Source organism: Gossypium hirsutum, chromosome A06 (genome assembly GCF_007990345.1).
Source record: "Gossypium hirsutum isolate 1008001.06 chromosome A06, Gossypium_hirsutum_v2.1, whole genome shotgun sequence".
NCBI classification, from domain to species: domain Eukaryota; kingdom Viridiplantae; phylum Streptophyta; class Magnoliopsida; order Malvales; family Malvaceae; genus Gossypium; species Gossypium hirsutum.
The window spans coordinates 6,500,199-6,644,377 of record NC_053429.1 but is presented as its reverse complement, the minus strand read 5'-3'; the positions used below and the strand labels follow the sequence as shown (position 1 = coordinate 6,644,377).

The 144,179-nt window shown below is 32.6% G+C and overlaps 11 protein-coding genes and 3 long non-coding RNA genes across 31 annotated transcripts; 6 read left to right on the top strand and 8 right to left on the bottom strand.

The window, feature by feature from the left end:
* Window positions 1-22,909: 22,909 nt before the first annotated feature.
* Window positions 22,910-24,232, bottom strand: LOC121230369 (uncharacterized). Its single transcript, XR_005928325.1, has 2 exons — window positions 23,909-24,232; window positions 22,910-23,800 (listed from the first exon to the last, which is right to left on the bottom strand). It is a non-coding gene; the product is annotated as an uncharacterized lncRNA (long non-coding RNA).
* A 4,483-nt stretch (window positions 24,233-28,715) lies between these two features.
* LOC107962484 (uncharacterized) lies at window positions 28,716-33,476 on the top strand. Its single transcript, XM_016898891.2, has 5 exons — window positions 28,716-29,854; window positions 30,073-30,818; window positions 30,896-30,985; window positions 31,790-32,548; window positions 32,901-33,476. Exons 1-5 carry the CDS (start codon window positions 29,746-29,748, stop codon window positions 33,027-33,029), a joined length of 1,833 nt encoding a protein of 610 aa, XP_016754380.1. The 5' UTR covers window positions 28,716-29,745; the 3' UTR covers window positions 33,030-33,476.
* Window positions 33,477-42,831: 9,355 nt separating this feature from the next.
* LOC107963232 (probable glucan endo-1,3-beta-glucosidase BG1) lies at window positions 42,832-43,569 on the bottom strand. Its single transcript, XM_016899797.1, has 2 exons — window positions 43,515-43,569; window positions 42,832-43,205 (listed from the first exon to the last, which is right to left on the bottom strand). Exons 1-2 carry the CDS (start codon window positions 43,567-43,569, stop codon window positions 42,832-42,834), a joined length of 429 nt encoding a protein of 142 aa, XP_016755286.1.
* Window positions 43,570-45,212: 1,643 nt separating this feature from the next.
* Window positions 45,213-47,785, bottom strand: LOC107962482 (transmembrane protein 50 homolog). 2 transcript variants are annotated; one of them, XM_016898889.2, is made up of 4 exons: window positions 47,465-47,785; window positions 47,299-47,386; window positions 45,694-45,846; window positions 45,213-45,471 (listed from the first exon to the last, which is right to left on the bottom strand). In XM_016898889.2, the coding sequence occupies exons 1-4, from the start codon at window positions 47,595-47,597 to the stop codon at window positions 45,438-45,440; spliced, it is 408 nt and encodes a 135-aa protein (XP_016754378.2). In that variant the 5' UTR covers window positions 47,598-47,785; the 3' UTR covers window positions 45,213-45,437. The 2 variants fall into 2 exon arrangements, with proteins under 2 accessions (XP_016754378.2, XP_016754379.2); XM_016898890.2 differs by having other exon boundaries at window positions 47,299-47,368; window positions 47,465-47,723.
* A 534-nt stretch (window positions 47,786-48,319) lies between these two features.
* LOC121230368 (uncharacterized) lies at window positions 48,320-51,268 on the top strand. Of its 13 annotated transcripts, none has more exons than XR_005928324.1 (5): window positions 48,324-48,797; window positions 49,450-49,712; window positions 50,258-50,370; window positions 50,611-50,650; window positions 50,785-51,268. XR_005928324.1 is itself a non-coding variant. In XM_041114990.1 (4 exons), exons 2-4 carry the CDS (start codon window positions 50,297-50,299, stop codon window positions 51,078-51,080), a joined length of 429 nt encoding a protein of 142 aa, XP_040970924.1. In that variant the 5' UTR covers window positions 48,320-48,797; window positions 49,450-50,296; the 3' UTR covers window positions 51,081-51,268. The 13 variants fall into 13 exon arrangements, 1 of the variants encoding a protein (XP_040970924.1); XR_005928323.1 differs by having other exon boundaries at window positions 50,782-51,268; XR_005928319.1 differs by having other exon boundaries at window positions 50,732-51,268.
* A 4,780-nt stretch (window positions 51,269-56,048) lies between these two features.
* Window positions 56,049-68,230, top strand: LOC107962480 (uncharacterized). Of its 3 annotated transcripts, none has more exons than XM_016898888.2 (19): window positions 56,049-57,694; window positions 60,205-60,290; window positions 60,414-60,803; window positions 60,899-60,982; window positions 61,109-61,492; window positions 62,774-62,834; window positions 64,148-64,277; window positions 64,422-64,555; window positions 64,651-64,893; window positions 64,997-65,241; window positions 65,327-65,545; window positions 65,636-65,857; window positions 65,945-65,998; window positions 66,086-66,151; window positions 66,277-66,417; window positions 66,499-66,552; window positions 66,652-66,711; window positions 66,826-67,221; window positions 67,342-68,230. In XM_016898888.2, exons 1-19 carry the CDS (start codon window positions 56,437-56,439, stop codon window positions 67,507-67,509), a joined length of 4,395 nt encoding a protein of 1,464 aa, XP_016754377.1. In that variant the 5' UTR covers window positions 56,049-56,436; the 3' UTR covers window positions 67,510-68,230. The 3 variants fall into 3 exon arrangements, with proteins under 3 accessions (XP_016754377.1, XP_040970923.1, XP_016754376.1); XM_041114989.1 differs by having other exon boundaries at window positions 56,055-57,694; window positions 60,393-60,803; window positions 60,899-60,943; XM_016898887.2 differs by having other exon boundaries at window positions 56,055-57,694; window positions 60,393-60,803.
* Window positions 68,231-70,579: 2,349 nt separating this feature from the next.
* LOC107962479 (putative MYST-like histone acetyltransferase 1) lies at window positions 70,580-75,440 on the top strand. Its single transcript, XM_016898886.2, has 9 exons — window positions 70,580-70,937; window positions 71,112-71,200; window positions 71,301-71,363; window positions 71,487-71,696; window positions 72,198-72,266; window positions 73,041-73,202; window positions 73,552-73,645; window positions 74,095-74,237; window positions 74,932-75,440. The coding sequence occupies exons 1-9, from the start codon at window positions 70,640-70,642 to the stop codon at window positions 75,133-75,135; spliced, it is 1,332 nt and encodes a 443-aa protein (XP_016754375.1). The 5' UTR covers window positions 70,580-70,639; the 3' UTR covers window positions 75,136-75,440.
* A 2,242-nt stretch (window positions 75,441-77,682) lies between these two features.
* Window positions 77,683-78,291, bottom strand: LOC107962478 (uncharacterized). The gene has a single exon (XM_016898885.2). It carries the CDS (start codon window positions 78,289-78,291, stop codon window positions 77,683-77,685), a length of 609 nt encoding a protein of 202 aa, XP_016754374.1.
* Window positions 78,292-86,683: 8,392 nt separating this feature from the next.
* LOC107962476 (vacuolar protein sorting-associated protein 9A) lies at window positions 86,684-91,196 on the bottom strand. The gene is made up of 5 exons (XM_016898884.2): window positions 90,871-91,196; window positions 90,418-90,565; window positions 90,136-90,306; window positions 88,098-88,277; window positions 86,684-87,998 (listed from the first exon to the last, which is right to left on the bottom strand). The coding sequence occupies exons 1-5, from the start codon at window positions 90,960-90,962 to the stop codon at window positions 87,189-87,191; spliced, it is 1,401 nt and encodes a 466-aa protein (XP_016754373.1). The 5' UTR covers window positions 90,963-91,196; the 3' UTR covers window positions 86,684-87,188.
* Window positions 91,197-92,604: 1,408 nt separating this feature from the next.
* On the bottom strand, window positions 92,605-96,398 carry LOC107963231 (beta-1,3-galactosyltransferase 7). Of its 2 annotated transcripts, none has more exons than XM_041114987.1 (11): window positions 96,086-96,398; window positions 95,790-95,886; window positions 95,626-95,684; window positions 95,307-95,518; window positions 95,156-95,219; window positions 94,547-94,619; window positions 94,338-94,458; window positions 94,137-94,224; window positions 93,899-94,024; window positions 93,422-93,531; window positions 92,605-93,242 (listed from the first exon to the last, which is right to left on the bottom strand). In XM_041114987.1, exons 1-11 carry the CDS (start codon window positions 96,178-96,180, stop codon window positions 93,094-93,096), a joined length of 1,194 nt encoding a protein of 397 aa, XP_040970921.1. In that variant the 5' UTR covers window positions 96,181-96,398; the 3' UTR covers window positions 92,605-93,093. The 2 variants fall into 2 exon arrangements, with proteins under 2 accessions (XP_040970921.1, XP_040970920.1); XM_041114986.1 differs by having other exon boundaries at window positions 95,307-95,527; window positions 96,086-96,359.
* Window positions 96,399-105,877: 9,479 nt separating this feature from the next.
* LOC121230367 (probable eukaryotic translation initiation factor 5-1) lies at window positions 105,878-109,141 on the top strand. The gene is made up of 2 exons (XM_041114985.1): window positions 105,878-106,187; window positions 107,244-109,141. The coding sequence occupies exon 2, from the start codon at window positions 107,562-107,564 to the stop codon at window positions 108,897-108,899; it is 1,338 nt and encodes a 445-aa protein (XP_040970919.1). The 5' UTR covers window positions 105,878-106,187; window positions 107,244-107,561; the 3' UTR covers window positions 108,900-109,141.
* A 637-nt stretch (window positions 109,142-109,778) lies between these two features.
* On the bottom strand, window positions 109,779-110,708 carry LOC121230366 (uncharacterized). Its single transcript, XR_005928312.1, has 2 exons — window positions 110,284-110,708; window positions 109,779-110,035 (listed from the first exon to the last, which is right to left on the bottom strand). It is a non-coding gene; the product is annotated as an uncharacterized lncRNA (long non-coding RNA).
* Window positions 110,709-122,939: 12,231 nt separating this feature from the next.
* Window positions 122,940-123,948, bottom strand: LOC107963520 (uncharacterized). The gene is made up of 2 exons (XR_001701958.2): window positions 123,524-123,948; window positions 122,940-123,270 (listed from the first exon to the last, which is right to left on the bottom strand). It is a non-coding gene; the product is annotated as an uncharacterized lncRNA (long non-coding RNA).
* A 4,936-nt stretch (window positions 123,949-128,884) lies between these two features.
* On the top strand, window positions 128,885-132,611 carry LOC107962460 (auxin response factor 17). Of its 2 annotated transcripts, none has more exons than XM_016898868.2 (3): window positions 128,885-130,020; window positions 130,899-131,644; window positions 132,315-132,611. In XM_016898868.2, the coding sequence occupies exons 1-2, from the start codon at window positions 129,007-129,009 to the stop codon at window positions 131,613-131,615; spliced, it is 1,731 nt and encodes a 576-aa protein (XP_016754357.1). In that variant the 5' UTR covers window positions 128,885-129,006; the 3' UTR covers window positions 131,616-131,644; window positions 132,315-132,611. The 2 variants fall into 2 exon arrangements, with proteins under 2 accessions (XP_016754357.1, XP_016754355.1); XM_016898866.2 differs by having other exon boundaries at window positions 130,899-131,656.
* Window positions 132,612-144,179: the final 11,568 nt, after the last annotated feature.

Below are 144,179 nucleotides of genomic sequence, written 5' to 3'. Positions count from 1 at the left end.
ACATTTTTATTCTTAGGCTAGATAATAAAAAGACAGTCATTACCAGTACTTTTAGTTCCTTTGGGTTCGATAATCTGGTATTGCTAAAACTATACCACTATTTGATAGGTACACTTGCCTACATCGCGATAATAGTTAGTTCAAGAACGAGTAATTATAAATATTTAAAGCCTATCACGAAATCACGCGATCAATCTTTGTATCACTCCTATGCATCATAAAGTGTTTCTAAATCCATCTGCACAAAAGAAGAGATATCATTCCTTAATTTAGCTATTTTAGTCGGCGAGAAATATTTAAGTAAAAATTTTTCAGTCATTTGTTCCCAATTAGTGATTGACCCCCGTGGTAACGAGTTCAACCACTGTTTAGCTTTATTCTTTAATAAAAAGGAAAATAACCGAAGGCGAATGGCATCATCAGAAATGAGTATTTGGGTCTTCATTCTACAAACCATCAAACTGAACAAACTGTTGAATTATTTGTATAGTGTTAGGTTTCAGTTCAAAATTATTTGTAGCAATTGTAGGTCTAACAATACTCGATTCAGCCCCCGTTAAATTATGCTTAGGATAGCCGTACATAGTAAGAGGAGTAGGATTCTGATTCACTGGATTTGCGGCAACCACAGGAGGCAGCGAATAATTTTGATTTTTAGCCATCTCATCGGTATTAGTGGTGTCGTCCTCATGCTCTTCCTCTATATACCGTAAACTTTGCCTTATTTCTCTACGATTTCTACGAGCTGTGCTTTCAATTTCGCTGTCAAAAAGTAGAGGTCCTAATGGGTTTCTTCTAGTCATAAACTATAAAAACCTGCTAGTAGTAAATAAAAGAGAAGTTAGTAATTAAAATAAAAACAAAATTAAATTGCAATAAAAATAAAAATGGCTAAAGTAATAAAAATTAAGTGTTACTAATATCTTAGTCCCCGACAACAACGCCAAAAACTTGATGGTCGCTAAACTAACAAAAAATTCGACTAAGGCAAGTGCACCAATCGAACAGTAGTATAGTTAAGGTGAGACCGGAATGGTCGCTAAACTAACTAAAAATTCGACTAAGGCAAGCGCACCTATCGAACAGTAGTATAGTTAAGGTGAGACCGAAAATATCGTATCCACAAGGACTAAAAGTACTAGTAATTACTATCTTTTTTATTATCTAGCCTAAGAATTTAAGGGATGCTTTTAAACTAAGATAAACTATCTAATTAACTAAGAACACGACAAAGATTAAAGTTGGAAAATACTTTTGGAAAACCGATGAAGAAGACAATACCTAAGGAAGAATTCATCTAGACTTCACTTATTACTTTTGAATTAGACGATTTATTCACTTGACTTAATCCGTAGAAATCCCTGATTTATGTTAATATCTCTCTCGAGACTAGAAACATCTAACTCTAGGTTGATTAATTGAAATCTATTTCTAATTAAAACCCCGATTATCGTATTAATTCAATCTATAGATTCCCTTATTAGATTTGACTCTAATCCGGCAGATTTATGTCGTCCTATGTCTAGGATTGCATGTAACTTGCTTAATTATGGAAGATATACTCTTAAACAGGGACTTTTGCTCTACTGGATAAACACATCAGACTTGAATTAATATCCTGAAATACTAAAAGATGGATTAAAACTCATAACTAAGAATAAGAAAAGTACTTATCATATAATTGAAATAATAATAAGATCTAGTTTAGGCTTCATATCTTCTAGGTATTTAAGGAGTTTAGTTTAAAATGATAGGGGAAAACATCTCAAAATTGGGAAAACAACAAAACATAAAGAAACCCAAAGAACTTCTAAGGAATTGAATAGAGATCTTCAGTCTTGAAGTAGATCCTGCTTCCGAGCTGATTTCGATAGCTGTTTTCAAGTATTTTCTGCTTCCTCCTCTGCGTCCCCCCTTTGATCCTCTTCTAGGGTGTTTATATAGACTTTGGAATGTTTTAAAACCCTAAAAATTAGCCTTTTCCAAGTAGAATTAGACTTTGGCTCGACAGGGACACGGTCATGTGCCACGTCCGTGTGAAGGTGCTCAAGCCGTGTGTAATTCTGAGTTGGTTTTTAGTCGACACGGTAATTACACACGATCGTGTGGCCTACCCGTGTGTCACACACGGGCGTGTGGATTACCCGTGTGGAACTACCTAGGCAGTGTGAAACACTAAATTAGGCCCATTTTGTCCCTTTTTGGCCCGTTTCTTGCTTTTTTTGCTATCCTAAGCTCTCCTGAGTATAAAACATGAAATTAAAGTATTAGTAGCATCAAATTCATTAAATCTTATGATAAACCTTCTAAAAATATGCCAAGGATGGGGTAAAAATATGTATATATTATAGTTTATCAATGGTATTAGAGCAAGTCGCTTGACATACAAAAATGGTGTTCTTAGTGTCTATTATTGCTTTAAATAGAAGGTTTGCAATCACCATTCCCCCAATGTTAGATGGTTCCAATTACACTTACTGGAAGGCTAAGATGAAGGTGTTAATCAAGTTTTCAAATGAAGAAAGCTTGGCATGTTATTCTTATTGGTTGTGAGCCCTTTGAAACTAAAACATCTGAGGTGTAAACACCTAATTCATAATTGAATTGGACCACAAAGGAGGAGAAGCTAACATATGCTAATTCAAAGGCACTGAATGCAGTCTTCTGTGGGGTGGATTACTAGGAATTCAAAAGAATATCCAAGTACACAACTGTTAAAGAGGCTTGGGATTTTCTCAAGTTTGCCTATAAAAGAACATATATTATAAATCAATATAAGATGCATATGCTAACACTTAGTTTGAGACTCTTAAGATGCAGGAGAATGAAACCATAAAGGAGTTCTATGCAAAGCTATGTGATTTGTCCAATTAGCTTTTGCCCTTAGAAATAAGTACTTCAATTCCAAACTTGTGAGGAAGGTTCTCATTTTTTTCCTAAGAGATTTGCCTTCAAAGTCACTTCCATTTAAGAGGTGAAAGACATACACAATATAAGAATCAATGAGCTAATTGGGCCACTATAGACATTTGAGATCCCAATTACAGTTAAGGGCACCACTACTATCGAAGAATTACTAGAGCAAATGAATTTACTTAGAATTTTAATAAAACTTTCAAGAAGCTATCAAGGAAGAATAAAAAGTTTGATGCAACCAAAAAATTTCTAAGAACAAAGGAAAATGAATTGTAATTAGTGAAGAATCCAATAAGGAGAAAAGGAAATGTATCCAATACAATGAATGTCATAGATTTGGTCATATGGGGTTGCATATGCTAATACCCTAAAGGAAAAAAAATCCCTGTGTGTAACCTAGAGTGATAAGGATTTTTCAAGAAACTTCGATTTAAATAAGGAGCACGTGAGCAATTATATGGCGTTTACTATTAGAGTTAATTCTCCTAAGGCTACTGAATTTGACACTGATAGTGATTTAGATGGTGAATCAAATGTTAGTTCCTGCAAACCTACAAAATAATGTTGGAAAAATGAGAAATGTTAAGCTTGTTGATGAGAAAGCTTATTTGAAAGGAGGAAAACCAAAATTTGATCAAGCAGATGAAGATAAAAGATTTTGTTCTAGATGATAGAACTGCTCGACTGGAGGCAACATAAAAGGATTTTGTAGCTACTTAGTCTATGCTGGAAAAACATTAATGCAAGTAGTGAGAAACTTGATGAAATACTTATTGTATGAAGAATAAGTCTAGGAGATGGTGGGCTTAGGTACATTGCGAAAAAGTAAATGTTGTTTTATAAACTTCTATTATTTTTTTCAAAGGCACTAATAATACTAATCATGGTGAATGTTTTAAGAAGCCAATATTGATTCATACTAACAAGAAAGTGAGCCAACATCACAAGATTGTATGCCACTACTGTGGAGTGCCTGGACACATTAGACTAAGATGCTTTAAGATGTCAAGAGATATGAGGCTGAAGCAGGTAAATAAATTTTTAGATTTAGCTGCTCGTACCTGGCTTGTAAATAGAAGCAAAATTTTGTATGGAGAAGGAAGGTCAAAGATGCTTGTTGTTTGCTTATTAATTCTTGACCTTTACCAAAGTGGCACTATGCTTGTCGACATACTTTAACTCTTACAAGCTCAACGTCATTGATGTTCTCTACAAAAAAAGCTCCCACAGTTATGCACCAAATTGGTTGGTTTCAGGACACTAGCTTCAACAAATACTACCCATGTTTTTGTTTGAGCTTGTTGATTTTTAATTTGTCACTAGTTAGAAGTGGACGCTCTTGGGATGCCATGATACTGTTCACTGGGGTAAAAGAATGACAATCCACTCTCATTAAACCAAATCATGTATTGTGGATCCATATGAAAACAATAGTCTTGGATAGTGTAATAATTCGATTTCTAGTGGTGTCGAGAATTGCAATTTCGGAACCTTGTTTTTATAAATCGAGTTCACACATATTAAATAAAGATATGTATGAATTTATTATATAGATGAATTGAAATTTCAATAAGCAATTTAGCCAAAATTATAGTTAATTAACCCCCGATGACTAAATTATAAAAGTCTAATCGCTATAGATTTTTAATTAATAAATGACTTGGGGACTTAAAATGCAAATATCTAAAGGGCCAAAATGGTTAATAAACCATTTTTAATAATGTGCTAGTGGACGGAAATGTGTGTGTTAACTAATTTAAGAAAATAAAGATTTATTAGTAAAAAACATGATTAATTAAGTAAACTAAGCTTAATTATTCATTAATTCATGTATAAAAGCTAAAGTTAGTGGATGTTGTTATATTCTTCATTCATTTTCTTTCCATTTTCATCCCAAAGAAGGAGAAAACATAAAAAAACAATTTGTTTACCTTACAACCATAAATTAGTAAAAAAATTTAAGTCCTTTTGTTGTAATTTTTGTAGATTTGAGGTCATAGGAGCTTGATTTAGCTAGCCAATGTACCTATTTATAAAATTTTTAAAGTTTTAAAAAGTTTCTATTGTTGATTTCTTAAAGAACTAGGTGTGAAATTGTAACACCCCTAACCCGTAACCGACATCGGATTAGGGTTACGAGGCATTACCAGATAGACAGAACATTTCAAACCAATTCAGAATCGCAGATATCATATATCATTATTACAGAAACATTCATCACCAACTCATTCATTAATGTGGTCTACGAGACCTAAAAAATATATTAAAGGAAAGGTCGAAACTAAACCGAACCTAATCAAAATTTTCAGAACTTAACCAAATCTTCCAAAACAGTTTAAGTCGCACGCCCGTGTGACTAGGCCGTGTGGCACACACTGGCATTAGACACGCCCATATGAACCAGCCGTGCCAAAAAGAGGTCTTATACTGACTTTTTCACATGGCCAACAGACACGGCTGTGTGTCATGGCTGTGTGGTACTTAGCTAGATACTGACTTAAGCCCACAGCCATATGACACGCCCGTGTGCTATAGCCGCGTGGATCTTAAGAGGTTACTGATTTTCTTACACGGCCACAAGGCACGCCCGTGTTCCCTGATCGTGTGGCACAATGAAGGCTTGGTTTAAGCCAACTTGCCACCCCTATATGGGTCTTTCCTACTAGCAAGGTTAAAAAACATTCATACAACAAATTTCAACCAATTTCATGCTCAAAACATGCTTTATACAACTAAATCATCATCATTCAACAACCCATTCAAAATCATACCAAAACTTATACCATTTGCTAGCCAACTCTAATGGCATAACATATATTTACAAATCAAAACTTAATACATAGACCTTCTAGCTTATACATGCCATACTTTAAAATATTTACACTTTCAAAAGTACCAAAATGAGATTGATAGTGTGGTGACGATCCTCGACTATCCCCGAGCCTTCAGTAGTTACGATAACTGTAAAACAAACAGTAAACACACAGAGTAAGCTACAAAGAGCATAGTAAGCCAAATAAAATTCATCTAACTACTAAAGCATAAAAGTACAATTCAACAGTAAAGATTCATAGCCATTTCATCGAATAATTCATAAGCTTAACCATGCTCCTTTGTTACACATATATCATGCTTCATTTCCAAATTCCATACATATTTCACAGAGACAGAGTCTTTCATATTCAAAAATTTAGTACGATACAAACGTACCTGCATAGGTTATACATTTATATACTCAATCTCAGATTTCGTACGCTATTATCAGACGGGTCAGAAACGATATAGATGCTCATAAACAAGTACAATGCCGACGTCCCGGACGTGGTCTTACATGTAATTCAATATCGATGCCTCTGTCCCAGACAGGGTCTTACACAAAATCAGATATGATACCGATGTCCCAGACATGGTCTTATACGTAAATCTCAATCGAGGCTTGTGTCCCAAACACGGTCTTACACGATGTCTCAGACAGATGTCAACTTTTCTTTGAAACATATAGAGCTTTTTAGATACTAACATATTATCATACTTTACTCCAAATATATTCATCCGGCACTCAAAGCCATCCAATACAAATTACAGTTTATATGTGCAGAATTTATTTCAATTAACACGTAATTGTAATTTGACTTACCTCGGATGGATTTCGGATAAAACGAGTCAACTATTCAACTATTTTGGACTTCCCCCGATCTAAGTCCGATTTACTTTGTTCTTGATCTATTCAATACAAGTTCAACCATTCAATCATTCATTTCATTCAATTTAATCCATATACACATATTTAGGGCACTTTCATTTTAACCCTTACATTTTCACACTTTGACAATTTAGTCCATTTTTCACAAAATCACAAATATGCAAAATTCACCAAGACTATAGCTTGGCCGAATATACATGGCTTCCATACAAGCCAAAATAACACATTTAATTCACAATTTAGTCCCTCAAAATTCATTTTCACAATTTAGCCCAAATAGCTTTATTTCATCAAAATTTCAAGAACAAAACATGATAAATCATCTACCAAGCCTTCATAATTCATCCAAAAACATCACAAAAGTCATGATATCAACAATGGAATTTCATGAAATCTTTAACAGAAATAGAAATTCAGACATGGGCTTTGAAGAACACGAAGCAACGATCACAGAAACGTAAAAATTATCAAAAATCAAACAAAATAGACTAACCTATTCACTCATGCAATGTCCGAATACCTTGAAGCTTCAATAGCTTCCTTTTTCTTCTAATTTTCGGCAAAGATGAAGCATAATAGTTTTATTTTATGTTTTGGTTTTTATTATAATTACATTAAAAAACTCTTTACCTAATCACCCTTTAAAAATAATCATATTTACCATTATACAAAACCAAATATTCCACTATCATATAATTGGATTTATTTCATCATAAGGACCTCTCCTTTACTGAGCTAAATTAAATAGGCACTTTTAACAAACAGCAGAAAAATTTTATATTTTACGCGATTAGGTTCTTTTTGTAAAATCGAGCACAGAAATAGACAAATTAAATCACATAAATTTCGCAGATGTAAATTCACATATCACATACACAGAAAATAATATTAAAATATTTTTTAAACTCGGATTTGTGGTCCCAAAACCACTATTCCGACTAAGGTCAAAACCGGACTGTTACAATTCTCTCCATTAGGGATTTTCGTCCCCGAAAATCTTACCGTTAAACAGATTCGGATATTGTTGTCTCATTGAATCTTCAGGCTCTCACGTGGCCTCTTTAACATCGTGTCAATGCCACATCACTTTAACTAACAGAATTTTCTTGTTTCGCAATTCTTTAATCTCGCAAGCTAAAATACGGATCGACTTTTCTTCGTAAGTCATATCAAATTGAATCTCAATTTCAGAAGGGGATATCACATGGGACGGATCAGATCTGTACTGTCGAAGCATCGATACGTGAAACACATTATGAATCTTTTCTAACCCAGATGGTAGCCTCAATCTATAAGCAACTGGTCCAACTCGCTCGATGATTTCATACGGTCCAATGAACCTCGGACTCAACTTGCCCTTTTTGCCAAATCGGAACAGTTTCTTCTACGGAGATACTTTCAGAAACACTTTATCACCGACGTTAAATTCGATATCTTTTCATTTCAAATCTACATATGATTTCTGACGATCAGAGGCAGCTTTCAGACTATCTCGGATTACTTTCACTTTCTGTTATGTTTCCTTTATCAAATCAATACCGTAAATTTTATTCTCACTGAGCTCAGACCAATATAACAGAGTTCTACACTTTCTACCGTATAAGGCTTCGTACGGTGCCATTTTAATGCTCAATTGAAAACTGTTATTATAAGAGAATTCAATTAAAGGTAATTATTGTTCGCACGTACCTTCAAGCTCAAGAATACAGCATCTCAACATATCCTCGAGTATCTGAATAGTCCGTTCAGATTGACCATCTGTTTGTGGATGAAAAGCGGTGCTAAAATGTAATTTAGTACCCAGAGCATCTTGCAATTTCTTCCAGAATCGCGATGTGTATCTTGGGTCTCTATCTGACACAATCGACAATGGTACACTATGCAATTTCACAATATCATAAATATAAAGCTCAGCTAACTTATCAAGTGAGAAATTAGATCGTACTGGAATAAAACGGGCTGACTTCGTCAATCTGTCAACTACAACCCAAATCGAATCTTCCTTTCTCGGAGACAGGGGCAAACCTGAAACAAAATCCATAGTCACTCGATCCCATTTCCATTCCGGAATCATAGTTAGTTGTAATAACCCAGATGGCACTTGGCGTTCAGCTTTAACTTGCTGATAGATTGACCATTTAGAAATAAAATCAGAGATATCTCTTTTCATTTCGGACCACCAATATTGCTTCTTCAGATCATTATACATTTTCGTACTTCCCGGATGTACAGAAAATCTAGTACTGTGAGCTTCACTCAAAATCAATTATATCAACTCTGGATTTCTCAGAACACAAAGTCTATTTCTGAATCTCAGATAGTCATCATCATCTATTTGGAATTCAGAATCAGAATCAGAATTACATTGAGTTCGTTTAACTATAATTTCATTATCCCTCTTCTGAGCCTCACAGATCTATTGTAAGAACAAAAGCCTCGCTTTTAATTCAGCTAAAACTGAACCATCATCCGACAGAACTAAATGAGCATTCATCGCACTCAAAGCAAATAAAAATTTTCGACTCAAAGCATCAGCAACAACATTTGCTTTTCTCGGATGATAATCAATTACAAGATTGAAATCTTTTAACAGTTCTAACCAACTTATCTGTCGCAGATTCAAATCTTTTTACGTCATTAAGTACTTCAGACTTTTACGATTAGGAAACATGTGACATTTCTCACCAAAAAGATAGTGACGCTAGATCTTCAAAGTAAACACAATTGCGGCTAACTCGAGGTAGTGGGTCAGATAATTCTTTTCATGCGGCTTCAGTTGTCTCGAGGCATATGCTATAACTTTTCCTTTTTGCCTTAAAACACAATCGAGTTCGTTCAACAAAGTATCACTATAAACAACAAATTCTTTACCTGATTCAGGTTGCAAAAGTACGGGAGCTTCAGTTAACAGAGTTTTTAACCGATCAAAACTTTTCTGACACTTTTCAGACCATTCAAATTTTACATCCTTTTGAAGTAACTTGGTCAACGGAGTTACTATCACAAAGAAATCTTTTACAAATCGTCTGTAGTAACCAGCAAGTCCCAAAAAACTGCAGACTTCAGATACATTCCTCGGAGATTTCCAATCCATAATAGCTGAAATCTTACTCGGATCAACTCGGATACCGGAAGCTAATATAATATGGCCCAGAAAGCCAACTTCTCGCAACCAAAATTCATATTTATTGAATTTCGCATACAACTGTTTATCTCACAGAGTTTGTAGCACTATTCTCAAATGCTTGGCATGTTCAGATTCATCACGTGAATAAATCAATATGTCATCAATGAATACTACAACAAATTGATTTAAATACGATCTGAATATTCTATTCATCAAATCCATAAAGATAGTAGGTGCATTCGTCAATCCAAAAGGCATAACTAAAAATTCATAATGCCCGTACCTCGTTCTAAAAGCAGTTTTCAGAATGTCAGAATCCTTTACTCGCAACTGGTAGCAACCTGATCTTAGATCTATCTTAGAAAACACAGTAGCACCTTTCAATTGATCGAATAAGTCATCAATTCGAGGCAGAGGATATTTGTTCTTTATAGTCACTTTGTTAAGCTGTCGGTAATAAATACACATTCTCATTGTGCCATCTTTCTTTTTCACAAACTGAACAGGAGCACCCCATGGTGAAAAACTCGGTCTAGCAAACCTTCGATCGGTCAATTCTTGTAATTGAGATTTTAATTCCTTTAACTCGGTCGGAGCTATTCTATGCGGAGCTATCGATATCGGAGTAGTATCAGGTACTAATTCAATGCCAAAATCAACTTCTCGAATCGAAGGCAAACCTGGTAGTTCTTCAGGAAACACATCAGAGAATTCATAGACAACAGGTACTGATTCAACTTTCTTATCATTCACTTTTGAATCTAACACATAAGCTAAGTAGGCTTCACAGCCTTTCTTCACATATTTCTGTGCTTTCATTACAGATATCACAGCTGATAGTCCATTAAGATCACTAGACTCAATTCGAATTATCTCATCATTCTTACACCTTAGATCAATGACTTTTCGTTTTCAATTCACAATAGCATCTTGCAAAGTTAACCAGTCCATTCCCAGAATTATATCAAATTCATCAAAAGGCAAAAGCATTAGATCAACAGGAAAATAGATATCTCGAATCAATAACGGGCCATTCTTGCAGACTTTATCAACCAAAACACTTTTGCCTAAGGGGTTCGATACTCTAATTACGAATTCAGTAGACTCTACAGGAAAAGTCTTACTAAAATTCATACATATATAAGAATGCATTGATCTAGGATCTATCAATGCAATCACAGAAGTATCATAGAGAGTAAAAGTACCAGTAATCATGTCTGGAGACGAGGCCTCCTCACGAGCTAGCATAGCATAGGCTCTAGCAGGTGCTCTGGCCTCAGATCTAACAATAGTATCTCTAGTAGATCTTTGATCACTATTTGTATTTCTTGCATTTCTGAAAGGTCTACCTCTAGCTGAGGTGTTGCTCGGTCTCAGATTCTGTACATTCTCTTACTCAGCAGGTTCAGAACAATCTTTTACAAAATGGTCCAGAGATCCACATCAGAAACAGGCTCGGTCATTCAATCTACAATTTCCCGGATGTCTTTTATCACAGTGTTTACATTCAGGTCTCTCAGATCGGACATTCCCGACACTTGCAACAGAAGTAGTAGGGACTCTGAAGTTCGAATGCGATCTAGCTCGATCTCGATTCGAATGTCCCGCTTTAGCATTTGGACAGCTTTAAACATCTCAAAATTTCTTTGACACAGATTGAAATGGTCTACTCGAAGATCTCTTTCTAGCATCTCTAGCTTTAAAATCAACTTTTCTTTTCTCTTTACTTAATTCTTCAGCATTACAAGCTCGCTCAACGAGCACTACCATTTTTTTAATCTCCAAAATCCCAACTAACAGACGGATATCTTCGTTTACTCCATCTTTAAACCTTTTGCACATTATTGCTTCATTCGATACACATTCACGAGCATACTGACTCAATTTCACAAATTCACGTTCGTATTCAGTAGCAAACATACGGCCCTGTTTAAGCTCGAGGAACTCCTTACGTTTCTGATCAATGAATCTCTGACTAATGTATTTCTTCCAGAATTCAAATTGAAAGAAATCCCACGTAACTCGTTCACTCGGAACCACAGATATTAAAGTTTTCTACCAATGATACGTCGTATCTTTCAGAAGTGAAACGGCACATTTAACACATTCCTTAGGACTCAGATACATTTCTTCAAACACTCTTATTGTATTTTCCAACCAGAATTCGGCTCTTTTAGCATTATCATTCGTTGTAGCTCGAAACTCTTCAACCCCATACTTTCTAATCTTATTAACCGGTGGTCTACTTATCTGTACCAGATTCACTAGTGGCATATCAGAAGTTTGAGGAGAATTACCCGGGGGTGGAGGTTGTTGTACAATCAGATTGGTTCTAATGTATTGGGTGAACCATTCATTCATCATCTGATAGAAGACTTGCTTAGCCTCACCATCACAGCTACTCGTAGCCGGTCTAGAATCAGCTTGCACCGTCCCTTGCACGGGAGCAGACACATTACTTTCTACATCGTCAGCTACAACTTTATCGGGATCTATTTGCTATATAAAAGCACATTTCAATGTCAGGAGTCACCACACTATCACAGATTCAGATATATGGCATATATAGTTAGACTCGCATACGCTATGGTAGTTCTAGAACCGACTAAACCATAGCTCTGATACCAAAAAAATGTAACACCCCTAACCCATAATCGACATCGAATTAGGGTTACGAGGCATTACCAGACAGATAGAACATTTCAAACCAATTCAGAATCACATATATCATATATTAAAGGAAAGGTCGGAACTAAACCGAACCTATTCAGAATTTTTAGAACTTAACCAAATCTACCAAAACTGTTAAAGTCACACGCCCGTATGACTAGGCCGTGTGGCACACACGGGCATTAGACACGCCCATGTGAACCAGCCGTGCCAAAAAGAGGTTCTATATTGACTTTTTCACACGGCCAACAGACACGGCCAAGGCCATATGACATGCCCGTGTGCTATAGCCGTGTGGATATTAAGAGGTTACTAATTTTCTTACACGGCCATAAGGCACGTCCGTGTTCCCTGACCGTGTGGCACAATGCAAGCTTGGTTTAAGCCAACTTGCCACCCCTATACGGGTCTTTCTTACTAGCAAGGTTAAACAACATTCATACAACAAATTTTAACCAATTCCATGCTCAAAACATGCTTCATATAACTAAATCATCATCATTCAACAACCCATTCAAAATCATACTAAAACTTATACCATATGCTAGCCAACTCTCATGGCATAACATATATTTACAAATCAAAACTTAATATATAGACCTTCTAGCTTATACATGCCATACTTTAAAATATTTACACTTTCAAAAGTACCAAAATGAGATCGATAGTATGGTGACGATCCTCGACTATCCCCGAGCCTTCAGTAGCTACGATAACTATAAAACAGACAGTAAACACACAGAGTAAGCTACAAAGAACTTAGTAAGCCAAAAAAAATTGGTCTAACTACTAAAGCATAAAAGTACAATTCAACAGTAAAGATTCATAGCCATTTCATCGAATAATTCATAAGCTTAACCATGCTCCTTTGTTACATATATATCATGCTTCATTTCCAAATTCCATACATATTTCACAGAGACAGAGTCTTTCATATTCAAAAATTTAGTACGATACAAACGTACCTGCATAGGTTATACATTTCATATACTCAATCTCAGATTTTGTATGCTATTATCAGACGGGTCAGAAACGATATAGATGCTCATAAACAAGTACAATGCCGACGTCCCAGAAGTGGTCTTACATGTAATCCAATATCGATGCCTCTGTCACAGACAAGGTCTTACACGAAATCAGATACGATGCCGATGTCCCAGACATAGTCTTATACGTAAATCTCAATCGAGGCCTGTGCCCCAGACACGGTCTTACATGATGTCTCAGACAGATGTCAACTTTTCTTTAAAACATACAGAGCTTTTCAGATACTAACATATTATCATACTTTACCCCAAATATATTCATCCAACACTCAAAGCCATCCAATCCAAATTACAGTTTATATGTGCAGAATTTATTTCAATTAACACATAATTGTAATTTGACTTACCTCGGACGGATTTCGGATAAAACGAGTCGACTATTCAACTATTTTAGACTTCCCCCGATCTAAGTCCAATTTTCTTTGTTCTTGATCTATTCAATACAAGTTCCACCATTCAATCATTCATTTCATTCAATTTAATCCATATACACATATTTAGGGCACTTTACATTTTATCCCTTACATTTTCACACTTTGACAATTTAGTCCATTTTTCACAAAATCACAAATATGCAAAATTCACCAAGACTATAGCTTGGCCGAATATACATGGCTTCCATACAAGCCCAAATAACACATTTAATTCACAATTTAGTCCCTCAAAACTCAGTTTCACAATTTAGCCCAAATAGCTCTATTTTATCAAAATTTCAAGAACAAAACATGATAAATCATCTACCAAGCCTTCATAATTCATCCAAAAACATCACAAAATTCATGATATCAACAATGGAATTTCATGCAATCTTTAACAGAAACAGAAATTCAGATATGGGCTTTGAAGAACACGAAGCAACGATCACAGAAACGTAAAAATTATCAAAAATCGAACAAAATAGAATAACCTATTCACTCATGCAATGTCTGAATACCTTGAAGCTTCAATGGCTTCCTTTTTCTTCTAATTTGCAGCAAAGATGAAGCATAATGGTTTTATTTTATGCTTTGGTTTTATTATAATAGACATTAACAAACCATTTACAGAACCACCCTTTAAAAATAATCATATTTACTATTATACCAAACTAAATATTCTACTATCATATAATTGGATTTATTTCATCATAAGGACCTCTCCTTTAATGAGCTAAATCAAATAGGCACTTTTAACAAACAGCAGATAACTTTTACATTTTACGCGATTAGGTCCTTTTTGTAAAATCGAGCACAGAAACAAACAAATTAAATCACAAAAATTTCGTAAATGTAAATTCACATATCACAGATACAGAAAATAATATTGAAATATTTTTTGAACTCAGATTTGTGGTCTCGAAACCACTATTTCGACTAAGGTCAAAACTGGACTATTACAAAAATTGATAGAAATTAAGTTGTATTTAAGAAAATGACTAAATTGTAAAGCTTAATTATTGATTTCGTACATTAGGGACCAAATTGAATAAAATGAAAAATTTTCATGAAATTTGCTAAGAATAGAAAGTAGGAGGCCCCTGTGAGTATATGTGAAACTGAATTTCAATATGAAGCTCTAAATTTCAATGTTAAATCGAAATCGAGTAATTAACCGAATTAACTAATACAAATTATATGTAGTTTTAATTCGGTTAATTCGATAAAATGAACATTATCAATTTTTTTACTTGTTTTAACCAAAAAATAAAAACATATAAATTTTGTTAACCGACCGAATTTGTAATGGCCTAAATTCAAAGTTATTGGAACAGTGGTTTCGTAACCACACATCCGATTTAAAGAGAAATTTATTTTAATATTTTTGCATGAAAATTGATATGATAGGAAAATCGTATGAAAATATTGATAGAAAAATTTTACCGATTTAGTGGTTAGTTAGAAAAAGAAATTATTGAAGAAATTGGGTAAAAACAAGGTATCGGGACCTCTATCTCGTAAAATTGAATCAAAAATAATTTTATAAATATTTATGAAATGTTATAATGTGGTATTAAAATTTCGTTAAGAAATTTTAATGTTTGGGTAGTCAATTAAATGAAAAGGACTAAATTATAATAGGTGTAAAAGTTGCTAGAATGATTAAATAGCTTAAGAGTCTAATGAGAAAGGATTTAAAAGGAAATTAGACCCAAAATTTATTATCGCTGGACGGCAAGGGCATGAAATCAGCAAGAAAATTGATAAATTAAGGGAAAATTTGGAATATTGCAAAATTAACTAAATAAAGCTAGGACTAAATAGGAAATATCTAGATTTCTCTTCATTTCTCTTCAATTCCAGCAGCTAAAAATGCCATAGGAGGGTTTTCTAAGCTGGTATTCCATAATTTTTGCACCAAGTGAGTTAATTCTTGTCTTTATCTTGTAATTTTTGTGTTTCTAAGACTTTTACAACTAGGTCCTACTATTAAATTCATTAGTTTTTGATTTCATGGATGAAATTGAAAGTCACCATGGTTGAGTGCTGTAAGTTTATGATGAAATAGAATGAAATTAAATCTTTAATTGTTTATGAGATGATTTTATTAGGTAATTTCAATAGAAATTGATTTTTAGAACCTAATTATGAAAATGCTTGGAATTAAAGTCTATTGCTGAAATTCTGATTCCTAAAGGTTGTAAACTAGTTTAAGGTGATATAATAAAATGTTAATTGAGAAAAATCAGCTCAATTGAGAGGCTAATTGAGTAGAGACGAAATTATCATTTATTAAAAGCTTAAGGGAAAAATGGTAATAAACAGCTTGCACAAAAACAGTTTGGACAACAGCAGTAGACTAACTTTGAAAAATCACCATAAATTGTAGAAATCGAATTAGAAGATGAACAAAATATGGAATTAAATATTATTGAGTCTAGTTTCTAATAAAAGAAATAATGTAAGCAATGGATTTGTAAATTTTGAGATATAATGAATTTTGTGAGACAAGGTCAGAATGAATTCGGGTTCCCCTGTTCTGACTTTGAAAAAATCATAAAAAAATTGAAGAAAAATAATTAGGGGCTTAAATTTATATGTATAGAATCCTGAATGAGTCTATTTTTAAGAGAAACAAAAAAGAACATCATTTGAATCCTGTATGAAGAGATAATTAACTTTTAGTGAAGAAGGGTCAGAACTGTCAGACAACAGAACAGGGGTGACTTTAAAGAATAAACTGTACTTATTGGCTAAACCAAAAATTCTAAAAATTTTATGGTAAGAAGATATATGAGTTAGTTTCAGGGAAAATTAACTGATCTTAATTTGGAGTTCCATAGCTCGACTTATAAATAATTTAGTGACTATGACTCAAATAGACAGCTTTGAATAAACTATAAATAATAATAGTTGAATTATAGAGAATGTTGCATATGAACATGAAATGTATTAAATTGATAATTAAATTTATTTATTTAGCTCCAGAAGATTCAAATACGAAGCTAGATCGAGGAAAGGAAAAAGTTCGGGATTAGTAGATTTTTTTTGTTTACAAACAAGTATCAAGGTAAGTTCGTGTAACTTGAATTATATTATTAAATGCTTGAGATTGTATGTTATTGATGTGAATATGATTTGAATGTTCATTGTATGAAAATTAATGAAACATTGATATATTTGATAAAATGGGAAGAAATCCCGGTTGAATGAAAGGAAAATTCGATGGATCTTTGAAAAGGAATTGACGGTAAAAAGGATCTAGCCCGGACGGGTGATCCTATCTCGATATAGCCCTCCCGAAGAATGTGTAAAATGGATTTATCCCTGACGGGTAATCCGAATTATGGTCTGAATTTAGCCTGGACTGGTAATTCAGATCCAAGCTCATTAGAGTAATTGTCGTTGCAGGGGATTTAGCCTGGACTGGTAATCTCGCTGCAAGGTTGAGGCTCGCGGGAGTGTGCTCTCTGAAATGGAAATGTGCGCACATGAATATGAATTGACGGACCCAGAATTGTACACTAAAAGTGTACCTCTGAAAATCCATCGAAATTCCGATAAATTTAACGGGATAAATATGGAAAAATAACAAGGAAATGGAAATCATGGTATTGATGAACACATCAATCATGGTATATATTATTGGTACATGGAAATTATTATACTAACTTGAATGTTGAGTTTGTGCATGTTAGGGTAATAATGCATTGAATGGATATAGGAATGTTTATTGTATTGTATTGTATTGAAAATATTAGGTAAGTATAATTCTTGTTACATGAGCTTATTAAGCATGAAGTGCTTACCCCGTTTCCTTTTTCCCTGTTTTGTAGTGTTAAGAGCTCGGAGGTCGGATTTGGTCGGAGACACATCACACTATCAAGCTCAGGATTTCGGTATATAAAGAAAATTTATTTTGGAAATCAATGGCATGTATAAGCTAATAAAGTAAATGTTAACGTGAAATGAATATAAAGTTAGCCATTAGTATGGTTAATAAACCTGGTTTTGGGTATGTGATGACGTTATCTTATAAATATGCATGAATTTATCTTGAAAATATGTTGAATTGGTTTGGTTGAAGTGGATTGGTCTCGATTTAATATTGCAGGGAAGGTTAGATATCTATAAAGGGACTATATTGAATATAAAAAAAATCGTAAACTCCGGTAATACCTCGTACCCTATTCCGGTAATGAATACGGGTAAGGGGTATTACAGAATTAACTAAAATATTTTGGTTCGGTTATTTTTTTGAAAATTTTTTTATTCTGTTAACGATTAAATGATTAAAAAGTTTGGTTTATTCGGTTAATACTAGTTCAATTCGGTTAACCGTTTGAACACTCTTAGCACTAGGTGCTAAATTCGTGTATTGGTTGAGATTCGCATATTTTTTTGAGTCCGAGTCATGTTAATAACGGATATAATTTGTGAATTGGCTGAATGATATTTTAAAATGATTAAATATTATGAAGTTTCACTACATGTACTTATATACTATATATGATTATCTATAGTATGTAATAGACCATGCAAACTGGTTAAACAAGCCTAAAGTTCGATTTGGAAAGTTAGCGAATGAGTTGATTCGATTTGGTAAAGAAATATGGTATGATCAAATGTTGAAAATTGAATACTTGTGTGAATTACATTGGCAATGTAATATTAGTATAAAATGCTCATATAGTTGACTAATTCAACTAATGTATAGGTGATTCATTTAAAGCATTGGTATAAATGTGGCATTAGCATATATAAATGTGTTGGATGAAATTGACACTATGATTTAATTATCAAAAGACATTAAACACTTTCATGTTTTTCTTTTGGCACGTTTCTCTCTGTCTGCCTTTTAGCACGAATTTTTTCTTTTGCCTTCTTTTTTGTCTTTCTGTGATTTTGATTTGTTCTTTATTTTATACTCTATTTTGACTTTTTTCTTCCATTAGTTGTTAGGTTCGATTTGAAGTTTATCATGGAGGAGGAGTTAGCCAACTTGAATTTGTTGGATGAAGAGGAGGAGGCGTTCCAAGAAGAAATAGTGGTGGTGGATCAGAACTATCAGTTTTGTTTGGTGGGGCACTGTCTAACAGATAGTGTTGTTTATTTTCCTTCTTTACGTAATACTATGGCGGATCTTTGGCATCCAATTGGAGGGATTTGCATCACAGATTTAGGAGACAAACGATATCTGTTCCAATTTTTTAATGATGTTGATGTCAAAGGGTAGTTGCTGGTACGCCATGGTTTTTCAATAATCATTTGCTTATCCTGCAAATAGTTCAAAATGGTGAAAATCCACCAACTGTGGCGTTAATTTTTACTAATTTTTGGGTTCAAGTTCATGAATTGCCTTTAGGTCTGATGACTGAAACTATGGCCAAACAGTTTGGGGATTTTTTGGGAACATCCCTTGATTATGATATGTCAGGTCCAGCTTTGGGGATTCAAAAGCATATGCGTATTCGTGTTCGTTTGGATGTAACCGCACCAATGAAACGTAAGAAAAAGATTCAGACTGGGAAAATTATGACTGTTTATGCTCGTTTTAAATATGAAAAGTTAAGTCTGTTTTGTTTCATCTGTGGAAAATTAGGGCATGGTGAGAGTTACTGTCCCTTTCATCTTTAAATTGAACCATCAAAAATTATTTTTGGCTGGGATTTGTCACTGTGTGGGTGCTGAGACGTCGGAATACAGTGGTGAGCAGGTGGTTGCGAGAAGTTGATGAGTCACAGTGTCGTGATGATAACATGGAAACTGTCCGTCAAGACAGTAATTTTAATAATGCGAAGGATTATGGGCGGAATTTAGGGAGAGATTTTAGGAATCAAGTATCAAATCCCAATTTAATTCATTTGGGATCAAATCAACAGTATTCCATTAATGGGCAGAGTACTTGGTATAATTGGGGCAAGAATGATTCAAATATTGCTGAGTTGGTCAATGGGCCTATGGACATGGGCTTGGTGGAGGAAAATGACCCAATAACTACGTTGGAAGGAAAAAAACGGTAGAGAACTGTGGAATGTGGTAATGATGTAGGAGGTCCTTTTGAATTAACAGCTAGCTCTGGTGAGCAAAGCAGCCGAGCACTATGAAAATTTTAAGTTGGAACGTTCGTGGCTTGGGGAGGCCACGAACTATTAAAAGGCTCAAGAACAAGTTGAGAGTCGTTAATCCCCGAATTTTGTTTCTTATGGAAATAAAATTAAGTGCAAAAAAAAATAGAGATAGTAAGGTTGAAGTGTGGTTTTGAGAATGGAATTAAGATCGGGGTAATAGGAACAAAAGAAGGGTTATCTTTGGGGTGGAAAGGTAATTCGTTAGTGCGGCTTAAGAGCTTCTCCTCTTTTCATATTGATGTCGAGGTCAATGATAATGAATGTGGTGAAGTTTGGCAGATGAGGGGTTTCTATGGGAATCCGGACAGTAGGAGTAGAAATGCATATTGGAATTTACTTCGACAACTAAGTCACGATTGTAATGTCCCTTGGGTTGTACTGGATGATTTTAACAAAATCACAAATTCTTTTGAAAAAAAAGGTGGTCGACTTAGATTAGTGCGTCAAATGAATGACTTCCGAATGACGTTAGAGAATTGCAGCCTTAACGATTTGCGTTTTATTGGACAGTGGTTTACATGGGAAAGAGGAACGGTTTTTGCTACAAATATAAGGGAGTGACTGGATCGTGGAGTAGCGATGCTGAATTGGGTAAATCTATTTCCAAGCTAGCAGTTAGAGCATTTATGTCATTTTCTTTCTGATCATTGTCCCATTCTTTTGGACACTTTGCGGATGAGATGGAATAATCATGGTAACCCTGATAAACCATTTTGTTTTGAGGCCAAGTGGTGTTTGAAAAGTTTAGTCGAGGAGGCGATTAGAAGATGGTGGGCTGAATTTTCAGAAAACGTGTAGTGGAAACTTGAATTTTTGGGTCATCAGTTGCAGCAATGGAGCAGATCCAAAACTAGAGAGGGTAAGGAGGCTCGCATGGCTTTAGAAGAACGATTTAATTGCGTCTATAGTCAAGAACCTTCTGATGAGATATTGGCTAAAATCACGGATGTCCAATTAGATCTTAATTTGGAAGCTGATAAGGAAGAACCTTTTTGGGAGTAATGTGCTCGTGTTAACTGGCTGAAGAATGGAGATCGGAACACCAAAGTAGCTGTTCAACGTTAGTTTCGTGGCCGCATCTTTGAGTTAGAAGATGAGAATGGTAAAAGTTTTTCTTCGACTGAGGAGTTGTTAAGGCTTGCGTCGAATTATTTTATTCATCTTTTTTCGGATTTTGATATGGGTTCAGACGAGCATGTATTTAGTTTAGTGGAAAAAAGAGTTACTAATAGTATGAACGAGGCCTTGCTAACGCAATTCACTAAGGAGGATATTGTCAATGCTGTCAAGTCAATGGCGCCTTTGAAAGCCCCTGGAGTAGACAGTTTTCCTGCAATATTTTTCCAAAGGTATTGGCATATTATTGAGGCAGATATGTCTCTTTATTGTCTATCTATTCTGAACGGTGAAACTGAGATAGGAGAAATTAATAAAACACACATTGTTTTGATCCCAAAGGTTGAAAAACCTAAAAATCTATCACAGTTCAGACCCATAAGCTTGTGTAATATTGTTTACAAAATTATCGCGAAGGTCTTGGTGATTCGTATGAGTGCAATTTTGGGGAACTGTATTAATGAAGCTCAATGAGCTTTTATCCCTGGAAGGCTTATTTCGGATAATGTGCTTATAGCTTATGAGGTTCTTCATTCTTTTAAAATAAAGAAAAGGGGCAAGAAAGGGAATTTTGCGCTTAAACTCGATATGAATAAAGCGTATGATCATGTTGAATGGGATTTTTTGGCGGGGATGATAAAGCAGCTGGGTTTTCATGCTGATTGGATTGTACTCATTATGAGATGTGTTTGTTCTGTCTCTTACTTTGTGAGCCTTAATATTGCTTGTGGTGAATGGTTTTCTCCTTCAAGAGGTTTACGACAGGGAGATCCTCTGAGCCCTTATCTTTTCCTGATTTGTGCTAAGGGTTTTTCTACTCTTATTAAGAAAGCTGAGCAAAAAGGTTTGATGAAAGGTGCTCCAATTGGTAGGGAAAGGTTCCCAATTAATCACCTATTTTTTGCTAACGATTGCATTCTTTATGGAGATGCTACGAGTGAAAGGTCTAGAACGGTTCGTGATGTTATTCAAGAATATAAATTGGTTTCAGGGCAGGGGGTAAATTTTGAAAAGTCTCTTATTTATTTTGGGGCTAACATGGATTCTAGCGTCAAAGAGGACATAACCAATTTGTTAGGAGTTCGGGTGGCTTCTAATCTTGAAAAATACTTAGGTTTAAAAAAACATGGGCTTTTGTTACCTTTTTTGAACGGTTTCGAAAGCGAGTTAAAGCATGGAGTTTGCGCTATTTGTCAATGGCAGGAAATGAGGTTTTCGTTAAGTCAGTTTTACAGGCTATACCGCTCTATGTTATGTAATGTTTTCTTTTGTCGAAGTCTTTATATTGAAAGCTTGAAGGCATAATGAACAAATTCTGGTGGACTAGTAACAAATCTGCGAAGGGCCATGCATTGGAGCAGATGGGAACAGTTGTGTAAACTGAAATGTGCTGGTGGAATGGGTTTTAAATATTTATATTTGTTTAATAAGGCTTTAATTGCAAAGCAGGTTTGGCATATTTTATCCCAGCCTAATTGTTTTTTAGTTAGAGTTTTAAAAGCTCGTTATTATCCTTTCACAGATATACTATCAGCAAAAGTGAGATCTTACCCCTCGTTTACCTGGAGAAGTATTTGCAGCGCTCGGGAGTTGATTGCGAATGGGATTTTATGGCGTGTTGGTAATGGTGCTCGCATCAACATTTGGGATGATCCTTAGTTGCCTAGGAGAGGAAACGATAGAGTTTCAGTTCAAAAAATTGTGCCTAATTGGACTTTTATGAATCAATTGATTGAACATGGGACTAGTACTTGGAACAAGAAGCTGATTCATACTATAGTTGATGATGCTACAGCAGCGCGTATTTTTTCTATTCCTCTTGCTGGAAGTAACTCAAAGGACTTGTTGTTTGGAAATTTGAAGGCTCAGAGGAATATACAGTAAAAAGTGGGTATCAAGTTTTAGCTACTGAGCACCTACAGCATACTACTTACACCTCGACTAATGTTAATGAGTACAATGAATTTTACAAGTCTTTGTAGGCCTTGATCATCCCAGAAAAAATTAAAATACACATTTGGAGGTTGTTTAACAATTTTTTGCCTCATTTTTGCAATCTGGCGCAAAGAACTCTGAGTGTTGACATCATCTGCCCGCTGTGTAAGGCTGCTCTGGAAGACTCTGATCACCTAATGCGGTCTTGTGGTATTCTACAGTGTGTATGGGCATATTTAGAAATCACGATTCCATCGTTTGGAGATTTGATGTGTTGCAAGGAACATTTTGTTAAAACTTTTTCTGCAGCAGAAGAACAGCAAAAACATTTCATTGTGCTTTCCATATGAAGTCTATGGTATCGAAGAAATAAACTGACACATGAAGGGGTAAAGCTCTCTCTTCAAGAAGTGTTGGGGTTTATTAAAGGGTATAAACAAGAGCTTAGAGTTACTCAAGAGTATCATAGTCTATCTTCTAGATTTATGACAAGAGAAATTTGGAGGCCCCCAGGTATTGAAGTTATTAGGATAAACTTTGATACGGCTTTTCAAGGTTCAGTTAGACTCGCTATAACAGCAACTCTAGCCAGAGATTCAACAAGAGAAATTATAGGGGCGAAAACTTATCTTTTTGCTAATGTTGTTGATACATTTGTGGCTGAAGCGAGGGCATGCGAAAGGGCGTTAATTTTTGCGGGTTCGATGAGCTTCCAGCGACTGATTGTGAAGGGTGATTCCCTGACGGTTATCAAAAGTATCAAGAAAAAGGAGAAGGATAAATAGATTATTAGGTTAATTATACACCACATCAGTATTCTGGAAACTCAGTTTGATAAAGTTACATACCGTTTTGTGCCACGTATGGCTAATGAAGTGGCTCACATGTTGGCACTGGAAAGTCGGAGAAGTCAGAGTTTTGGTGTCTGGATTGATGGCGTGCCCGATGCTACAAAGGCGAGGGCGATGAAGGAAAGTTTGGAATGGAACTAGAGTTACAACAGTTCCCCTTGATGCACTTTGAATAATGGAGAATGTTCGTTGAATCTCCAGGTCAGATTCGAAGCTTTTGTTCTTCTTCTTTACTAGTTTTTCTTAGAGGTTGAAGAAGATGGTTGGCTGATATTTGGTAGAATGCTTCTAATTGTTTGGCTTTGGGCATTTTTTTTTTCATTTTTGGGTTTGAATGTCCCTAGGTGCTTTTATTACTTGTTGTTTTGCCAGCTGTTTTATTTTCTTTGTTGTTTTGTCGTTTCATGTTGTTGTTCATTTATTTGGTTTTTGTTTGTATTGTCTTTTCGTGATACTGTTTTCCTGAGTTTAAATATCAGTCAAATTCACTAAAAAAATGTGTTTGATGAAATTTAATACATGATGTATTTGTACGAGTTTAAATTAGAACATATAAATTGTATGCATTTTATTATAATCTAAGTTATATTGTTTTGAATCATGAAAATACCATTAAGCTTTATCGCTCATCGTACGGTTTGTTTTTCGTACCTAGGCTTAGGTGCATCTCAAAGCCCCGAGCAATGAATCCAGCATCCATCCTAAAATCATCGATTCATCAATGTTTTTAAAGTCTCTTTTTGGTTCGTTATACGATATGTACCTAGGTGGAGTGAGTTTTGGTATAAAATGTGATATTGTGAATATTAGATGTTTAAATGGTAACTTGAAATGATCAAATAGGTTGAATCCTTGTATTAAGAATTGGCACATAATGAAATTGCATCAAATGTAACCATTTTGGTAATCTAAGCATATGAATGAATCGGTGAATGTGGTAAAGGCTAAAAATGGTCATAAGTGTGAGATTTTGACATGTATCTTTGAATTCTAAATGCATGAATGGTAATATATGTTAGAAATGAGGTAATGTGAATGGTACAATTGAGTTGAACTCGTATGTATACCATATGGAATTTGTTTTAGGTAAAATTTGTTGGTGTCAAAATGATACCACTTAGAACCAGTAAGTCATGTTGCGAAGTCGAACGGTGGTCGTCGCAACGAGACCAAGTTGCTTTGCCACAACGTGACATCGTGTATTACTCGTTGTGACGAGGCCTACTCAGTATGTTGTGTCATGATGAGGAACCCTCTGACATTGTGATGTCAACCCGATGTCTTGGAATCTTTACAATTTGGTCCTAATTGATCTCAGGTTAGCTTTAGAGCTTTCATAAGCTCATATAAGACCCAAAAATGGCTAAATATCGTATTTTATTATTGTATTTGTTGAAATTAATCGTTTAATAAAATAATTGAACATATTTTTATCATAGCTTCTCTAGTAACGAATGTGATACCTCGTAACTCAGATCCAATGATCAAGTCGGGTAATAGGGTGTTACAGACAAGTTGTCAAGTGATAACAAAGTTGTGACTTATTTTCCACTCATGGATCCAATCTTGATGAACATTTGCTCAATTTGTATCCGGTTGACCCCTCTTATCAGCACCTTGAACAATGCTCAAGTCCTTTCGCTACTTTAGAATTGGTTACCACATGCTAAATTGGAATGCCACTTGATCATTGCGTTGCCATTTGGCGATGTTAAAGTAGATAACGACCATGTATACCTTAACTAAAGTATGGGCTTCCTTCAAAATTTCCCTCAGTAGCATGATTTGAACATTTTTCGTTGAATACGGTGTCCATTGAAACTACATTCAAAATTCCAAGTTAACATTAAAGTAAATGATAATTAGGTATCAAAACTATAAACCTTTTAAATAAATAACTAAGCTATTAAGCTATATTTTTTAATATTAATCAAGATATGTGTTAGGTCCTAATAATACGTAGAGTGATCCAAGTCCACCCAAAATCTACAATAATTTTTTAAATGTATCATAAAAATTATATAAGAATAAATCTTGAAAATTGTGCACATACCATATAAGCTAGTATTTTACCTATTTGCACATATGAAAGAGAACGGATGGGAGGGACTAACGCTATAAAGGACATCTGCATCCACACCTATATTTGAAAGAGGGTACAACAACCATTCAATTGCTTTGTAATCTGATTAGTCAAATTATTCAGAGCACAAGCGAAGTCCTCTAGCAATGGAAGATACATCAATTGGCAACGACCACCCGACTTATCTGTCATCAATAGTCTGCTAATGATACATAGAATGTACCTTTAACATACTGATTAAACTTCTCATTGCTCACAATGTTTGCCAGTCTATTCTCAACCAATGCATGCAACTATGTAAACCTCGTTCAACTGCCCTTAATAAGTCTGTCTTCGTCCAAATATGAAGAGATCTTGGCGGAATTGCCACATATGAAATTGAGCACAATTTTGCAAAGAAAAACCCACTTGCCTTTCGAGAAGAGATGGGACACACACTCAATATTATTTGATTGAATAGTTGACCTAGCTCATTATTTGAAAAAAGCTTCCATTTTTTTATTTTTTCACAAAAAAAAACATGAGATAACAAATCCAAATTGATAAACTATTCATACCAAATGGGTTATACCCATTGATAAGTTGTGAAGAGCTTAACCATAGATAACCTCTTAACCATCCCATCAAATAAGTGAAAGATTCATTAAACTATGAGACGCTACCTTGTCATAATGTGGCGTGTTTCCAATGCCAATAAAAGGTAACCCATCCAATAGTATTTAACATGCATAAAAAAAAACTGCCAAATAAAATGTATCTTTTAGCTTGATTTTAAACCCTAACTTACCTTCTATAGACAAACCTTGTGAAGGAACCCTTGGGTTTTCGAGGCATTGGAAAAATCAAATGTGCAATGATTCGATAGATAAGATTTTTCCTTTCTTGAAACAATAAAACAAAATAGGTTTCTTTCTCTTTGACAATTTTTGTTAAAAATATTCATTTATTATTCAATTAAATGGTTGCTATATGATATGAGACCAAAAAAAGAAATAAAAAGATAATTTTTGTATATCAATAGATGAAAGAAGGGTGTGAAAAACAATAATATCAATAAATTTCAAAAACCAAAAAAATGAAATATTACATTAGCTCAGAAATCATAACACAGATTAAATCTTTTTATATCTATAAAAGAAAGAATATTTTTTTCTTTATTGTTTCTTTTTCACTTCTATTCTACCTTCAAATCTAATAAAACTATGAATGAGGGCTTAAACTAAAAAATAATAAAGGATTAGTTCATTCTTGATGGTTATTACTTTAACCTCTTCATTTTCAACTCCAAATCAAACTTGTTCATCTTGATGACAATTGACCCTTCAATTGGAAAGCCCATAATTAGGGAAACATGTTCCACTGTTACCGTCGCTTCGCCGCATGGGAAGTGAAAAATCAGTGTCTCTAGTCATTACCTCTCTACTTAGGTCGTGATCAATGGCATTCGCAATGGAATCGGATGTATTGTAATGACCTTTAAAAACTTCGCTATTAATAAACGATCCCTAAGTCAAGAGTTTTGTTTGTTCGGAATTAGATACCCTAAGTTAATTTGAAAGCGAAGGTTCCTTTCTTCAACCTACAATGTAGACAAACATATCTATTACTAACACTTGATATTCCACAAATGAATGCCCTAAAAGTAAATAATATACACACACTTAAAATTAAAAAAAAAACTAAAGTACTAATGTATATAAAAAAAGTACCATAATGACGACTACTCGTGCTATGTGATTTTCTTCCTTTAACAAAGACATAATTTTGTTTAAAATATTGATTTCAAGGTAAAAATCTAGAGGTTTGTTGACTAAGAAGTCGACAATGATCGGATTCAGATTCAGATTCAGGTTCAAAGTGAATGACTACTTGTAGGCATGATAAATTTTAAATCCTCAATGATTGAAGTTGACTTATATTTATAATAGAATTACACTCTGACACCTACAATTGTTGAGTTTACCACATAAATAATTGCGATTGTTTCTCTGTAAACTGTGCAATTAATTTCATAAGATCTTAACACCAACCATCATCAAGTTTACTTTTACATTTATCATGAATAAGGTTTAAGGTTTAATGCATGATAAAATAAAATAACAAACTCAACTCATTTGATGCAACGGATTAGTAATTATTACATAAGTATAATGAATCTTCCGATTTTACTTATGTCGGAAGATTGGTGACATAAAATCAAAATTGAACTCGACACAATTGATGTTGAGATAACTTTATAAAAATATAAAAGAGAAATAACTTTTCCCTACCCATTTCAATATATAATTTATAAAACTATTATAATTTAGTAAAAAGGAACTATTTATCAAATAATTATCTTAATTATAAATTAATTTATTTATCAAAGTTTTAATATAAGTCATGTTATTATTTTTAAATGAAAGAACCCAATGCATCAAATATTTTAAATGCATGGGCTGTTTAATTTAAATAATAATAGTTAATTTATGATTAATGAAAGGATTTAAGTTAAAGATAGAGATAGAGTTGGAGATAATAGCAGTAGTCTTATAGAAGAAAAGAGCCATCTAAGCATTACCTAGAAAGAAAAAAAGCAAGAGAACAAAAATGTATAAATAAATTGTTTTATGATATTAAATAAATTATTATTTAATTATAAAAACAGAGTATTGGTTTATTTAAAACACCAAAAATAAAATTAAAAAAATATATATTTTGTTTAATTTGTTACAAAGGGCTGTTCTTTCATTCTGCAGTATATCAACAGAAAAGAGAATTCAAAAGCTTTCTCTCTTCTCTCTATCTCCAAACAAAACTTAAAAACAAAACCCTAAAAATTTGACATTTTATTAAATTTTGCCTTTTACCAATCTTTTTTTCTTCCTCTCTTTGGTCTCTCGCTTTTGCTTTCGTCGTGGGTTTTCTTCTTCTTTTTCGTCCCTTCTTTCACTGAACTTTTTCTCTCGTTTTCTATCTTGTGTTTTTTTTGTCGTAATTATTCCCCTTTTTTTCCCGGAAAAAAAGAAACGCATTGTTTGGATTGGGAGACGGTTATTTTGATAAAACGGTTACGTTTTCAGGCGGTAGCTTGGAATCGTAGCGGCGGTTAGGTTTAGTACTCTTCCTTTTTTTTTTCTTTTTTCTTTCATCTGCCCTCTTCTCATTTGTTAGAATTTTCCCCCAATTTTTCTCGTTGCCCCTTTGGGTTCAATTCCTTGCAGTTGGGAAGTTATAATCAAAATTCAATCTAGGGTTTTTAATTTTATCCCCAATTTATTGGTTTTTAGTATTATTTTCCCAAATTTAACTGGTTTGTGCGCTTTAACTGTTATTTTGGAAAGTTGTTTTTCCTTCGTTTTTGCCCAAGCTGTTAATTTTAAAAAGGAACTGGAATTTTTCTGTTATTTTATTGGGAAATACGAGGGTCGTTTCAGATTGAAAAATCAGTAATCTGCAAATCTATCATCCAATAGAAGATGGAAGGGTAGGGAGAGAGTGTTAATTATAAGGCCTCCTTATTGCCATTGCCATTGTTTTAAAATTTTGTTTCATTTGATCAAACAATTCCTTCTTTACCATTTGGTGAATGACCTGTTAAATTTAGAAACCCTGATTTTTCTGGGTTTAATTGACCAGGGATAGGGTTAAGAGTTAAGAGTTTTGTGTGTAAAGAAAATCAATTTGGTGGGTTAGGGTTTGAAGAACGTTGAAGAAGTGGGTTCTTTTTTTATTTCATTTTGTTTTCTGATGGTCATATTCACTATCCCTTATGGAAAGAAGTGAGCCAGCATTAGTTCCAGAATGGTTGAGAAGTAATGGCACTGTTACTGGTGGTGGCAATTCGGCCCACAACTTTGCTTCCTCTTCTTCTCACTCAGGTACCTTTTCACCATCTTTTAAATGCTTATTGCATTTCTCATTTTATTTATACTTAATTACAGTGTTACTGCTGATTTGTATATTGTTACAGATAGGTTCTGTATGCCTACTTTTTATGCCCATTTTGTTTCTCATTGAATCATACTATTTTCTTATAGTTGTTATTGTAGGAATGTTCATGAATATATAATAACCGTACACTTAATTGTTATATTAGATTCTTCTCTGGTGCATCATGGGAGACATAGAAACTCGAGGAATATAAGTGATTTTGATTCCCATCGACCAACATTTTTGGATCGGACATTTTCATTGAATTCACGGAGGAGTTCTAGTAATGGTTCTGCAAAGCATGCTTACAGTAGCTTTAGTAGGAGTCACCGTGATAGGGATCGTGAAAGGGATAAAGCAAGGTCAAACTTTGGGGACCATAGGGATCGAGCTTCTTCTGATGCTTTAGAAAGTATCTTAAGTGGTAGGGGTGAGATAGATACATTGCATCGTTCTCATTCTATGTTCTCTAGGAAACCAGGTGAGTCTTTGCCTCGAAGGATTCGTGTGGATGTGAGAGACAGTATTAACAGTAATCACAACAATGGCAATGGTCTGGTATCTGGAGTTACCCTTGGGAGTAGCATCCACAAGGCTGTGTTTGAGAAAGATTTTCCCTCACTTGGAACTGAAGATAGGCAGGTGGTGCCCGAGATAACTAGGGTGTTGTCCCCTGGTTTGAGCTCAGCTTCTCAAAATTTGCCTGTGAGTAGTTCAGCACTTATCAGTGGAGAAGGGTGGACCTCAGCTTTGGCAGAAGCTCCCAGCACGGTTGGAAGTAGTAACACAGGTTCCTTGGCTGCCCCCCTAACTGTTTCCCCCTCAAGTTCTGGGACTTCAACGGGCACATCTGGCCTTAATATGGCTGAAGCACTAGTGCTAGCTCCTTCACGATCCCAAGCTGCTCCTCAGGTAACTGGTTCAGTCACTAAGTTCTTAATATATTACTTATGTGATCTAATTACAAGTTTTTTTTTAATTTCATACAGTTATCTGTCAAGACTCAAAGACGTGAGGAACTGGCTATTAAGCAATCAAAGCAGCTAATACCAGTGACACCTTCTATGCCTAAGTGCTCAGTAAGCCTCCCGCTCTTCTGTTCTTTTAGTTGTTGTGCTCCTTCCTCCCTAGCCTTTTTTATATGTTTCAACTTCTTTTATGAAGAGTACTATTCAGACGTTTTTCTTGTTTTATCTGATACAAAAAGTTGGTTGATTTAGTTCCATTGTGCTTGAATTTCTTAAAGCTACAGTTGGTGATAATCTTCTTCGGCATTTATGATTATGTATAATCTTGAAGGTCACAATGTATTGCTGATATATGATGTTGCCTTAAGTTGCTAATTTTAATTTAGTTTAGATATGAATTACATTAGTTGTGTCTTTATAGCATGCTAAGACCGTTTGATCATCTTCCGCAATCATAATTGAGAGAAAAGAATGATATTTGGAAAGAAATTCATTAGGTCTCAAGCATTTTATTTTTCAGTATCATCAAATACATAGAGTCAACTGATGAACTAGAAAACTTTCAAGGAGTTTACTAACTATTTTTTTGACAGAAGAAATTAAAAAGGCTCATGGTTATTTCTTCTTTCTCTTTCCACCCTGCATTTCTTTATTGGGTTTTAAGTTCCTGAGGACTTCTCTTTATCATGCGACTTTCCTCATGTATAGTTCTGATCAAATTATAATTAATCTTGCACATTTTTATGAGATTTACAAATGCCAAGATAAACTGGAGTTAGCTAGTTTGCTATCTGCTCATGAAATGTTTTGGAAGTTGCTCTATTTGCTTATTACCTGTCTACTGCGTGGATAAATAACCATTTATTAAGTACTTAGAAAGTTCCTTTCTCGTAATAAGTCAACTTTTTGTTCCAGGTTCTCAATTCAGTGGATAAATCAAAAGGCAAACCTGCTGCCAGAATAAGTGAGATAAATACAGCTGTCAAGAGTGTGCAGCAGCAACCTTCTTTGATTCATCACAGTAATCAATCTCCTCATAGTGGACATGTCAAGCCTGATGTGCTGAAGACATCCGGGAAGCTTTTGGTTCTCAAACCAGGATGGGAGAATGGCGTTTCATCCCCTACTCAAAAAGATGGTGCTAGTCCAACAGCAAGTGCTAACAGCAGAGTTGCAATTAGTCAACATGCTGGTGGTCCCGCAAGAAATTCGAACAACCCAAAGCTTTCTTCTGTGGAACGTAAGGTTGCTGCCTTGAATCCAGTAGCTGGGTTCACTGTGGAAAAGAAACCTTCTTTGGCCCAAACCCAGAGCCGAAATGACTTTTTCAATCTACTGAAGAAGAAGACCTCGACAAAAACTTCTGCAGACCACTCAGGTTCACTCCCTCATATTTCATCTGCCACCACAGAGAAATCTGAAGTTACGAAGGAAGTAGTCACTGGCTCATCAGCTGTTCATGCTAATGAGAATGGTATTGCTGCTACTAGCAATGGTGACACCTGTCAGGAGGCTAAAAAATTTGCTAATGATGGTGAAAAGAATATGAGCTCCATTGATATGGTTCATCCAGATGAGGAAGAGGCAGCATTTCTTCGTTCTCTTGGCTGGGAAGAAAACTCTGGTGATGATGAAGGCCTTACAGAAGAGGAGATCAATGCTTTTTACCAGGAGGTAGGCTACATTTCTCTTTTTCTCATTTTCTGTGTAGTTTCCCTTTACTAATGTAACAGATTTATTTCGTAAGTTTCCACTTCTCATTGATGTTATTCTATGGCTTAATTTCTAGTATTAGTGTTTATAATGAACTGTTGGATGCTAAACATGATAAAAAAATGTGTTCTTGATAGCCATTGGACAAGTATAGAGGTTTGGTGTTCTTGTGCTTTTTCCTTAGTTATTCAGTATCTCTTTCTCATTGTCTAGAAGCAGAACATTTAATTTACAAAATGATGTGAATAAGAATTCTTATGAGAATTTTTTGCATATGATTTTACTTATTCTGTGTATTCATTTGGCATTGCAGTACATGAAACTGAGGCCAACTCTGAAACTGTGCCGTGGCATGCAGCCAAAGCTGGCTCAATCTTTTGCAACTAATTCGGATGGAGCTTCTTCTGAAGTGAGCTCCTCTGACTCCGAATTGGAAGCTTGACTTCCTCTGTCCCTACATAGTAAATCCAAAGAAGTTCCCTTTTTTTCTTTTTTAATTTTTTTATGGCAGATGATTAGGCTTTTTATTGGGCTCCTGTTTGAAAGAAAGCTGATGAGTTGGGGGGTGGGTTTTGGTTTGATGGCTTCCAGATAATGCAATAATTAAGTCCTCCTACCCGTCTATAACTGAGAATTCTATAGGTTTGGAAGGATTGATGGGGGGACTATTTTGATTGCGGTTGAAAGATGCTAGAAATTTGCATCTTTAGGAGATTTTTCTTTCTTTCTTTCTTTTTTCCTTTTACAAGAAATAGCTTATTGGTGTTTTTGGTCAATTTTACCGAAAGGAAGGAAATCAAAAGTTCCATTTTTTTTTAATTTTCACTTTATATGTTTTTGTAGTACATTTTTTAGCCTAGCAATAATACTTGTCCATATTAGCATGAAATTTGTCTCACTTTTCCATTTCGCTTTCAACTCTATACTTGTCTGCCTCATTTTCTTTTCATCACTTTGGACCATTCTTATGTAGAATATCTTATGGGTCTGTTAGATTAGAGGAAGATTATTATCTCAGATTTTAAAAGAAAAGAAAAAACAATCCAGTTAGATTAGAGCAAGAAATAATCGCAGCCTTTAAAAGGAAAAAAAAAAAAAAAGGGAAACCGGGATTTTCCGATTGTAGCTCTTCTTTCTCTGTAGAAAACTTTTTAACATTAATTTTATTATAGGATGTTGTCATATCTGTTTTTTTTATTATATAATATTTAGAATTATTTATAGTTTCTTTTTAACTTTTAAATAGAAGGAAAATATATTTCAATGTATTTAAATTTATTCATTCTGCATTGACAATAATATTGTATCAATCGAGCTGAGATTTAATAGACATCTATCGCAAGATTTTCTTCTTGATATTTTTAAAGGTTAAACTATAATCATTTAGATGGTTTGTTGCGTTTATTTTTTTTTATTTTTTTTTCAATTTTCAACTACCATTTCTTTTTTCAAATTTCTTCAATTCAGAATGCATGAGTCACATTGGAGTCCAACTCAAGTGTAGTAATGTCTTTGGATTCTTCGATCATTGTCACCTTGACAACGAACCATTTTAGCAACGACCATAGAACCTTCCACACAAATATTACCTCGGAGAACTGTTCACTAAGACAAAGGGTCTCATTTGAGATATCACAGATACAAGCATAGATTTCAGAAATTGTTTCTTCCTCGTTCATCTTCAAATTCTCAAACTTGGTGGTCAGAATCTGTAATTTTGACATCCTTATGGCAATATTTCCCTCATGTTGATTCTAAAGAATTGTTCCATATCGACACCCTTGGAAATAACATTTAACGCCTTAGAATTTCCAAATGTCACTCTCCTTTCTTCAATACTATATTGTGTCTTTCCTTTTGGTTGTATAGTTCTATCAGTGCTAGTGACAGTTGGTTGAGTCCAATCTTTTTTAACGGCCTCCCAAGCAATAGCATCAACTGACATGATAAATGTTTTCATACGGACTTTCCAGTAGGCATAACTTGATGAACCTACCAAAAGCAGAGCACGCGACATCGAACTTCCTTCTTTCATTGGTTCCAAATCTGTATATATTTCACCAAATCATCTTCAAACACCTTATGAAACCAAGCTCTAAAACCAAATGAAAAAGAATGAGTAAACAAGAATGGAATAGTCAACCATTTTAAAAGAAGTTAAAAATGTAGAATAGAACAAGAATGATGAACTCAAAGAAAACAGCGGCACTAGGGAGAAAGAAATGTTAACAACTAAATCTTGTTAATGCATTTCAAAGACAACAGTCCTACATCTGCAAAACCTTACTTAGAGTGTAATATTATTTGATAAATCCAATCAACTGACCCTACTGGGTAAAGCCCAAAAAACTCCTTAACAAACAGGATTTACGCAGCCCCAATAGAGTGTCGGATTACAAACGCAACACAAGTATAACTCAACATAATAGATCTAAAGAAAAGCTAGAAATAAATAAACAAATGCTTCTCACAGAATGATCCAATCTTCTAGCATACAAGTCGCCCTTCACCAATGTACTTCACCAACTATAAATAAGAGTAATCAGCAAGGAATAATATCTTGATAAGCCCTTTGAAACAGTCAATAAGTCTTCTGAAGCAATCCTCCAAATCAACTAATAATCAATGGGGGTTGAGCAACAATCCATATCCAATTATACTAGCTCATGGTCAACGATCATCCATTCGATCAATAAGATAGAAAAAAAAAACAAAGCGTCGCATATCCAAATAACCGACTGATGCCGCTCGTGATCACGTTTTGTAAAAGATGCTGAAACAACTGTTTGACTGGAGCAAGACCTTAACCAATAACCCATTCAAACAGCTCATAGAACAGAGGCAGGTAATAGCAAGTTCCAAAGTTCGTTCGAACAAGATACGGAGCAATCAAATGTTCCAATAAATGTAAAAAAACCTCCAAGAATTTAATATAATGTGACGATGAACATTACATTTATATGCTTTTTGTCACAGAATAAATGTTCCAACAACTGTAAAAAAACTCCAAGAATTTAACATAATGTGACGATAAACATTATATTTATATGCTTTTTGTCACAGAATGTATATAGATGAATTTCTTGTTACTGAATGGCATTTTTCTAGTTGAGAAAATCCCATTTTTGAACGAAGAAAAACTGTTGGATTGGATGGAAAAGATAATCCAATGATGAAGTTTCGTTTATAATTGATACACCGTAATTTGATATGCACATTTGTTGTTCTTTTACACACATTTTAGTATGTTTTAAATGGAATTAAGTCATTTTAGTGTCAACTTATGTTTTTAAGAGTTTAATTAGTTTAAGTGTGTTTTTGAGTTGATTTAAGTGTTTTTTTTTTTTTTATTTTGTGCCTTTGATAATTTTTTACATTTAAACAAAATTATGTAGGTTGTATAGTACAAATCAGGAGCTGAAAATATGCATTAAGGGTGAAACTATAGCTAAGATCATGATCACAAGCTGTGAAAGTCGTCGTGCCATTAAAGTTAGACGCAAAAGTAAAGAGAGAACAAAACAAATAATCTCATCGTAATGTGGAACCGCGTTGCAACCTTACGTCATTACGAGATTCATTTGTAGTCGCGACGTCATGATGATTTTATAGCTAATATGGACATTAACTTGAGCATTTAAGGGCATTTAGCAATCATTTTCAGTTTTAAGCTTTTATGAATTAAAATGTTATTAGTAGCACTTTTGTCTTTTGAATATTTCCTATATAAATCAAAAATTAAGTTTTATTTAGGGGATTATGATTAAATAAATGAATTAAGGTAGATTAGTGTAGGGTTTTATTTTATTTTGTTGTTAAATTAGAGTTTGATTTATTTTGCGGTGTGAATTTGTATTTCTCGTTGGAACTTTGAACGGGAAATTACTTGGAATTTTGCACTTAATCCGAGATATAAATGAACATTTCTCCTTATCTTTATCTTCATATATTTCATTTGTCAATTGTTTGTATGAGAACTTGAAATGAATCATGCATTAATATTATTTTTATTGGTTGATTAATTATTTAATTTTTTGATTAAGCTTTTATCTATATTTGATTGGTTGTTTTATTCGATTATTTTAAATTGCTCAATATATTAGAATTGACAACTCTAGTAGAACATTTAGACAAATAAGACCAAGAGGAAAATTTGTAGTGTAATAGTTTGGTATAACTGTTCCGAGGGGTGAGATTGAAAAGAGAATCGTATACCTAAGCGAGTCCGAGAGAAGAGCTTAGGTGATAACTTTTAATTAGGACGAGATCAGGAGAGTAATATAAATCAAGAGTAGTAAACATTTCAATTGGAATAGTTGTAATAGCTTAGTTAGCAATTCGCAAGTTAATTTACCTTCATTTTTATGTTTGGATGTTTATTTATTTAGAATTAGTTTTATTATAATTTTCTATTTGGTTGCATTAATAATTTGTAAATCGATTAGACTAATATTTTTTTTCTAATAATTCAATTTGATAAATACATTTATCAATTTGACAATCCCTTCGATATGATCCTCGGAATACTTCTGTATTTCGTTGTAATAAAAACTATATTACAATTTGACTTTTACATTTGCAGTAAAACCTCACGTTATTTTCATGTCTATTATTTTGCTTATTTTGGCATTTGCACACCAGTGGTCAGGTTGTTGACGCCATTGTCGGGGATTATAGCAGTGTAAATGTGTTGTTAATTTAATTGTTTTAAAAAACAATTTAGTTGAAAGACAAGTGAATTAGATAATGTTTGTATTTCATTGTATCAATATTTCCTTTTTATGTTTTTGCTTTTATTTACCTTGTTGAGGATTTAACTTAATCATTTATAATAATGGATATAAGTGGTCAAGTGAGCAATACAATTATGACGAGTAGTCGAGTTCGGCAAATGGAACTTCAACAATCAATTGGAGCTAGGATGATAATTATGGGGAACATGAATATTCACACGAATCTTCTTATGATCAAATATGGTTATTCCAACGATACTGATGGCTACTATCGAGGTTGGTTGAGTAGTTATTCAACATATGGTTTGTATCCCTCATATTGTTATTCGAATAGAGATGTAGAGAATGAAGAATATTTCGACAACCCATCCTTCGTTGTGCAGGTCGGTACATTGGAGGATGGCATTTCATCGTGCCAAGATAGAAAGTCATCTATGTCCAAAACGTTGGATCAACTATTGGAAGCTACCCAAAGCCGATTCGCAATGAATGCTCCGGTAGAATTGAATGCCGACCATGATGTTCCCAAGCTTGAAGAGGAGACCCACCTTATCGTAATTGAGCATGATAAGTTGAAAAGGGATGTTCAACAAGAGTTTGGAGTGGAGGATCAATATTTATGATGAGTTTAAACCGATCCTAGGTGAAGGTGTAAAAGAGCCAACATACCTTTCGATTATAGTTGTCGAGAAGACAATCGATGAAATTAACGAGTATATTCATTTCCAATCTGATGAGAGAGGTAAAGCTCGGGTACTTACAACCTTAAGCGACATTGAGGGTGTTGTGCGCAAGATTATAGTACCCCAAAATGAATTATGGGGTTGGTTAAGATTTGGGGTAAAATGGCTCGTGATGCGGATGTCACGTTGGTCAAAGATAAGGAAGCATCAATGTGTTCGATCAACAAGACCAGTTCACCTCTCTTGAATGCAAAACAAACATCAAATCAAAGTGTTGAGAATCGACTGGAAATTTTTCTATGGAGGTGATACAAATTGCCTTGGTTATGAATTGTTCTTTTAATTTTTGTTGTTATTAAGTAACTTTCCAAACACTACTTAATTAGATTTAAATGTAATTGCTTGTAATCACATATTATGGGCATGATTAGGTAACTATTGTAATTAGTAGACCACATTGAATTGAGTGTAATTGGAGTAAAGGTGTTCATGGGTCAATCTTAAGTATGACATTAACACATTTTATAATTGCCCAAGTCCGGCCAAAAATATGGATCTAAAATTTTGTCCAAGCCCGACCATATTTGTAAATTGTTAACCCAAGCTCATTTTAAGCTCGCTCATATTTTTTTTTCAAATTTAAAAAATATATTTACATTTTTTTTAATTTAATACTTGATAATTTTATATATTTTTATTTATTAAAATTTCATATTTAGTCATCTTAGCACTTTTTATGTTTAGACTATAGTAGTATTCTATATTACTATAAATTTAGTTTTTATATGTTATAAATTACATAATATATAATAATAATATGATACAAACTTAAAAAACGGGTTGGGTTAAGCCCAACCCATATTTTAAATAGACCTAATATTTCAATTTCAGATGGACCTTCAAGCTTGGGTGGATAGCCCAACTCATGAACAAGTCTAACTTGGAGCCCCTTAATTACACTATTCAATTCTTAAGGGAGGGTGAGAATTGGAGTAATTACATTGATAGTTACACTCAAATCCAATTACCCCATAGATTTTTAAACACACATTCGTGAATTAAGTTTACTATGTTATTTTTATACAATAATAATATTTTAATTTTTGGGTATATATATATTTTATTTTAAAATATTATTAAAGGGGTCAATTCTTTCAAGAGAAGTTTTTGAAGTGGCATCCGTTGGGCAGCCAATTGATACCAAACAATCGAAGGTATGTGCCATGAACAGTTGCTCGATAGGCCTAGTTCACATATTCAGGAGCGCATTGGTCGGTGGACCTACAAAGCTCAAGAAAGAGGTATCAATATAGAGAATATATAATACTTATGGAGCTCACCTGTACAATGGAGGACTTGAACAACCAACCTGAGGCTTATAAGGCACTTACCTGCACAACCATGATACCACTTGGGCTATGAATTGAGGTGGGGTTGATTCCTGCAAGAGAATTCCTCGAAGTTTTGTCCATTGAGCAATCGATTGATCCCCCAACAACCAAATGTATTATCCTCTGGTGAGGATTTTGTCTCCCATACTCTACTGAGAGTCAACGTACTATAAGCAATTGCTTAATGGGTTCATAGAGCCGGGAGCACCTCGTTTGGTGGACATGTAAAGCTCAAGAGAGAGGTGTAAGTATAAGGCATGTAACAATTATAGAGCTTGCCTGGGACTAATGTGGTACCATGGTTGCAGTTAAGCCCCTTATAAGCCTTAGGTTAGTAATTCAAGTATCAACCGAGACTAAGGATGGCAAAAAAATACCCGAAATCAATGGGTTTTGAGTCGATCTGACCCGACCCAATAGGTTCAAGGTTTTTTTAAATTGAGTTTCGAGTTGGGGTCAAGCTCGAGTTTAGCGTGAAACCGCCCTGTCTAGAGATATTGATAGAATTACCCTTATATATATTTAATATTAATTATGTTAAAAAATCCTTAAATTTTAGGTTAAATTCTTCTATTAGTCCTTGCACTTTGCAAAAGTTATGGATTTAGTCCTTGTACTTTAATTTAGTCACTTTTAGTCTCTGTACTTTTCAAATTTTAAAATTCCAATCCTCACCAAATGGTAACTGTTAAATTCATTAAGTTAAATTTTGTTATTTCCAAAATCTACTGCGCCAAACATATTATCATATGTGTAATGCTATGCCAGCTTATTATTTCCACTTATTACTCACTAAAAGTTCAATTAATGGATTAATGACTATCATTTGCATCAAGATTGAAATTTCAAAATTTGCTACATAGAATGATCCAATTGAAAAATACAGACTAATCTACAATTGTATGTATAGCACAAGACTAATAATTAAATTTAAACAAACAAATTTAACAAGTATTGATTGGATCAAGACTAAAATTTTAAAATTTAAAATGTACATGGACTAAATTTGACCAATCTTAAAAGTACAAATATTGAAATTGATCAAATTAGAGTATAAGGACTAAATCCATAACTTTTACAAAATACATGGATTAACAAATAATTTAACCTAAAATTTATCACTACCAACATCACTTTATCATCTTTACTCCCATTTCTCACTAGTTTCTTTTCCCTTTCTTTTTAATTTATTTTCCCAAGTCTTCTTTTCTTTTTGGTTCTTTATTTTTTTTCTTTTGTGATGTAATATATATTTTTTACCTAGTCATCCTCAGCATGGTGTTTGATGTAAATCATAATAGTTCAAAAAAGTAAACCATGAACACATCAAATTCAATGTTGAACAAAAAAGAAAAAATCAAATTCAAATGTGATGCCAAAAAGAATTCTTTAATTTAATTAATCATAATTTCAAGAAAAAAAAAGTTTGAACTCTGATTGAGTTGAATTAAGGTCAAATGTAAAATTAATTTTTGAGTTTGAGGCAGATTTTTTTTAAAATCGAAGTCAGGGTGGACAAAAATTTGATCCGTCCCGCCTTACTGCCATCAATAATCAAGACGCTCCCAACTTTATGAACCAAAACTACCAAGCAACCATACACAACACTCTAACTCTCTGTAGAGTATAGAAGCAACATGTTGGTTCTCAATAGAGTACGGGAAAAAACCCCCAAATCAAGGAACAATACCTTCAATTGTTGGGGGGAGTCTACTACTTGGCAAACAACACTTCGAGGACTTCTCCAAGAGAAGTCAACTCTCCTTAATAGACATTCATACTCACATTTTATTATTTGATAAATTTTTTATTAATGTGTTTTGGATATTTTATAATTTTTTATAAAATTTTCAAAATTTTAATTTTTTTTTTGAAATTTTATCTTTTTTTTATAGTTTTAGTTTTTTATAATTATATGTTTGATTTTTTTAGAATAAGAACCAGATTAATATAATGTGTAAACGTTAAGGACAAAATTTTATTAATGTTTTATATTTATGACCAAGTTGATAAATGTGTAAATATTGATATCTAAATTTGTTTTTATGCAAATTAAAAAAGAACATATCAACATTTTGTTCAGGGTAAGCAAATATTTAATGTCAATAACATTTATTGACGAAATTGAAAATTTTTTTAGTTAGAGGGCTAAAACAAAAGTATGCTAATAATTGGATAAGGAAGAGTATAATTTACGCAATAAATATCTAAAACATTCATGATTTTTATTGGATAATAATGAATTTCATACTTAAAAATATTTAATCTTTTATAACACATTATTTTTAAAATCTAAATTTTCTGAAATCCAAACGCATGCTTAAAAATTATGCATTGATTGTTGCGTCTAGACTTGATCATGGGTCGGGCCGTTTGGCCCAGCTTGAAGGCCCGCCCAAAATTTGAGAGGGTTTGACCAAAAATATAGGCTCGAAAAATGGATTTGGGCAAAAAAATAAGACCCGTTTAAAAAATAAACCGGGCCTCGGGTAAGGCTTTTTTTGCCCGAGCTTGGCCAGGCCCGAATATACTAAAAGAAAAAAAATCTATTTTTTTTAATATTATTTTCTTGTTATTTTCTCCTTATTTTGCTACCATTTTACTATTATATTGCTACTATTTTGTTGTTATTGTTTGGATATTGTATAAAATTTATTTTAAAGACATTTGTTAATTTTGTTATATTTTAGAGACATTTGATTGTTAAGTTGCATCTATCTTAGTGTTATTTAAGTATATATATTTTTTAAAAATTATTTTCAATTTGTTGAAAAATATTTATTTTGATATTTTTAGTATTTTTGATGCATTATATATATTTTAAATTATATAAAAATTAATATGGGAGGGCCGGGTAGGGTCCGGGTTTTAGTATTTTTATCCGGATCGGGCTTGGGCAAAATTTTAGGCCAATTTTTCGGGCCGAGCCGTGCCCCGACCTAGCAAACAAGCCTAAAATTTTAGTTGAGCCCAGCCCGAACCCGGCCCGGCCCAGCCCAAGCTCACCTCTAGTTGCGTCTACATTTATTTAAGGGTCAAGATATTCATATAAGTTCGAAAAATAAGTTTGAGCAAAAAAATTAGATCCATTTGAAATATGAGTTAACTTAGGCTCAAACATTCAAGGCGCAAGCTCAATTTGGGACGTACCATATTCTAAGTTTATATTATATTATATTAAATAAAAATACTATAAAATAAACTTTAAAAATGGTTTAAGTTCCGTATATATAAAAATTTAGTAAATAAAAAATATATAAACATATTAAATATTAAATTAATATTAATATAAATATAAATATAAATGTATTTTTTTAAAAAAATTATATTATGGGTGGACGTAAAATAAACTTAGGTTAATTATTTAAAAATATGAACAAGTTTGATAAAATTGAACTCATATTTCTAATTGAATCAAAGTTTAAAATGTGTTAATATTAAATTTTAACCTGATACAATCTGAAGGAAGAAAATTGTTGGATTTGATGGAAATGATAATCCATGAACGAAGTTTCCATGAACAATTCTTTTATGGTGATCCATTTGAATAAAACATCGTTCTTGTAGATGATGTTAGTGTTAACCCATGCATTGGCTGCATCTTGGCTCACCGCCAAGCTGTCTATGTCCTCGTTTCTCGGGCCAATCGCCACAGATATTCCTGATTCCCTTAATGCTTCAAGCACTTGAGGGAAAGGCTCATATATCTTGATATTATCAATTTGACATGTTTTGTAAAGATTAATTACGTCATTTGGAGATGGAAGATTAGTTCCATTTAGACCATAACAAACACCAATATCTCGACCATCTGCAACATTAACATATCAATTAACATCAATAATGATAAACCAAAAGAAAATATTTTAATTTTATTCTTGTTTTGAGAGTATGATTTTTACCAGTTACAGATAGCAATGGAGTTAAAAGAAACCAATGCTCATACAAAAAATTCAGCCACTTTTGGACCCATTTTCCCAATTTCTTCTTTTACAGATCTAAAACAGAAATTCTAATTTAGTGGTGGTCATTGCAGTGTTGATTTATATATTTTGGGCACTTAATAATGTCACTAGATTTGCTTAGGAAAACATGCTGCATTACCTACCTTAAGATTCACCGCAAACTACTATGCTGTCATTTTCTATGTATAGATCATTTATCTTATCCTCCATTATGAGAAGCTGAACTGGCTTCCCAAATAAGAACAAGTGGAAATTAACTGGCTTTCCCCTTTAGTAATTATTTCACAAATATAAGTGAGGTTGAGAAAAAAATTGAAATTGTTTGGAAGAGGTTATTTTAATTGAACCGAATTTAATATTTATTTAATTTATAATTAATTCTAATGTTTTGTGATTTAATAATAAATATTTATATTTAAAATAGTGAAAATAATTTAAATTTTTTTATATAAAGATATTTTTTAAAAACACAATTCCAGAGTTATTAGTTACTTTCTTATTTACTTGAAAATTTAATTTATTTCAAAAATATTTATATAAAAATTTAAAACTTTATTAAATAATATTCGAATTCCATAAAAAAATTGATTTTATCAAAATAAATTTAAAAACTCAAAATCCAAAATTAGTATTAAAAAACTAACAACCAATCCATTAAATATTAATGTGCCTAAACCTAGATGCTGTTGGTCGTTAGTGATTTGGAAACTTTGTATTAACATATTTGAATTATGCTTTTCTTATTAATTTTTAATATATCCTTCTATATTATCACCTTCCACTGAATTTTTAATATATCTTTCTATATTTCAAGACTCTAATTAGAGTCTACCCTTATTCCATATTGTTGAATATCATTCTTCGGTAAAGCTCAAACACACTATGGTGATTTTGCAAGATGGCACTTCATGTACAAATCTCCAATTAACATATTCGCTATGCAATCCAAAGTGACCCGACGTCAAAACTAACCCAACCTAAAATAACCCAAAATTTTAGAACTCAAATAGACACGACCCGAAATCAACTCGACTTGTCCAACTGACAAGTCTAGTAAGCATTGTTTGATAAGACAGATGAAAATAGTTTAAAGGAATCTGCAATAACAACGATGGCAACTGAACAACTGAGCTAATACTCAATTTGTAATTTAAAAGAAATTGGAACTCCAATAATTAACTGTTGATAAAACTTAAACCATTATTAAGAGAAAAGAGATTGACGTGATGAACACAAGAAAATTGGTATTGTTGAACGAGAGGGGTGTTAATGTGTTATACCTGCAGTACTAGAGTCTATACCCGTAGAAGCAGGGGTAGAAAAAAGGTCTAGTATGTTTGGTAGGAGTATTTTTTTTTCACATGTTTTAACACATAAATTAGCAAAAAATTAATTGCAATTAGTAATTTTTAACCAAAGAACTTATTTTTTACAAGAGTTTTACTCCTAATTTCAAGTTAAAATTTATACTAATTATTCTTTATTTCATATGTACTACATAAGTTTTTCTAGTAACCAAACGTGTCATATGTTAATTATTTATTAGTATTGAATATCTCTAGCAGTTTACTAACAGTTATTATGTGTTATTTGGTATTATAAAGAAGGGGAAAAGGGAGTGTACCTTGGGTATTATGTATTCCAGTACCATTGGTGTGTTGGAAGACTTGTGTAATGTGTTGTTGGCAGTAAAGATTATTGGATTGGGTTCTATGTTTCATTTGGTGCTTGTGTTTTAAGGATTTACAGGTTAAAGCTGGGAAAGAGTTCTAGGTTTCCTACCAAGGGGCAATGGACATAGATGATTAGGCCCTACATATAATTACTGAAAAAAGAAAACATAAGAAAATAGGTGCTGTCAATGGGCACTGGGCAGGTAACTGAAATTAGACTAAATCGCCATCACAAATTTCAAAAGAGCAGTACCACAACACAATACAATACAAGATTTACAAACGTGAATAGCTTTCTTTCCAATTTAAGTACCAGTTGAGTTGATACATGCACGGGGTGTTGCCTTACTCGTGGTTCCAACTTCCAGGTTCCCAAGTCTAGGCGCCAGATTTGAGGGATTTATATTATTCAGAATGAGAAGTCCAATATATCAACCCACTGCGGTGGAAAATTTGAATTAACGAAGTTACTGAGTTGATGGCACAACATTTAACACATAAAGAATGTGTTAAGATGACGTTGGCAGTATATGTATGCATCGTTATTTGTTTGTATCATTCTCATATGGGGCACATTCCTCGTCAAGTTGGAAAAATTATACAAAGTAGCCTAACATGACATGGATGATTATTGCAATTCAAGATCTGGAAAAAGATTTACCTTATTAAGACAAACACGCACTGTAAGACACCTGCAGTACCGGTCCACACTGAAGGACCAGATTTCACCAGAGAATCTTGTATCAATAAGCCTACTGAAGCAGCCAATGAAACAAAGGATACCACATAAGCAACGAAAAGCCAGAGCTTCAACCTGTTGCAATGAAGGATTAGTATCCATCAACCAGAATAAGCAATCACAGGAGTAGTGTAACTCCCATAAAAAGAGTCCAGCGTTATAACACACAACAACAGATACTGATTATCTCATTCCATCTCAAGCAATTAGAAATTTGCCACATAAGCAATCTCAATATCAGCAATTGACACAATTATCTCAAACCAAGCATGTAGAAGTCAACCATGGAAATCAAAAGCTTAAATACAATTAGTAATTCCCTGCAGCTTTAATTCAAACAAAGCCAAATCCTTGTGCTGAATGTCCAATTCCAGTCACATATTATGAAACTGTCGCACACAGGTAGCAAAGGCAGATCAAGGTAATTAAATTCCACCAAACACAAGGGTGAACTTAGCAAATCATGTTCAATGCATATGAATATCCCATATCAATGATATTCGGACTCGGGTACAAGTGTTGAATACGGGCATGTGTCCTACATAGATGTGATAAATTCTTTTTGAGTTTTTCTAAGTGTTCAGAAGATCCTAGGAAGGTCACCCCATAATCATATCCAGATATGCATTGGACATGGGCGTTAAACCCAGATCCTTGGAAAAAAAATAAAGAGTAGAAGTAACATAGGTCCATATACCATCCTACTTTTGGAGGATAGCAACAATACAAGGAACAGAATATGGTTACATTTTACAGCCAACCATTTTAAATGGTTAAGCAAAATGATTGTCAAGCTTTCTTTTAACAAATCATATCACAACTTTGCTCACAACAATGGAACCGGAATGAAAAGAAAGGAGACTTCAAAAAGCTTAAGGGCATTTACTGTGTCAAGAAAATTCAGTAGTGACTTGTACTGAATAAACTAGTTCAGGTAACTAGGTAGTTTCTATGGTTGATAGAACTAAAAGGAAAGAAGAATGGTTTTCCCAAAGCCCATCGTAAGACTGAAATGAAAACATAAAGCACAAAATATATCAAGACATGTTTCATGAGAACAAAAAGACTATTTAAATTTTAGATCATCCTTGTTAAGCAAATGGATCATAAACTGCAGAGAACACCTCTCACATTATCTTCATCCCATCAGTTTTCTTGTATTTTGATCCTGATAAAGTAAAATAAAACTTCCAACTCTTCAAATTACAACGAAAACTTGTAACTTAGTATATTTCAGTTTTAGGATTTTCAATAACAAAAATTTGTTCAATCTGCTAACAAGTATAAAAATTTCAATTTAACCTGAAAAGATCAAACTCAAATTAACATCAGTTAGGAATAGTAAGACCTAAGTAATTACTTAAATTTCCAAACAACGGCAAAATGACTACGATTTTAGCAAAATTAAATGTAGCAAGAAGCATAACCAAACTATAAAAAGCAGATCAAACACAAATTCGATCAGAAAAATAAAATCAACAAAAAAAACAGCAACTAATTGAAAGAAATTGAGAAAAATTAGCTAACCTCCATTCGCCATCGTCATAAGGAGAGTAATCAATGTCGTCTTTTTTAACACAATTGAACATCACAGCCGCTAAAGATGCAAATATTCCTAAAAATAAAAAGAAATAATCAGCCACAAAACATGGATAAAAAATATCTGGAAAAAAAAAAAGAAATGATGGTATACCAGGTAGATAGTGGACGAAAGAGACATTGACGGAGCTACAAACGACGGCGTCAACCCAAAACCACCAGCCGGTACCGAACACAGCGCCCGCGACGCCAGGACCAAAGATCGCCCACAGTTCCCCTAAATCCATTTGATTATAGTTAAACTAACAAATTAGTAAGGATGAAATAACGACTCAATTTCCTCTCACTTATTTTAATTTAAACCCTCTCTCTTGTCAACGAAGTATTCGCAGCAAGCCAAAGGCATAAGCTTTCGATTTTTTTATATACTGTTCAATTTTTATGAGTTTTACTTTCTTTTCTTTTTTTTTAGTTTGGATTATTTTATTTTTAGTTTTTTTCTTTATATTTATTGATTTTATTTTGTAGTTATTGGAAAATATTTATCTAATTTTACTATAATTATATTATATTTATATTTGTAAACTTCAAAAAAATCTTCTTTAAATACAACCGATGTTTAAGTTATTATTTTACCCTTTTTTTTCACTCTTTCCATTAGTTTTGATGTTTAGAGAGTATTTTTAATAGAGCAATTTATTAATAATTAAATTATATTTTTAATACCTTGATCAAATTTGCAATAATCAATTTGATTTAAACTACTTTTAAGTGTTATAAAAATTTAAAAACAAAATTTTAAAATGGTTTGAACTTTTACTAACGTTTTTATAGCAATCTCAAAGTATCGATACCAAAACCTAATGTTTATAAGATCAATATTAGAAAAAATTTTGACTATTACACCATGTTTGGTTGGGTGTATTGGCTATGCCAATACACCCCTAATCGGTGGGCCCCATTTAATCCCACGGGTATTGGCTAATACCCGTCTATTACATTACACCCCTAATCCCCAAAATCCACCGATTTCTATTACGTTCCTCTCTCTCAGATCCCCAAAATCCACCGATTTCTATTACGTTCCTCTCTCTCAGATTAGGTGCTGCTTGAGTTTTAGACCCTGTTTTACCCTCTTGCTTCCCCTTTCCGTCTTCTGTTTCTTCCTTCTGTCTTTCTTTTGCTGAAGATTACAATAGAATCGACGATTGGCCTTCTCAACCTTCGATTAATTCTTCGATTTCTTCAAAGCTCTGGGCTCTTTTAATGTTCTCAATTTACTTCAAAGCCCGTTTCTTAATTCCCAGGTTTTCATAAATAAAATGGAATCTACCATGAAAATTTCGTCTTCAATAACGTTTCCTATAAATTCAACACCAAAATTACATGAATATAACAAAGTTTTGTATTGGTCCGCTGTATCCAATGGAAGCTACTCCATATCCAAAATCAGCGACATTTTCTCAAATGGCTCTGCTTCTCATGGGGTTAGTTCCATTTCTTCCTCTTTTTTCATATTTTGTTTGTATATTCCTATTCAACTCTTTAGAAATTTCTTAATCGACAAATTATAGAATGAAAAAGAAGCTCATTTTATTCTAATTTCAGTCAGTTTGTTGTTTGTTGAATTAAATATGATATTTCCTCCTGTAGAAAATGCTACTATATGTTAATTTATGTGAAATTCATATTTCCTTTTTTGGGTTTCTTTTGATTTGCCTGAAATTCAACTTTGATGAATTGTTGAATTTCAAGTTTGTACATTTATATGCATTAAGCTTTAAATGTTAATTGGTGCTCTGTTTCGTATTTAATCTTCAGTCACCTTAGAGAACACTTATTTTGGCAATTTTAGTATAACTAGCAGCTAAACTTTACACTTTGGATCTTGCATTCAATTCACTTCTATTTTTTCAAATTGGATTCAAAAGCAAATAAAGTTTTTAAGCAGTTAAGAATTTCGAGAAACATACAATTTTGGTGATGCATTTAAGGTGTATGTTAGAATCGGTGTTAGATTTTACTTTTGAGGATGTTCACTTTGAAAACTTTTGGAATTTCTGTTTGTGATGCTAATACGCCTTGGAAACAAGTCGGTTATCGTTGAGTTTAACTGAAATGGTAAATTCTGATGTACAGGCTGAGTCAAGGGCACTGGGAGATGCGTAGGGACGAAGAAGTCGTCTAGAATCTCTATTTTGTTATGATAAGCCTATCCCCGAGGAATGAATTGAAGAATCAGTTGGGGTATCTTTGGCTGAAAAAAATAGTTGGAGATAATCCCCAGTGTAGTGCTTGTCAGGCCAAAGGTGTCGTCCTTTGTACCACTTGTGCTGGTTCTGGATTATATGTGGACTCGATATTGGAGAGCCAGGGTATCATTGTCAAAGTCCGCTGCCTAGGTGTGAAAATTTTCTCTTCTTTAATTTGTAAATAGGTGTCATGGATGTTTATGCAGTCATGCTCTACATTTGTTATGTTTCTATTTCATATTGTTATAGAAGGCAAACTATATTCGATTCCAAAAGTCTGGTTCTGCGTAACAGATGGATAAAATTCTAACTAGTATCCTTAAAACGGGTCTGTTCTGTGGAGAAGTCTTGAAGTGATTAAAGTAAGGTTTTACATTGATGCGTCAAACGTCATTATAGGGTATTTTTTGCTGTAAGGCTTGTGCATCCTTTACTTTAAACATTGTGAAATAGGAATCGACTTTGCTGCATTGTGTGCTTTCATTGCCAAAATGACCTTGATTTTAGTTGATACACGTGGATTGACTTGACTACTCTACCCATAAACATTAAGGCCCTTGTCATTTTGTCTGATCACCATGGACATTCATAGAATTTTAAGGTTTTGTCATTGCTACTATATTTTCTGCCATTGAGGGCCTCGTAAGTTTTCTTAACTTAAAAGATTTGTGTGTTCTAAGTTTTTGTTTATACAGTTCAGGTTGTGGAGGAACCGGCAATGTCATGTGCTCAGAATGTGGTGGCCGTGGTCATCGAGGACCCAAGTAACTTGTGGTTGGCAGCCTTCTATATGTAGCATTTACACATTGTAATTTCATTTTGTTTCTAGCTGTGTAATTCTTTTACATTAAATTGATGTATTTGACTCCTGCAATTTCTAATGGCATTTGCCTTCATTTTAAAATCCCTCTGGTTTGTTGATTGTTTTGGAACTGTATTGAAAATGATCTTTTGCTGAAGCAAACAAACGAGAAAGATATTTTATTTGAAATTTAGTTCATCTTAAATGATGCTACAAATATACAACAGTAATGCGTATAATTTGCAGAGAAGCGGAATTCTCAAAACCAGACAGGCTCGCCAAAATTGTAAGTTTTCTCATATGTTGGTATTTTCAGCAGTGTACTTTCTGTATTCTGAACAATGAATTCCTTTGATTAATTTCTCAGCTGCTCTTTCTATGGCTTCCAATTAACCACTAAACATTATATCTTTGAAGAAGCTCTTGAATGCGAACTGGGATCGTTGCATCGAACTGGAGGCTTTGAGGGTTCTCAGCATAAGCGACATAATAAGCTGAAACACATGCTTGTTGCCAGGCCTGAATCAGTGCTCTTTCTTGTACAGCAGACCATACATCTTGTTCTGAACTTGATGAAACACCATTGCCAGAAACCACATCAACAGGATTACTTTAATAATTCTTCCTTAATTCAAATCAAGGCTGATTTCCTTCTCAACCTTGTTTGCATGCCATTATGTGTGGTTTCGAGAGTTCAATTCTATAAGATGCGCTGATTTTGTTGCAGAGTATTTCATCACCACTACTAGCTGTAGGATACCTTGTTTGCATGTTCCTCAAATGTTTCACCAACATTTTTTTAATTCCTTTTCTACTTTCTTTTTTCTCGAAAGGTTTTCCCTGAGAAAGAAAAACACATAAGATGCATGTACTTCATTAACTCAATCCAACTGTTTTCTTCTCATGTATGCTTCATATTGAGTCTTGTGTTTTGTGCTGATGTGAGGGAGCATATATACAAATGACATTGGATGTATGACATAGGACTAAATAGATTTGAGCTTTGACAAGCTGCTTATAAGCATTGTTTCTTATAGAAGAAACACATTATTGGAGAAAGCTTTTGAATCTCCCAACTATTGGATTTGGGTTTCTTTTTGACAATTTGTTTATTGTGCTTTTGTTTAGATGATGAGAAAGGAAAGTCAAGAATTATATTTACTCGTTAAGTTAAATGAAGATATTTGTAATTTAAAAAAAATAAAAATTCAATATAAATTTAAAATAAGAGTTTAACTAAAAAATAAGAGTTAGTGGCAAAAATTAATAAAATTTAAATTTTAGTGGTAAAATTCAATAACATAAAAATTAAGTTACAAATTTACTCATTTTTTAAAAAAATAACGGCAAATATAAATAAAAATAAAGTACAGTGGCAAATTTCAATATTTATCTATAGTATGATGATAAATTATATATTTTTATTAACTTATATTTAATAATAATTATGTTAAATTATATTTTATAGTATTATATATTATGATTTTAGAAAATTCATATAAGAATATTTAATATTAAGAATTTTATTAAATCATATATTTTAATTAAAATATATTTAATATTAATTATTTCAAATTATATTTTATAGTATCATATATTATGATTTGAGTAAATTCATATAAGAATATTGATTATTAAGAATTTTATTATAAATTATATATTTTAATTAAAATATATTTAATAATAATTATGTTAAAATATGATTAAATTATTTATTACTGATAATAATAATCTTATTAAAATTTAAATAACAATAACAATAATCATTTACCAAAACAATTTTATGCTAAGGGTATTCTAGTCATTTTAGTTTTTTCCATTATGCTATTACACCTCTATTCCATTCAACCAAACACAAGATTACTATTACGCCTCTATTCCATTACATTCAACCAAACAGTGGATTAGCTATTACACCTCTAATCCAATACACCTCTAATCCCAATACACCTTTAATCCAATACACCTCTAATCCAATACAGCGAACCAAACGCACCCTTAGTGTTTTCAAGTGGAGAGATACACGTGTTTGCATGTTTATGCAACATGAGTCTTAATGTTTTGGCCAATGTAGATACGAAGTATATACTTAATTATATTATGAATTTATAAGGGACATCATTTATTTCACTTTCAAGTCAATAATAGATATTTTTAAATAGATTTATTAATGGGTTGGGCTATTCGTATAGGCCGAAAGCCCATTCAAAATTTTAGAATATTTGGGTAAAAATGTTAAGTCCGAAAAATAAGTTTGGACAAAAAAATTAGGCTTGATTAAAATATAAATCAGGCTTAAATATTAAATATTCAAGGCCTGAGCCCTGTCTGGCTTGGTCTTAAGTTTATAATATTTTATATTTTATTATTTTTATATATTATGTAATTTAGAACATATTAAAAAATAAATTTATACAAAATATATAATACAACTCTTATTGCATCTGCCATGATTTCTATTTGTAAAGTCAGAAATTTTTTTAGGGCCGGAAATAAATTATATAATTTTATAATAGTAAAAGTATAATTTTTTTCATTTCAATAATCTATATTTTATAATTTTTAGATAATTAAATTAAAATTTTATTATTTTTAGAGAAATTAAAGTATAATTTTACTATTATTAATTTAAATTTTTTATAAATTATAAATAACCTAATTAAAAAATTTTCGGATTCACCTGCAAATCCCCTAAATCCACCACCCCCGATCATCATGTAGACAACTATTTCAACAGAATTACAATGAAGTATAGCCTTATGATTTTGGTTCAGCTTCAATTATCCTTAATTCCACATTGTCGAAATCATTTTTATTTTGAAAAACGGGGATCGACTTTTAAACAAGGTATGGAGTCGCCACCAATCCTTTTTGTTTAGGTGTGATCAAGTCACCCTGTGGTCGATCATTTTAATAAAATATTTTGGTTTATTAAAATAACGTTTTTGGTCTACGAAAAACTAGAAGACAGATTCGGAAGTCGGTTACGCGCGAGAAAGGATTAGCACCCTCGCAATTGCCAAAATTGGTATTGTATTGATCGATTAACGTCCTAATGTTGAAATTTTGAAAAGATTTTAAAATACAATCATTAAAAACGTTTGGATAACTTAAATTGGATATTGAGATTCTCTCGCTTAGAATGGATAAAATATTACGTCCAGCATGATTAGATACAATATTTCGAACCCTCGACACAAGATCATCTTATTCTTAGGATTTCCAAAACACATGCACTTAAAACTTTTAAAAAGGATATTTTGCTATTCGGCCCAAACGGTAAATCGAAACCCAGCACGATTGGGCACGATTTATCGAATTTCCAAATATGAAACATTGCCTCATTTTAATTTGAGAAAACATGGATGAAATTTCAAAAGGATATTCTGTATTTTAGTCGAATGGAAAATCGAAGCCCAGCACGATTGGGCACGACCTCCCAAACCCCCCAAACACAAAATATTGCCTCGTTTTAATTTAAAAAAAACATGAATGAAATTTCAAAAGGATATTCCGCATTTTAGTTGAACGAAAAATCGAAACCTAACACGATAGGGCACGATTCCTCGAACTCCCAAGCACGAAATATTTCCTTATGTTGAGAGAGTTCTTTGAAACGCAGGTGATTATAAAAGCGATCTAAAGTATATAAAATAATTTAAAAAAATATTTTCCATTGAAGATAAAATAATATATAAAGCTCTATAAAAATAATATATAAACAATTCAAAATATATAATGTGTAAAAAAAGTTTGAGATACATAATATATGAAAATATTAAAGTAAATAATGTGTAAAAATTTGAAATGAGCGTTGTATAAAATGTTAAAATAGATAATAACAAAAAATGTAAAATAAATAAATAAATAAATAAATAGAATATTAATAACAAGATTAAAAAACATATATAAGAAAAATAATAATAAAAATAATATTAGTATATAAATAGAAATAAAAATATAATAAATAGAAATATAATAATAGTAGAAATATAAATAGATAAATAAAATTAGATAAATAATGATAGTATTAGAATAAAAAATAAATATAAATAGAAACATAAAAATAATAGCAATAATATATTAAATTAGCTAATTTGGTAATAAAATAGTGAAAATAAAAAAAGATTAAATCGAACCTTAAAGAAAAATTTTGGGGCAAATCAAAGATAAATAAAAGAAAATGGACCAATTTGAACGTGTGAATAACAAGGAGGGACCAAAAGGGAAATAATCCCCACCCTCCAAAACACACAGCTTCAAGGAAGACCAAAATGTAGTAAAAACAAATTTTAGGGCCAAAATTAAGAATAATGAAAACTTAATTGCAAAACAAATAAAAACAGAAGGGCTATAAGCAATTGGACGAATTTAGAAAAATAAAAAAATTGAAATGAAATGGACAAAATTCCCACGTAATTGAAAGAGAAAAGAAAATAATTCAATTCTAATGAACATAGGAAAAGAGTGAATAATCCAACTCCAAATTGAAGTAGGAATACCAAAAGTCCTCCAAAAGTAATTCCTCCTCCTTTCAAAAAACAAAATACCTCTATTTATATACATGAGGTTTACTAAAAATAAGCTAATTAATTTAATAATAAAATAAAATAAAATAAAAATAATATATTTCTATTTTTAGCCTTTTACCAACTCAACAAAATTTGATAATCCCTTGGCTTTCTCTATCTTTCTGATTTAGCCACAATTTAATGATTGTCTTTCAATTTGGCCCTTTTTGACTTGTTTTCGACTGATTGCATCCTTTGGCTTCGGTTGTTATTTTTTCGGGTCCAGGCCAAAATTGGCTTATTACACACATTATTATCTTTGTTCTATGCTTGAATTCTGCATCTTCTTTCTCCTATTTCTATGTTTCAATTATAGTTTATTTTTACACCGAGTTCATTCTAACACTTTATTTAATATATTATAAATTGTTTAATACTTAGTTTTTAATTTATTATAAATCACATAAACTAAAATATTTCAAATACACAAAAATGGAAAGCTTAAAATAACAAATTTAGTCTTTATACTTTTATTTTTAAGAATTTAGTTTCTCTACTTTTCATATTTCGAAATTCAGGTCCAATTGTTAATATCATTCAAATTATTTTTGCCTAAATTCAAGTTTATTACAACTTTATTCTTTTAGTTACATTGCTATCATGTGAGTAATTTTTTATTTCAAAATATCATAACAATAAATTTAGAAAAATTAGCAGTATTAATAATTGAACTGAATTGAAAATTGAAAAATCGAGAGATTAAATTTCTAAAAAAAATATAGGGATTAAATTTAAAATTTGTAAAGAATATAGGGACTTATGACATATTTTAACCAAATAAAAACGTTACTCTTGAATTTAATTAATAAAAACATATTTTGGTGCATCGGTTTAAAACTAATTTAATAATTTTTGTGTTGAATCCATCTACACGTAGGATACCTTAGAATTTTTCCAAAGCTGGAAAACACGTCAGCGCTGACTAGAAAAACAAAAAGAAATAGAGGCCAGATAATAATATCTACACACACGCAAGGGGGCTGTATCTCATCGTTTCAAACCAATATCCACATGCCACGTGGTACAATCAGGTGAGTACACGAAAATATGTATTGCGTCAGCCACATCCTATCTAAACCCCACTTAAAACGAACCGTCCTCTCCTCCTTGCCCGCATAAAACGCGAATCTCTCTCTTATTATTTATTACTATAATAACATTTCCTTATCTTCCTATTTCTATTTCTATTTCTATTTCGCTCTCTTCCAAAGTTCCCAAAAAGAAACGAAGAACAACGCACACTTTGAAACGGATCTGAAAGCTGAACCACAATATACTGAAAACCTACTCTTTATTTACTCTCCTTTTTTTGGTTCTTCTGTCTCTTTTGCATGCAAAAGACTGGTAGTGTAGCTTGATTTTTAGGGTTAGGGTTTTGTGTTTACGAGGGGGCGGAGATAGGGTTAAGATTAGGGTTTAGGATAGGACTACGGTTCGACGGTTATGGGATGCGAAGGGCGCGTTGGGGATTTGGGGAGCCCTATGCCACTGGCATAAGAAGATGATGGGTAGGAGTGCGGACGGAGGTTGCGGCACTGAGGAGAGGCCTTGCCGCCCAATTTCTAGTGTTTCCGGTCGGAGTCCGGCGTGGAAACCTGAGAATGCGTTGAAGCGATTGTCATTTGATGATGTCGGTGTCGATTTCTTTTCTCAGGCAGGTAAAGTTCTTTCTGAACGTTCCCCTTTTGATATACCTGAAGGTGGCTCCATTTCCGAGTTGAGTGTGCCTACGCTGCCTAGTGGATTGGCAAGTTTGTTAAAGCAGGCTGATAGTAGGAAGAAGCATAAGAAGTCGCATTCTGGAGCGGACAAGAAGTCTTCGAAACAAAAGGAAAAGAAGCAAGGTGGAAGCATTTGGGTTGAAACAAAAGAGTATTTTAGGGACTTGGCATTACAGGATATTGACGCTTTGTTTAAGATTACACCGTCTAGCTCTTTAGCTGCTAGGAAGAAGTGTTTTATTATTCCGTATGTTGGCGATGAGCCGAGGGTGAATTGGAATTTGGATGCTGACGTGCGCGAGAAGGCAAGCGTGAGTTGTGGAGAGCATTTAAATGTTAGGAATGAAAATGGCGGTGTTGGAAAAGAAGAGGAGAAGGTGGTGGTCGAGGAGGAGGCTGAGCAGTTAATGGAAATTGATAGTGTGGAAACGCAAGCTCAGTTTTCACTAAAGGAAGAAAGAGGATGTTCTGTTTCAGATTCATCTAGTGGCTTAGGCTGGCTTTTAGGGTCTAGGAGTAGGAGATTGACATCAGAGCGGCCTTCTAAGAAGAGGAAGCTCCTTGGAGATGATGACGGGCTGAAGAAGGTATTAGTCGCGTGTCAATGTGATGGGAATTCATCTTTATGTCATTTTTGTTGCACTGATGATACCAGAAAAGAATCGAACAGATTGGTTGTTTGCTGTTCTTGTAAGGTTGCTGTTCATCAAAAGTGTTATGGTGTCCAAAATGACGTTGATAGTTCTTGGTTATGTTCTTGGTGTAAACAGAAAAATGATAGCAATGATGCCGGGAAACCCTGTACACTTTGTCCAAAGCAGGGCGGTGCTTTAAAGCCCATCCAAAAGAGTGATGAAAATAGTGGGTCTATGGAATTTGCTCACATGTTTTGTTCGATCTGGATGCCTGAGGTTTATGTAGAAGACTTGACAAAGATGGAACCAATTATTAATGTGGGAGAAGTAAAGGAAACTAGAAAGAAATTAGTCTGTAATGTATGCAGGGTGAAGCATGGTGCTTGTGTCCCATGCAGTCATGGTATGTTTGTTGCTACCTTTTCTTTTAGATCACCTTGCTTCTCTTTTTCTGGTTGGTGCACAAGGAGAACGTCCTTTTATTCAAATCTTTGGTTACTTTTGACATCCATTAGTATAGACATTTGCAATTGTAAAACATGTTCTTTGAAGTGCTTCCTATCAAGCATGATGGCTTAAATAAAAGAAGAATTTTTTTTCCATGGTATCACCTAAGTAGATGATTCTTGTTATTAGAAAATGTCTTTGTTTCCTTTATTTACTGTTTATACAAATAATTTCCACACGCTCTCTTTTCCCATATTTTAACAGAAATTGACATAGTGTGTTTGAAACACAGTAAGTTGGATGATTCAAATTAAAGAGCCTATCTAAAACATTTGCCCTTTCTGTTAAGGGTGAATGATTGCTTTGCTGCCTTTTGTGCTAGATTGATCTCACTTTTTCATCCCCTGGCGACTTCTTCCGGTTCCATATTTTGATGCAGCAATTTCTCCCACAGTTATGAAATAGTCTCATCATTTAATTGTATCTAAGTATCTGCATGATGAATTTCTGCTAGGGAGAAGATATAGTTGTCTACAACATTTTGTTGCTTTTTCATTGTCAGGAATATTATCAGTGGCAGTTGGAACATAAACTTAGATATTTCTCATAAAAAGAGTGGGTGTGAGGCTAGATGTTTAATTTTGAGGTTGTAATGTTTTGCTTACAAACAAGAAAAATGGTAACTTAAGGCTTTGTGGTGCGAGACTTTTTTAGTAGCTGTGGTATTTAAATATCCAGCTTTCTGGCTTTCCATGGTTCTTGGCAGCTTTTGGTTTATTGTTTACATCCATGTGGTATAGAATTTGGTAAAGATTGATTAGAATCGCTGTTTCTGGAATCCTTATTTATAGAAAGTTTGCGTTCCTTTTTGTGTTTTGAATGTGGGGTAACAGATAAGCCACTTATTGGATGTGCAATTGCAGAATTTATTCTCTTAATAACGTGAATTACTTGGAATGGAGCTTCTAGAAGTAGGATGTTTGATGGAAAATATTCACCAACTTCTTTGGGTATTATCTTCCATTGTTAATTTTGTAACTCTTCCCTTCTTCCAGTAAAGTATTTTTTGGTTTGAGTAGTTTTTGAGAGTACCATGAAGAAGGAAGCAATGTAATTTGGCATTCCGCCTTGGACATATGAGGAAGAAAGATGCAAGAAGAGAATGAAACAAACATGATGAGGATTGGAGAAAATTCGAATGTTAAAAAGAAACAATAGATAAAATATTTGAAAGTTGAGTTAAAAGTTGAAAGTTCAATCATGCAACTACTTTCACCTTGTTTCTTTGGTCAACTACTTTGTCTTTTTCTTTTGCTGGTTTGGTTTATTTTGTTTCATTTTTTACATATTTTAGATCAGTTAGGATACTTGGGAATCAGTTTATCTACTTTTATTGGCCAACAAGCTGCTTGATTATTTGTAGGATTTTACTTTCTTTCAAATACTCAGAACCAAAACATTAATAATACATGTTCCTTTCATAAAAATGTCAAATAATGGAAAGGTAAGATAATTTGGATGAATTCCTCTGCTTCTGCCTGTGTCCTCATTGCAGATCCTTTATAACCATATCACTCTATCCGGGATTCCAAATAGTTGACATTTCAGACACATACATACCCTTAGGAACTGCTTATGCTGACATTTTGGGGGTTTTTGCTGAAGATCTTTTGGTTTGTTTACACGGGATCGGAAGGGTATCACCATATCTATACACGACCCTGAGCTAGTTAGGAAGTGTAATGTTTGTGATCTCATAACTTCCACCATTGTTTGTGGTTTCTTGCCCCTGAAATCTGCTTTGGTGCCTTGAATTCCCGTTAACAGTTGCTTTTCTCTGGGGTATAATAACTGTTGTCAGGGATTTTAGGAACTGAAGGGTGAGTAGTATGTTGATAAATTCCCTCATTCTGGTTTGAGTCCAATCATTATATTTTTGTTTTCTGTTGGAAGCTGAAACTGATGCTTCTGAGTTTCAAAGGGACTGTACTGAGGTAACGGATTAATTTTCCTTATTGTAGAGCTGCTGCTAGAACTCCCTGAAGGAAAGCATGCTTATGCTTTTCAGGATTGCAATGTGTTTTTACGTTATTATGTGTCATTTAAACATTAGATTTACATGGTATATTTACCTCCCATGTCCTTAATATCTGTTTTTCTTTTTGTTTTGTTATACTAATTATGTATGTAGCCCGCAGCATAGCTAATGGTTTATCAAATAATGCAGTTCTGAGAAAAAACTAAAATGATCTTGAAGTAAACAATCATGTACATTTTATCTTTCATGATGTTGGGCACCTAGCTGCAATTGAACAATTTTTGCTAACTTAATTAGTGTGCCACTTTAAGGCTGAAATATTTTCTGTCCTTGCATGTTTGTTTTCTGTTGTTTATTAATCCTCTATTTTGAACATGTATATAATGCTTCGACTTGTGATGGATGCTTTTTTTGGGTGTTTTTTTCAGGCACTTGCAGAAACTCATTCCATCCTCTATGTGCAAGAGAAGCCGGGCATAGAATGGAAGTTTGGGCAAGATACGGGTGTGATAATGTAATTCTTTTTTTTTCCGTTCTTTTTTATGGAGTTGTTTTGCTATTATTGATTAGTAGTTGCTTTGCTCTTATTTTAGGTTTTCTCATCATAAATCTTCAGCTATTCTTAGTGTTTTTACAGATCGAGATGCGGGCATTTTGTTCTAAGCATTCAGAAATCCGGAATAACAGCAGTTCCCCACAGCTTGGAGAACTTTGTGCAGCCGCTAATGACTTTTCTATAGCCAACCAGTTCTCTCCAACATCTACGGAAAAATCTCAAAATTTAAAAATTGGCCATAAAGATGAAGACAAAATTACAGTGGACATACATGATCCAGATGACAACTCTGATAAATCTGGTGATGGTGAATTGCAAGAGATAGGCTTCTTTGATACCAGATTAGATGCCCGAGTTTTGTCAGAATACGGTGACTTGCAGCAGCTTGTTGATATGGGGCTGCTGGAGAGGAGCAATATAAATGATCATGACCCGTCTGACCCCCATAATTTTGCACTGGTTTTGAAGAAGGTATCTAGTCCAGTACGCAAAGGATTTGTAGGTTTTTTCTCAATGTTTGGAAAGCCACAGATTATTATTTGAATCACAATCTACAATTTATGCAGCTGATTGCCCAAGGAAAAGTCAATGTAAAAGATTTAGCATTGGAGGTTGGACTCTCGGATGACTCTTTGAGTGCTTCATTAGATGTAATACCTACAATCATGTGCTTCTTTATACCCAAATTGTTTTTGGAAATCAGTTTTAGCTATCATTTTGTGCTTTTATCTTCCTTTAATTTTCTTTAATGTTACTTTTGGTCTTTCTTTCTTCAGGGTGATAGCTTGGCACCCGACTTGCAAGGCAAATTAATGAAATGGCTCAAAAATCATGCTTATATGGGCTCTTCCCCCAAAAAGTTAAAAGTTAAGATAAAGCCTTTGATGTCATCCAAGGATGAGACTGGAGCAACTGATGGTTATGACAATATAATGGACTTTATGTCTGATATAACAAATCCTGTTGCTGTTAAGTCTGTGCCTCCTCGGAGAAGAACCAAGAGCAATGCGAGGATTTTGAGGGATAATGAAGTAATATGCTCATCAGATGAAATTATTAATGACAATGGTTTAGTGATGGATAAAGTTATGGTTGATAGCCTTGCCAAGGAAGAATTATATGATTTAAGTGAAGCATCCATTCTCGATGCCATTGGAAAGGTTAGATATCAATTTTTAATATTAGCTTCAAGGTCTTTTGACAAGTTAACTTTTAATCCTTTTAATTGATTATACTGTAGAATTGTCTTTGAACCAACATTTACATCTTATGTTTTCTTTTTGTTGATAATAATTGCTGGTTGTATTAATTCCATGGGTTTTTCTTCATGATTGGTATCTTTTCCTCATTTATTATGTACATTGGTTGCTGACTAGTAGCATTTCAGGTGCTTTTTTCTTTTAGAGCCCATTTTCTGTGCTGTTGGGCTGTTTCCATTTAACTAGATACTTTTAGTCATTGACATTGATTATACTTCAAACAACTTTTGTGCATATTGCTTTATGTTTATGCATCCTTTCTCTTTTTTTTGTTTGTTTGTTTGGAGGTTTTTTTTTTTTGGGGGGGGGGGATGAGTTTTATGGAGTTGGTTTAGATGAGGGTGCACAAGGGATACTTGGTTTTTGTTTTAGTCGTCTGGTTTATTTTAGCTCCTCCCCTTGTAACTTTGAGCCCCTTCTCTTCCAATTGCTTTGACTTAGAATTTGTTTAGTGTTTAGATATTCCCTTTATCCCCAATCAAATTCGTCCTAATTGTGTATTCCATTGTATGGATGGACATTGTAGTTGTAGTTTATAGTATGATTCTAGAAAGTTGCTTGCTGGTGCTGTTTTTGAGTAGATACATTCCTGCTTACAAATCTATTCTGCTCCCTGTGATTCCTTTTTGTCCATCAATTTGAGTTTTAGAGAGAGTTGGCCTGCCCCACCTGTTAAGGTGCAATAGTTGTGAAAGTGAAGAGTTTCCTTGTGATGTATAAAACTATTAATTTAATCTATTATATTAATATGAACATTGAATGGTGAATTACAGAGGATATACTTTGAGAAGATTTTATGTTTTACTTCATCTTAAGGGAAGCTGATGCTTATTTTTTCTTTTTATTACAACTGTTTTTTTTCCTTTTAAGATGTGTTCATGTAATTATGATGTGCACTTTGTTTCCTTTAATGAATCAAAAAGTGCAAAAAAGAACTTGAAATGTTTAAGATAGTGCCCAAGTGCTTTAATTTCGCACTGATTTCTTCTTTCAATGTCTCAAGGTTTTATAGAAGAAACGGCTTTGGAAATAGTATGCTTATGCGCCTTTATCTAGTCATGTGTTCCTTTTATATCTGCTTTTATAGGTTTTATTTTATTTTATGCCCTTTCTTTATTTAGTTCCCCTCTTACCTTTTGTTTTCTTTTGCTTAAGTGGGTATTTTTTTTTTCATTTGTGTAGAATTCAGCAAAGCCTGATGATTCCCTGGACTCCTCAGACAGGCATTTGCCTGCATCTGAAGGTACTTTTTTTTGAATTATTTTCTGTTATGTATGTAATACCCTTTGTCAAAATCATATTCTTGATCTGGTTCACATTTGTGGGTTAAGTAATGCACTCGTTCTAAGTGCTGGTATTTTGATATTTCAATTCTTTTCATGTATACGCTTGCAGTTGTTCTTTCATTCTTTCTATTTTAATTCCAGGGGGCTTGTCTTTCAAATTTTTGGTTTGCAAGGAACATACTTGTAGGAAAATTGATTAATTTTCTTTTTCCTTTTTCGGTGCTTTTGCTGCTAAAGTTCATGATGAGTTCCAAGAGAGAGAGTTTATGTGTCTAAGCTGTTTATAGTGGCCAAAAGTTTTCCTTTTTCTTTTACGTCATGTCAGTCAAAGTGGATTTACATGCTTCTGATTTTTATGTTGAAGTAAAGAATTATTAGCTTGCTTTATGAAATATTTACTTCTGTATATGTTGCCAAAAGCTAGGCAGATGAATGTCTATTTTCTAGATTTGTACTTATTTGTCTGTGAAATGCTTGGTTTTGTACTTTTTGCTGTACTGTTTCGGGTTCTGATTTTCTTGATCTGGTATGTTCAGATTTTATTTTGGTTGCCATGCTGCTTTATTCTAGATATATGGCTTCCCTTGTAAATTTCTTTCTTGGTGATTTGTTTGAGCTGATTGTTACACTGTTGGCTTCATATGCCATGGTCAGTGTAAATAGACCATTGTTATTATTGTCCTGGTGTTCATGCGTTATGCAGAACAGATTCACATGTTAAGGCTGGTAAGTCAATGACTTGTTAGATAACTAACATTAAGGCTAGATCTTAGCATTTCTTATAGTCCTAACTTTTAGTTGAAGTATGACTCTGACATCACTTTGGAAGGATAAATTACAAAACGTTCTTGTAATAACTAACATTAAGGCTAGATCTTAGCATTTTTTATAGTCTTAGCATTTGTTCTTGCATGTTTACAAATATCCTCCCAAGGATTTTGTAAGACTATACACTTTCTAGTTTCTCCCTTAATTTGTTTTAAAAATAGTCGTTTACCTCCTGAAATTAGAAAGTAATATTTGACATTTGCCTGAAGGTGAAACAAGTTCATGTTTTCAGAAATGTGGGGCAATTATAATTAGGCAATATGGTCAAAGGATTGTTTGTACAATATGAAATACCTTTGCCGGCATCTCCTCTTCTTTTTGCCCCAAAGTTTCTGTTATTATGTTGTTTTCTGTTAATGGGCATAGTGTATCAAATAATTTCTTGTCTCTAATGATTTTGATATAGTTTGCATCTGTAACTTAAAATTTTATGATTTAACAGGAAATTCACCTGATCTCTCAAATGATGGCTTCTCTGAAAGGAGTCGATCAGAGATGGCAGCAACTCCTGAGAAGATTACAGTAGCAACTTCAGAACAAGAAAGTTCCATTTTCCCAATTGTGAATCTCATGTAAGCTTTGTGAAAAGACATTTGTTAAATCTATAGTCTATAGGTCTCTCTCTTAATTGAATTGATGTTTGTTTATTGTTTACAGGAGCTTTTCTTCTATTTTGATGAGATATTTTCTCATTCTTTGATAATTTTGTATTGCAGAAGTGAAGAGTTTTCTAATTTTTATATCCACCCCTATATACGCAAGAAATTTCTTCAGATGCACGATAAATTTATTTGTAACAACAGAGTAGGCAAGTTTGAAGACGGAATGAACACATTAAATGAGTTGGATGGTAAGTTTCGTGTCATTAGTTAGTCAGCAGTTTCTTCTTTCTTTGTGCTAGTTGTTTTGGACACGACTCAGGTCTGACTAGCTGCACTTTGCCAGGTAAAAGGGAGAGAGATTGCTCTTGCTTGGTGGCAGCTTCTACCGACAGTGTTCATTCTAGTCATGAAAGTGAACATCCCAAGTGCAATGAGAAGAGTTGTACACCTGATGATTTAGATTTTTTTATTAAGGCTAGGAAATTGAGATCTCTCAAATTGTCTCCGAAGGATGAAGTGGAAGGGGAAATTATATATTATCAGGATAGATTAATGCACAACATAATTGCTAGAAATTGTGTTACAGGTATTCAAATTTTCCACTAGTGTTCTTTTGTGTGTATGTTTGTGCTGTTTCACGCTGATTTATAACAATAGAACGTGTATTTTGTACGATGTTCTCCTTGCAGATAATCTGGTTTCTAGAGTTGCTAAAAGTCTACCGGTTGAGGTTGAAGCTGCAAGGGAACAAAGATGGGATGCTGTGCTTGCAAATCAATATCTTTATGATATAAGAGAAGCAAAGAAGCAGGGCCGTAAAGAGAGAAGGCATAAGGAGGCACAAGCTGTATTGGCTGCTGCAACTGCTGCTGCAGCTGCTTCTTCCAGAAATTCACTATCAAGGAAAGATGGTGAAGATTCTAGTCAGCAAGAGGTTATTCTCATGATCTTTTTTCTTTCTATGAAATTTTCTCATACCTCCAGATAAGCATGCTATTTTACTTTATTTACCTTTGTAGAATATATTGAAGTTGAATGCTTGTGCTGGGAGAGCTGGCATTAGCTTGCAACAAAGATCAAAAGATGCTTGGGATGCTGTTCCACGAATTTCATCTGGGAAGTACTCTGATATTGTTCAGTCGGTGTCAGATTTTTCTAAAGAACATCCTAGGTCATGTGACATCTGCAGACGGTCTGAGACATTACTAAATCCTATTTTCGTCTGTTCTGGATGCAAGGTTTTCTAGCTTGGAACCATTATTTTTTCTTTCCTAAATGGAAATTCTCTTCATCTGTTAGGGTTTTTGAGTTAGTTCTTCTGCTTACAGGTTGCTGTTCACTTGGATTGCTATTGCAGTGTTAAGGAACCTTTGGGTCCTTGGTGTTGTGAATTATGTGAAGAATTGTTCTCATCAAGATCCTCCGAAGCTACATCTCTAAATTTTTGGGAGATATCTTATCCTGCTGCTCATTGTGGTTTATGTGGTGGTACTACCGGTGCTTTTAGGAAATCTGTGGATGGCCAGTGGGTACATGCTTTCTGTGCTGAGGTGATTTTTCCTTACCCCTTGGTCATTAACATTTCTTCTCTTATTCAATCAAATGAGATGAAGTGAACTTTTCCTACTATTTTGTAGTGGGTTCTTGAGTCAACGTTCAGAAGGGGACAAGTAAATCCTGTAGAAGGAATGGTATGTATGCATGATAAGGCATTAGATAATTGCTAATTTGAGAGTTTAATAGATCTTACTTAAATTTATATGGAAATGGAATATCAGGAGAAGGCTTCAAGGGGGGTTGACATTTGTTGTATATGCCATCGAAAGCATGGTGCATGCATAAAGGTGAGTTTTGTGGACATTTTCTTTCTTCTTTCTGAAAAGATATTTGCTTTTTGTACTTGGTATTTTCTACAAGTTGTTGCCTAAGATACTTTGTAGCTAAGCAGGTATGGTTTTGTTCTTTGCAGTGTAGTTATAATCACTGTCAGACCACTTTTCATCCCTCCTGTGCTAGAAGCGCAGGCTTCTGTATGAATGTTATGCTTGCTGGTGGGAAATTCCAGCGCAATGCTTTTTGTGAAAAGCACAGTGTGGAACAGAGAGCAAAGGTTTAAATTTGACTTTTGTATAAAATTGTTGAATCGATAGTTTTTGGTTATTTTTCCTTATCTGTTGAGCAATTTCTGTAGGCTGAAACTCAGAAGCATGGAGTTGAAGAGTTGAAAAACATGAAGCAAATTCGGGTAAGGGCATTCTTGTTTAGTTTTAGTTTTTTGCCTTGCACTACTTTTGGTGTTACAACTTACATTATTGTATGAATCTGTGTGGATTCTCCTCTACAGGTTAAACTGGAGAGGTTACGCCTTCTTTGTGATAGAATCATCAAACGTGAAAAATTGAAGGTAGTTGTTAGAAATGGTAAAACTATTCTCTTGTTTTGCTGATGTGATTGCTGCTTAGAGGGGGTTTTCTATTTGTACGACTAAATATGAGAATGTGATTATGAATGTTTGCAGCGGGAGTTGGTTGTTTGCTCGCATGAAATACTTGCACGCAAAAGAGATCATGTTACTCGTTCACTGCTTTTTCATAGTCCTTTTCATCCAGATGTTAGCTTAGAATCGGCAACAACTTCCCTCAAAGGTCACACGGATGGTTACAGATCATGCAGTGAATCGATGAGATCAGATGATATAACTGTAGATAGTACTCTTTCAGTTAAACACCAAATAAAGATTCCTGTGTCCGTGGAAAATGATCAAAGGACTGATGATAGTTCCACATCACAGAGCCCTTTTGTCCCAAAGCCAATGGATAGGGTTAGATTCTCTGGGAAGCAGATCCCTCAGAGATATTCGCTTGCATCTCGTAACAGTTTAGATAATGCTGAAAGGAACTTAAAACTAAGGAAGGTATGGTTCTTTCTTTCTTTCCTTTTTTTGGAGTCGTTATTTGTTTCTCTCACACGTGTGTGTATACACACGCAACCTAAAAGGAATCTCGGCTGATGGTTGCCTTCTGGTGAATCTCAGCCAATTGAAACATTTGAAAAGGAGTTGGTAATGACATCAGATGAAGCATCGATGAAGAATTCGCGGTTACCAAAAGGATATTGTTACGTCCCCGTTGATTGTCTTCCTAAGGAGAAGCAGCACGCACAGGATGCTTGTTCTGATGGACAATTGGAGCACAATGGATAAGGCTGAGTCAATACCTGGATGTTTCGATTGCCTATGATGAGTGATGACAATCTATGCCACTTTATAACTGCTTTCCACGCAGGTGACTTGCTTATCAGATTATGAAGGCGGTAACTAAGGCAGCAAAATCAGTGCTGAGATGTTGAGTGGGGGAGCTGCATTGTGTGGCTGGTGATGGGGGTGGATATGTGGAGTTCTGGCGTCATTGTTGTATATTCACCAACAATTATAATCGTACAGTGGGTGAGCGTTCATTCCATCATATCATGTTTTGGCAAGTCTTCAAGGCCAGGGTCTTAGGGATTGAGGATCGCAGATTGGTGATTTGTTTATTGTACCTCTTTTTAATACGGCGAAGGTACGTATTGCCCACAATGCGTGCTCTGTATAGGTATTCAGATATGTATTTAATGTCAACCTGCAAAGAAAATGGTGCCCAGCGAGAGATCCATACAGGGATATGCCGATTCTTTCCTTTGGTTTATGATTATTTTCATCTGCTCTTGGTTTGTTGTCTTTAGCTGATCAGTGTTAAGGTAAAATCTAATAAAACCAAAATTTACAAGTACAAAAATTATATATATATTTTTTCAAAACCAGAGGTGGAGAGCTGATATGAAATTGTTTATGTTAACTAATGATACGGTAATTTGTGTATTCTTGTGTTTGTTTTAACTATGATATTTTATGTACAAATAATGGACATGTTATAATTATTTTAGATGTATGTATTCTTATTATGTTTGCGATTTTTGCCCTTGTATACTATGATCATGTCGAATCTCTTGAAATTATATTAGTCTCTATTTTCAAATCTTCTAACCCTGCGTGGATATTTACTTTTATGTTGTTTGATCAACTGTATGGCGACTTTTTTCTATTTTTGTTTACTGATATTCAACTTTTCTCGTTTAGTGTCGGACACTAATTTAATTAGTTAATGACGAAAATCTTTACTATATAAATTATATTATTTTAAAAGTATTTTTTTTCCATTTTATATTTTTTCATAAAAATAGAAATATAAATATAAAATTTGAACTAAAGATTTTATGATTATTTTACTATTTAATCGAATTTTTAACATTTGAATGTCATTATTATATAAATTTTGTTTTCCATCCATTCCCTGTTTGTAATCATTTAGTCTATTTGATAAATGAGAGCCTTCTTTTATATATGTGGAGTAATGTTTTCTTTAAGGAGTTTAAATAGTTAGCTTTTATAGTTGTATTTAAGTAAAGGGTAAACAATATTCATGGTTACTCTATTTTGATTACTTAATGTTTTTTTTAGAAATTTAATTATTTTTAACAAGATAATTGTGTTAATTAATTATTGCGGTTAAATTTTCTGTTTTCTTTTAATGGGTTCCTTATGGTGCATTAGCATATTGAATGATTGATACATGTCAAGTTTTTTATGACTTTTGACCTATGTTTAAATACTTTGTTATAATTAGTTCAAAAATTTTTCTCCTCCATCATAATTAGTTCAAATTTTTTTCTACTAAATTGTTTAGAGAGGCCCTTAAATTTAAGTCAAAAGTTTATAAATAAAAAGCCACATGTTAGTCACTAAATGGGTTAATGTGTCACGTTAGTAATTCATTAGAAGAAAACAAAAAATTTATTGACAATGACTAAGTTTAAAGTGATTAGATTAAAAATTCTTTTTGAAATAATTAAAATAAGATAAAACTCTATTTTAAAGTAATTAAAGTAATAATAGAAGTGATTTACATTCATTTAAATAATACGATATGACTAGCTTAAAAAATTCGAACTATTTATCGGTGCATATCAAGTTATGTTAAATATAAATGTTTAGTTTTTATTTATCACAAAAATGATTATCTTTTTCCTCGATTTAAAAATAAATTAAACTCTGGTTCCATGAGAGAATCTCTACCCCACCTTTTAAAAAGTATTTTATTTATTCCATATTTTTTAATATGTGTCAAATTGTCATTGGATAAGTTTTTATAAGAAATGCCATATGTCAATAGCAAATTGGTACGTTAGTGTCATAGCATTTTTCGACATGGGGTAAACTTGTTAACGGGATGATTTTATAGGTATGAAATTGAGAATAAAAAAATCGCAAGTACCACATTGAGGAATGAGTTATGGTTCAGGTACTAAACTACATATTATCCCAAAATATGGCCATATTACATAATATATAAATGTTTAAAGTTAATTTTTTTTTAGAATCAAGACTAAATTGATGTAATTTATAAATGTTAAAGGTCAAAGTTATTATATTAATTTTAAAAGTTCACTGTTAGTCAGTTCGTAATTAAAAAATATAAAATTGAATAATTGAGTGATTATTCGGTAACCTTTCATTATTGAATAGTTACCATTTTATAACTTTTTATAGTTGAGTGACAAAAAAGATATTTACTAATCATTAGTTGATAAAAATTTCACATAGTGATGACAGCAAGTAAAAAGGAAATTAAAAATGGAGTTAAATGCACTAGACATTTTCAAATTATAATTTCTATTTTAAATTGATTTTCAAATTTCGAAAAATTTTAATTTCATTTCCAAACTATCAATGTTATTGCTAATAAGGATCTTTTATTATTGAAATCATTAATTTAACTATTAAATGACACGTAAAATTTTATATGACATAATTTAAAGTAAAAAATTAAAAAAAAGTAAAATATTATCTCATAAATTTTAAAATTTAAAACTAAAAATTAAGTAAAACTTTGGAAAAGTGAATAATAATTTTTGTAAAAACATTGAAAACCTCAAAATTAATATTTTTACGAGATCTATTTTTCTTTAAATTTTTTATTTTAAATTATGTCACATAAGATTTGAAATCTTATTTAACAATTAGATTAATTATTTTAGTAATTTAAGGACTTTATTGATATAACATTGATACCTTGATGTTGTAATTAGAATATTTTAATGTTTGAAGACCAATTTAAAATGAGGGTCATAATTTAGGGATGTATGGTGCAATTAACTCACATAAAGGTCAGGTACGGATTAAGGTGAAAATAGAAGAATATATAAAGCCTATGGGCCAAAGCCCAAAAGATTAATCATCTTCCATCTTTTACCATCCAAATCTCCAGCCCACTCCAATTCTGAAAACTCTTCCAATGGGTTCCATTGACACGCCGACAATTACAGAGAACGGTTCGACCCAGTCTCAAGCCGCCGCTCCTTCCGGCGGCGACCACAAGCCTCCGGCCTCAGCTAACGGAGCGCAAGTGGAGGTGTCGCCGGAGCCTGAAGGAACGAAAAAGAGGCGGTCGAGTATGCTACCGCTGGAGGTGGGTACTCGCGTGATGTGCCGCTGGAGGGACGGCAAATATCATCCTGTCAAAGTTATCGAACGCCGTAAGATGCCCTACGCTGTGCCCTATGATTACGAATACTACGTTCATTACACCGAATGTAAGTTCTCTTTTCTCCTTTAGATTTTAGGTTTTTAATTAATTTTTCATTTTTTAGGGTTTTTCAAATTTTAGTTAAATTTTAGAATTATTATGCTAGAAATGTTAGAAAATTAAGTGTGTGTGTGTGTGTGTTTTTTTTGTCATAACCATGAGAGTGATATTGAAATTATAGTTAATAGGAGGCTTGATGAATGGGTGAAGCTTGAACAGCTTGATCTTGATTCTGTCGAAACTGTTGTCGACGAAAAGGTTGAAGACAAGGTAGACATCCCTTTCTAATGCAAATTCTACATTTCATTTCCCTCACTCGTTATCTTTGAGGGTGTGTTCATTTGAATAAATTTGCCAATGAGGTTTTCAGGTAACAAGCTTAAAAATGACACGCCACCAGAAGCGGAAGATTGATGAGACGCATGTAGAAGTAGTGAGTATATGTAAAACTTTCAGTTACTAATGTTAAAGATAGGGGGGCATGTGATGGTTGTAAATTTGGTTGCTTTTGTATTTCTGTAAACCTATAATAGTCTGCTCTGTTGTTTTCTAATAGGGCCATGAGGAGCTCGATGCTGCTAGCTTGCATGAACATGAGGAATTCACAAAGGTGAAAAATATAGCGACCATAGAACTTGGAAGATATGAAATTGAGACATGGTACTTCTCGCCCTTTCCGCCAGAATATAACGATTCACTGAAGTTGTACTTTTGTGAGTTTTGCCTCAACTTCATGAAGCGCAAAGAGCAACTTCAGAGGCATATGGTGAGCATTCCCTTAGTATGGCAATACTTTTCCTCCTGCAGTACTTTATGTTGGAATACATTTAGAATTTTAATTGTCCTCCATTTACCAGTTCCTTTCTAGCTTTCTAAGCACCTAGTCTAATGCAACTTTGCATGTCTCTGCAGTGTAATTGCTTATATAGAAAGTTTTAATTGTCACCTATGTATCTGTTTGTCTATGGCCATTGTGTTTTATGATCAAGATATGGCGCAATAGTCTTTTTCTCTTTATATCTTGAAGTAACATCTTAATTTGCACGTCTCTGTGGTGTACTTCCTTATATAGAAGGTTTTATTTATGCCTGCATTTATATTATGGGTTCTCTACTCTCTTTATCATCTCTGGGATAGATGGAATGTGTTATAGATGTTAGATATTGCTCAGTTGAAAGAAAAAAAATGCCTTTGTTGACGTGCAATTGCCTTAAGCCGCAAACAGGGCTGAGATAATATTAACTCTGGTTTTATGACTAATGTGTAGAGAAAGTGTGATCTGAAGCATCCCCCTGGTGACGAAATATATAGAAGTGGTACTCTGTCAATGTTTGAGGTATGCTGTTGATGAGCCTTTAGTGCTGCTACTTTCTTGCTAACTCAAAGAAAAAGAAAAGGGTCTTTCTTGGTGCATTTTAAGTAAATCGATATGGTTCTGGTTTTCTTCACTTCTACCCCATTGTTTTCATGTCTAACTCTTGGAAATTCATGACACGGTTGAAAAATCTGGGAAAAAATTACCAGAAAGAGAGAAGGAGAGAGAGAGAAGAGAGCATGAGAAAGCTAAGAGAGAGTGAGAAAACCAATTCCAAATTTCATAACCACCTCCATTGCCTGATTGGTGGCTTAAAAGGAGAAAAACGGTTTCTTAACAGCTGTCATAACTAAGCTTAAAAGTCACCGTTTCATTAAACTGTCCCTCTACACTGACAACCCAACCCCCAAAACGATCTGTATTATTTTAAAGAGTCCAAAACGCAGCGTTTACAACAAAAATATAAAACAAACTGAAATGACCAGAAATTTAAACAGACCGTTGTTGACCGAAGCTTGACTTCCATTTTGGTCCATAACAATTAAATTTTCAAAACTATTTGATTGTCTATGAATCAAATAATCATGAAATCTTCTTGAAGAATGCTTAACTTTGAAAAGTAGAGTCTGCTTTGAGTTCTATTTTTTCCCTTTTTATCTTTTGGCTTATAATTGTTCAAATATTTGTCACCACTCTCCTCCCCCCCCCCTTTTTCTAGCTCCCATGCTGTGTTTTCCTGCTACATAATTACTGTTGTTAATTTTCATGTTCGTTTGCTCAAATATTTTGTAACAGGTTGATGGCAAAAAGAATAAAGTTTATGGGCGGAATCTTTGTTATTTGGCGAAGTTATTCCTTGACCACAAGACCCTTTATTATGATGTTGATCTGTTTCTGTTTTATGTTTTATGTGAATGTGATGATCGAGGTTGCCATATGGTTGGATACTTTTCTAAGGTAACTTCTAGTGCGTTTTGGTTACTTGATGCAGTGGAGATTTATAACTAGTGTGTATATGTTAGTGGTCATTCTGATATTTTGTAATTGGAATTTAGTAATGTGGCATGGAGTGGATACAACAATTCTTGTCTTTGTAGCCTCAAATTATGAGCTTTCAAGTAGTAGAATTTAGTGTTTATATGTGTGTATTTGGGGCTTTCAATTGCTTATTCATTTCATAGCATGTCTGCTAAAATTTTTTGTAGTTACCGATCATTTTTTGTCATTTCATTCTTACTTGTATTTTAGACTGTACCTCCTAGCACAAACAAATATCTTAGTTAGTAGTTTGTGTCTGATCATGCAGGAAAAGCATTCTGAGGAATCATATAATTTGGCATGTATCCTTACCCTTCCTCCGTATCAAAGGAAAGGCTATGGAAAGTTTTTGATAGCCTTTTGTAAGCTCCCTGCCCCTCTTGATATTTGATTTTCTTTTTCAAGGCTTATTTCATTAGTGGATCAGAATAAGTGAGCTATTTATATGTTTGAATGAAAGAGAGACGGCAACAGATAGCACCAAATGATGATGATTATTCATTCAGCATTAAATGAGAATGTACCATTATCCTACTAGTTAGATTCTCAATATAACACCAAGTTGGTTGTCTGGAATTGTTCTCAAGTTAGTTTACTAGAATCATGAGCTGCTGCGAATTTATAACATTTTCATGGAGTAAACTTAATCTCTATCTTCTAATTTCTTAAATTTTATTGTTTCATGCTAGCTGCGTAGTCTTGAATATAAATGATGTTATACTTGATTTTGTTGTATTGTACTTTGCATTTGATCCCATCGGTATTTTATAACTCAACTTTATTGCTTTTTTTATCTCTGTTATGGACCCAGCATATGAACTTTCAAAGAAAGAAGGTAAAGTTGGCACACCTGAAAGACCACTATCCGATCTAGGGCTGTTGAGCTACAGGGGGTACTGGACAAGGGTTCTTTTAGACATCTTGAAAAAGCATAAGGGAAATATTTCCATCAAGGTATCACTACCTGAAGCTGTATTAAAAATGTAGTGGGCTGTGTTCTATGCAATTCCCCTCTTCTTTGTCCTAATGGAGATTTATGTTCTTGCTTGGGGGGTGGTCAATGCCTACACTGTAAAATGCAGTGAGACTCAGCGCCATCAATTTAGATTAATTTGGAATGGGAAGACTTGCTTAATTAGATATCAATTAAATAGTATTGGAACTTTTGGGTTGAGAATAAATGCTCATTGGTCATTCTGAAATAATACACGTAATGCAGTGAGACTCATGAATGGCAAGACTTGCTTAATTAGATATCAATTAAATAGTATTGGGAACTTTTGGGGTTGAGAATAAAATGTTCATTTGGTTCATTCTGACATAGGGTTGCTTGCTTTCACTTTAGATTGATGACAACAGATGAGGCACTAACCTAGAAACTAAAAGTCGGTATATTATCTTCCACATAGAAATAAGAGAAAAAAAAATTGAAAATGATGTTAAGGAGCATGCCTGATTCGATAGGTTTGATGCTGCTTCTGATAAACTGTTTATTCTTGTTTGTTATATTGATGTCTCTGAATAGCTATATCTATTAATGCGATTTCTCCTAGAATATTGATTCATCCTTCTTGTACAAAATTCATTGCATTGTGGTGTCACTGAACTGTTAAATACTAATTTTCTACATGAATCTAATTTTCTGCAGGAGCTCAGCGACATGACAGCTATAAAAGCAGAGGATATATTGACCACCCTGCAGAGTCTAGAACTGATTCAGTACAGGAAAGGTCAACATGTTATCTGTGCAGACCCCAAGGTCTTGGATCGCCATCTAAAAGCAGCTGGCCGTGGTGGTCTTGAGGTTGATGTTAGCAAATTAATCTGGACACCATATAAAGAACAGAGTTAATGATGCTACTCATATAAAGAACAGGTTCGATTACACTAACGAGTTTGTCTACTTAGTAGCTGTTTTCTTAGGAATAGTAGCTGTTTAGTTAGGAATTTGTAGCTTCTTGTGTTTTATGTATAAAGCTGAGGTCTTAGATTATGAGATTAGAAACTCAAACTTAGATCAACTCAAGAGCCATTTACATTCTAGATGTACTTATTGCCATCACGCCATTACCTGTGTCATCTGAGACTTGTCGGGACAAGCTAACCTGTATATGTTTGATTACACCGTGAGTTACAATATAACGACTTTCTTCTCTCTCTCTCTCTCTCTTATGTTTGACATTTGATTTGATTTCCACATGTGTTTGAATGGAAGTTGTTGCTCGCAACCTTATTGCTTCTGAATGGGTTTTATAATCATATTTCATGTCCTACTTTTCTCTACCCTTGGTTTGGTAGTGTTGTTGGAAAAATAGTGGAGGAGAGAAATGGTGACAATCTTTGAGTCTTCTCTCCCGTTGGTTGGTTATCTTTAGATGATTGTAATTTAATCTACCTTTCACCGTCTTGTCCCCTTTTATGTTTGTCTATTAGATTTGACAATTGATGCCAAGGAAGGTAGTATATCTTTTATAACTCATATATAAAATTATACGTTGGGTATGGGTGTATATATATGTATTTTTAAATCATATTTCATTTCCATCTTTATGCAAGCTTCCGTGTTTGATGCTTTGTTTTTGTTTCTGGGGCTCTAAGCAAGCTTCAACAATGGAAAGGGGTTGATGTTAGGCATCCTAATACTAGCATAGGGGTTGATGTTAGGCATCCTAGTATTAGCAAAGTGGGGTTAATGCTAAATTATTTTATCTGTTAAAAGTCACTGCTGACCACAGTTTTATTCCCTTTCTCTTGGCCATTAAATTTACTGTTTGATGTCTGCCTAATGATACAGTCGGCTCTGTTTACAACCATCACCTTCAATAACAGTTCTTCACTATATTTTATTACTGTATATATATATTACATTGTATGTTTTATTAAATAAAAATAATCTTTAATAAATAAAATTACATTTTTATATTTTATTAAAGAGTTAATATATCATTAGATATTGGTACTAATTTTTTAATGTTTAATTTGAGTTGATTCGACACATTTTAGCATCCTAATACCAATGTTGATTTTTTAGTAGAATCAATTTTTATCAATTCAATCATAACCTCAAAAATTAAATGAATTTATAATTATCACTAAATTTATTTTTTTTCTTTTGATATATTTAATGTCTATTTTACAGTTCATGTTCGGGATTCGTGATTATTTCTTCCAACAATATTGTCTAAATCTGCACTCAATCACTTATTGGTTATCACTAAATTTATTTTAATAATAAAATCAAAAATACAAAGATGCAAACTTGGTTATATTAACAATTAATATAAGGTGAACCTTAAGACCTAAAAGATTAAGACCATTACAAACTCATGTACCGGCCTTTACAGAAAGAGCAAGGAACCACTACAACATTTGTTCACATTTACCAATGTTAAATGAAACTGGTTACATCGGTTTTTTATACATAATCAACCTATTGGTCAACATTCAGTAGTAATTGATCCATCGGCTTTGGTTTTAAGCAATTTAATCAAATCCACTTGATTTTGGTCAAATTAATAATTTTCTTGTTTAAAATAAAGTCATTATATATTATAAATATTTAAAATAAATTGAAAATAATATATAATAAGTGAATTCCCCACTAATCAACTTAATCATTTCGATTGAGCTTTGAACTTAACATCAACAAAACTTAATAGATTTCAATTGAATTTTTGCTCACATTAATAACAGCAATTTAAAAACATTAACGTAGTACTATTGATTTAGTTATAATTTTAACATCAAATTTATGTCTATTGTATAGTTTATAGAGATTAATTTTTTTAATCGATGCTCACTATTCTCTCTTAATATCAATATCATTTTTAAGATAGGGATAAGGATGAAAGCTTTAATTCTTTCAACCCGTTAACATGTGAAACAATGTATGTTTGTTTTCAAGTTACTGTAGTTCCGGGCTCCCGCATCAGTGTTGACAAATCAATTTCCGTTTCACATTGTCATATCTTCTCTATCTTATTCACCAGTCAAAAAGACAAACCCCAGAACTGTCATCCTTTAGAAGTCATTAGCCCTTCCCAAATAAATGATTTTTAATAGGTGCCAAAATTAATCTGAAAATAGAACCTTGATCTGACACCCCCTTATCTGTTCATTTTGTCACCCTCATTATCAAACCGGCAGCAATAATCTTTGTGGTGGCCATGTAGGGTCTGTCTGTCATTAACTTTTTTAAGATTAAAATATCCTTAAAATTTCTTTTAAATTTTTATCAACAATCCCATTACCATCACCATAATTTCATGTCTCTTAACACAAGTGGAACACAAACATTAATCATCAAAATTGGAACTCTTCTTTTTTTCTTTTTTCTTTTTTGTAGAACAAATCATATACATTACCTATTACATTGTATGGATCTGGTTTTTTTTTTTCATCAAACAGTGGTTGGTTCTTGATGTCTGTTAAGTTGAATCTGTTGAAGCTGTAATCTTTCCAGTGCAACCCCACGTGATCTCCTCTGCCAAAGTGTAGTATCGGATCCATCTCTTTCATCACCTTGTTTCGGCCCTTTTTTTATTACAGGCAAAGGTGGATCCATGGTTTCAATGTTGATTGTACCAGAATTCTCTTTCCCATCATCACCCTTAGGCTTGCTTGTCCCATTTATCAACACTTGTTTTCTTCTACAACCGGTGGTGGCGGCGGTTGTGGAGGTAGCGGGGCTGCCAGTTAAATTCTTACCAGAAAAGAGCTTCTTAAGCTTGAAATATTTGACAGTACTACTATTGAAGCTGCTGCTATTCTTGGGGGTGACAGTACTGAGCTTGTAAGAAACAGGGAACCCAACAATCTTGTTGTTCCTCTTCACTTGTCCCATGCAACTGATCTTTGGTGACAATGGATCTTCAGACAAGGAAGCCGACCTGTCAACAACTTTCCATTTGGGAAGAACCACATCTTTAATGGAAGGTTTAGAACACAACAATGGCAAAAACATTCCTTTACTATTAATCTGCTGCTGCTGATGGTATCTATTTCCCATCTATTTTGAAAAGAAAGAAAAAATGGGAGATGGTGAGATGAATGGAGAAGAAGAAGGAGAAAAAAGGGAGGGGTTATAAAAGGGGCAGTGGTTGAGTTTTTTGTACCAAAAAGTCTCTTTTGTAGGCAAAGTGATATTGATTTTGAGATTGTCAAATATATGAACAAAGTATTGTACTTATTTATTGTGTGGGAAGGTTTAGGGTTACATGTTATTATTATACCATTGATTTTGATTGTGTTACTGTTCAAACATTGGTAATTAAAGAAACTAAGAAGAAGACAAAATAGAAGTGAGTTACTTCTTACCTTTTGTTGATGACTTCCATGTCATCTAATGACTACTGCTGAATTTGGGTATTTTTATTTTCTAACATATTTTTTTTATATATAAAAATATTAGTTCTTTTGCAGCCAATACTAATCATATCAATTATTTTTGATATGATGTGTAAAATTATTCATAGTCCCTCTCAATTTATAAATAAGAAGACAATGCGATTCAACACACTCGAATCTACATCCTCCTGCATTGACAACAATATTCATATCAATCGAACTAAACTTAATGTGTCAAAAGATAATCAAGTTTGATGTTTTTGTGTGAGTTATTTTATATATATATATATATGAAATTGAAGTAAAGAGTATGAGTAGACAACATATAGGCGTGAACAGGAGCAACATTATTTTGGTTTTCTTGGAGACTGCTAAGCATGCTGTAAACTAAAGAAAAGTAACTGACTGTTCACAATTATTTTAGGCCCCCAAACTTTAAATCCCAATCCTTTTTTCTTCTTCTTGAAGGAAAAAAAAACAGACCCCAATTCACCAAATAGATTCCACCAATTTTTCACCCTACTGATTGTAAATCATAGGCTGACCCCCCTTTCGGGTCCCTTTTTGTTACCCATTTTCATTTGAAGTTGAGAGCCCATATGTAAGGTTAGTATTTACTTAGTTTACTTGTTTTTCTTTTATTTAGTTTTTCACCTTGATTTGAAAAAAGAAAAATTTTCACATGTTGAATTTTAATTGGTTAATTTAGTATTTATTACCAATGTTAACTTTATTTATCATAAGAATACATAAATTGACAGTTTAGATATATATTCAACATTTCAAAACTATAGGTACTACATTTGATATTTTATGAAAGTGCATGTACTAAATATGAGATTATCCCTTTTAACAAATTTGGAGCATGCATGTCATTTCCCGTTTTGAGGTTTTTAAGGAGTAACATAAAAATAAAAATATAAATTCACAACAAAGTTGGCTTTAGCCACTAACACATTAATTAATTAATTAAATTATAAAATAAAGCTAAAATACAAATTTTATATGACAAATAAAAATACGCCAATTATGTCAATTAAAATGCACAACATTAATTACAATTATTTTATATGAGAAGTCACACACTATAAATATAAATAAGATATTTGCACAATGGAAGAAATTCAATGCAAAATTCTTTATTGGTATTTTAAGTCTTCTTTTTTTGTATTTTATTTTTTTTTACTATTTTATTCATTTTTTGTATTTTAAATTTATATAAAAATATTGAGTAAATCATCTTTCGCGTTACTCCTAATAAACTAAAAATAAATATTTCGATATGTTCTACATTTAATATTATACTGTTAAATTAATTTTGTGTTTACAATTTTGACTATAGATGTGAGATTACAAAGTCTCCAACATCCAGGGGTGGCAATGGTGCCGGCGCTTAAAATGATATAAATTATTATAATAGTGAAATTTTATTTTATTTTATCGTAAAAATTAAAATTTAATTTTAGCTTCTAAAAAAATTTTCTAATTTTACTCCTGCCAACAACAAATTAGTAATCCCTTCGTATTGATCCAATTAAAGGTAAAGTGTTTTTTTCTTAAAGCATGGCCAAATGAAAGAGGAAATTTTTTTAGCCTTTTTTTTACTTATTTTAAATTGTCTACCATATTTTTTATTTATAGAAATAGCCCTTTCAATTTGTTTTTATAAATAAATAAAAAAATTATTTAAAACTTTTATATAATAAGCCCCTAAACATTTTTTTTAAAAAAGGTTATGTTTTAAATTCATCACTAATTTTTTAAAAGCATAAATAATTTTACAATAAATTATTTATAAGTCATATTATTTAAATTTACTTAAAAATCTACATTTACTAATTAATAATTAAAACTAGCTTACAAAATATGCATAGAAACATGATTTAAGACAATCTACTACTATAATATTTATTTATTTATTTTTTCCAAATAATATCATATATTTATTTGATAAATATTTCAATTATTTGTAAGCATTTCCTTAGGTGAAGTTTTACATGTAAAAATAAAACATTGATATATAATTTTTAAAAATTACTTCTAAATTGAATATATTTAAAATGTTCCACTAATTTTTATAAACTATAATTACAATTAAGTTATAAAAACTAAAATAAAACACAAACGGAATTAATATTACATGAAAAATGAGGGTACTTTAAAAACCCAATCACACCGTACAAATATCTAAATTAACTTTATTAAAATAATTTACCATTTTCAATTAATCGAATTAAAAAAATTTAAAATATAATAATTGAATTTAAATTTTGTTTTAATTAAAAATATTAAAAAACGCTGGAATTTTGTTGCCTCTATTGTTATTTATAAATAAAATTAAAGATACAAATATTAAATTCGTACATCACACGTGATAAAGCTAAACGTCGATAATAACAATATAGGAAGATCGCAAAGCAATGAGAATAAAAAATAAAACACAGATTTTACGTAAAAACCCTTTTGGAGAAAAATCACAGGCAAAGGAGAAGAAAATTCACTAATGTTAAAAATTGAGAATGATGCAAGAGAAGTTCCTACTGCATCTATTTAAAAGTTAAAAAATTTTATTCTAATCAAAGTCAAATAGAAAAAGTGTAGTACTATACGGCTTTAAGCCCACCACATATCCCCTAATTTTACCACTATATTTTCCTTTAAACAGAAATTTAAATCATACTACTCTAATAACACAAAATAAAATTAATTTACTGTTAGAAGATTCAAATCATAATTATATTATCTCAATCGTAATTATATTTTCAAAGGATATAATATAAATAAAAGCAACCAAAAGTGACTTTAATTAGGAGGTGAAGTAAAATGGTAGTCAAGAAGCTTGATCTATGTTCCATATATATATCTTACATCATCTCAAGACGTTTGTTTATTTTGCATTTCATGTCAAACGTTGAATCTTTAGGTTTATATATTTATTTTTTTAAGGGAAATAATTATAATAATATGTAATTTAAATTGAAAAAAAAATATAATATATGATGTTTGTTTTGGATAATCAACATCACAACTGAATCGAATCAATGAGAGCAGGCGAAATAAATAAAGCAACATGTTTGTTGAATATTGTGTTTATTTCGAGCTCCCTAAATTTACATATTTCTTTTCAATCAATCCTATATTTTAATTTTTATTATTTTAAAAAATAAAACCAATTATTATTTTAAAATTCAAATACTATAAATATATTATGATATATTAGTTTATTATTTATAAATATTATTAAAAAAGAAACCCAATTAATAGATTTAATTGATATTACTTGCTCAAGACTAAAATTTCGAAATTTTAAAAATATAAAGAATAGATATGATTGACTAAAGTTACAGTTTTATGTATAATACATAACTAATAACATAATTTAACTGCTTAATATTTAAATTGCAATTGAGATTTTAATATTTAAAAAATAAAAAGACTAAAATTAATTAGTTAAAAATATAAAAATTATCATAATATAAGGACTAGTAACAAAATTCCACCAATGAAAATAACAAACACCTAACGTCTTTTTTATCCTATCTTTTCTCATATTTATATTTCAAATTATGTTTACGTTTATGTTTATGTTTTTCCTTTTGGAAAAAATATTTTTATTTTAAAAAACCTTTATAAAAAAACAAATATAAAAAAGAGTCCGTTTAGGGTGGCTGACGGTTTCAAAATTATTATTTCTTAATTAATTTCTGTGAACCATGAAAATGGCGGCGGTTACGGGGAGACTGTGCCAGCACAGCCAAACATGTTTGAATATTTATCACCACCGTCGATCATAAAGAGGTAATGGAAGCCGTCGTTTTACATCTGAATCTCATCATCAATTAAAAAATTGTGATGATGAACAGTGGAGCGTGGTGGAAACAGTAAAGGATGGTCTGAGTCCCAGATATGGGAGAGATGCTTACAGCTCAGCCGACAGCACCATGTGTTCCCGCATGTGCATGGCACGTGATTCTCTTGCCCTTTCGTTTTGCTATATCTTGTCCCTAACCCTAACTACGATAATATTAAAATACCATCTGTTTTTAAAACTAAAATATAACTACTATAAGGACCATTATTATACGTTACAAAAGTTTTTTGAATTTATTTATTATTTAATTTTTTAAAATATCAATTATGATTCACAAGTGATAATGAAATTTAAAATTTTTATTAACCAGATGAAAACTCTCATCTAATTATAAGATATTCTAATTTCTTAGACACGTTTATTTATTATATCGTAATTTTTTATCATATTTGATAATATAAACTGCAATCATTAAATTATATAATTTTAAATTCTAGAAAATATTAATTATTATGAAAAAGATAAATTATACAATTGATCACTCAATTTTTAGAAACAAACCACTTTGATTGAACAGATCAAAGTCCTTTAATAGATTTGTTTAATTTCGATTAATTAGACTATAAACTTTTTAGATTATTTACTAATATAAATTATCTTCTCGTATTATGATCCACATAATGTAATTTAATATTAATTAAACATTAACTAATCGGTAAATTAATATTTACTTACATTTTATTTTACATGTAAAATTTATTGAGGACAAATATAGATGATAATATTAATGTGAATAATAAAATTTTGTTTAAACGAATTTGTACGAAAAATTATAAATATAAACGATGAATTAAACTACACAAGGAAGATGAGAGCGGCGGTTCACACAATGATACCGTGTAGAGAGCAATTTATGGTGGTAATTTGGCAAGGTTTTGGCATAAGAGAGGGAAATCTACTCTAATGGTGAAGGAGGGGATATATAGGCAAGTTAGGACACTCGTAGAATTGACACATGTTCGTGTGGGCTTGTCCTAGTCTACTCCGTAAGCAGGATAAGATTGATGTACCTGGTGATAAAGCTGCAACTAGACTTGTACGAATTTGATGAAGTTCCACTTGTAGGAAACAACGATTGTGTGCTGCACGTGTGTTTTTTCGTTCATCAAAATTTTGGTTTTGCCATAAGAGTGCGCCTATAGTTGTTAGAACAAGATACTCAATCCACGTCTTCAACATCAGGTCTTAAAGCCTGACTTTCTCTTGTCAAGGCCTCCATCTCACAATGAGAAGCCTGAAGTTACTGTTGTGGGAAAGCCAGTTGTGGTTGGTACTCTGGGTACATATGACACCCTTGCCTTTATACGTTAAGTGGGGAGGCAGCTTCATTGTGCTGCCACTGGAACTGAGGAGGGTTTTGACTTGCTCTCAATTCTCTAATAACTTCAGTGTATTGATGAAGTTGTTCTTGATGTTGTTGGTATTATTGGTCGTACCTAAGTTGTTGCATCATTTGATCCTTTAAAGCCCTCATTTGCTCTTATAATTCCATGAATTGTCGGGGAGAGAAATTGGAGCTATAATTCTGTTTGTTCTTTAGGAGTGGGGATTGAGTGTGTGGTAGGCGATGGTGGGAATGATAGCTGGTTTGTGTAAGTGTTGTATCTAGGCTACGGCTACCGCAGTTGATGCTGACGGCATCAATTTTCATATGGATCACTGTAGGGATTGTATTAAGGTGCACGTGCTGAGGATTGCTACTTTGGTCACTCTGAAAAGCAAATGTAAAAGTAATAGCAATGGAACCATGGTTCTTGGGGATGTTCTCGTTAGGATGATATAAATCCTTTCACGCTTATCACCCAAAAAGTTGAGGCTAAAGCTAAGAAGGATGATGAGAGTGATGGTTCACACAGTGGTATAGTGCAAAGAGCCATTTATGGTGGTGATTTAGCAGAGTTTGATATAAGTGAGCGCAACACCCCTAATGATGAAGGGGGAGTATATACAGAGAAGGCTGATCACTACGTGCCTTGGGCCTTGACATGTGTTCATACAAGTCTTGTATTCGTTTGCTCTTTATATGACATAATAGCATTTTAGCCAAGTGATGATGGGATTGATGTATCTAACGATTAGGCTACGATTTGATTTGTGCAAACTTTGATGAAGATACACATGCCATCCATGCAGAAGGGAAGCTTGACATATGTCTTGATGAGGTAAAGTGAAGGTACTCCATGTGTAGAGCATACTATGTGTTAACGGGGATCATGTTTAGAGAAGTACTGATTAAAGATGGTTTAAAACGAATGAAGGAAAATATTTCCATTTTCTACCATAATATGTATATAATTTAAGTTTAAGCAACAAGACAATGGATGCTAAAATCTGACATGACATGTTTTTGTGTTTTTAAATTTACTTTAATATCTATGTCCTCTTTCTCTGTCCTCAAATCAAACTATATTATTATTAAAGTAAAAGAAAAACTGAAATGGGAGATGAAGCTAGATTATGGGTTAGCTTAGGCTAGGCTAGACTTACAAGGGAAGGACATGCTTTGTCTTGTTCCTGAAAGACATGTTTTAAGTGTGACCCAACATTTTCTCCTAATCCATGTGTGCATAAAGTTTTTTTCCTTTTCTTTTCTTTTGATTCAATGTGTCCGTAAAGTAAATAAAGAAGTCTTGATAAAGAATAGACTTCTTCCTTTTCCTATACCCTCCATCCCTCTACCATGTCCCATGTATACCACAAAAAAGAAAGCACAAGATGCGTGGGGAAAGAAAAGCTTATCTGCCTGCCTAATAGACGGCCAAATTAAGATTGCTTCAAATATTACATAACTTTGATCATATCTGTTTTTTTTTTACACAATGTCTTGAACTACCCATAGCATATCCCAACACATAAATAGAAGGATAATGCACTTTAGTCAACTTAAATTTACATCCTCCTACATTGACAATAATATTCATGCCAATTGAACTAATACTCAATCCGCATTACATAACTTAGTTTTAGTTTTACATTCATATATTTTTTAATAACAAAGCAAAATAGGTAAAACTAAAGTTAGGTACAACGAATCCTATATTGATAGGGATTTGACATAGCTAGGTACTGGACCAACAAATTCTGCAATAGATGGTTAATATCTTATGTGACCAGCAGCATTGCAGTGTCATCAAATTCATTAGATCTGTCTACATTTTACTCTTATTCAACTAATTCTACTTGCTTTAAATGTTTCACTAGATTAAATTGTTTTTAACAAATTAATCAATAAATTTGTAATATAATTATACTATCATGCTAAATTTTTATAATTAGTTATTAGACTTTTTCAATTTACTCAACATATATACATTAATTCAAAAAAAAAAATACAATCAAATTAAATAAAATTACTCGTATAAAAAGGTTGGCAAAATCTTTAAACTGGGTGTAGCTTAGATTGTATGATAAATAAACTATTTTTTCTTTTTCTTTTTTTTTTGCAAAAGATAAAATATGAGCTAGAAAATGATATCTATAATTGTAAAAGTTCTTTTATCTTTATATGTTACTCTAAGCTCGAGAATGAAAACACGAAGATAAGTGACAAATGCCAATATATATATAATATTAATTCAGAAGTTCAGAAAGATTCAAATTCTACTCGCATGCATGAAATATTGAACCAAATGCGTTAATGAAAAAAATCAATCCAATGAATTTTCCAAAATCCTACTTAATATTCTGGAACAAAAGTGAATTTGACAAAAAAAGATCCCCATGTGGGTTGAACTCCATTGAAAACCCAAATTCAATCTGACTCGGACTCATTTTCTAATTATATAATATATTATGTAATTTACATCACATACTCAATAATAATATATAATACTATAAGATAAACATTAAAAGATATGCTAGATTGTTTATATTTAAAATTTTAATTAATGAAAAAAGCATCTTAAATATTAAATTAAAAAAATAACATAATTGCTCTGTTTAAAAAAATTAAAAATAACATGGATGAACTTAAAATAAGTTTGGGATGGTCAATTACAAAAATAAGTGAGTTTAGACAAAAATTTAAAAAACATATTTTAGACCAAACCCAAATTGAACAAATATGATATGTGCTATGTCCATGCATAGACTGCAATAGGCGCAGCCTGAACCATGAAAACTTCTTTGAACAAAAAACAAAAACACCATGAACAATTCTAGTAAAGGCAAATAAACCAAAAAATAAAGTCAAATTATTAGTCGAGAAAATATATATATAAAAAATAAACTAGGGATGTTCAATGTACCTAATAGCCAATTATCGAAACGTGACATCATTGGTGTATAATTCAAAAGGTAGCCACACCTTGCTTCAAAACATAAGTGCCCACAGTTCACATGTTCCTACTTTTTAGAATGAACCAAACTCATGGTATACAAAAAGAAAACACAAGAAAAAATCGTACCTATCATCATCATGTGTGTTGTAAACAAGGTTTGGCAATATTGAATCATCAGAGTTACTGCACAACTTGCATTTGCTGGGCACGATCACTTCACGAACCAAAAGCGAATTTACCACTGTTCTTGGGTTCTCTCTCACTAGATGGCAAAATGGTCTTTCGAGTTCAAAGTTAAAATGATGGTCTGCCATTGCCTTCTAATTCGGAGTAATATGACATAATTCTGTTCAGCACATAAAGGGAGCAAAAGAACCATAGTGACTCAGTTACCGCAACAAGCTTACGCTATTGTTCAGAGGTGTCATCATGGCTGTATTCCGAGGATCCAACAGCCTCTTCCTTTAGTAAATCGGAGTTTGTATTTTCTTGATTAGAAGTTCTAGTTGGGCCATCCTCCTCCTTGTCAGTATCGTTTTGCAGCCCAATATTTTGTGCTATTGCCCTATGATCTTGAGATTCCTTAAATGTTTCAACATGTTGCTGGGCTTGAGCTTGTGACTTAGACAAAGGAAAAGATGCAGAAGCACCATCTGATCCTTTCAAAAGGCAAACATACTTGAACACCAGTTGTGTATAGTTATTTAGCAGCTCTTCAACGTCTTTTACTGTCAAATCACCGGCATGAGCAAACATGTATGGATACTCTTGAAACACTTTACTCACTTGATCCTCCTTCAGAAGTATAGTCGCCCCTCTATTCTCCAATTCTGAGATGGATGGAACTTTAGAGATTGATGACTGATCTTTACTTGAAGATTTTCCATCAGAAGATTTAGGTCTATTAGCATGGTCCTCCTTAAGAGTGTGATGTCTGGATTCAGTTGGTTCTCTCTGATCTTGTCCAGCAAGTTGGTTAATTTGACTGGACAGACCATCCAAATCTGTTGAAAGGCCTGATAGAATAGCTCGAGCAAACTCCATGTTTTTCTCAAACTCGGTTTCCTCCAATGAAAGGGCTTTTGCATCAATATTTGAGATGAAAGCCTCAGCAGACAGCATGTTCGTAAAAAAGTAGGCTGCTTCAGAAACTAATCGAGACTGACGTCTATAACGTTGTATATACAATAAATTCGAGTGCAGCTGTGGAGGATTTGCCTACGTAACAGATTTCATGAGAATTATACATTATTTATTATTTTTTAAAGGAGGGATGATGAACTAAACAACCAAGCATGCATACACTACTGATCTTACCTTTATGGTAACATAAATCAACACAGGAAGAAAATCATCAGCTCCAGGAGGATTCTCATTTGAAGCAATTGAAGCATTAAGCAATAAATTATTGATAACCTTGCAACAATTGAGGATACACACAAGCTTGTCTCTTGGAGCCTTGTACATATTAATTTTTTGCAACTCTTTCTGTGCAAGCTGCCAAATAAAGTATAGATTCAGGGGAGAGTCTGAAAGGTGGAATAGCTATCATAACTGGGAATCCAAAATCCCAAGCATATTATCGACCAAATTTTTTTCTGAAATAAATTAGAACCATAATCAAACTGCACTCAAGTGTTGAGACATTTGTTGCACGCAATAAATAATTTTTTCTTCAAACAACAAAAAGTAGAGGCAGTGAATATGGTATGATATATTGCTCAATAGGTACTTATCCAAAAAATAAATAAAGATATACTGCTCAAAGGTTATTAGACCTTAAGTTATGTGCATAACAAAGTCAGATAAATAAGATCATCAAATTAAAAAGGCGACAATAATTACAACTAGTTCAGACATAATAATGATAACAAGCTTGTTTTAGATGGAAAGCATTTGTAGATAATTTGCAATACTCAACTGCTTAAGACCAAGACTTTTCATTTAATGTAAACAGAATTCTACCTACATTACTATCAGCTTGTCTTGCTCATAAAATTAGCAAACCTAATTAGAGACGGGGAGAAAAACTTATTGACCAAATCCCCAAGTATTTTACACCCAAAACTACTGAAGACCAGTTGTTCCTTTGTGGAAAATATTTCTGAGAACGACATTCTCTAAAAGCAGCCAGAAAGGACTGGAACTTCAGCTTTTAATTGGTGCATTACTTCCAAACAGTTTATTCAATTCTCAGTACAACAAAGATATTAGCCATAAGTTCATAACCAACAGCTGGGGGTACAAGCACTGTATCAAATTGAGTTCAATGATCAAATGATTTCAGTGATGCTTAAGACAATATGAATAATTCGTAGAAAACTGAAAAATTATTAAGGCATTAAGCATGGAGCTCCTATAAAAAAGGAATATCTTATGTAATATGGAACAAAAATGGAGGAAAAATAGACATAAAAAAAAAACAAAACAGATTTATATGGTTTCAGAGCGTGCAGCTTCAAGCATCCACATATGCATCAACGTTCATGGTTGATAGCCAAAATCTAGATCAGCTATGTTTAATAGGATGACAAAATGTATAAACTGCCATCTAAAAATAGATTGATGCAGCATTGTCTTGACATGTTAACGAGGCATAACTGCACAGGGCCTCCTAACATTAGAAAACCACATCACGAGTGCACATTCCTCATTTGGTCATGCCATGGGATGAGAACAATAAAAGTGAGTTCATATCAAATTTGAACTTCTACGCTACGCTCATAGTAAGGCATGGAAGAATCTACCACATAAGATGACCTCAATAGAAGTTTCTTTAGAGCTCAAGCAGGGATGCATTGAGGAAAATAGATTCTCCACAAAGCAATATTCCTAACAAAGAAATTAACTTTCCTACCTAGCTAAGGATTTCTGCACTTTTATGGTCCATCTTTGTAGCCTCCCTTATATGAATTATAGACAGCATGACACCTATCAGCATTACATCCTTGGAAGCATCTAATAAAAATGTTACTACTTTTTTCTATTTCACCATGATGAATTGTGAGAATCCCTAGCAGCTTCTTATTAACTAGTTGTTATTCCTGATTTCTAGATGAAGTCATTGATTATTATCTTCAAGGAGGCAAACACCTTGTAATGTTTTTTTTACTCCAGCCAAAGCCATAATCGTTTCACTGTTTGCACAGAAGATATCCAAAAATATACTCTACCAAAGGTTTTTAAAAAAAAGGTTAAAAGGGTTCTCACTTCTCAATAGTATAGAAAGCCAAACATGACAAGGAAAGATATAGTTCACAGAGACAACATATGCCAAAGGTAAGCTAACTCCATACTCCCAAAAAAAGAAAAAAAAAAATAGGCAACCACTTGAAACAGAAATTCCCCAATTTACCAGCCATGATGTCTCATTCTGAAAGGCTGGCTTAATATCCAAGTTCTCAGGCCGAACAAATTGCTGAACAAGAGCCATCTTCTCAGAAAGTTGTTCATCAAGCTTTACATCATCTGGAAGTGAAGCAAACACACGGGTAAATAACTTTGTCATAACATACTTCTCCAATCCCTGTATTAGGAAAAGAAAAAAAAAAAAAAAGTAAATACATCAACCCAAGGTGAAATTTTTTTCCCTTAAAACAAATTACCTAATGCAAGATAATAAGTTAAAATGACTTACTTCACCAGCACTGTCCAACTCCTCCTCTGAACATCCAGCCCAAAGCGGATGAGCTCGAAAAGCAGCTTCCATGTTGGCAAAGAATGCCTGTACGGCCGCACTATCCCTTTCGGGTTCAGGAGCATTGTTGGAGAACGAAACTATGAAACTGTAATATGGCGACACGAACGAAACTCAGAAAGTCAAAACCCTGAAACGATTGCCTAAAATGGAACACCCCAATCCTTCTTAAATTAAGTTCGATTGTCAATTAATTAGACAAATAAAAAAAACAGCTTCCACATCGGGATTTTTACTTAATTTGAAGCAATCAACTAATAAATTTAAATAACAGACCAAATAGATTTATAAACAATCAATAATCACTTCCGATTAGTCGAAAATCACGTTCAAGCATAAGTCTACGCATAGATTTAAAGATGAACATTTAAAATGAGAAAGAGAGGGAGCGACCTTTTGATAGATTTGACGAAATCAGCAGCGGAAGGCTGGCGCATACGCTCTAGAAAATCTTGCAATCCTAAGAAAACGTCGGCGTTCTCCATTTACGGTAACCGCCGTCCGATTGTTTGACAGTCGCTTAGCTGACGTTGATTAGAGAGGAGACAGAGAGAGGGCCTTTTCCTTAGGGGAGAAGTCTTCTAGAATGAGAGGAGTGCGTGATTGAAGGTGCAGACGCAGTTGCAGACAACCAAAAAAACAAAAAAAAAAAAATCAGTTATTATTATTTTTTTTTACTTTATAAAATTAAAAATAATAATCATAATGAAATTGGGCTCTGTTCTTTTGGGTCTCTGTTAATATTTAATCTATACAAATATTTACCGTTCTCTCCATCACACTTAGAATTTATTAATTTATTAAAAAATATTTTTTTACGTAGGGTAAATATTAAATTCAGAGTAAATTTCATAGTTGGTCTCTCAATTTTTATGGTGTTTTTATTTTGGTAATCTAAAATAAAATTCTTGCAATTTCATCACTCAATTTTTAAGAAGTTATTTTAGTCACTCAAGCATTAAATCTCTAATAAAAGTTAATTTAATTGGTCGCTTTTATTTTGTCACCCAGAAATATTTTTTTTAAGTATTGACTATGTAAAAAAAATTATAAAAATTAAAATAATACACAAAAATTGTCAATTTGTATTTGTTTATCTCATTACCGAAAATTCTAAATATCTTTTTATAATACTAAAATTTCAAATTTCAAAATATCATAATAATTTTTAATAATTTTCTTAAGATGATATTCAATTAATTAAGGGTCATTGATGGCATCAATAAAGTACTTTATCTTTTCTTTTCTTTTTTTTATTTAATGAATATGACCATACAAATCGAGAGAAAAAATTAACAAATACACTTCGTAGGCAATAAATGACAAGCTTCATCAATACAATAAAGACTTCAGTTTCAACATTAATAGAACATTATAGCACGTTGACAATTGACACCGTTACAACTCAAGCACAACATATATAGAGTGATAATAAGCACTTAATACTATATGAAAATCAACTCCGAATGGCTCAAAGCGGTGGGCAAAATCAGGAAAACCATCCCTAATTGCAAAAACAATACTACATGCATAAGCAACACTAAAACATGTATTATAAGAGCATAAAAAATTCTAAAAGTGAATATTTATTGAACAATAGAAAACAAACAAAAAAAAAGTATAAAACTTAAACAACATGGGTCTAAACTAACTCATGAAATAATTTATTATTTTAAAATACTTTCAAAAAATTTTTTTAACAAAGTACATTATTTGAATGCATTTATAACTTAAGCTCTAAATTTTAAACTTGGATCATCTTGAATGATTAGGTACGATGTATTCTTGATGCTCTCAATTGTAGTTTTCCTCTTTTTACTAAAAATGAGATAAAAATACCATGGAAATAATGTCGTAAAGTTTAGATTACCATTTACTCTCTTTACTCAAAAAATGAACAAATTAATCTTTATAATGAGAAATCAATCTTTCCGTTAAAATTTAGTCTTTATACATAAATAGTACGTCTCTATTTAGTTATTCTAACAATTACACCAATTTTAATACCAAGACTTGTTTATTTATATTTTTAATAGAAAAGATAAAATACAATTCAACTCCAATGGAATTAAACAGAAAAAAATAAAATGGCACATAAAATTAGACAAAAATATTGATACAGTGATGTAAAGTTCTCAACTGTCTGCCTTCTATATAAATAACAAGCGTGTAACATTGCAAGATCAGCATATCACTTGCAACCTATTTTACAAACCTTTCTCCATAAATATAACCACATACATTAGGGTTTTCCTTTTGGAGTTTGGACCACCATTTTTGCACCTCTTAAATTACAACATTACCTTAATAATTCTAAAGTATAAATACAATCATCTCTCCTATCAAACCCCAAAATGAAAAGAATGGGAATATATGTTGAAATGCTACTATCATAATATGCTTTTCTGATTAAAAAAAGTGATTTCTATCTTTAATCTCCATTTCTTTCCAATACGATTTCGTGCAAATGTTGTAGGAGATGGGTTTGCAGATATGTATTGAAACCAGATGCAATGTTTTTCTCCTACTTCGCTGGACGAAATCTGCTTTCTCGATCATCAAACCACGAATGTTTGATCTTGTTTACCGCAAGAAAAGCTCAGTATCTGAATTAATTTAGAGTGAAGTGTTCCAAACCGCATCATCTCCTTCACCACACCTTTCGTGAACGGTTTTGAGCTTCTCGACGGATTTGCAGATTCCACTGCAGCTCCAGTCGAAAGATGCAACACAGACATTACCTGCTTGTGCCTTCCACTCACAATCTGTGGAACAGGAAACAAACAACGAGTTAAAACAGGAAGAAGACCGAAATAGCAAAAAGCGTTAAGCTTTGACTAAATCCAAATGAAACTATCGTATTAAGCATTAATTGAGATTTAGGATTGAGGTAAGAGTTTTTGGCATGTAGATATGTAGTTCGACACAAGATTTAAAGCATTACCTGGTGGAGTCCCACAGCACATATTCCTATCATCTATGTGCTCAACCTCAAGTCCAATAAACCATGCCCCGAGGGACACATCTTCATTAGCATACTTGTGCAATATAGGCCTGCAATCATTCAGAATCACTCGGAATATTAGCGATACCTCTTTTAAAAGATTATTATCAGATACAGAAACCGGAAGAGTAAAGGATATAAATTTGATCAGCATTTTAATAAGCTTGGGAATTTTAATGGACTTATGCAAGATTACAAAAGATTAACTCTATGCTCAAAGTGATAAACAAGGGCTGATTAAATAAACTGAAAGAAAAATTGAAGACAGAGAGAAAACTTAAGTCAAGGGGATGTTTGCAAGGCATTGCCAAATGGGCACAAATACAAGGACTATGAAAATTAAATCAGAACCCTCAATTACGCAAAGTAATATAAACAAAGAACAGGCTACTCCAAGACAAAAATCAAAGATCTTACTGGTTTATGGAGATGTAGGTTGCTAGCTCCTTTGAAATTGCATATATCTGACCAGTTGCATGTCGGAAGTATTTGTTACCCTCTTCTCCAAATTTCCAGTACTCTGGTTCACGGTACTTAACATTCCTAATGAACATAAAGGAAAGGAACAGAAGTTATATAACAAATTTGCAGGAGGGAGCAAAGCAAATTGAAAAAGTAATATTATGAACAATAAAAAGGTCATGGGGGAAATTACTTGCTAGAAAGAACAGGTCCAGATTTCATGCACCCTATATAGACTCGGGGCTTGGAACGGTGACGGCCAAGGGTAGTAGCTAGCATACCTAGGAGAAAATAAGCATAAGAAATTCATCATGCAAAACAACCAAGTTTTTTCTTCATCATTATGATGGTGTGATAAACTGTTTAAGATAAACAAAAGAGATGGAAAACCAACCAAGATTAACATGGACATCATCATCCACCTTGACATAGAACTCAGCATCCCATTTTGCAACTGCAGTAGAAAAGAAAATTTTTGTTTTTGCTGATAATTCGTGATATCCTTCAACATGCTCCTGCATTTTAAGATTGAAACCAGATATCAGTAAGAAATGCTTGAATATCTCACAAGACTATCCAAAACTTATAGGAGTGCTTTCTAACCAGTCTAAAAAAATCCTTATGCTGAGCCTCCTCCGAATCAATAGCTCGATCTAAAATGCTGTTAGATGTTGCACTGGATCAAACAACGTATATACAACTTATGTTAGTTCAAATATGTACTTCATATTTATCCCATGCTGATCACAGTGTAACAAATGTCATTTGCTTAACATTGCCATTTCTTTGGTTAAACAAATTTCAGTTCAAACTAAAGTTTTATCGGTAAAAGTACTATAGAGGTCCTTGTATTAGGAGCTAGAATGCATTTTGCCCCCTCTACTCAAAAATGGCAAATTAGTCCCTACATTTAGATCAAAGAAAAGATTGGTATTTCTATTACTTATTCTATTAAAAACCAGAGTGACTAATAGAATAACCAAAAAATGACAAGTGGCATGCCAGTTGACCTCATGCTAAGGTACAAGGGACCAGTTTTTAACAGGAAAGTTAGAGGAAATTTTTAGCCAATGACCAATTTGCTCTTTGATTTAATGTATAGGGCTAATTTGCCCATTTTTTGAGTATAAGTGTCAAAATACAATCCGACTTCTAAGTACAATGGCCTCCATGTCACTTTTACCAAGCTTTCTCTTGCGTGAAATGATTTACCTATGGCCGATCATGAAACGAATGACGATCCCCTTCTCACGCTCCAATTGAATAAGCTTTTCCCCTACTCAAACATTAACATACGAATTCATTAAATACTAGCAAACTAATTGATATTAAAACCTCAAAAGGTTATGGAAAAATATGGAACCTTGTGGCATCCAAGTCTCCCGGACAGAATCGCGCCGTCGCCTACTACTAAAAGCAGTATTGATTCCAATGACCATGAACACCTTCTTCCTAGGTGGACGATCGCGAGTCAAGGTTGAAACAACTTTAGATGCCTCCCCATTGTCCATTTCCTGAGAATTACGAGAGGCAGCTAACTGCATCTCTAGCATTGCAACCGACTTGTCTAGAGATCTGTAAGGCCTCATGAAAGATCATAATATTTTACAAACAAATTAGCTAAACAGTAAAAACAAAGGTTAATCTTAACTGAAATAACAAGAACCCAATTCTGTACTCACTGAATTGCTTCATGGGTTTTCAAAACTTCACCCATTACATCATTATCTTGTCCAGGCGTCTGTGTAAACATGGTAAAAAAACTTCCTTTTAGAAATACAAATTTCGTTTTCAAAAAAGTAAAAGTAAACAAGAATAAAAAAAAAGAAAAGAAAGAAACACATACTTTCTTAGTATCGCAATCACCGGAGACAATCTGCAACTCCTGCTCACGTCGGCGTTGTGATAAAAGTTGACCGTTAGATTCAGGTGGGACCCACAGCCTGTAACCAAAATCCAATGGCTAGAAATACATCAAAGAAGAAGAAGAGAAAAACTCCATCCCAACAATTAGAGAGGAAACAAACACTGACCCAGTTCATCAATCTATCTAAAGAAAAGAAACACACAAGGAATGAAATGAAATTTGAAAAACCAAAAAGATTTATATATATAGAGAGAGAGAGAGAGAGAAGGGGGGACCTGTTACTGAAGAGAATCCCAAGAGTGAAGAAGGAGAGACAGATGAATGGGATCCAATTAAGGGAGATCTTCTTGGGACTACGGTGCGGCTTCATGGCCGAAAGGGTAGAGAGAGAGGCGGAGCTGTCGATAATGTAAAAAAGAAACTGAGATATTCAATATTTGAAACGAAGAAGAAGATTCAAAGTTTTTATAGTTGTGTTAGGCTTGTCAAAGTTCATTTCATAAAGGGTGATTGGATTGGATGAATGGAATATCGTAAGACTGTTACGCGCGTTGGACCGTCAAAAAGAATGATAGGGAAAACAAAAATTAGGCATTAAAAAAAGGGAAATTTGCCGCATTAGTATTTATTAAGGTTTTCAACTTTGAACTTTCCGTCGTGCTTTGGCCCCCTCCGTGTTACTCACATGCACGCCAGTCACGCCACCTGTCTTCAATCAAACACTGTACATGGGCCGACTTGTTTTCTCCTTGGATTTTAACCCGAATCCTGTTGGTTTTTCTTTTCATCCATCACCACAGATAATTTGGTTTCCAAATTTTGTCTGATTTTTGTAAATAATAATTTTAAATCATTTTTATTTTATAAAATATATTACAATATTAAAAATAGATTGATTGGACTCGAGTTTGAAAGTTTAAATTTATCTCATATTTTATAAGAGTTTAATTTTTTTATAATGATTTATTTAGCTCTTCAATTTCATAAAAAAATTATTTTAGCTTTTTATTTAATTTTTTAATTTTTTTAATTTTTAAATTTATGTTTTTTATCAAATCACTCTAAAATAGATTGAAAAGTTAACTTTTTTTCTAACTTTGTTGATGTGATATACATGTGGATAACACATCAGCATTCAATTAAATTTTTAAAATTATATCATTCATGTGACAATGCACATGTATACCACATCAACAAAGTTAACAAGTATTGACTTTTCCATTCATTTTGAGTGATTTAACAAAAAAACGAAAAATTAAATAAAAAACTAAAATGATATTTTTATAAAGTTGAAAGGTAAATCCAAGCTTATTTTTTACCTAATATTTTTTTCCTAACTTTCTCAAATATTATGTATAACATATATTTATAAAAGATTATGCTTTGAAGTTTATGATTTTCAAGTTTATTAATTGATTTTTATATATTACTTTGTAAAATATAATTTTTTATTATTTTTTAATTGAATTAATGTTTAATTGGTTGGTGACTTTGATCAATCAAAAACTCATAATTTCCGTCTTATCCATTTATATTTTTAGATTTACCAAAACATAAATATATATAAATAAGAAAAGAAATTTATATTATTTTATTGTTGAAAAAGTTATTACGTTAACGGTGGGTTTTAAAATTCCATTTTTTTTCTACAACAAATTATTAGAGCCACGTGGGGCCACATCATGTGAAATGACAAGAGTCGTCCGTATTTCTTTCATTACTAATTAACGGATTTGCTTTTTAATGACAGTATTGGTAATTCACCTTTTAATATTAAATTAATATTAAATAAATAATAATAAAAAGGTTAAAAATAAAACAATCTCTGCAATAAAAAATAAATTTTTTTCCAAAACTATTTTTACTATTGGGTAAATCGACTATTGATTATTATATTTGGAAAGATATATTAGGTTGGGTCAATGTTATTTTAATCACTAAACGTAATAGTAAAACACCTAAAATTTGTTCTAGAAGGAATTTGAGATATGTGGAGATTGATTATTTATTTATAATCGTGAAATGAATGGAAATAATTTTAATAGAAACGAAACTTCGTTTAACATAATAAAAAAGCAATGAGTAGCTTTGAGTAAAATGAGATGTTTAAAGACTTTGTCAGCCTTATTATAGCCTTTGATATTTTCTCTGCAATTTCTTACATCCCAAAAGTCCCGCCTACCTTAACGAATTCATTTGCAATTTCTTTGCAATTTAAACACTTTGTCCACTTACCAAATAAAACTATATATCTTATGAAAAATTCGAAATTCCTTCCCAAATTTAGGAAAGTTTAGTGAAACTTAATAAATAGTTTCTTTTTAAAATACATGTGAGATTCGGATTTTGAAAATAATTGTAAATGAATCTTGGTATTTATAGGAAGTCAAATTATAACATCTTCATTCGCGTCGTTAGGAGTGTAACTAAAGGGGCTAGCAAAAACTTCAAATCTATTTTTTTTTTTAATTTTTAAATTAGTAAAGATAAAATTATACTTTAGATCCTTAAAATTGATAAAAATTTGATTTAATCATTTAAAAATTATAAAAATATAGGCCATTCAAATGTTAAAATTGCATTTTTACTATTGTAAAATTTAAAATTTAATTTTGGCACCTTAAAAAAATTTTTGTCTTTACCCCTTCATGTCGTCATGACATTGTTCGTCATCGCAACATGGGAAGATTTTCGTTATGATGTCACCGGCTGACTTTAGTAAGTACCTGCAAACTGTTCAATAAATACAAGATACATCCCACAAATTGATACTCAATGGACAAGATTACAAATACTCGAGCATGAGGATTGTTATACCTCCCACTTCTAAATACTTTATGCCATAGAGAGAGGTTCGCCACGATCCGTTATATCAAATCCAATTTCAATAATATTTCCAACTTCTCAAATTTACTAATTTCAAATCAAACAATCTAGCTATTAAAAACTCGGGTGACATTCTCCTAATTGTGTTGCTTCTTTCTTCCATACTAGTATGATATTGACATCCTTCAAATTTTAAACCTTATTTGTGATAAAAGTCAAGTTCATGTCAAAACAATTTTCATGGTTAGTTAAAGGAATTAAACTTTTTTCATGTCAAAATTCCTCACTTCAAGCCACTACTCATGGACTTGACTTGAATGGAATTTACCTTTATTTTTTGTTAAATTCTGAGAATAGTCATTGTATATATCTATTTCTACTAATTTAGTCCCTCCACTTTTATTTGCTTAAAATTAATCTCCTTATTTTTCGATTTGTTCATTTTTAGTTGCTCACTTAACTTATTCCATTAACTATGTTACAAAACTATCTTCTTTAACTTTTATAGCTTTTGTCAGTTTGGTCTCTACTATTTTTTATTTTTTCATTAATTATTAAAATTTAAAAAAAAAGTTATAAATTTTTCTCATACTTGCCAACTAATTAAAAATAGAAAAAATAAATAAAATTTACTGTTAATCATTACTACTAGAGCTTTTAACTTGTAATTCTTATTTAGCAACAATAAGTATCGTGTATATTAAGTAATTTACATTATAAATAATTGAACTTAACCTCAACTTTTAAATAGATTATAAAGATTTGATTTAATCAAAACACATCATTTAACTTTAACAACTCGAGTCACTTATAATAATTCTATTAACTATTTTAATAAAATAATTGCATCCATATTTCTACTTTGCATGTTTTTAGCATACAAATAAATTAATACTTAATTGGAAATTTATTTTTTAAAGTTCGATTAGGTGACAAGATAGAATTTCATTTTTTTTTTATCTTTTTATTGTTAGCGTCAATCGCATTATTAGGATAATTAAAAAATTAAAGTAAAGTTCTTGATTTTTTTTATAATCAGAAATAATATTTAAAAAAATTCACAAAAATTGAAGAATAACCTTCAATGAAAATGGTACTCTATCAAGTTTCAAGAATCAAGACCTCGCACCAAAGAAGGTTGTGAGTATCTGGAAATCGAAGGAAACCATGCAAAAAATCAAAGGACATGAAGACTTTCTTTCCTTTCTTCTTTCATGATTTCGTTTTTTTAGAGAAAGGAGAGTGGACATTTTGTTTGTTACTTTTGTTTATTACAGGAAACCATGAGAGTTGAGAGAATATGAAATAAGTAGGAAGAGTTGGAAGAGAGGGGTTTTTCTAAAGTTTATTATCGAGAAAATTAGTGTTTTATATTGGGTATGGGTCCTACTATGTAGAAACCCATAATTTCTGCCACATTTTATTGTCTCTTCTTTTTGGTTTTGTCAAAAGCTAATTTTTTGGCCTTTTAACGTGAGAGTGGGCAGAAAGTTTTTTTTTTTTGTGTGTGTGAGCCAAAAATCTCAAATTAAAACAGAAAGAAAAGAGAGAAGAAAAATTTTAGCTTTTAAAGTTTGGTGCAGCAGTGATCAACTCTTCAATCAAAGGTTCATCCGTGGTTCGATTGAGCTGATTTTTGGACAGCAGCTAGGCGATAAGGTGTTCTTGACTTTAGACGGTCGGATTTTTCATCCGAGCCTTGTAGCGTCGAAAATACCCATTTTTCAGCAGCTGCATTTTTTGGTGATGTTCTCTCATTTTTCTCTCTTTTGCTAAAGATTACATATTGTTAGCCTTGTTGGAGTTGAATGCTTGTTGTAGGCTTGATATTGTGATATTGTAGTTGAACATTTGATGATAGTGGAGCTCTTGATCGGACTCTAAAGTCCCGTGGTTTTTACCCTTAATTTAGAGGGGTTTTCCATGTAAAAATACCGGTGTCTCTATTTATTTTTGTTGTGGTTGCATTAGTTAATTTGTGGTTGATTAAGGTTGCTAGAGAACATATCTTGTGCTATTGTGCTTGCCATAATTTTTTTGACAGGAGTTATAGGGAGAGAAAGAACACCGGTTGTGCTTCCGCTTTGTTTCGGTTGTTCGGTTTCTTCCCAACATTTTAATCATGTAAGAATAAACTCATAATTAATTAAATAGTTAATGAACTCTAATCTAATGGTGATTAATATTAAGTTTTAGTGTTTTTTAATTTCCTATAATTTTTTAATAATGAGAATAAAAATAAAAAGAGTAGGGTCAAATTGACAAAAGTTATAAAAATTGAAGGACTCAATTTATGATTATACTTAATTTTTTTAACAGAGGTGATGAAATAAATTGTAAAAATAGAGAGACCAATTTTAAGCAAATATAAATATAATATTTATTTTTATCCAATTCATTCGGCAAGAAATGGAAAAAAGAAGTAAACTTATTTTACTTTTTTGTTTATTATATACAATAAAAAATATATTTTGAAATAATTTTAGTAACAATTGGTTTTAAACATATTCTAAAACATTTGTCACCTATTACATGCTGACACATCAGCATGATTTAATTTTGCAATCAAATTATTAGTGAAATATAAAAAATTAAATAGATTTGTAAAAATAATTAAATATATTTTATTTAATACATACAATTGGTCCTCGCATCACACAAATATACAAACTAATATATATACTAGTTTGTATAATCGCGCCACGCAAGAATTTATTGTATCTATAAATTAAAGTATATTAAATAAACATTTATGTTTTTTTTTAAACTATAATAAATTAGTTAATTAAAATATATTTAAAAACGTGTACAATTTAATAGAGAAGTTTAGTTTTATAAATTTGTTGGTTTACAAATAAAGTTAAAACATTAAAAAATAAATGTTTTGGCCTACTTTCTAGTATATATTTATATTTGGGTATTTGTAATATATATTTTTAAAAATGACGTAATTTATATAAAAGTTAAATACACAATACTGAAATATAAAAAAAATTAAATTATAATAAAAGAAAAACATATAAAGTTAATAAATGTTAAATTAAAAACAATATAATTTTTTAAAAGTGTTAAAAATAATATGAGTTGACCTAAAATAATATTAGATTAATCATTTATAAATATAGACAAATTTAAGTAAAATCAAATCAAATTTAAGTAAATATAAAATATATTAGTATTATATATATATAAACTTGGCCCAGTCTTATAAACAACTTTTAGATGCAATTAGAGGTATGGATCGGGTTTGGATCGGGCCTAAATATTATATTAATATATTTTATATTTGTCTAAGATTGACCTAGCCTAAAACATGGGTTTAAAATTTTGGCCGAAACCATATGCAAAAGATTAACCCAAGCCTATTTTATGCCCGCCCATATTATTTTTTAATTTTTTAAAAATATTTATATTATATTATTTTAATATTGACTAATTTTATACATTTTTTTATTTATTGAATTTTTTTATATAATCATCTTAACATTATTTTAATGTTTACTTTAGAGTAATGTTATATATTTTGTATAGGTTTATTTTTTTGGTGTATTCTAAATTACATAATATATAAAAATAACAAAATATAAATTATTATAAACTTAAAAATGGGTCAGGGTCGGTCCTTAAATGTTCAAGTGTGAACCCAACCCATATTTTAAACGGGCTTGATTTTTTTATCTATGCCCATTTTTCAATCCTAATATTTTTACTTAAAACCTTCTAAATTTCGGACGAGCTTTTAAACCTGGTTGAGTAACCTGACCCATGAATAGATCTAGATGCAATCCATCAATATACCCACTTACCCTGGCTATCAGACTCGTAAAGTTTGGGTCACAATTTTCCAACATAAATCTTGTACTAAAGGATTGTCCCATTTTAAAGAATTTGGTATAACAAAGTTAGATTTCCCATTTTAATTTTCAATTTAACTAAGTTTATCTTGAAGACGAAGTAATCAAAGTAAAGCTCTCATAATAAAATAAACCCTCAGATATATATATATAGCATCAAATAAAGCTTTTCTTAGAGTCAAAGTATTTTATTATAATATTCTTAACTAAAAATAAAAAAGATAAATTATCAAAATAGTCACTTTTGTTTGCCTGAATATATATTTTAGTTACTTATGTTTAAAATGTTACATTTTAGTCACTGAGAGTTAATTTTTGTTAACGGTGTAACGTTAAGTTGATGTGGCATGTTAAATAATCGTTTCTAATTAAATTTTAGGTTAAATTATACAATTGATCTCTATATTTTTTCGTTTTAAGTAATTTATTTTTTTATATTTTTTGAACTTTTCTTTTTTTTTTCATTCTCTTATCCATCTTATTTCCTCCTTCCTTCATTTCTTTTAATGTAATTTTTTTATGTTTTCCATTTGTTAAAACTAGTCCCTATGCTTTTATTTTTTGAATAATTTAAACTTAAATTTTTAATTCTTTATTTTCCTTTTCTTATTCCCCTCTAGTTTTCTCTCTTCTCATATTCTTCATTGCAGAAACATAATCTTTACTCACCAAATAAGCTAAGTCATTGTTTCTTTCACATGATTTCTAAATTAAGTTTCACTAAAAAACGAATATCAATTATTCTTAATCAAATCTCGATTTTGAATACAACCTAATTTTGAAACTAAAATTGGATCTAACTAATCAATATAAAAAACCATATCCTTAATCAAATCTAAACATAAATTGAATTCTTTATATTCAAAACAAAATTTTCCCGTTTCCAAACTTTTACATAATCGTGTAGATTACTTATTTCCCTTTCTTTTATTTTCTGACGAATAAAATTAAGCAAAACGATAAAATTGATTTAAATATTGTTGAATATTCCCAAGAAATCTTGATTGAAAGCCGAGTATAGATGAACCGAAGAGAGAAATGGAGCATTGAACCAAACTAGTTTGGGTAAATTTGAGGGTAAATTTTGTATGGCGGTCATTTTAGTCATTGAGAGTGTAGAGCTTGTTTGAAGAATCCGTGAAACAATGTAATTTCGAGAGGGCGAAAATGTTGTAGGTAAGATAAATAAGGTGGTTGTGGAGGTTGGTTAGGAGGTTAAGGAAATGGGCTCGGGAAACTTTGTTAAAGGTTGATTGCCATAAGTCACAACTAGCGAGGTATTCGAGTGGGACGAGCTTGTGGACTAGGTCATTGAGAGATCTAAACTGGTTCTTAAAGAGATGATGGATGATGATGTTTTGTAATTGTGGGGTGAGAATATGTTAAGCTGGTTTTATTTTGATTTCAGCTCTCACATTTTCTTTTTTCATGAACATAAAAAAAGTTTTAACAAATGAAAAATATAAAAAAAAAACTATGTTAAAAGAGATGGAGAAGGGAGGAAAACAGACGGAGAATCATAAGAGAATGAAAAATAAAAAAAAAGTTAAAAAGAACATAAAAGAAAAAAAATTAAATTGCTCAAAACGAAAATATATGGGGACCAATTATAAAATTTAACCTAAATTTTTTGTTTGAAATGATGATTTAACGTGCTACGACAGCTTACGGTTATACTATTAACGGCAATTAACGGCTCAGTGACTAAAATGTTATAACACATTAACCAAAGTAACAAAACGTAACATTTCAAATATAAGTGACTAAAATATAACCCGAGATAAATAAAAATGACTATTTTAATAGTTTATACTAATAAAAATATTTTGATATTTTATTTTTTTATTACGAAGATTTTTTTTCATAATCCGTATTTTGAGATAAAAAATGTTTTAAATTTTATAATTTTATATTTTTTAAATATTTTAATTTGCTGCAAATATATTTAAGCTGGTTTAATATTTTTTTTGGAGCAAAAGTTTTCAACTATAATATTAAAGTTTAAAATTTTAAAATTATGCGCACTTAATTATCTAATTTATGTGTTAGCATTTGCCTATTTTTAATTTTTTTTTCATCTGATGATTTTTTTAAAAAATAAAAATAAAAATAATATATATGTTTTTTTTAAAAGTAAAATTTAACTAAAAAAACTATAATAATTATTTGGTACAATTTTAAATGCGTGCATCCAGGAGAAAATGAGTCAAAATTACACGTTTATTTTAGAAAGAAGTATAATTAAACACGCAAATTTGAAAGCTTCAATTTGATTTTACTTGCGCTGTAGCGTGCCACGTAAATTTTCCATTTTTAAAATTTTAAATTTGAATATTTGATGATTTTCTTTTCTGTTATTTAATTTCCATTTTCACCCTTTGATATTCCGTTACACTAAAGAAAAAAGTTTTTTTTTTGTGAAATTGCAAAAAGGAACTCCACCATCATTTAAAGAATGAACTCTATAAGGGGCATTTTGGATTTATAAAGAAAATATTAAAAAAATTAATGGTACTGATACTGACACTTACATTTCTAACGTAAATCCTTTTAAATTTTTATTACATTTTGCAAATATTTATATGAGAGAAAAGGATTTAAAATTTAAAAAAGGGAAAGAAGACAAACTATAGCATTATGAAAGCAGTTGGCAAGCTTTTTACAAACATAATAATTTTTTAATAATATTATTATATAATTTATTTTATGTACTGATTATATTTTTCATTCAAATTTCATATAAAATTCCATTAAATTTTTGTCAGTTGATTTACTTATATAATTTTTTTTGTAAAATAAAGTCTAACTAAATCAATTACTTAAAACTTTAATAATCATTTTTCCCACCCATTCCAAGACTTTCTCAATACATCACATTCTAAATTGACTCTTCTAGATAAGTTTAAATTATGTACTATGTTGTACTGTTTTGTTCAACTTACTGAAATCTTAATAGTGTCTATAAAATTTTAAGATATATTTTAAATAAAGCGCATAATACTTAAATTAAGAATAATTATTTGATATATTATCTGTAGAGTTTTTTAGACTCTACAAATGGATTGAGAACACGATAAATATTACATTGATTTATATTTATGTTTTTTTATACTCTATAATACACTTGTCATATCATTAACCCATTTGTGAAGTTTAAAAAATTTCCTCAAACGGTATATGAGATAATTTTCCTAGAAATATTAAACATATAGAAAGTTTACATTTTCGCTCAAGCAAATTATGTAGTTATTTAAATAAAGAAAAAAAATTTGAGCAAAAATTTTATTAATTTAACCATAAAATATGAAAGATAGGATTAATTACTTTCATATATTTTAGGGTTTTTTTATAAAATAATATTAAAAAATTAATTAATTATAAAAATAGGGTGGACAACAAATTAATTATAAAAATTGGAAGAAAAAAGAGAAAAAGAAAACCGTAAATACAAAATAAAAGTAAGGGTAATAATGTCATAAGAAAGTCGGTTCCAGAATATAATTAATATATTCGAAAAATAAAAGTTGAAAGATGCTGAGTTTGCCCTAAGCGTCACCATATATAAAGCAGCGTGCTTCTCTCCTTTTCCTCCACAACCAAAATCCGCTATATCTAAAATAAGGTTCCAACCTCTGTTTTTCTTCACAAATTCCCAATCTAATCTCTTCCTCCCCTTCTTTTCCACATCTCATAGAAGGTATGATTTCTGTTTCTAATTACTGTTCTTATTTTTTTCTTATCGATGAATCTGTTCGATTTCATATAATATTTTATTCCTATCTGTTGATTTTAATCTTTCGTGTCTTTGTTCTAGAGCTGGATTTACTTATTTTTTCTGTTTTTGATTCGTTGTAGATCTATTTATAATTTTTCTTTTTAAGTTCCTATTTGTTTTGACTTAGAATGATCGATCTATGTAGTTTGGTTCTTGTCAGAGCCATTATATTCTGATTTCTGAACTTGATTTTCTAATTTTTTATTTAGATGATTGTAGATCGGATGTTGAATCCTATGACTTTTTATTTTCTATTTTTTATTATTTAACGTTGAATAAAATGTTAGTTATTTATTCTGATTTTGTGATTTTTAATAATTTTTCATTAATATTTTGTTGAATTTACCTCGTCTTTAACACTCATTAATATGATTAGGAGGTTTATGGTTTCCTTTTTTTTTCTGTTTCTTTTAATCTACCCCTAATATAGCAAATCATTTTTCCTTTCACATTTTAATCTTAATTTTGATAGTATCATTTCTTATACTAATATTTTGTGGATATCCCCCAATTGGAGGACCAAATATTGGAATCTGAAGGCATTTAGAAATCATAGGCTTTCGACCTTTATCAGATATTTAGTTTTTCTACTTTTGGATGTATATATGCAATATTGGAAAACGTAATTCCTTTTTCAGGTGTTGATTTTAATGAAATCAACTTTATGTTGATGAGCTGTCTACTGCTTATAGATTGACTATATGCTTTAACATTTGCTTGGATTGACTGTATGTTTTTAACATCTTAATCACATATTAGAATTTGAAGCCATTTAAGATACAAAATAGGGTTTTGACCTTTAAGACTTAAGCATATATTGATTTTGTATGCTTTTGGATGTATACATGTTATATTGGAAATTGTAATGCCGTTCTTGGTTGTTGATTTTATTGGAAGTGACAATGTTGACGAACTTCTACTTATTGATTTTTATATGTTTTAACATTTTCCTGGATTAATTTTGTTGTTGAATATCAGAGTTGGCAGATTGATCTGCTGTGTCGACAGTTTGTCAAAGTGGAGGGCATTAATTTTGAATCATCTTTTATGTCTGAACGGGCCTCTCTCTTTTTATCATCAATTGGTTTGCTCGGTGAATACTGTCCCACTTCTAGAAAAAAGGAAGGTATCTGCATGCATATTGAGGTCAGTAATACAGAAAAATTTGGTTGCCATTTTATGCGACCTATTCCAAGTTCAAGAAAGCAGTCTGGTAAAGGATTTCTTACCACAATTGGAAACACTAGTATCTGATCCCTCCTTTGTGATTACGTCTATTCCACAAGTTCGATCAAGATGGCTTTGCAGAATATTGGTGCTTCCAACAGTGATGATGCCTTTTATAGGTATAAGATGCCCAAAATGATAACCAAGATTGAAGGACGAGGAAATGGCATCAAGACTAATGTGGTTAACATGGTTGAGATTGCTAAGGCTTTGGCTAGACCTGCTTCTTACCCTGTAAAGTATTTTGGTTGTGAACTGGGAGCCCAATCCAAGTTTGATGAGAAGACTGGAACTTCACTGGTAAATGGTGCCCATGAAACTGCCAAGCTTGCAGGGCTTCTTGAGAACTTCATCAAGAAGTATGTTCAGTGCTATGGTTGTGGGAACCCAGAAACTGAGATAGTCATTACAAAGACGCAGATGATTACTCTTAAATGTGCTGCATGTGGGTTTATTTCTGATGTTGACATGAGAGATAAGCTTACAACTTTCATTCTTAAGAATCCACCTGAGGCAAAGAAGTCATCAAAAGACAAGAAGGCGATGAGGAGGGCTGAAAAGGAAAGACTCAAGGAGGGTGAGGCTGCTGATGAAGAGCTGAAGAAGATCAAAAAAGAGACAAAGAAGAAAGGTTCCACTACTACAACGAAGGTTGCAGCTGCCAAAGGTGGTGTGACCAAGAAGAAAAGTAAACATTCTGATGAAGATCACTCCCCTGAACATAGCCAGGCTGATGAGAATGAACGGGTTGCCGGTGATGATGACGACGACGATGTTCAGTGGCAAACTGATACTTCTCTTGCGGCTGCCCAACAACGCATCCAAGAGCAGTTGAGTGCTGTTACTGCTGATATGGTGATGCTCTCTACCGATGAAGAGAAGAAAAAGTCGGTTAAGAAGTCTCCCGAGCCTGAGACCAAGGTTCATGAGAATGGTGTTGGTGCTCATGATAAACTTGTTGATGAGATAAAGGAATACTTCAAGAAGGGATCGTCTCCAAATCAGCTTAAATCCTTCCTAGGTTCACTCACCGGAACCTCCAAAGAAGTCATGGATGCTCTATTTATAGCACTCTTCAATGATGTTGGGAAAGGGTTTGCAAAAGAAGTAACCAAAAAGAAGAACTACATTGCAGCAGCAGTAGCAGCAACCAAAGAAGAGCGATCTCAGGTGGTGCTCCTCAATTCTATCGAGTCTTTTTGCAGCAAGGCTAGCCCTGAGGCGGCGAAGGAGGTGGCATTGGTTCTTAAAGTGCTGTATGACGATGATATTTTGGAAGAAGAGTTTATCATGGAGTGGTACCAGAAGGGTATAGCTGGTAGCAATAAGGGTTCTCAGATATGGAAGAACCTCAAGCCCTTCATCGAGTGGCTCCAGACTGCCGAGTCTGAATCGGAAGACGAGTGAATCCCTAAGCTCTCCGTATGGTGTCTTTACCATGTTAAGCCTCTACTTCTAGTGCAATAAATATTAGCGTCGTCTTCTATTATATGTTGGTGTTTGGCTTTCCTGTGTCGTGTTTCCTAGAATAAAAGACAGTGAGCTACATCCCGTACGTGCTCTCTGCTGTTCTGTGGTTTATTATGGTGTGAACTGGTCATTGTTTATTCCCCTAATGTGTTAACTGAGTTTACTGTTTTATTTCTCAATAGTTTTCTTTTTCTTTTTTATGTTATCTTAAACCGTCATTAAGCCTGGTTTAAATTTTCATGTTTTTAATTAATTATTTCTATAAAAAAACAATGTTTTGTTTGCAGCGACAGTTGTTTTCTTGCTATATTAACATTAATTTTATGATCGACATGAATTCAGGGATAAGAATGAGGAGAAAAGTTTGATTTAGTCCAAACTTTTAAAATGTTTGAATGAGAAAATTCTGAGATAAAAATAACGATTTCATTATAAGGTTGATAAAAATAACGATTTAATTTTTAAAGAAGTATGTTATAATTAGCTTCCTAATAATTAGTATCGATGAATTAAACATTGAACATATCCACTTTTAACTCTCTTAATTAATAAGATTTTGTTTCTTATTTCTTTTTGTTGAAGTTAATGCTTTTCAACTCAAAACTAAAAACAGATCTTTAAAGACATTTTTTTTTCTAATTTTTTTTATAATCGAATATATTTTTGTGTAATATTTATTTTAGTACGTAATTATTTTTTTATTTCAAATATATGAAATTAAATTTATAATGCAATATATTGAAATATTAATAAACTGTTTTTTATATTTTTATTAAAATATCGTTGTTATGGCTCAATTCAGCCTGGGCCCTTGAATAAAACCAAAATAAATAGTTCATTTTTGTTTACCAATTCAAACCCAAATTTTAAACCATAGCCCAAAATACAAACAGCGCAATACAAACATTTAAACTCTAGCCCAACTTTTAAGCCCAAACTAAAAAAACATTTTTGGCAGAACCCTAGCAACCAGCCTTGCGCTGTAACCCTCAACTGCCCTCGCCACACACGGCTTCCACCTCCACCCCCGCACTACTCGCGCCTCCACGTCAGAGTCCATGCCTACCACGCACCTGCAAACAAGCAAAATAAGTTGTAAAATCGGCTATAAAAGCCTTTGGAAAATATTGTAAAATGGCATTTTTTTATGAATAGGAGAGAAATCAAAGTAAAACAGATTTTAAAAAGAAATCAAGGTGATTTTACTGTAGTTTTATTTTCTTTGTTTCATTTTGTTTTATTTCTCTACCACTTTTTTCTTTTTTTTTTAGATTTTTTTTATATTTATACGAAACTAAAGTATTTAAAAGAGGGAGTTTACTTGACTTTCGGTGGTCACGTGGACATGTCGTTGAGATCGGGCCCAGGAGGGGGTTGGGATCGCCTCTGTTCTCCGTTTGGGCGTGCGGCGTATGTGGCTGATAAGGGGAGGGATTTTGAAAATTAGGTTTTCTTAAAACAAAATTGAAATGATTTCAAGCAGATTTGTTTTGACTTAAAAGACAAAACAAAACAGCACCGTTTGGTGCTGTACCCATGCATTTGGCTCAAAATGGGGTATTTGCACAATTAGTCCTCCCCCTTTGCGCTAGTGTTCAATCGAGCCGTGTTTCAGTATTTCTTAAAATTTTTTAAATTTTCCCCGAAACTCCTACACTGTTTTAATTTAGCCAATGTTTGCGTACTTCATTTTTGGGATTTGGATCATTTGCGCTTTTTGTCCCTCCTTTTTATGTGAGCATTCAATTTGGTTTTTTTCCCTCTTACCTATTTCCAAATTCGCCCCAAACTCCCATTTTAAGTTCAATTTAGTCTTTTCCATTATTTTTGTTTTTTTAGATTAATTCACTTTAATATTATTTTTATCATTATTTATTACCTTCTATTTTTATTATTAGTATCATTTCATGATTATTATTTATTTCTAATACATTTTTTTCCATATATTTTCTTATTCTTTTCATTAATATTATTTTTGTTATTATCCTTACTGTTATACATTATTATTACTATCGTTTCTATTTTTATTATTGTATTCTTATACTATTATTTATATGCAGTATTAGTACTATTATTATTATTATTATTAGTTTACCATTATTTGTAGATACTATAGTGGTTCATTAATGTTATTATTTTTTTTGTTATTCTTATTGTTAAAAAAACTTTCATATAATATAGTTTTGAAATTATGTAAGATATTTAATGAGGTCACCTTTATATATTGTTGCATACGCAAAATTGACATTAGCTTTATTTATGTATATTATAAACCTCATGCTGTATCATATTTGGATTTTCTTGAGGATTTACTTATGTACTATCTATTGCTTTAAAAATATCCTATTTTAGCATATTTTTAAAACACTCTCATCAATCATTATTTTCTACATTTTATTGTTATCTTCATTCATTTTACAACCGCTTGCGTTTTTAAAAAAGAAAAAGAAAATCCTCAGCATAAGGAAACATTTCGTGTTTGGAAGTTTGAGAAATCGTGCCCAATCGTGCTGGGTTTCGATTTACCGTTTGGCCGAATAGCCAAATATCCCTTTTTTTTTTTAAATTTCGAGTGCATATGTTTTGGAAATCCTGAGATAATCTTGTGTCGAGGGCTCGAAATATTGTATCCAATCTTGCTGGATGAGATATTTTATTCCTTCTAAACGAGAGAATCTCGACATCCAATTCAAGCTATCTAAATGCTTTTAAAGGAATTGTATTTTAAAATCTTTTCTAAATTTTCAACATTAGGACGTTAATTGATCAATACGGTACCGATTTTGGGCATTGCGAGGGTCTTAATCCTTCCTCGCGCGTAACCGACTCCCGAACTCGTTTTCTAATCTTTCATAGACCAAAAATATTGTGTTAATAAACCAGAATGCTTTATTAGAATGATTGATTACAAGGTGACCCGATCACACTTAAATAAAAAGGATTGGTGGCGACTCCATACTATGTTTTAAAGTCGATCCCCGTTTTTCTAGAATAAAAATGGTTTCGATAGCTTGGCGACTTCGTTAGGGACATCAATAAGAGAGTAAAGCCATAAAATTGATTATTTTCTGTCATTTTGTCGAAAATTGATTATTTTCATTGCATTTCATGGGTTTTATGGTTTTCATCATTTTATTCATGTTTTGTATTTTGAGTTTTTTATATCTCTTCACATCATTTTGCATGACCGTTGTGGTCGTACCTTTTAAGTGAGAGTGATAAACTATGCCTTCGTGAGGTTTTTACCTCCGCATGGGATAGTGGACTGCTTCCGGGATACTTCCGTACCTATGTCTTCGTGAGGTTTTCACCTCCGCATGGCCATAGGGAAATGTGTCCCCTTGAATCGAACTCGATCCGTATGAGCCTATAATGGGTGAGGGTTGAGGAATCTACTGGTTCGGGTACTTTCTTCTTTAGAACTGAGCCACATATAGTGAACCCTAGGGGTCCACCCTAGATATAGCTATGTTAAACCTTAGCGATTGCCCAGATAAGTGTTCGACTATTTTTCTATTTACTTTGGATTTTATTATTCGGTACTAACTCGTTATGTTTTGATGTGGCCATAATTTCATATCATTTCATATTTAGGGAGGTGTCGATTTTTATTCAGTTACTAAGTCAGAGAGCTTCCTATGGAAAGTGAATTCCTTGATAAAGTAGAAGATAATGCGGCTGTCCGTATATGGTCAGAGAATATGCAACTTGAGAAAGGGGATAGCCTAGCTGAGGGGTACACATTAGAGTTGTGGGACTTTACCCGTATCAGCGTGACACAGAATGAGTTTCAGGAATTGAAGGATATATGGGCCGGTTGGGGCGATGAGACTAAGCAACTATTTTATCAAAATTTTGGCGACCTACCCTACCTGCTCGACATTAAGGTAGACAAGAACTTGTTCCGGGCCATAACTCAGTTTTGGAATCCCGCATATAGTTGTTTCACTTTTGGGAAGGTAGACTTGGTACCTACTGTGGAAGAGTATATAGCTTTGCTTTATTGTCCAAAGGTTCAAATCGATAGAGTTTATTTTAAGGCTGCTAATGCCCAACCTTTTGTAAAGAAATTAATGAGTATCACCGGGATGAGTGAACAGTGGGTTACAGCCCGAATTCAGCAAAAATGTGATGGTAAATGTATTCTTTGGGTGAGTTTGAGGGATCTGATCGTAACACATCTAGATATGAAGAAGGAGGTTGACGTCTTCACCTTGAGTATCTATGGTTTAGTAATTTTCCCCAAAGCTCTAAGGCATATAGACGAAGCAGTGACCGATTTATTGATCGGCTTGACAAAGGAGCCATACGGGTGCCAGCGATTCTAGCTGAGACGTTTAGATCCTTGAGTGCACGTCGGAAGGCAGGAGAGGGCAGATTTATAGGGTGCGCACAGTTATTGTTAGTATGGTTCCATAGCCATTTGTGGAAGGTGGATAAAGTTTCTTATCGGGTTTTCTCCAAAAATTATTCCCCGCTAAAGGAGATAACAGCCACGCCTAGGAGAGACGATATATCAGAGGAGAATTGGATCGCGGTCCTTTGAAATCTCCAGAAAGAAGACGTTGAGTGGAAAGCTCTTTAGTTGGTTCCCGACGAGATTCTCTATCGGTGTGTGATTTTTGATTGGGTACCTCTACTCAAAATTTAGGGAGCCGTTGAATATGCCCCTTTGTTTGTGTTGAGGCAATACATATCGAGACAGTTCATATCGATAACGCATGGGTTAGCTCGGAGCGAGTTCTCGTATAGGGGGACCATTATAAGAAGAGGGTTCGAGAGATTGTTGATTCCTAAAAACAAACACTCTAGATGAAGAGGCTGGTTGTAGGTTCGATGACAACCCCAGAACACGAGGGGTGGTTGCACAGAATGATCAATGACAATATCCCTCAGTCGAGTTTAGGAGGCGTCAAATCGATGGATGAATACCTACAAGTAATCTCTTCCGTGCTAGAAATCATCAAGCAAGACTTCGAGAAGAGAAATTTAGAGTTAGGAAAAAAGATAGAGTAGTTGGAAGAAGAAAAGTTACATTTGAGGTTAGATGTTGATGTTCAGAAACTCGAGGCCGAGAAGTTAAGAAAGGAAAAGAGGAAGGCCGAAGAGGACTTGGACAGTTTGAAGACTGATTACAAAAAGCTGCATATGTCAATGAGAACAGCCGAATTGGGAAGGACATTGGAACAGTGGCGACAAAAAGTTCAAGAGGAAAAGACTAGAGCTGATCAGTGGGAGAAGAGGTTCTACGATGCTCGAGCACGTGAAAGTGCCTTAAAGAAGAGTTTGATTGAAAGCCAAGATGAGAACCAGATATTAGTAGTTCGGGTAACAGAGTTAGAAAGGGCGCTGCATCAGAGTCGTGGTCATAACTTTGACATTGAACTAAGGGTAAGCTTGAGCAGGATCGAGGCTTTGAAGGGGAAGGCAGAAGAACTTGAGGCTGTGCTGCAGAATTGTAAACTTTGAATTGAATTCTTTGAGTCGAATAACGAGCAATGGAAGGAACAGCTCCGTTGATCGCAGGACCAAGTCAGGGATAGAGATCATATCATGGGCGAAGCCGTGGGACAAATTTGATTGGTGGCTGATCATTTACAGACTTTAGCAGTTCAAGCTGATGAGCTAAGTGTGAAGTATGAGTTAGAGTCAGACCGGGGTCGTGAGCTGGCTTGCCTTCTTAAGAAAGTTAAAACTTTGAGTATTAGGGCAAATTCGTATATATAATCTGTTTTATGTAAAGGATTTTGTTGTCTAAGAAAGTTTCTAAATGGAATTGGATCAGAATCGACATCCTTTTAGTTTTGCATTCATCTCATGCATTTGCATTTCATCACATCACATGCATTAAATTTCAAAAAATGCCTTAATCAATCTAAAATTATATTATAGTTACCCTGAAACATCAATACTATACACGAAAAAAGACCAAAATTATGGATCAAAAGCTGAAAAAACTGGAACAAATGGAGAAAGAAATGCACGAGCGGCTGCAAGCACAGATACAAGAGCAACTGGCCAAGATTCCGCAGGATATGAAAGATCAGATGCAAGAATCATAGAAGCACATGATGAATCAACTAACTCAGTTGTTACTCGGAGGGCCAGGAAAAGGGAAGAGCCCTATGGTCAACCCAGATGGCGATAGCGAGATCCTTATTTATCCTCTAGGTTTCACCCTAGTGAATACACCAGTACCACCTCAAAGGGTGTCTGTCAATATCAAACCCCAGTATCAGGCTAGTATTTCGGCATCAATGAATTTCTCAACGGGCTCGTGTTCTAAACTCGAGGATGATCGGGCAAATCTTTCGGTCCCCGACTTTGATGAGATTGCAAAAGTAGGGAAGGCAAAAGAAGAACTCCCAGAGCAGCTGGAAGTCCGATAAAAATGACTGGAAGAGAAATTCAAGGTGTTGGAAAGTGCAGATTATCAATGTGGTATGGATGCTAAAGAGTTGAGTTTGGTTTCAGATCTAGTGCTCCCTCCGAAGTTCAAAATGCCGGAGTTTGAGAAATACAATGGAACCAGCTGCCCTGAGGCCCACATCACGATGTTTTGTCGAAAGATGACTGGTCATGTCAATAATGATCAGTTGCTAGTTCACTGTTTTCAAGATAGTCTGAGTGGGGCTGCGGCCAAATGGTACAATCAACTAAGTCACACCTAAATTAAATCGTGGAGGGACCTAGCATAGGCCTTCATGAAGTAGTATGGCCATTTAACGGACATAATGTATGACTTGAACTTGCGTAGCGACTTCCCCAACTCTTATTTGCGTAACAGACTAGCTTTTCTCCAAAATTCGGAGGTACACCGTAATGCGTTGATAAAGGTGTTGAATGAAAGTTATGTTACTGAGGATATTTCGGTGAACAAGCTAGACCGTCTTGTCAGCAATATAAGTACCGATAACTTCATTTCTTTCAGTGATGATGAGATACCGTCAGGTGACATGGGGTCTACCAAGGCTCTGCACATCACCACTCGGTGCAAAGGGTATACACTACCGGGGGTATTGATTGACAATGGGTCGGCGCTGAATGTCTTGCCACTGTCCACATTGAACAGGTTACTTATAGATAGCTCTCATATGAAGACATGCCAGAACATAGTGAGAGTGTTTGATGGCACCGAGAGTAAATTAATGGGTAGAATTAAGATCTCCCTTCTGATCGGACCTAACACGTACGAGGTAGACTTTCTCGTAATGGACATCAGGCCCTCTTATAATTGTTTACTAGGGAGGCCTTGGATTCACTCAGCGAGAGTGGTACCATCATCATTGCACCAGAAGCTGAAATTAGTAATGGAGGGACGATTGATAACCATAAATGCAGAAGAGGATATTATCGCCTCTGTTACAAGTGACGTGCCGTACATCGAGAATGATAAAGCAATTGAGTGTTCCTTTCAGTCATTGGAATTTGTCAATGTGACTTTTATTATCGAATGAGGCAAGATCCCAATGCCAAAAATATCCGAAGCTACGAGGATGAGCTTACGACTGATGATGGGAAAATAAGCATTACATGGAAAGGGACTGGGAAAATACCTCCACGGACGGGTCAAAGTGCCAGGTTTAGTTGGTAAGCGGGATCGTTTTAGTTTGGATTATAAACCAGACACCAGATAAAGAAAGGAAGAGTTATAGAGGAAATAAGATAGACGAAGGGCACGATTGAGTGAGACAGAGGTCAAGTGGGAGTCAATGACCTTTCCCCACATATCCAATACATTCGTGTCAGAAGGAATTATTCATCCAGAATCAAAGATGACAAGAGAAGAGATAACTGAAGATTTGATGGGAAATTTGAGCATCAACGCTCTACCTGAGGAGGAAGTGAGGGAAAGAGACTTATCAGGCATTCACCCTTATGAGCCTGGCAGTGTTCTAAACAATTGGACTGTGGAAGAAATTCCTATAGTTCTTAGAGCTAATACAGAGTAATGTTTAGAACACATTTATTATTTTGAACCTAGAAAAATAAGAATCTTTTGTGAAATAGGCTCATGTTCAAACATTTTTATTTAATAAAAAATGCATTCTTGTGTCTCATTCTGGGCAAATATTCTTTCATATTCTCATTATATTCATAATCATGCCATACAAATAAGCCACCATTCGATTCATTCTTTGGATATTTCTTTTGTGTTATAATAGGTCTCTAGATATCAACATTACGAGCGACATTGTTACGGACCCAGGATCTCCTTTTAAGCGAGATATGTGTATCTCAGGATTTTGAAGATAACGAATATTGTGAGATATCTCCGGATTTGTTAAGGATGGTAGAACGAGAAGAGAAACATATTCAACCCCATAAGGAGACAACCGAGAATGTGACTTTAGAAGAAGGGAAAAAAATGAAAATCGAAACTTGTATAACCGAGTAAACAAGGCGAGACCTCGTTAAATTACTGCAATAGTTCAAAGATGTCTTCGCGTGGTCGTATCAGGACATGTCTGGTTTAAGCGCTGATATTACGGTACATCGAGTCCCCATAAAAGAAGAGTGCAAGCCTATTCAGAAGAAGCTTCGAAGGATGAGACCTGATGTTGCAGTAAAAATAAGAGAAGAGGTCAGGAAACAATTTGATGCTGGGTTCTTACAAGTGGTGAATTACTCGGAATGGGTAGCCAGTGTCGTCCCCGTCCCTAAAAAAGATGGAAAAGTGTGGATGTGTGTGGATTACAGAGACTTAAACAAGGCTAACCCAAAGGACAACTTCCCGCTACTCCATATTAACACACTGGTGGATAATACGGCGGGTTACTCATTGTTCTCTTTTATGGATGGTTTTTCGAGACACAATCAAATAAAGATGCATGCTGCAGATATGGAAAAAACCACGTTCATAACCTTGTGGGGAATATTTTACTATAAGGTGATGCCATTTGGGTTAAAAAATATGGGAGTAATGTATCAAAAAGCTATGGTAACATTGTTTCACAACATGATGCACAAGGAGATTGAGGTTTACATCGACGATATGATCACAAAATCCCAAACAGAAAAAGAGCACAAACAGGTTTTGAGGAAATTATTCTTGAGGCTGAAAAAGTTCCAGCTAAAACTCAATCCAACAAAATGTACTTTCGGTGCTAGATCAAGAAAGCTGTTCGGTTTCGTCGTCAGTGAAAAGATAATCGAGGTCGACTCCAAAAGGTCAAGGCTATACAACAATTGACCCCGCCACGCACTCAAAAAAAAGTTCGAGGTTTTTTGGGAAGACTAAATTACATCGCCCGGTTTATTTCGTAACTAACTGAGAAATACGATCCCGTATTTCGTCTTCTCAAGAAACACAACCCAGGTGTGTGGAATGAAGAGTGCCAAAAGACTTTTGACTTAAACAATATCTGTCCAATCCCCCAGTGTTAACACCACCCAACCCGAGTAGACCATTGATACTATATTTGATAGTATTTGACTATTCAATGGGATGTGTGCTTGGTCAACACGATGAGACATGAAAGAAAGAAAAGGTGATATACTACCTCAGTAAGAAATTCACTGAGTGTGAGATGAGATATTCGCCAATTGAGAAGCTATGTTGTGCTTTGGTCTGGACAACTTGGAGATTGAGGCAATACATGCTGTACCATACTGGTTAATCTTGAAATTAGATCCTCTTAAGTACATAATGGAGTCAGCTGCTCTGAATGGAAGGATGGTCCGATGGCAAATTTTGCTTTCCAAATTCAACATAGTTTGCGTGAGCCAGAAGGCTGTAAAAGGGAGTGTAATAGCAGATTTTCTGGCCAGCAGAGCTTTAGAAGATTACGAGCCTTTGGATTTTGATTTTTCCAATGAAGATCTAATGTATATGGTATCCACTCAAGAAGACTCTCCAGAAGATCATCCCTGGAAACTAAATTTCGACGGAGTATCAAACGCCGTTAGTAATGGAATTGAGACAGTCTTGATATCCCTAAATGGAGATCACCATCCATTCACTTGTAAATTGGATTTTGATTGCACAAATAATATGGAAGAATACGAAGCATGTATCATGGGTATCTATGCGGCTGTAGAGCGCAAAATCAAGATGTTAGAGGTATATGGGGATTCTGCACTAGTGATCTATCAACTCAAAGGTGAAAGGGAAACAAGTGACTTAAAGTTGATCAATTATTGAGAGCTGGTTCTGGACTTAATCAAGGAGTTTGATGATATCACCTTCCATTATCTCTCATGTGACGAAAATTAGATGGCTGATGCCCTAGCTACGCTAGCTTCCATGATCAGAGCAAATAAACAAGAAGACATGAGGCCAATCTAGATGAGTATTTGCGATGCTCCAGCTCATTGTTGTAATATCAACGTAGAGGAGGAGAGGGATGATCATCTTTGGTATCAGGATATTCTACAATATGTAAAAAATTGTGTATATCCTGGTCAGGCAACTGAAAATGATAAAAAAATGTTGAGGAGGCTGGCCGATGACTATGTCTTAGATGGTGAAATCCTGTATAAAAGAAGGAAAGACCAAGTATTGCTAAGATGTATTAACGCTGTAGAAGCAAAGAAAATTTTGGAAGAAGTCCATGAAGGTATCTGTGGGTCGCATGCTAATGGGTTCACAATGGCCAGACAAATTATGAGATTCGGGTATTACTGGTCTACAATGGAAGGAGATTGCATCAACTATGCCAAGAAATGCCATAAGTGCCAAATTTATGGTGACAAGATCCATGTGCCTCCTTCACCTCTTCATGTTATGACTACCCTATGGCTTTTCTCAATGTGGGGCATGGATGTCATTGGGCTGATCTCACTGAAGGCTTCTAACAGTCATCGTTTCATTTTTATGGTCATCGATTATTTCACCAAGTGGGTGGAGGCCGCTTCATACACCAACGTCACGAAGTTGGCAGTCAGCAAGTTCTTGAAAAAGGAAATCATATGTCGATATGCATGCCAGAGAAGATCATATCTGACAATGCGTTAAATTTGAATAATAGCGTGATAGTGGAGGTCTACAATCAATTCAAAATTAAACACCACAACTCATCACCATATCGCCTGAAAATGAATGGGGCAGTTGAGGCGGCTAATAAAAATATAAAGAAGATCGTGGGGAAAATGGCTGAGACCTACAAGGATTGGCATGAGAAGTTACCATTTGCTCTCTATGCCTATCATTTACTCTCTATGCCTATCGAACGTTGGTCAGAACTTTCACTGGGGCAACACATTTCTCGTTAGTTTATTGGATGGAAGCAATTTTGCCTATTGAAGTTGAGATTCCTTCTTTTCAGGTTTTATCTGAATTGAAGCTAGATGAAGCAGAATGGGTCCAATCCCGGTACGATCAGCTGAACTTGATTGAAGAAAAGAGGCTGAAAGCTATCCGTCATGGTCAAATGTACTAGAAGCGAATGATGCAAGCTTACAACAAGAAAGTTCGTCCAAGAGTATTCCACGAAGGGGACTTGGTACTGAAAAAGATTCTCCCTATGCAAAAGGATTTCAGAGGGAAATGTATGCTAAACTGGGAAGGACCCTATGTAGTGGAGAAGGCTTTTTCTGGAGGGGCACTGATGTTAGCAGAAATGGATGGTAAAAGCCTTCTCAACCTGGTAAATTCAGATTCAGTCAAGAAGTACTTCACCTGAAAAAAGAAAGGCCAAGGCGAAAACCTGAGAGGGTGCTTTGAAAAAAAAAGAAAAATAGAGAGGCCAAGGCAAAAACCCGTAATGACGGAGACCAATGGGGTTTTGAGTTGAAAACCCGAAAAAAGAATAGCTCAAATTATGATCAGGAATGGGGCATGTTGCGACCTTATTCTACCAGAATTGATAAGAAGGGGGAACATTACATCTTGAGGCATCAACAAAATACTTCGGACCTCCTAAACACACATATGGCTCACAAGGGTTTTCAAACAGTCAGAATAGAGAAGCTCACGCTGCGATATCTGGGGTACCAATTTTCCATCTTATACATCTTTCGTACCTTAGTAAAAGCTGTTATCTTAATTGATTTTCTACCTCGAGCTTTGTTCTCAGTAAAGTTTCATCTTGTCTATTTTAATAATTTCATCTTGTCTATTTTGATAATCTTTTTCAAAATGTTTCCTATTGAAATATTGATTAATGAACTAATAATACTTTCACAAAAGGAGTTCAGCATATTACTCTAGTAGCTTCTAAGTAGTGCAAGAACCCGAAACAGGTCAATTATTTAGAACCCACCAAGCTTATGGGTTAGAGTTACTTTAGAAGTTAAAAGGTTTAAGTTAAGACTATTGCTTCATATGTCTGTTAAAGATACCAGTTGAACGAGGAGAAATACGTCAAAGACAATACCAAGCAATAACAGCTTAAGCGTAAAAAAAGAGAGGCATTTCTCATCTACCTCGAGCAATACCAAGTAATAACAGCATTTCTCGTGACATTCTACATTCATACCAATGTCATTCATAGTACATCTAGTTAGGAGCATTTGATTCATTTTGATCATAGCATCTTAATTTGGCATAAGCATCACATCTAGCTAGGAGCGTTTGATTCATTTTGATCATAGCATCTTAACTATTTGGCATAAGCATATATACATGAAATTGATTTTATAGATTATGTTCCTCAGAGGACAGTGCAGTGTATCGGTAAAGTTACAAGCCTTAACTCCTTAAGCAGTAGGGTAGTAGGCTACAAATTATAGATCTTATCTCCATGCATCGGCTATGGAGCAGATCGAAAATGGCGAGTCTTATCTCTATGTATCGGCTATGGAGCAGCTTTTAACCACCAGTCTTATCCTTCTGAAGTTGCAGGAAGCAGGCTAAAAATTACAGATCTTATCTCCATGTATCGGCTATGGAGTAGATAAAAAATGGCGAGTCTTATTTCCATGTATCGGCTATGGAGCAGATTTTGGCCACCAGTCTTATCCTCCTGAGATTACAGGAAGTAGACTAAAAATTACAGATCTTATCTCTATATATCGGCTATGGAGCAGATCAAAAATGGCGGGTCTTATCTCTATGTATCGGCTATGGAGCAGATTTTAGCCACCAGCTTTATCTGCCTGAGGTAGCAAGGAAGCAGATTGCAAATTATAGATCTTATCTTTATGTATCGACTATGGAGCAGATCAGAAATGGCGAGTCTTATCTCCATGTATCGGCTATGGAGTAGATTTTAGCCACCAGCCTTATCTCTCTGGGGTAGCAAGAGAGCAGGTTGAAGATATGAGTCTTATCTTCCTGAAGTAGCAAGGAAGCAGATTGAAAATTATAGATCTTATCTCCATGGATCGGCTATGGAGCAGATCAGAAATGGCGAGTCTTATCTCTATGTACCGGCTATGGAGCAGATTTTAGCCACTAACCTTATCTCTCCAGGGTAGCAAGAGAGCAGGTTGAAGATACGAGTCTTATCTTCCTGAAGTAGCAAGGAAGCAGACTGAAAATTATAGATTTTATCTTCATGTATCGACTATGGAGCAGATCGAAGATGGCGAGTCTTATCTCCATGTATCAACTATGAAGCAAATTTAAGCCACCGGCCTTATTTCTCTGAGGTAGCAAGAGAGCAGGTTGAAGATACGAGCCTTAACCCCCTAAGCAGTAGGGTAACAGGCTGAAAATTGTAGATATTATCTCATGTATCGGCTATGGAACAGATCGAAGATGGCGAGTCTTATCTCCATGTATCGGCTATGGAGCAGATTTAAGCTACCGACCTTATCTCTCTGAGGTAGCAAGAGAGTAGGTTGAAGATACGAGCCTTAACCCCCTAAGCAGTAGGGTAACGGGCTGAAAATTACAGATCTTATCTCCATGTACCAGCTATGGAGAAGATCAGAAAGGGCAAGTCTACTTGAAAAAGATGAGCAACAAAGAAGTCAAGACTCAGCAAGATTGGGTAGAATTGACCTATTTGGAGTCTTTGCTCTATTCTCGTTACACGGAAATGAGTAAAGAGGGGCAGCTGTTATAGCCCAATTCAGCCCGGGGCCCGTGAATAAAACCAAAATAAACAGTTCATTTTTGTTTACCAATTCAGACCCAAATTTTAAACCATAGCCCAAAATATAAACAGCCCAATACAAACATTTAAACCCTAGCCCAAATAAACAGTTCATTTTTGTTTACCAATTCAGACCCAAAGTTTAAACCATAGCCAAAATATAAACAGCCCAATACAAACATTTAAACCCTAGCCCAAACTTTTAAGTCCAAACCAAAAAAACATTTTTGGCAAAACCCTAGCAACCAGCCTTGCGCCGTAACCCTCAACTACCCTCGCCACACATGGCTTCTACCTCCACGTCAGAGTCCACGCCTACCACGCACCTGCAAACAAGCAAAATAAGTTGTAAAATCGGCTATAAAAGCCTTTGGAAAATATTGTAAAATGGCTTCTTTTTTTTTTAGGAATAAAAGGAGAGAAATCAAAGTAAAACAGATTTTAAAAAGAAATCAGTGTGATTTTACTGTAGTTTTATTTTCTTTGTTTCATTTTGTTTTATTTTTCTACCACTTTTTTCTTTTTTTTAGATTTTTTTATATTTATACGAAACTAAAGTATTTAAAAGAGGGAGTTTACTTGACTTTCGGTGGTCACGTGGACATGTCGTTGAGATCGGGCCCAGGAGGGGGTTGGGATCGCCTCTGTTCTCCGTTTGGGCGTGCGGCGTATGTGGCTGATAAGGGGAGGGATTTTGAAAATTAGGTTTTCTTAAAACAAAATTGAAATGATTTCAAGCAGATTTGTTTTGACTTAAAAGACAAAACAAAACAGCACCGTTTGGTGCTGTACCCATGCATTTGGCTCAAAATGGGGTATTTGCACAATTAGTCCTCCCCCTTTGCGCTAGTGTTCAATCGAGCCGTGTTTCAGTATTTCTTAAAATTTTTTAAATTTTCCCCGAAACTCCTACACTGTTTTAATTTAGCCAATGTTTGCGTACTTCATTTTTGGGATTTGGATCATTTGCGCTTTTTGTCCCTCCTTTTTATGTGAGCATTCAATTTGGTTTTTTTCCCTCTTACCTATTTCCAAATTCGCCCCAAACTCCCATTTTAAGTTCAATTTAGTCTTTTCCATTATTTTTGTTTTTTTAGATTAATTCACTTTAATATTATTTTTATCATTATTTATTACCTTCTATTTTTATTATTAGTATCATTTCATGATTATTATTTATTTCTAATACATTTTTTTCCATATATTTTCTTATTCTTTTCATTAATATTATTTTTGTTATTATCCTTACTGTTATACATTATTATTACTATCGTTTCTATTTTTATTATTGTATTCTTATACTATTATTTATATGCAGTATTAGTACTATTATTATTATTATTATTAGTTTACCATTATTTGTAGATACTATAGTGGTTCATTAATGTTATTATTTTTTTTGTTATTCTTATTGTTAAAAAAACTTTCATATAATATAGTTTTGAAATTATGTAAGATATTTAATGAGGTCACCTTTATATATTGTTGCATACGCAAAATTGACATTAGCTTTATTTATGTATATTATAAACCTCATGCTGTATCATATTTGGATTTTCTTGAGGATTTACTTATGTACTATCTATTGCTTTAAAAATATCCTATTTTAGCATATTTTTAAAACACTCTCATCAATCATTATTTTCTACATTTTATTGTTATCTTCATTCATTTTACAACCGCTTGCATTTTTAAAAAGAAAAAGAAAATCCTCAGCATAAGGAAACATTTCGTGTTTGGAAGTTTGAGAAATCGTGCCCAATCGTGCTGGGTTTCGATTTACCGTTTGGCCGAATAGCCAAATATCCCTTTTTTTTTTAAATTTCGAGTGCATATGTTTTGGAAATCCTGAGATAATCTTGTGTCGAGGGCTCGAAATATTGTATCCAATCTTGCTGGATGAGATATTTTATTCCTTCTAAACGAGAGAATCTCGACATCCAATTCAAGCTATCTAAATGCTTTTAAAGGAATTGTATTTTAAAATCTTTTCTAAATTTTCAACATTAGGACGTTAATTGATCAATACGGTACCGATTTTGGGCATTGCGAGGGTCTTAATCCTTCCTCGCGCGTAACCGACTCCCGAACTCGTTTTCTAATCTTTCATAGACCAAAAATATTGTGTTAATAAACCAGAATGCTTTATTAGAATGATTGATCACAAGGTGACCTGATCACACCTAAATAAAAAGGATTGGTGGCGACTCCATACTATATTTTAAAGTCGATCCCTGTTTTTTCAGAATAAAAATGGTTTCGACAATCGTGATTTTAATAAATTTGAACATTATTTGGATATGTATATTTTCTTCACAATTTCATATTTAAATTGAGTATTTTATTTCTTAAATTTTATAGCAATAGTGAGCATTAAAATTTTGAACCACAAATTGGCTCTACAAATATGATTTTAATTATCGAGGTTTTATATTAAAAGTATTGAACTTTTTTATATGTCTAAATAATATAATTAGAAAACATATGCGTGCTTATTTATTAAATTAAAAAAAAAGTTTAAAAGGATATTTAAATACTTAAATACTCATATTAAGAATATTAAATTTAATATCCATTCAATCTTAAGTTTTATTATTTGCAATATGGGTGAATAAAAATATAAAATAATTATATTTATAAAAATAAATCAATAAATGATTATTAGTTGAGTAGTAAGAGTTTTCAATATGAAATTGTTGTTCATATGTTTAATGTTTTTTAGGTTCTTTTATTTAAAGATTATATAAAAGTAAGAAAAGATGAAATTTTTTTATAATAATGTTAATAATTCTCTAAAGTAATGGTGTCTTAGTAACTTCACAATTGAGTTAGTGTTGACTTAACTCGTGATATCGACTCGGTCACGTACTTTATTAAAACGTGTGTGTATATATGTATATAGATGGTGGCGTGGGTGTAAACTCTATAAACAAATTTTATAATAATATTGTTTAAAAATATAAACTACAAAAAATGTAATTTTTAAGCGAGTTGATGTCTGGTTAACTTGTACACCAACTAAATCAATAGTTTAAATAATAGTATGAAACAATGGGTGAAACAATGTATAACAACGTTGGAATGCGTATTTCGTGACAAGTAATGTTCAAGTTTTGCAACAATCTTTTGAGACCATAATGATGTTTTTGTGAAAGGGTTGGTCGACCATATTAATATTTCTTGAGATCTTTGTTTTACTGAGATATTTGCTATTCATGAAATGTATTTGTGGCTTTGTGCTTAGAGGTAAGATAATATTGTGATTGAATTTAATTGCTAAAGTATAAATGCTTTGAAGTTTTCAAGTGTTGATGTGTCTAAATTCGATACACATATTAAAGAATTTGCTCATTTTCGTTCTTTATTATCTGATTTGTCCTTTCAATGGACAAGAAAAGAAGTTCATAAGGTGGCTCATAAATTGGCTAGAATGGCTTTATCTTACGCTTTTTTTCATGATTTTGAGACAAACATCTTTCATTTGTTCCTAATAGAGATTTAATCTTGTTTATAAGAAGGGGACACACAACATTTGGTGTACGAGGTAAGCTTGTTGGTTTGGGTTTAGTTTGTCTTCCTTTTTTGTTTTACTCTTCGTTCTCTATTTCATAAAGTGCATTTTACTTTAAAAAATAAATCTTTGGTTGAAGGGAAATTTCTTTTATAGATGTTGGAGGCATACGTTCAAATTTCACAATATGTAAAATTTTAGTAAGTTCTATAAAAAAAATAAAAAGACAAATTTACCATTGTAATAATATAATTATTAATATACAGAAAGATATTTTTGTAATTCGTTTAACCGAATTGATACTTGGTTGAGGGTGACATCAATTCAATCAAATGTTTAAAATTCTATAGATAATTACTTTATTAAATTTACTTAGCAAAATATTTAAAGATATCTAAATAAGATAAATATTATTTAATTTAATTAAAATTATATTAGAATTTTTATCACATACGTGTGCTGTAACACCCCATACTCTACCCGGTCACCTGGTTCGAGCTATGATATGCTACATCCGTTGCTAGAGCAACTACGGTCATTTATATACAATACAACCATTTATACATACAAATAGGCATATTACAAGTTCAAGTTATGATACATAATTATTTTTGGGTCTTATACTAATTTACGAAAGTTTTTTTTGCTAACCCGATACCGAATTAGGATCAAATTACAAAAAAATTAAAACATTATAGGCTGATATTGCGGACTTCAAAACAGTAAGTTAGTTTCCCAACTTGAAGACTAAAATGTAAAGTTTTTAAAACTTCATTGAGTTGACATCGCGACATCATATAGGGGACATCGTGATGATAATGGCTGGTGTCGTGACTCCATAGTCAGTACACAACAACTCTAATTCCGATTTATTTCAACCTGCCATTTAATCAAATATACATCATCTTAAGACTTAAAATAATATCATATACATATGTTCAATTCCACATTTCAAACTATATAAGCCTTAGCCATTCAAAATTAAGTAAAGGATGGAGGATGTTGTAGAAAGTGAAAATGATAATTTTTTTTAGAAAATGAAAATGAAATGAAGAAAGGAAAAGAATAAAAAAAAAGAAAAAAGAAATAAAGTAACAAATAATAAAGGATTAAAAATATATTTAAATTACGTTTATTTTCAAATTTTTTTCAAAATTAAAGTAACTGTTATCGATAATAATGATTAATCTTTTTATCACGAGTATTTTTTTAAAGAAATAAACGACTGATCATAATATATGCTCTATTATCATGAATCAAATCCTACTAACTTTATCTACATTACTATTATTACTAGTATCTCAAATTAGGATTTGGATGTATCTATGTCTATGAAAATTGTGATTAATGTGCATTATGTTTTGTTAATCAAAACTTATGTAAGAGTTATATAAGTGATTGATTTCATCTAATTGAGTTCAACCATGAAAAAATAAAAATAAAAAATAAAAAACAATGAATTTCTAATTCAAATTAATATTATTTTTGAAATTAAAATTTTATATTTATGTGTATATAACTTAATTTACACTATTTATGAAATTTAAATTTTGAAATTTAAGTTCTCATAACCTACTTTTGAATAAAATTCATAAAAATAAAAAATACATACAAATAAATAATAATAGAAACATAAACATTTATTTTATAAATTGTAAAAATAAAATTAAATATTTAAATTAGCTGTTAATTGAATTAGTCGGATCATTATTTTCAGTTCAACTGTCTAATCTAATTTGATTCTAACAATTATGATTTCAATGAATTCTTAACACAATTGACAAAAGCGAAAACCTCAAACCTTGAGTGCTCGAGCTTGAGTTATACCTTAGGTAAATCATATGTGGGCTGCCTAGATTTACTTCAGTTTAAATCCCTAAGTCCTATCTAAAATTATTTTAGTTTAGGTAAGTTATATTTGATTTGTGCTTTGTAATACAAATTTTATTTATTGGTAATTATTTTTTGTATGATTTATTGGTAATGGTTTGGATGTATTTTTACGGGCGAAATTGTATATTTTTATGATGGTTAAAAAGTAATTTCATGATTTTAATAATTTATATTTTTATAATTTTTAAAAAAATTAAATCAAATTTTATCATTTTAAGAAGATAAATTATAATTTTACTATTATTACTTTAAAATTTTATAAATTATAAAAAAAGGAAGACCAAACAAATTTTTTTTCCATTAGCCGAACCAATCAAAATTTAATAAGAAAATGAACCAAACTCTATAATCTAAATCAGTTTTCGCTCTTAATTTTTCTTTATAAATTAATTTACTTTATAATTTGAAAATAAAAAGAAAGCGAGTGAAGAACACGCACAAGATTATACGAGTGAGGTAGAGAGGCTGTTAAGTTGGTCGTGGGCTAAAACTGTAAATTTCTAACCAATCAAACAAAGGCCTTTTTCTCCTGACGCTAACAGAATTTTGCCTTCTGGCTGTTTCTCCGACCCCTTTTCTCTCGTTCCCCGATTCTGCCCTTTTTCAACAAATCCTGCTTTCTTGTTTCTTTTTCTTCCTGTAAACCCTAAGCTGACCGATGCCGCCTCCATGGCCGCCGGCTGCGGAGGTTCGCCACGTCAATTTAAGGATCTGGCGAGCTTGCGCTGGCTCTTCCGTTCAAATCCCCACTGTTAACTCTGTTGTTTACTACTTCCCTCAAGGACACGTGGAACAATCTTGCGGTTCGACTCCGTTACTCTCTTCTCTCGTGCTCTCTAGGCCTCTCATCCCTTGCGTTGTCTCCGACGTTCATTGCCTCGCCGATCCCAGAACTGATGAAGTCTTCATCAAACTCTTCCTCGTCCCTGTCGAGCCTCCTAGACTACCCAATGAATTTCTAGACGTTAATGGTGAAGTTGAATATCCTGATAAGGTCGTGTCCTTCGCCAAGATTTTAACGCCGTCCGATGCCAACAATGGCGGCGGATTCTCCGTCCCCCGGTTTTGTGCTGACTCTATTTTCCCGCCTCTTGACTACAATGCTGACCCGCCTGTTCAGACTCTCACCGTCACCGACGTTCGCGGCTGGGTTTGGGAGTTCCGCCACATTTACAGAGGAACGCCGCGTCGGCATCTGCTCACTACGGGATGGAACAAATTTGTTAATCAAAAGAAGCTCATCGCCGGCGATTCTGTTGTCTTCATGAGGGACTGTAATGGTAAAATGTTTATTGGAGTCCGTCGGGCTTTGAAGAGAGGAGAAGGCGGTGGGGATTCCGGGAGGTGGAGAGAGCCAACTGGTGGAGGAGAAACGAAAGGGGACGGAAGGGGGAGGATGACGGCGGAGGTGGTTGTGGAAGTGGCGGAGAGGGCCGCGAAGCGGTTGCCATTCGAGGTTGTGTACTATCCTCGGCCCGGTTGGACAGATTTCGTGGTGAGAGCGGAGTTGGTGGAGGCTGGACTCAATATATACTGGGCTGGTGGGACCAGAGTGAAGATGGTAGTTGAAACAGAGGATTCCTCGAGAATGACGTGCTTTCAAGGGACGGTTATTTCTGGTGCTTTGTCGGATTCCGACCCCTGGATTGGCTCTCCTTGGCGAATGCTTCTGGTAAAATTGCCTTGGACTCAGTTGTTTTAAATGTGGTAGTTAGATTGATTGCATTTTGCTGATAACTTCGATATGCTTATTTAGAACAAGCTCTGATGGTAGATTTGATGGGGTGGAGGAACTAAGGTTGGAATAAGATTACACAGTTATAGGCTTTTAGCAGCAGGCAGCATTATACTTAGTCTATATAAATTTTTGTATATTTTCACTTTTAAGTAGTGTCCTTACTGGGGATTCTCAATCTTGAGCTTGTCTCCGTAGGAAGATTGCCAAGGTTGGGGTGGTGCAATTCAGATTTTAGTAATTGATTTAGATTGGGAATGATTTGCATAATTTTCATTCTTTACGGGTTGTGTTTGATGGCTTGTTATGCAGTAGTTTCTTATCCGGAGTAACATGGTATGTATTTGTGTTGATGTTTGATTGTGCTTGAATCTAAAATTCTGTTACTTACATATTTGTTAAAAGAATAAAGTGCTTATGTATTCAGTTTTGAGCCACTTGCTATGTTAACTTCAGCTCCCATCAATTGGGTAAATTTTAATTTTGATGCTTATTGAAATGTATCTTGTGTTGTGATACTCTCATCTTAGGAGGGAACAAGTGAACTTTTAGTGCTTCTATAGAGGTCTTGTTTCATCTGCAATTTATCTGTGTGTGTGTGACTGGTCATAATGGCGGAGTAGTTTCTTCTATGTTTTATGTTTTCTCATTTTAGAGGTCGCATTTTAGGGGTTGGGTTTGTGCTAGGATGTGGATTATTTAATCTCACATTTAAGTTTTTGAGAGGTATTAAGTGTTTATCCATTTTGTTACATATAAAGTATCTTCCTCTTTACCCTTGCTGAATCATGATTTCTTTATCTTTATATCATTAGGTTGCATGGGATGAACCTGATCTCCAGAATGTAAGGAGAGTGAACCCATGGCAAGTTGAAATTGCTACTTCCTTACCGCTTCAGTCTTCATTTCCCTTGGCGAAGAAGTCCAAGTTTTCTCAGGAATCTGGGCTGGCTGATGCAGAAGGAGAAATAATGTTCCCTATGACAGGGTTAACCAATTCAACAATGAGGTACATGAATCCATCACTGTTGAATTACAATTCTTTTCCTGCTGGCATGCAGGGAGCCAGGCAAAATCATTTTCACGTGCAAGGTTTAACCAACCATGTGAGTGAGAATACCCCAATGATGTCCACTGATGCTTCCTCTAGCAACTATTGGGTGCCCAAGTTAAAGAGGATATCCACTGAGCTTAACATTGGCAGTTCACAGTCTGACAACTTGTCCCCAGATAGCCAGAGCAGCATGGTATCCTTTGGCACTGAATTTACTGAAAATGCAGGCTGCAACTTGAGCAAAGTAGGTGTTAATTCGTTTCAATTGTTTGGCAAGACGATTCATATGAAGGAGCCTGGTGGAAGCATGTTTGGTAATGTTGGTAGCATGGAAGATGATAGTGGTAAAAGATATGATGAAGCTGTGAGTGAAAAGAACTCGTTAGATCTTTCATCAACTAACAACTATTCAAAGCTGCATGACAGGATAGATGTCAAAAGTGAGAGTGCTTCAGCTTTCAAAGGCTTTTCTTTGTGAATGAATCCAAGTCCACATCAAGCAGATGAGTAAGTGTTTAGGTATGGTTTCTCTGATTGAATTTCGCGAACCATTCAACTATCTTAAGTGTGTTGTTTTTATTGTCCAAGTTACAGCAATTGCTTTGCCTTTTTTGTAATATTTGTGATTTTATATGATATGCTTTCCATTTGTGTGGCATGGACGTTATAAATCTTTATCTGTTGGGCATCCTGTTCCTTTGGAAATGCTCTATTTTGTGCTATTGTGTTTGTGGATCGTGCTCTTAGGTGGTTATGCATTTTAAATGCTTCGCCATGTTTTTAAATCATGCATTTGAAAGGCTCATATCCGCTTCTTCTCTAACACAAAACAGGAATACATAATAGTTCTCAGTTTTTTTAGGCCTCTGCTGACTGCGAGTGTCAAATCAAATAATTCCCTTATATTCCAAAAGATGTGTTGGCCATTAATTGTGTTTAGCAGTATGTGGAGCATCAAAACCAGGCTTTGATTGGAGTCCTGAAAATAATCCAAAAGTCACCCCAAATGCATGATTTGTGTGTAAGGGTCTATTAAAAAAACTAACTCGGGGTCTGTTCGGCATAAGAGAGTGGTTTTATGATACTTTGATGCGTGGGTTTATACCCTTTTGTCATGTTTACAACTTGCTTGCTTGAGTTGCGCTGCTGCCCTTACTGGTAGTGATTTATTTTGCAGGTAATTTAGGGTGGCAGTACATGGTCAGTAGTAGATATGTCCTGAGGGTGGAGACACTTTGACTGATATATAAGAAAATTGTAGACATATGGCGTTTCAGAACAGTAGAGATTTGCATTTTGTTTGAGTTTGGATTGTGATTTGTGGAGTAGAGATTATTGAGTGAGCTCATAATAATCCAAATTCCACATGCTCTTAGCTTTGCTTTGTTCGGCCTTTTTATTATTTGATCCCTTATTATGCAGTGATATGATACAAAACTCCTTTTTCTTTAAAGAAAATTATATTTTAAATTGTGATTTTGGCCATTTTCATCAAATATTGATTTTCCTCTTCTACAAATCACATCATCTTGCAAATATATATGCACAAACTTTTAGGTTACGTTTTAAAAAAAAAAATTCAAAAACATGTTTCATAAGTATAAATAAAATTTTGTTTTTAGTAGTGAAAATATGTTTGATAATTATTTTTTTATAATGAAAATATGAGAAATAAAATAAATTTTTTTCATATTTATGAGTTTTAATTGGAGTATTAGATTTAATATTTAAAAATCTCTTGAAAAAGATTTTTTTTTTGTGTGTTTATGGCTTGTTATCCTAAACCAGAATCATATCATTTAAAGTTTGCGAAATATTTTTAGTGAAAATAATGAAAATAATCTTTTATTCTTTTTTAGTTTTACCATTTTTTCATTTTTAAAATGTTATTTTTAAAATTTTTAATAAAATATGTTTTCTTCAATGATTTTCATTTTTCATGAAAACGAATACGAAAATGACATTTATTTTTTGAAACCAAATGAAAATTTTGTTCTAGGTTCAAACTGCTATCAATATTTAAAATTGGGAGTATCGGTCAATGTTCTTAGAGGTGTTTATGGGTTAGGATGGATAGAGCTTAATTATTATGTTAACATGCTTTATATTTGTCTAAGCTCAATTCGACTTAAAATATGAGTCTAAGATTATTTTTAAGTCTGTCTATTTTTGTAAATGACTTTCTATTCTCATTTAAGTCCACCCATATATTTTTTTAATTTTTAAATTTAATATTTAATAATTTTATATATTTTTTATTTATTAAAAATTTATATATATCCATCTTAACTTTAATATTTATATTATAATATTATATATTACTATATATTTAGTTTTTATGTATTATAAATTATAATATATATCAAAATAGTATAATATAATATATTACAAATATTGAAAATAAGCCAAACTTGAGCCTTGAATATTCAATTCTAAGCTCGACTTACATTTTAAATAGGCTTAAGTTTTTTTGTCCAAATTTATTTTTCGGATTTAATAGTTTTGCCCAAATAACCTCTAATTTTGAGTGGACATTCGAGCTTGAACGGATAATCCAACCCTCGATGAACATAAAAGAACTCTATCTTTACCTATTCAAACCTAATTTCCAACCTTAAAATCATGTTTAAGAACTCTTAAACTCTCAAAATCCATCGGAACTTAAGCTCACCCATTTACTCTCTCTAAAACACCTTAAACTCTCAACAATTATAAAACTCAATCCTCAATTAAACTTAAAATCCTATCTTTTGAATCTATTCTAAACTGTAATCTAACATGAATCCAACACAAGAACACCAAATAAAAACCAAATCAAAACTTTGGGAAAATGAAGAAAAATAAAATAAAAATAAATTTTCAATGATTTAAAATCACATATTAGAGGCTAAAATCCAATAAATACTATTTTTTTAAAAATTACGAAAATAGGCCGAATTTTTAAATATATGAAGCAATCTCACATTGTCTAGGAACAAGCTGCAAACCTATTCACGAATCTATATATACACATATCTTATGTCCTACATTGCTTAAGAAAATAAGATAAATGAGACTTTGGGTCTATATATGTTTTGTAAGTTTTATTTACATATTAATAGTTGGCACAAAAAAAAAATTGATGCTGCCATTTTTAACGCTGATGTGGCAAAAAGTGTTTTTAGTTGGAAGCATTTTCTGTCAATATGTTGAAAACTTATTCAGTTGGAAGCGTTTTATCAAAATCGGCCCATTCTCATAAATATTAAAAAATTTAGTCTATTTTTATAATTTTAAAAAAACTGACATTAGTCCATATTAGAAAACACTTTGCCTTGCGGGAAAATAAATATTGAATCTAAGAAATCTCAAAACTCAACTTCCACCTCTTAGCTCCCATACTAGCATGAAATACAAAGAAAAGAAAATGTTGATATCTTGATTTCCAAATCTTGTTTAGCAAAAGATTTTAATGGAAAACGAACTTACTAATCTGAAATCTTGATGAGAAAATAAAGATTAACAAGAAGAGTTGAAAGAAAATTGAGAGAATATTTTTTTTAGTTTTTTGAGTAACAATCGTGAGAATTAGAGGTGTGCATGGGCCGGGCTACCCGGCCCGGCCCGAAGGCCCGCCCAAAAAATGGGAAGTTTTGGGTAAAAATATAGGCTCGAAATATGGGTTTGGGCACAAAAACGAGGCCCGTTTAGAAAATGGGCCGGGCTCGGGTAAATTTTTTTTGGCCCGGGCCCGGCCCAAATTATCTAATAAATATATATTTTTTATTTTTAATTATATTTATATTTTAATTTTAATTTTAATATAATCAATTTTTATTATATTTTTCAAGTTGTGAATTGTTTTAAGAATTGTTTTAATATATATTTTATTTGTTTCTTGTTTTAATATTTGTTTTAAATGTATTTGATTATTTAATATATTTTAAAATTTTTTATTTAATAAAATAAGTTAAAAAAATTTAATATGGGTCGGGCCGGGCCAGGCTCGGGCTTCACAATTTTATTTCGGGCCGGACTTGGGTAAATTTTTAGGCCCATATTTCGGGCCGGGCCCGGGCCTAGAAAACGGGACTGAAATTTTTTGTGGGCCCGGCCCGGCCCATGCACACCTCTAGTGAGAATTGAGGATTTGGCATTTTCAAAATGGTCAATTTGCCTAGATGGGCTTGGACAATTCTCCAAATAAGGACCTCTCCTTACCCAAATGCTATTTCTAATAATCACACATTGATGCCACTAATTTTTAATTTTACAATTTAATCCATAGACCTTAATTACTAAGCACTTGCGCTAATCAGTTATTAAGGACCACATACTAAGTAATAAATCACTAAATCCCAGGCCAAATAACTCGGTTTAAATAATCCAACTTAAAACTAAATATCTCAAAATTTCGAGTGTTACAATAACTAATAAAAAGTTACATACCAATTATGTGTGTTCATGTCTTGATTTTGAGACAATGGCGGATTTCCTTTATAAAGCTACTCAAATAGCAAGTGAAATTAAGAGAGATCAAGGAAAATTGCATAAAGATTTCTTTAAGGATATGTTTGGTGAGAGATTTATAGGAGGCATTTGTAGTTTGGTTTGCAATGCCAATATTTGATTTGGAAAAGGAAATATAAGTTTTTTTTGAACAATCTCGTTATATGTTCTGATCATATTTGCTCATTTTGATGTAATGCCTAGAGCTACTCATAGCTCTTCTTCAACTCATAAATAGGAGAATAATGCGTTTCAACACAATCAAACCCACGTCTTCCTACACTAATCGAGCTAAGACTCGATCGACAAAAAAAGAAAAAAAAATATAAGGTGAATTGCTTTGTGCATTGAAAATGTAATTGGGGTGAATTTGAAAGTTATTAGGATGAGATCAGTTAAATCTGGTTTTTTGGATTTTTTTTTTCGAATTGTCTATCATATTTTAGTTCGATTTTCAATTTTTTATATTACTTTTTTTTTTGTTATTTTTGGACTTTAAAAAAAAAACGGTTCTACTTTATAACCTTTGAATATTATTAGATAATGTTTCAAAGTTTTTTATTATAAATATTTCTAAAAATATATATTTCAAGTAAATAAAAATAATAAAGAAATTTATATGATTTTTTAAAAAAATATATAAAAAATTATTTTTATTATTTTAAATATAAAAATTTATTTTTTACCTCATAAAATATTAAAATTAATTATAAATTAAATAAAAAATAAAATTGAATTTGATAAGGTAATTACAATTTAAACACTTCCGTTCAAATCAGTTTTCGATTTTTCTTGCTCCAACTCTAAAAATTTTGGTTAACTAAATATGTTATATATTTATATTTAAAAAATTTTAAACTAAATAAGCAAATGGTTTTTTTTTTTGTAATTTAGTTAACCAATAATTGAGAACTTAAATTACTATAATTGACTTTAAAATAAAAAATACCAAATGGAATAAAGTAATTAGAATGAAGTAAGATAGGCAATTGAAATGGTGGGTGGTGTTTGCTGTGGACACTTACTGGAATAAGCGAAACACTAACTTCATAAGTACCATAACTTTGTCTCTGCTTAAACTTGAAGTAGTTACTGTTGTTGTTGTTGTTTTATTATTATTATTGTAAATGTGTAGTTTCAGTAGTGGGTTTAAAGAGGGGAAAAAATGTGTAAATTTGAAAAACAAACAAAATAAATAAGGTAAATATCCCCACACTTTCAATAATATGTAGTTCGGGTTGAATCTTCATCTTGGCTATAGAATAGTTTTAAAATTTATGACCAACATTTATCTTTTAATGGGTTTGTAGAATACGAATAATTAATTATTGGATTTGCTCCGATAGATACATTGAAAAATAGAGAAACATAGATGATCCATGGTAATGATAATTTGTTGACTATTTTACCCATCTCACCTAAAAAAATTAATATTTACAAAAATTACCCTAGTTCAAAAATATTCACCCAAATGACTTGAAATGAACAGTAAATTGAGTTATGGAAACTAGATGGCCAGCACCACTATTTCTCTATTAAAAAAATGTTTTTAGAGTTTTGGATACTAGATGATTGACACCTATGTATTTTTTTTCAAATTTTTTTGGGTGCTGACACGCTGATAGCCAGTACCCTTTTATCTAATTAAAAAAATTATTTTGGTGGGGGTGTGAGTTGTCGGCCAACAAAAGCCCAAGGTCACCCAACAAAAGGGATGAGAATATTGCAACATTAACCCCTCCTTATTTTCCTATCTTTTCTATTTCCCAAGTTTAATTACATATTTTATATTTTAAAATAATATTGAATTACTTATCATGTTTTTTAATTATTATTGCATCACTCACATTATTATTAAATATAAAAATTAATTTAAATTTAATATGAACAATTAAATTAAATTTTTTTGATAAAATTAGAACCTACTTTAATGATTTTTATCTTTTATAATAATGCAAATAAAAATTATTAAATTATTATTCTTTATTTTGAAAATAACATATAATATATTTATAAATATAGAAATATTTAAATAATATATAAAAAAAATTAATTTTAAATAAACTTAAAAATTTGAAATTTAGAAACGTGTAATATATCTATAAAAAAAACTTACCTTACAGATTAAATTAATTTATAAAATTAAAATTTAAAATATAAAAAGTAACATGTAAAATATCGTGTAAAAATAAGGATTAAATTTATATATATATTACACGTTATTTATTAAAAAAAAAAAGAAACATGGATGATCTGTGGTAATGATAATTTGTCCTATACGTAACGTAACTTTGCCATATTCTGCACCCACACTTCCAATACCATAATTTTGTTTTTCTGCTATTAACTTACCAACATTTCCCCTAAGCCATGTACGAAATTTGATGTTGTTTTAAATAATAACTCGAATATAAGTTTTATTAAAAAAGTTTCTTTTTATAATTTTTATTTTAAATTTAATTAGAACGAATATAAATTAATATTAAAAATTTGAAGAAAAAAAAAGCAGTTGGTGGTATCACCGCTATCTTTTTTTCTTTATTGATTTATTTATTCAGTAATTTATATTTGTTTCTGCTATTATTTTATGGTTTTAAAATTTATTTAGCAGCCTTTCATGGATGATGGAACCCTTGAAAGGGGGCAAGGCATGAATTTTGGGTTGGGACAAAAAGCATGAAATATTGACATGCGGAAACCCCCAAAAATGAAAACCTTAAATCACAAATTAGTATTCCATTTTGAGTTAAATTAAATTAGGCTATTTCTAAAAAAATTATTTTTTGAATATATGTTTCACGCATATTTAAATTGAGTTTTTCATATAAAACAAATAAATAAATAAATACTAGAATAGGATAAGACTATTAATATTTACGAAATTAGACCAATATTATAGTAAATAACTGGTGTCAACTGAAAATTATTATATCATTTTTTTCTTTCATCTTAAAAATTTATTTTATTATAAATAATAGAGTGCCACATGATAGTTTGGCGGCACCAATAATTTTTTTTTTGTTTTTATGCGTATACTAGTAAAAAAAACACATATTTTGGGTTTAAAATATGGGTGCTGCCGATTAGTCAGCAATACCAATTAATTACGTAATGTTTGCCTAGTTTCGTGAATATTAATGATATTATCCTAATCTGGTATTTATTTATTTAATTTATATTATTGAAGTAAAAATTTCATTTAAATTGTATCACTTTATTTTTATCTTAATATTGTATAAAAAAAAATTTGAGTTAAAGTTTAATATTTAAATTTTTTTTAAATAAATATAAATTCATCCAGTTAAATTGAAGTAGAGATTCTATTGGATGTGGATAGTGTATTACAATAATTACAATAAAAAATTGATATGTGTTTTTTTTAGTATTTTTTCTATACCTTTATAGGATATTTATTAACCATTTAATCTTATTTGTGAAGTTTAAAAACTCCATTAATAATATATCAAATTACATATCTTTAAACTTTATGATGTGAATGTTTTTTTATTGGTGTCTAAAACTCGGACTTTTTATGATGACCTTGATATGTAAATTATTCTCTTTCAACTATACACACTTTTTTTTAATCAAAATTTTTGGTCAAAAGTGATTAAGCCTGAGTTTTTTAGAATTTTCAAATCCATCATCATAATTCCGTTTAATTCACTTCGATTCTTAATTTTTCTATATTAATTTTAGGTTTTTGAATTTATTTTGACAAAATAAATTTTATTTTATGATTTTTAAACATTATTTGGTTTCAGGTAAAAAATCTTATTTGATTAAGTTTCAAATTATTTTACATAAATATTTTTAAAGTTCAAATAAATAAATAAAATAGCTAATAACTCTTATATTGTATTTTTAGGAAAAATATAAAAAATTATTATTTTTATATATAAAATATTTATTTTTTCATCATAAAGAAATTATATTAACGATAAATTAAAAAAAAAATAGAATTTCATTCAATTTGAGTAATGCGCTTTTTAATTTGTATCCCGAAAATTATTTAAACACCACGATTTACATCAAATTTAAGTTTCTCAATTTTTTTTGTTCAGCCTTAAAAGTGGTATCTCAATTATACTTCCATTACCTAAATCATCCCGAACGTTATCTCTATTAGAAAAAATTCAATCAATTAAAAGTTATTATGTGACACAAAAAATCACGTAAGCATTGTTGTGTATTTATTTATATCCAATAATTTAAAAAAATAAAAAAATTATAAAAAATATTTTTTGAGTATATAAAATTCAAAGAATATTTTTATGAAGCTTTTTATAATATATTAATTACATAAAATTTAAATTATATTTAAAGTTAAAAGATATATATATAATGAAAAATAAAAATATAAATATTCAAAAAATAATTAGGGAAAAATAAAATTATTTTTTATAACAAATAAATTAAATAAAGTAAAAAGGTTATATATGATTATATAAAATATTAATAACTCAAACAACATATATGTAAAATATCAAATTAAAAGTTGACCAAAGTTAATCGATAAGCGTCGATTAATGCCCAGTCAAATTCAGATCAATGTTCAATAAATGGACATTGCTTATATGGTTTTTTTTTTTGCTACATTCTACTTTGTGATTGAGCCACATCATCATTGATCATAGTTAACTAGTAGTTATCTATGAGGGTACCAACATAGGGGTAAAAATAATTTAAGTATCCTGACTAAAAGAAATTTAAATACCAAAACGAGAAATTAAATATAATTTAGATACCAATTTGACATTTAAGTGAATAAAAAATCCAATTATATACCAAATATTTATATGATACATGTGCAGTTTTTCATAGAAAAAACTTTTTTAAAATTTTTAAAATTTATACATAAAATATTTTTTATCATCCAATTTTATTATATATACAAAATTGATATTTATCTATTAAAGTTAATCCATGCCATAAAATTGCTTAATTTGAATTGGGGATTCATGAATTTGAGAATGATTAGTTATAGAATTAAAAATTAAAAGATTTGATTGGAATATGCCTAAACAACAATAATTAGATAATTATAATATATTCATTTTTTTATTTATTAATAAAGAAATTTCCATTATTATGCTCAATCTTTTTTTCTATGTATTAAATAAACTGAATAATAATGTCTTTGAAATAGTTTGACTATCCTTGAAATTGTTCCTAGTCTAATAGTCTTGTGGGTTAGGGAAACAATAATATATTGATGCTGGTATATGATTGATTGATAATAAAGTGTTCATCAATAGTATGAGTACATGTTAGAGGATAATATACTGAATCAACCCATTATGACAATGCTATTCGATAATTATGTGAAAGGCGCAACAATTCTCATAATGATAATGGTGTATGTTATCTTTAGGCTTGAGGTCATCAATAGTTCCCAACATTACAATTTGTACATTTTGGTGCCGCCAAAAGAATTTTATAACTAGATGCACTATAAAGGTTGTTGTTGGATATACCACAAGCTATGTAGCAAGATATGGGTGACCAAGATAGGATTTGCCCAACTCGCATAATGAGAGTGATATCTTGTGCTCTTTGATAAAGTGAGACTAAAAATGTATGGTTGTGTTCAAATGATTTGAAATGAGATATCAGAACTGAATCAACCCATTATGACAATGCTATTCGATAATTATGTGAAAGGCGCAACAATTCTCATAATGATAATGGTGTATGTTATCTTTAGGCTTGAGGTCATCAATAGTTCCCAACATTACAATTTGTACATTTTGGTGCCGCCAAAAGAATTTTATAACTAGATGCACTATAAAGGTTGTTGTTGGATATACCACAAGCTATGTAGCAAGATATGGGTGACCAAGATAGGATTTGCCCAACTCGCATAATGAGAGTGATATCTTGTGCTCTTTGATAAAGTGAGACTAAAAATGTATGGTTGTGTTCAAATGATTTGAAATGAGATATCAGAATCATTAAATTTGTATATCTAAGTCTATTCAAGAATCAAGAAATGAAAGATTGAACTATACAACTATAATTATTTTACGACTTGTGTTAAATCTAGATAACATAAACAAAGGGAAATACTACATGGTAATTTTATCAAAAAAAAGGTTTTATCGGACCACAACTTTCTACAATTTGGGTAACAATGATGCATTACTGGATGTCACTCACTATTTATAAGATAAAAAGTATTTTCATACAATGTTATAGAATCTTACAAGATCGCACCTTATGATCAGATCGATTGGAATATGAAGAAAAAGTGGGATTATAATTAAATATAATTTTAAAATTTGTCAGATTATACCAAAATATTTATATAATTAAATTTAAATATAATATCTGACAATTTCAATTATGATTTTTACGAGTGTTTGTCACATAGAAGGAAAGAACCAATTAAAATAAAGTGAAATATATTTAACTGATTTTAATAAAACTCAAATATATTTCACATTGATTTTCATGTTACTTACTATTGATGGGTTAACCGAAAAAGGCGGAGAGGATGTGTGGTTCACCTTGTTTTGTACAAGGTGTAGAGCCTTCGATCAAGGTGGTCAGAGGTGGTAAAAAAGAAGGAGAAGAAATGGATAAGGGTTGTACAATTTGGTTCTGGAGGAGATACCCTATTGATTGGTTAGTCCGGACTTTATATACCTTTAGTCTTGTATCCCTAGGTGTCATATCGTAAGCTGTTATTAGAGGGTTAGAGTCAAGTGGTCAAGTGGTCTAATGGTATAGGCTAGGTAAGGTGGCTCTATGATTTGCCCTGTGTCACCTTGGATGCGGTTAATGAGCGGGGCATACTTAATTGTTAGCTAGGGGGTTTCTTTCGAAGGGTTTTTCCGAGGGGTCCTTCCTAGAGGTTTATTTGTACCGTCTGTAGCCTCTAGGTTTACTGCTCGGTTCGAACAATTAGTGTATAAAAATTTCCCCATCCCCAATCGAGAGGGAGGTTATGTAATGGCCTTCCTTGAAATGCTATTAAAGTTCTTGCTATTAGGGAGAAGAGAGGTGCTCAAGGGTAAAAGGTGAGTGATTCGTACGAAACACATAGAATTTGAAATGGTGGGTCCCTGCACGTAAAAGACACATGGATAGCATTGCACCAGTCGTCACGTGCTCATGCATGGGCATTAATGGTTGTGCGTTACAACACATTGTTGGGAAACAACACCAATTATTTCTTATTGTTTAAAATTTTGAAACTATGAGGTGTAAGGCCCTTATTGGCCTTTGGCCCGAAAGGTGTATATATCATTGGTCATACTTATTGCACTAATTGTTGATAGGTTAAACAAACAAGGTAGAGAGTATGGTGAGGATGTATGTCTCACCTCGTTCAGTAGAAGGTAAAGAGCTATCGGTTAAGGTAGTCAAGAGTGGTAATAAGGGAGAAGAAAGGGAGAAAGGTTGTAAAAGTTGGTTTTGAGAGGAGATCCTTTGTTTCTTGATTAGTTTAGGCCTTATACCTTTAATCTCATATCTCAGGTGTCATGTGGCAGGCTGCTATTGGATGGCTAAAGTTAAGTGGTCTGATGGTATGGGCCAGGGTAAGGTGGCACATGATTTACCTTGTGACACCTCAGATGAGATGTTACGACAGGAGTCTAGTGTTACAGTTAATGAGTGGGGCTCGTTCAATTGTTGGCCTAGAGGGTTTCCTCCGAAAAGTTTGTCCAAGGGGTTAACTCGCATCTTCTGTAGGCTTAATGCTGGTCCGAATGGTTAGGGTATAACATTTACATAACTAAAATAATCTTTTTGATAGATTTTATTTAATAAAAATGTCACATTAAACTAGGTGGTTTAAATGAGAGTTAAAAATATCTTCTATCATAATTATGAAATAATTACAAGATACAGAATCATGTTTTTACTTGGATAGAAATTCCTACTAGATAGCACAAGAGAGAATTTCATATAGTCTTTTAAAAACCAAAGAGTGAATTCTAATCATTCAAATGAAGTGGATGATGTAGGGGCCGAAGCGAGAAAAGTTGTGATTGAGGTTTGCTTGTGTCGTGAATTCGGATTATCTACTTAGATCAACCAAAGTTATATTTCAAAACCTTTTCTTTTTCTCGAATATATCATAACGCACATGAATTCATGGTTTGTGATCATCATATTTAATTTTTCTCTATACCATTGATGCTTCGATATCCCAACATAATTAAGATATTTCTTACCACTTCTTGTGGTGAAAGAGAAGGAAAAGGAAGATAAAATTAGGGGAGGGGAAGAAACTAGAAAGATATGTATATTTGTATCATATTCAAATTATTTTTTTTTTATGATAATTATATTCAAGATATTATATATTTACATTATGAAAATAGACATTTATTACGGTGTTCCGCCAATATCGCCTCACATATTGGTGATATCAAATTGAAATGTGATGACTTAAAATGTTTAGGGACTTGATATGTAAATTTTTTATTTTAATTGGCTACTGGGAAAAGCGGTTTTATATTAATAGGTTTTGTGTTAATATTAATATTTTAGGTCAAGTGACTGTGAAGAAGTTTTTTTTTCATATTAATATAAAAGCTATTAG

Bases quoted from the DNA above. Each gene is read 5' to 3' on its own strand.
- LOC107962484 (XM_016898891.2), top strand. From the start codon at position 29,746: ATGGAAAGAAGTGAGCCAGCATTAGTTCCAGAATGGTTGAGAAGTAAT. The intron at 29,855-30,072 runs GTACCTTTTCAC...TTGTTATATTAG, and splicing joins TTCCTCTTCTTCTCACTCAG to ATTCTTCTCTGGTGCATCAT. The intron at 30,986-31,789 runs GTAAGCCTCCCG...TTTTTGTTCCAG, and splicing joins CTTCTATGCCTAAGTGCTCA to GTTCTCAATTCAGTGGATAA.
- LOC107962478 (XM_016898885.2), bottom strand. From the start codon at position 78,291: ATGGGAAATAGATACCATCAGCAGCAGCAGATTAATAGTAAAGGAATG.
- LOC107962476 (XM_016898884.2), bottom strand. From the start codon at position 90,962: ATGGAGAACGCCGACGTTTTCTTAGGATTGCAAGATTTTCTAGAGCGT. The intron at 90,307-90,417 runs GTAAGTCATTTT...TTCCTAATACAG, and splicing joins AGTTGGACAGTGCTGGTGAA to GGATTGGAGAAGTATGTTAT. The intron at 88,278-90,135 runs GTAAATTGGGGA...TTTATTTGGCAG, and splicing joins AGAATGAGACATCATGGCTG to CTTGCACAGAAAGAGTTGCA.
- LOC107962479 (XM_016898886.2), top strand. From the start codon at position 70,640: ATGGGTTCCATTGACACGCCGACAATTACAGAGAACGGTTCGACCCAG. The intron at 70,938-71,111 runs GTAAGTTCTCTT...TTGAAATTATAG, and splicing joins CTACGTTCATTACACCGAAT to TTAATAGGAGGCTTGATGAA. The intron at 73,646-74,094 runs GTAAGCTCCCTG...TTATGGACCCAG, and splicing joins AAAGTTTTTGATAGCCTTTT to CATATGAACTTTCAAAGAAA.
- LOC107962480 (XM_016898887.2), top strand. From the start codon at position 56,437: ATGATGGGTAGGAGTGCGGACGGAGGTTGCGGCACTGAGGAGAGGCCT. The intron at 60,804-60,898 runs GTATCTAGTCCA...CAATTTATGCAG, and splicing joins TTGCACTGGTTTTGAAGAAG to CTGATTGCCCAAGGAAAAGT. The intron at 66,152-66,276 runs GTGAGTTTTGTG...TGTTCTTTGCAG, and splicing joins AGCATGGTGCATGCATAAAG to TGTAGTTATAATCACTGTCA.
- LOC107963231 (XM_041114986.1), bottom strand. From the start codon at position 96,180: ATGAAGCCGCACCGTAGTCCCAAGAAGATCTCCCTTAATTGGATCCCA. The intron at 94,459-94,546 runs GTTAGAAAGCAC...CTTAAAATGCAG, and splicing joins ATAAGGATTTTTTTAGACTG to GAGCATGTTGAAGGATATCA. The intron at 93,532-93,898 runs GTAAGATCTTTG...GAATGATTGCAG, and splicing joins ACCTACATCTCCATAAACCA to GCCTATATTGCACAAGTATG.
- LOC121230368 (XM_041114990.1), top strand. From the start codon at position 50,297: ATGTGGTGGCCGTGGTCATCGAGGACCCAAGTAACTTGTG. The intron at 50,337-50,610 runs GTTGGCAGCCTT...TATAATTTGCAG, and splicing joins GAGGACCCAAGTAACTTGTG to AGAAGCGGAATTCTCAAAAC. The intron at 50,651-50,731 runs GTAAGTTTTCTC...TTAATTTCTCAG, and splicing joins CAGACAGGCTCGCCAAAATT to CTGCTCTTTCTATGGCTTCC.
- LOC107963232 (XM_016899797.1), bottom strand. From the start codon at position 43,569: ATGGAGGATAAGATAAATGATCTATACATAGAAAATGACAGCATAGTA. The intron at 43,206-43,514 runs GTGAATCTTAAG...TTAATGTTGCAG, and splicing joins TGACAGCATAGTAGTTTGCG to ATGGTCGAGATATTGGTGTT.
- LOC121230367 (XM_041114985.1), top strand. From the start codon at position 107,562: ATGGCTTTGCAGAATATTGGTGCTTCCAACAGTGATGATGCCTTTTAT.
- LOC107962460 (XM_016898868.2), top strand. From the start codon at position 129,007: ATGCCGCCTCCATGGCCGCCGGCTGCGGAGGTTCGCCACGTCAATTTA. The intron at 130,021-130,898 runs GTAAAATTGCCT...TTATATCATTAG, and splicing joins CTCCTTGGCGAATGCTTCTG to GTTGCATGGGATGAACCTGA.
- LOC107962482 (XM_016898889.2), bottom strand. From the start codon at position 47,597: ATGGATTTAGGGGAACTGTGGGCGATCTTTGGTCCTGGCGTCGCGGGC. The intron at 47,387-47,464 runs GTATACCATCAT...TTTTATTTTTAG, and splicing joins TTTCGTCCACTATCTACCTG to GAATATTTGCATCTTTAGCG. The intron at 45,472-45,693 runs GTAAATCTTTTT...TTTCCACCGCAG, and splicing joins TGCGTGTTTGTCTTAATAAG to TGGGTTGATATATTGGACTT.